Source organism: Lemur catta, chromosome 7 (assembly GCF_020740605.2).
Source record: "Lemur catta isolate mLemCat1 chromosome 7, mLemCat1.pri, whole genome shotgun sequence".
NCBI classification, from domain to species: domain Eukaryota; kingdom Metazoa; phylum Chordata; class Mammalia; order Primates; family Lemuridae; genus Lemur; species Lemur catta.
In genome coordinates, this window is record NC_059134.1 from 82,918,126 (window position 1) to 83,062,304 (window position 144,179).

At 35.1% G+C, this 144,179-nt stretch overlaps 2 protein-coding genes and 1 pseudogene across 3 annotated transcripts; 2 read left to right on the forward strand and 1 right to left on the reverse strand.

Annotated features, from left to right (window-relative positions):
• The first annotated feature begins 9,318 nt into the window (after positions 1-9,318).
• EIF3M (eukaryotic translation initiation factor 3 subunit M) lies at positions 9,319-26,835 on the forward strand. Of its 2 annotated transcripts, none has more exons than XM_045557741.1 (11): positions 9,319-9,470; positions 11,979-12,111; positions 13,646-13,784; positions 14,061-14,184; positions 14,348-14,442; positions 19,429-19,512; positions 20,366-20,465; positions 21,085-21,166; positions 25,062-25,205; positions 26,113-26,173; positions 26,647-26,835. In XM_045557741.1, the coding sequence occupies exons 1-11, from the start codon at positions 9,429-9,431 to the stop codon at positions 26,765-26,767; spliced, it is 1,125 nt and encodes a 374-aa protein (XP_045413697.1). In that variant the 5' UTR covers positions 9,319-9,428; the 3' UTR covers positions 26,768-26,835. The 2 variants fall into 2 exon arrangements, with proteins under 2 accessions (XP_045413697.1, XP_045413700.1); XM_045557744.1 differs by lacking the exon at positions 9,319-9,470 and adding an exon at positions 9,582-10,914.
• A 383-nt stretch (positions 26,836-27,218) lies between these two features.
• Positions 27,219-120,900, reverse strand: CCDC73 (coiled-coil domain containing 73). Its single transcript, XM_045557009.1, has 17 exons — positions 120,763-120,900; positions 106,952-107,023; positions 97,086-97,157; positions 94,909-94,944; positions 93,904-93,978; positions 81,264-81,302; positions 74,948-75,083; positions 74,632-74,711; positions 61,160-61,288; positions 60,626-60,685; positions 59,728-59,832; positions 50,418-50,528; positions 45,510-45,644; positions 36,178-36,361; positions 33,536-35,041; positions 31,450-31,583; positions 27,219-27,437 (listed from the first exon to the last, which is right to left on the reverse strand). The coding sequence occupies exons 1-17, from the start codon at positions 120,898-120,900 to the stop codon at positions 27,219-27,221; spliced, it is 3,231 nt and encodes a 1,076-aa protein (XP_045412965.1).
• Positions 120,901-122,750: 1,850 nt separating this feature from the next.
• LOC123643073 lies at positions 122,751-122,849 on the forward strand (annotated as a pseudogene).
• Positions 122,850-144,179: the final 21,330 nt, after the last annotated feature.

The window sequence follows — 144,179 nt, forward strand, 5'->3', positions numbered from 1 at the left end:
TTTTAGAGCATTTCTTTTAGAGAAATGGATTGCATCATGCAATCAATGAAGAAATAAATTTTTCTACCTGATAAAATGTTTTTCTCTTTCCTTTTCCTTATTCTGCCTCATTATGGGGGGGGGTGGAACAACAGAGGTATTATTTAGCAACTCATCACCTCATTAGGACAAATGACATCATTTTCTTTTCATACAGGGAGTCTCCACTCCTCTCATCTACCCCAACCCCAGCACTTTCCTTTTGGATTGGATCATATTTTCACATACATGGGTTTTCCTTTCCTAGAGGTAGTGTGTCTCTCCAGTTAGACTGTAAGCTGTCCCAGGGCTGGTTTCTCTATTTTCCATAAAACTTCCTTAGCTCTTTGCACAGTGGAGTGTCAAAATATATATTAAACTATTATTGGGTTGTATTCTTCTTGGGAACAGAAGTGGAGTTCATGACTCTGCTTCTCTCCTTGATTCTTTGGGCTTCTTTAAAACCACATTCCCAAACACAGCACAGCTGAAATAACAACAGCACCAGCTTGCATTTTTACAGTACCATATACTTTTCAAAGTGTTTTCACATCGCTTATCTCTTTTATTTCTCACCAAAATCCTAGGAGGTAAGTAGAGTAGATATGAGTCGTCCTCTTTGATAGATGGTAAAACAGAGGAAGAGGGAGGTTAAGTGACTTGCCCAGTCTCTCACCACTCCAGTCCATCTGCCAGAATTATCTTCCTCCAAATAAATATAAACATGTCATTCCCCTGCATAAAATCATCAACAGGACTCTGGCTGTCTTCAGGGTAAAGTGCAAACTCCTTAGCAGGGCATGTGAGTCCCTTCACACGCTGGCCTCTGATCCTGGCCAGCTTCATCTTCCACTATTTCCCGTGGCCCTCTCACTCCCCCAGCCTCACGGAACTCCCACCAGTATCCCCCCATCCTCAACGCTCAAGACAGCAAGCCTCTGGACACGTGGCTTCCTCTGTCTGGCATGCTCCCAGGGGTTTAAACTTCTCACTGCCACCCACCTTCCAAACTGAGAAATTCCTACTCAGACCCCTACAGGTGGGTCAGATGAAACCTGCTAGAGTGGGTGTTCCACAAGGGCAGGGACCCCTTCTGGTCTTGCTCACCTGGAACAATGTCTGAAACATAAGAAGTGCACAGTACATTCACAAAGCATTAATTAAGCAACTGTTGTTCTGGCACGGAGGCTACATGTCTACGTGGAACAGTCCCTTTGGTCCAGGAGAGAGAGGAGTGAGCTAAACCTTTACCGTACACAGTGAAAGTGCAGTGCTAGAGGTGTGCACTGCTGGGAATGAGAGCCCAGATAAGGGGTAGCCCAGGAGACAGGCCCCGGGGGCAGGGTGTAGGTGAAAGCAGCAGACAGGGAAGGCTTAGGCTTCACGCAGGGGCAATGTGTGAAGAGAGAGCCTTGACAGCCATGCACAACAACCAAGTTCAGAAGGAGGTGGGGAGAATCTTTGCATTTGAGAAACTGCAAGCAATTTTTTAATAGCTCGATTAGGGTGTATATGGGGATAGGATATAAAACCAGAAAAATAGTATCTGTTTATATCTGTTTAGAAAAGGGAGACAAAACTCCTGAGCAGAAAGGACCATGACTTCACCTCCGATTCAAATCTAATTGGGTTGTTTCTACCTCCAAAACAATGATGCTCCAGAGCACCCTTTCTGTGTTATATAAAATTGCACATATACAACCACATGTGATGCATTTACACAAAGGAATACTACTCCACACAGTAAGAATGAATGATCTACAACTACATGCAGCAATATCGATGAATCTTACAAACATAATGTTGAGCAAAAGGAGTCAGAAATGAGGGTACATATTTACAATTTCATTTATTTTCAACACAAAAGCAGGCAAAAATAATCATGCTGTTAGAAACTAGAATAGTGGTTATCCTTGGGGAGGAATGTTCTGATTGGAGGGGAAGATAACGGGGCATTTTGAGGTTCTTGTAATATCATCTCTTGATTTGGGTTCTGGATACAATGGCATGTTCAGTTTGTACAGATTTATTGGGCCATATATTTCTGATAACGTGCAGGAGTGTACTTAGAGTATTTATTTTTTAACACCCTCCTCCTCTACATGACAAAATAATTTTCAGTAAGAGTTATGAAATAAAACTAAAATAATAATAGCCATAAAAGAAATGTAGATAGCAAAATTTTTCTTTAATTTTTATGTATACACACATAGATGTATAAGTTTTAAAACAATTAACAATATAAAAAAAGAAATTTTGATCCGGGTGTAGTGGCTCATCCCCATAATCCCAGCTACTTGGGAAGCTGAGGCTAGAGGATCTCTTGAGGCCAGGAGTTCAAGACCAGCCTGGGCAACATAGTGAGACCCTTAAATAAATAAATAAATACATACATTTTAAAAGAAATTTTAATTTTAAAGATATTCCAATTCAATAAAATATATTATGTATGAAGCAAAATTTGCACTTACCATCTAAAAAGTATTATGGCTTTCAGTTCATTTTTTGTTTCACTGTTTTAAATTCTAAACACGAAAACTTCAAGTAGTGACATGGATTGACAGAACTGAAATCATTTAAGTTCTTTGTCTTTGTCTTTACAATCATGGCACTATTAGTTGTTTATTTTGAACCTCCTATTTAAACACAGAAATGTAGGATCACAAGGGTCAGAAAGAAAAACTGTGACAAAAGCCAGCTCCTGAGATTTCAAACCTTAAAGACTGACTCTTGATATGTACACATGTAGCTGAGCCTGCATGTGTGGCAGGGCCCAGCTGTAGACCTGAGAGTTCTCCAAATTAACTAGAATACAATGATTATTAAGGGATAAAAGCTGAGGCAGGAGGATCCCTTGAGGCCAGGAGTTCGAGACCAGCCTGAGCAACATAGCAAGACTGCATCTCTACAAATAATAGAAAACAGCCAGGCCCCACTACAGGTGGTGCACACCTGTAGTCCCAGCTACTTGGGAGGCTGAGTGGCAGGAGGATCGCTTGAGCCCAGGAGTTTGAGGTTGCTGTGAGCTATGATGATGCCACTGCATTCTAGCCTGGGCAACAGAGCGAGACCCTGTCTCAGAAAAAAAAAAAAAAAAAAGATAAAAGTATTTAAATGTGTTGATTTGATTCTTGCATACACACACACACACACACACACACACACACACATAGGTTCAGATGTCTTTCTGGCTAAGAACTCCTAAAGGGAGATTCTTCAAAAAGGCCTGAGGTTCCATTTTTATCCATTTTCTGCAGCTAGCCTTGCCAGTGTCAGCACAAGGGGCAGAAGTCGGCTTTGCAACCTGTAGGGCTTCAGAGCAAGGAGTTCTCAGACAGTTGAGATTGGAGGCTACAGGCAGAGAGTGGCTCTCAGCCTAAACTGTATTACTATCCATCTCTGCTTACGAAGTAGCTAAGCTCTAGTCTGAATTTACCCCTATCCTTTGGGACTATGCTGAAAGTGGCAAGAAGTAACCAGAACCAGTCACAATAAATTATATCTACTCTTTCCCCTAACAACGACATAAAACATCATGGTTTATGTCCCAAGAAACAAAAGGAGACAGTTTTCCACAGAGAATGTTTTGACATCATAAAACAAGGGTCATATTCTTCCCAGTCTATGAACTCTGTGTCCCCATTGTCAAAGCCTCATTTCTTTAATGAAGCCAATGCCAAATTTTAGGTTCTATTACTTGAAGCACTCCACTCCTGGTACCAAATCTGTCCAGTTATGTTGGCTAAAAGTAACAAAATAAAACTGACATATAGTGGCTTGCAACAAATAAGGTGTTTTTTCTTTGGAAAACTAGAAATCCAGGGGTAAGTTTCACAGGGTTGAAAAGGCAGTTCCATAATGGACCAGGACCCAGGTTCCTGTTAGCTTTCCACTTCTCTCTTTAGCACGTTGAATCCATCCTCAGCATGTTACCTCAGGGGCTGCTAAATTGCTGCCCCACCCTCAGCTTCACATCCACATCCAAGGTAGGAAGAAGGGGAAAGGCAAAAGGATAAAGGATAAAGCCTCCTGCAAGTTAAGTATCTCCACTCAAAGAACTTTCCAGAAGACCCCACAAAGCAACTTTCCTATCACCTTATCAGCTAAAAGATGTCACTTCCCTACTCCCGTTGGTGAAAGAGCCTGAGAAATGTAATTCTTTAGCTGGGCGTGATGCCACTCTGAAGAAAAGCGAGGTGGGGCTAGGAAAGTAAAAAGAGAGAACATGTATTGGGTAAGTTACTAGCAGAATCTGCCACAGCAATTAACTAAAAAAAAAAACAAAAAACTTAATGCTATACAAGACAAATAAAATTTTTAGGCTACATGTGTTCTGAAGGTCCCCTGAGCACAATTTCAAAGAATGAGTAGCAAGACAGTAAAAGTGGAGGTAGGGAGAAGAGTTAGGAGACGACATCAACCGTCCAGACAAGAAATGATGAGGGGCTGAAGAGCAGTACGAAGGGAAAGGGTGGAACTGGTCAGTGTTGGGAGAAGTGGTCCCTCCCTACTCCTGATGTCTCCCTTCCAGCTGAAGGGCACTCTACAGAGTGTCTGTGCTGACACTCCTGATGTCTCTGTATCTTCATCTCACTCTGCCCGATGGGGAAGTTGAGTGACTTATCAGACTGGTGCATGTGGGAAGACTAATGAGACAGGCTCATTTCAGGTCCACCATTTTGCAGGAGAGAGTGGGCCTCCCTTGAAGAGCAGCCTTGGGCTGAGAAACTGGAAGTTTCCCTACTGGGCCTGCAGAGTGGGGAGCCCAACTGTCCCTGCCTTTTGTTTCTCTTGGGCAAGCTGGCCACAGAGGGCATGAGTTCTATGCTCCTCCCTGGTGTGAGTCTTACCATATCAGAGGCCTCCCTGTCTCGCCTTGCCCATGCCAACGTCTGGGGCTGAGAGTTACCCAGCATGTTTGGTTCACAGGTCAAAAGCCATAGCATCTGACCTAGCCTCTATCAGTAAAGAAAGAGGTTCCTTTCCTGTGCACTTTTTATTTCTTTTTAAAAACAATTGTATTGATATAATCACATACCATACAATTCACCCACAGAAAGGATATAATTCAATGGTTTTTAGGATATTCACACAGTTGTACAACCAACTCCGCAAACAATTTGAGAACATTTTTATCACCACATAAAAAAAATCTCTTACCCTTTAGCCATCATTCCCCATTCTCCCCCTCAAATAGGTGCCCCCAATCCCTGCCAAATGGAATTATACAATATGTGTTGCTTTTGGCTTCTGTCACTTAGCATAGTATTTTCCAGGTTTATTCATTTGGTGGTATATATCAGTCCTTCATTCTTTTCATTGCCAAATAATATTATATTGTATAAATGTATCACAGTTTGTTTATCCACTCATCAGCTGTTAGACGTTTGGCTATTATGAATGTTTTTGGCTGTTATGAATAATGCTGCTATGAACACTCGTGTACATGTATTTCCACAAAAATATATTTTCAATTCTCTTGGATATACCTAGGAGTGGAATTACTGGGGCATATGACTCTGTTTAGCTTTTTGAGAAACTGCCAGTGTTTTGCAAAGTGGCTACATTTACATTTCCACCATCAGTGTATGAGGGTCCCAAATTCTCCACCTCTTCTTCAACATTTGCTATTGTCTGTGTTTTTTATTATAGGCATTCTAGTGGGTATGAAGTAGTATCTCACTGTGATTTTAATTTTCATTGCCCTTATGGCTAATGAATGCTCTTTTTTTTTACCCAGATGACTGTTATATGCGTATAACTCATCAAAGTATACACTGAAGATTTGTGCATTTTACTGAACATAAGTTATACTTCAATACAAAAGTTTAGCTTAAAAGCACATATTCTACATCAAGAATTCTTACATTCTATGTTTATATTATTTTTATTTTTAGAGTCAGGGTTTCACTCTGTCATGCAGGCTGGAGTGCAGTGGTGCCATCATAGCTTACTGCAACCTCTAACTCATGGGCTCGAGCAATCCTCCTGCCTCAGCCACCTGAGTAGCTGGGACTACAGGTTTGTGCCACCATTCCCGGCTAACTTTTTATTTTTTGTAAAGACAGGGTCTCGCTGTGTTGCTCAGGCTGGTTACAGGCATGAGCCACTACGCCTGACCCTATTTTTAAAATGAAATCACCAACAACAAAAAAAGAAGAGACGAGCAGCCGTTTTTAAGTAAGACAGACCTGAACAGGAATCCTTGCTCACTGATCCTTGCTCTGTGTCTCCTAGGAGCAGAGCTGCCTAAATCCTCTGAGCCTCTGTTGCTTCATCTTAATAAAATAAAGTAAAATAAAATAAAACCTCATATGGTTGTGGTTAGTGTGGCTCATATAGGAGCTCAAGATAATAACTTTTTCCCCAAAAACAAAAATTAATAGCTCATAAAATTACTCTTGCATTTGCATTGTTTGCAATTGATTAGACTCTTAACTAGTGCATTACGTTTTTCCCTCTGGTATGGCCATGTCTTTCTGAAATAATTTTAAAAACATAAATGAAGAATACATCTTCTTTGGATTCAACAGATTTATGAATGTTTCAATATCCAGCTATGTCACTTGAAGTGAAGAGGTTAACCTTATAAATTTTCTGTTATTACAATGACTAATGGGAAGATTAATGCTTTCAAATGGTCTAAGTGTTTGAGATTTAAGGTACTGTATTAGTTCTACTGCGGGATCTACAGCTCAGGTGTAATATATTTCAGTGAGCCACCAATCAACTGGCTTAAATATCATTTGTTTCACCTATAAAGTCACTAAAATCATATGGTGCATCACTAGTATAAAATTTAATTATTAGCTATAAATCTCTGAGATCCTAAGAGGGTAGGAGCTTTGTAAATTCAGCGTTACACCACAACAGCACTGAGAGAGATTCTAAGATTCCCACCATAAATATGCATGATAAAAATTTGTTAACTTGCATTTACATAAATCTTTCGTTTACAAAATTATGACTTTAGACTTCAAACTTTTCTCTCTGTGTCAGTCAAGATTAGGTTCATCTGCATATAAGAGAATACCAACACAATAGTGCATTAAACAAGATGGAGGTTTCCTTTTGTTTTATGTATAAGAAGTTCAGAGGTAGGCAGTTATAGGCTGGCACCACACCCTCCTGACGCCATGGAGATATGGCTTCTTTCCTCTCTACCATCATGGCTTCCACCCTCAAGGCCACGTCTTTGATTTGGTTGCTGCAGCACCCACCATCAAGTCCATATTTTAGGCAGCAAAAAGGAAGAAGGGAAAGGGCAAAAGAGTCAGCTTCCAAGCTGAGTTGGCTCCCAGAAAGAGCTTTCCCAGGAGATCCTCTCAAAATTTTCATCTGCATCTCATTGGCTACATCTAGCTGCAATAAGGCTGATAAATTTAGTTTCATGGAAGGGTACATTGCTACATCTACAACTATGATTTTACAACTAAGGCATAACAGGGTGGATATCAGGTTGACAGTCTTTGCCACATTGTAAAAAATTCTTTTCTATGTCTTTCTAGAATGTTGTAATCATATTCATTTAAAATTAAAATTACCAGAGGTTTGTTGCAAATTAATTTAATGAGTTAACTTTTTAGGATATCATTCACTAATACAACAAAACTTACTGCACCGTCTTTGAATAGGCACTTGTTAACAAGTGACAGGATTTTTTATAGAGATGGGGTCTCGCTCTTGGTCCAGCTGGTCTTGAACTCCTGGCCTCAAGTGGTCCTCCCACTTTGGCATCCCAAAGTGCTAGGATTACAGGCACGAGCCTCTGTGCCCAGTTATATATGGATATGAACATGACACAATCACCACATCCAAAATAAGGAACATATCCATAACCCCCAAAAGTTTCCTCATGCCCCTTTGCAATACATCTCTCTCTTCTCCTTGCCCAGTCGCCCTCCCCCAGGCAACAACGACAATCTATGATGCTGCCACTATAATGAAGAACTGATAGATCAGTTTGTATTTTCTAGAATTTTATATAAATGCAATCTTACAGTATATGTCTGGCTTTAACACAGCAAAATTATTTTGAGATTCATTCATGTTGTTGCATGTATCAATAATTCACCCTTGTTTATTGCAGAGTAGCAGTCCAATACACAGAAACATAACAATTTTTTTTATCTATTCTATCCACCTGTTGATGAACATTTGGGTTGTTTCCTGTTTTTGGCTATTAAAAATAAAGCTTGTTGCCTTTTGGAAAATAGCTCCTCAAAAAGCTAAATATAAAAGTTACCTTACAACTTAGCAATTCCACTCCTACGTATATACCCAAGAGACATATAAACATATGCCCACACAAAATGTTGTGTAGCAATGTTCAGAGAAACATTATTCATAATAGCCAAAATGGAAACAATCAAAATGTCCACCAATTGATGAATGGATAAACAAAACGTGGTATATCCATTACAATGCAATATTATTAAGCAATAAAAGGAATAAAGGACTGATACATGCTACAACATACATGAGCCTTGGAAACATGCTAAGTAAAAGAAGCCAGACTTAGAAGGCCATATATTTTATGATTCTATTTATATGAAATGTCCAGGAACGGCAAATTCATAGAACAGTAAGTAGAGCAGTGGTTGCCAGAGGTTAGTGGGGAGGTGGGACGTGTTGGGGGAGGGAGAGGATGGGGAGTGATTGCTAATGGGTACAGGGATTCTTTCTGGAGTGATGAAAATGTTTTAAAGTTAGATAGTGGTAATGGTTGCACAACTGCCAAAGTACTAAAACCTACTGAATTGTATACTTTAAAAGGGTAAATTTTATGATATGTAATTTTATCCCAATAAAGCAATAATTTTTAAAAGCTGCAATGAATTTCGTGTACAAATCTTTGTATGGACATACACTTTCATTTTGGGGGGGTAAATAATTAGTAGTAGAATAGTTGGATCATATGACGGGTATATGTTGAACTTTTTAATAAACTGCCGCTCTTCTGCAAAGCGATTGTATCGTTTCACATTCCGAGTAGCAGTATATGAGAGTTCCAGTCCCTACACAAACCCACCAGCACATGGCACGACCGAGCAAGCCTAAAATTTCAGGGAGAAGGAGGAGTTAGGGAGGTGCGGGCGCGGTCCAAGGACAATAAGCTACAAGGTCCAGGAAGCCAGAAGCCGCGAGAAACTTCACTAGAACCAGGCGCAGCAAGTCCTGCCCGCGAGGCCCACCCAGCCGCGCCCGCCGCGCCCCCCGCGCCCCCAGCCGCGGAGAGAGCGCGCGGTACGATTGGCTCTCCCGGCCCCGCCCGTCCCAGCAACCCGGACCCGCCAGGACGTGCGCGGAGTGACCCGGAAGTGATTGTGTGGAACCAGACAGCGGCGCGGCTCCCTTTTCCGGTCGGCGTGGTTTGCGAGTGGAGTCTACGCGGTTCCTGGGCCTTCACCATGAGCGTCCCGGCCTTCATCGATATCAGTGAGGAAGACCAGGTGTGCTCCCGGGCTGCGGGTGCCGCCAGGGTGGGCTGGGGATGCCTCGGGGGCATGAGGGATGTCTGCCGAGCCTGGGCCGGGCGGGCGGGACGCCGCCTCGCGGAGCTGGCTCCGGGGCGGAGACCCACAGCTGTCTCCCACGAGGCACGGGCGCGCGTTCCTGGCCTCGGTTCGCACCAGCAAGCCGGCCGGCGGTCCCAGCGTGGGCCCCGACACTCCACGGCCAGCTTCCTGGTTGGCGCGGGACGCTCCCAGTCTGGAGTCACTTATGATATGGTACTTTTTGACTAATTAGGAATGGTGTGTGCTTCCGTCCCCCAAATGCAGCCCCTTCCGGAGTGGGAGGAGGCGAATCTGTAGTCCGCATAAACAGTCTAGGGAAAAATAATATTGTACTAAAGATCAAAGTGGTTTTACTATTGTGCACAAAGGCGAAGGTGACCCGTATTTTATATGTAGACCTGTGCTTTCTAGTACCACTTGGGCAAGTACTAGCGCAAGAGTTGTTTTGTATCCCGAAAAGGTCATTTCCACCCTCATATAGTTTAAAGCATACATACACCTGGTGCCTCCTTCTGATAGTTTTAAATTTCCCATTTGGGGTTTGCTCTTTGGTATGCAGGGCAGATGTTTCTCATTTTCCCCGTAACAAAAGTTTAATTGGTTGGGGTTAAAGTAAACATGAAGTGATATTCTTTAATTTTGTATAGCTGAAAACTATTCTGTGAAGTCCTTAGTTTGTCATTTTGTTTATTTCTGCTACTTCGCTAACATGGACGTTTTGGTTTCCATGTCTTTACAAGTCTAAGGTAAATTCTAGAATTGCAGAAGCGATTTTTCCCCCCCTTTGGTAGAAATGCAGTCCTGCAGCCCTGAAGAGCAAGTTAGGGAAAATGAAAAAAGAGGAAAAATTTCAAGGATAGGGAGGGAGTTTAAGCAGAGATAGAAAGGAAGATATAAAAGACAAAACAAACAAAAAAACCTGAATAGGAATGGAAGCGTGTTACCAGCAGTTGGTTATTAGGTTACTGAAAAAGTGTTGGATTTTTTTTTTTTTTAATGTACCTGTGGATGGAGAAATATGTCATTTACTACATTTTAGAGTGTCATTTGTGCTTCTTTTCTTCAGATTTATCAGTTTCACACTAGGCAGTCCTTTCACAGGGACATATGTGATTGCTTCGGGAGTTTAACTTTGGTCACATTCTCAGCCTGGTTAAAGTTAAGAAATGGATTTCTTAATCTTTTTTTTTGTTTGTTTTCTTTCGTTTATACTGCTTCACAACCACTTGTGGCCAATGAGGATGACATAAAAACAATAAACTGTTAACTGAATAGTCATTAGAAAAAGTTTGCTTTGTATCTGGAAAGCAGAAAGTGAACCAGTGCCGTTTTTCTTGATCGGACCATGTTTTATGCTTCCTTCATAGAGAAGGTGACGGTGGGTTGTTTTTTTTTTTTTTTTTTTTTTGAAATCTTGCTTATGATACCAACTCCTGTATGAAGTTACTATGTTCTTGTTATCTGAAAGGATAGTACCATCAGAGCTATAGATTTAACATACTTTTCTAAGGTAACTAAACATATTTTGAGGTTTAAAAATCTAATGGCCTCCACCAAGATTTTTTTGTTTTGGTCTAGAAAATGTGATACCTGTGCGTTTACTAGTGGTATTTTTTCGTCTGCCTGTTTCACTTCATTTTATTATCTTTAAAACCATCTGCATTTGTTTGGCTGCCATAGTAACAAGTTGCCAAAAGAAAATTATTAAATATTATATGTAGGCAGTAGGGTAGGAAATGCCAAATGAGTGAATGTGGTACGTAGTTTTGTTTTTGTAGGACCAAAGGTGCTTTTTGACCCAGATATTCACTTTGCATTTTAAGAGATTAGTTACGTAGTAGATCAATTTGATATAAATATTTTATTCTAAAGCAACATTCACAGACATTATCTTTATCTCTTTGTATCTCCCAAAATGCTAGTCTCAAATAGGTTCTCAAATAATTAATAAATGATTACCCTTTTGCCAAGGTAGTGTCTAACTTTTCTAGTAACTGTGTTTATATATACATTTGAGAGCAAAAAAATTTTCATATCTTTCAAAAAAGTTAAATTTACCAAGTCAGATTGATTTCTTCTCCCCAAAAGCCCTCTTTACCCCCCAACCCATGGAAATCTTTTGAGTTATATTAGAAAGGTTTTTGCTATATACTGGAAGTCTAGCAGGGTACAGATGGCATGAGAGAAATTCTGAAGGTGATCCACGTATGCAATAGTGTGTCTTAAGGAGCCCCTGGGCCTTCTGGAGAAAAACCTTTGGCTCCTGTGCAGTTGTCATGAAAATGAGTGAGGGAGAAGTTCTTTAACATAATTGGAAGTAGTTGTTGAGTACAGTGTCTGCATTCTGTTTTTTGAGAAATAGAACAGAATGGGTTGAGATTTTGTGTTTTGTCATTCATGGTCAGTTTTCTAAATATATAGTAACCCTATTTCATTCAACAGGCTGCTGAGCTTCGTGCTTACCTGAAATCTAAAGGAGCTGAGATCTCAGAAGAGAATGCAGAAGGCGGACTTCATGTAGATTTAGCTCAAATTATTGAAGCCTGTGATGTATGTCTGAAGGAAGATGATAAAGGTTTTTAATATTTTCTAATATTTCATACTAATAATAAGAATCTATTTTTAAAATTTTCTTGTGAATTACAAAGTTGTCCTTTGGTATCCAAGGTTGGGTGGAGGGAGAATTGGTTCCAGGAACCCCAGTGGATACTAAAACCTGTGGATTCGCGTATAATCTATGCCCATCTTCCTATATACTTTAAATCATCTCTCAATTACTTATAATACCTAATACAATGTAAATGCTATATAAATAGTTGTTATGCTGTATTTTTTTATTGTTGTAATATTTTTTATCTTCCCCCCAAATATTTTCCATCCAAGGTTGGGTGAATCTGTGGATGTGAGACCCACAGACCCAACAAATATTTTTATGTTTTGAATTTCAGATCTTAGGACTTTTTAAAAAATAGATACATAATGGTTGTATGTATTTTGGGGGTACATGTGATATTTTGATACATGCATGCAGTGTGTAATGATCAAATCAGAGTAATTAGATATCCATCACCTCAAACATTTATCTTTGAGTTGAGAACCTAACCTTCCAGTTCTTCTCTTCTAGCTATTTGAACTCTACAATATATTGTTAACTATAGTCTAGGCACTATTGTTTTTAATCTTAAAGATAAGATTAAACATGCTTTCAGTTTATCTAATCTATTTTACCTATTAAGTGAGCCTGTTTTGAGAAAACATGTTTTAACATCAGGTATATTTATTTCTTGAATGTTATTACCCACGTTAAATGCTGATAGTTTCAGAATGAACTGAAGGGGAAAAAAAGCTCTTTTCTGTTCGTAAGGTTTAGATTAATATCAAATGGTATATAATTTCAAGTAATCTAAAAGCCATTTTATTATTAGGTTTATTTCTTACTTATTAAGATAAAATGGGAAATTTCAAAAATTAGGAGTCCTGATTTCTAGTTAAGGTTTAGAGCTTAAACTTGGGTATTTGCTTCGGTGACAATATACTAAAAAAAAAATGAGAGACCAAACTTGGGATATGGTTAATACTTATAATACTTGAAAATGAGTGATCCAACCAGAAAATTGACAGCTTTAATTTCTAAATAATTTTCTATATGTATATATGATGTTTTCCTTAATTGAGAAAGCATCCTAGCCTAAAACCTTGCCAGTATCTGCCACATGATTGAATATCATGACAGTAAAAATAGAAAGTGTGTCTGTGTATGGTGTACATAAACATGTAAATCAGTCTCTATTTTACTAGTTAGAAACCAAATCTTAGATACCAGTTTCCTTCCTCTTTAATAAAATATGTCATACAAGTTGCTCTCTGAATGTTTAGCTATGCAGCAGAGCTAGTTTAGTTTGAGTTCATGTATGCTATATTTTTGTTGCTCTCCATGGAAGGAAAAATATCAGTCCTCTAGAACAGTTTTACAGTAGCTGAATTACATCTTTTTAAAGTATCTTATGTCTGATGGCCTTTGTTGTATTGAAACACTGGAAATGCATATTTAAGTACACACATTGAATATTGTACTGTCATTGTTGATTGTGTTATCAATACTTGTGTAGATGTTGAAAGTGTGATGAACAGCGTGGTTTCCCTCCTCTTGATCCTGGAACCAGACAAGCAAGAAGCTTTGATTGAAAGCCTGTGTGAAAAGCTGGTCAAATTTCGAGAAGGTGAACGTCCATCTCTGAGACTGCAGTTGTAAGTTAAGAACTGAAAGGGGGTTGGTATTTTAAGGGGCTATTGTCCTGTCACTAACTTTTAATGATTCAAAGCAGGAATCCTGGAACTTGACGGCCAGCTGTGGCTGTTATTAGCTGTGACCTTGGACAAGTCACTTAACCTTCTGTACCCCAGTTCCCTCCTTTGTAATATGAAGTTATTAGTAGTACCTGCCACACGTTTGTTGTGAGCACAGATAACCTGAACTTAATGCTGTGGCTGCTAATCTCAGGTGTTATTTTATTTGTTAACCAGGCTGAGCAACCTTTTCCACGGGATGGATAAGAATACTCCTGTAAGATACACAGTGTATTGTAGCCTCATTAAAGTGGCCGCGTCTTGTGGGGCCATCCAGTACATTCCAACTGAGCTGGATCAAGTGAGTTACTATGTGGAATACTTGTTCTGCTTATCAGAAATGTACTTTTACATTATAGCTAAAATAACTAGCAGATATGTGTATTCTAAATGTTGTCTTTTAAATTGTGAAAATATATTTAGTGGTGTTACTAAATTTTCTCCTTTTGTTAATCTCATTGTAGGTTAGAAAATGGATTTCTGACTGGAATCTCACCACTGAAAAAAAACACACCCTTTTAAGACTACTTTATGAGGCACTTGTGGACTGCAAGAAAAGGTAATTCAGAAGTAATGAACTAACTTACAGCTTAGCAGGCAATAATATAAGTAGGTGGAGATGTTTTAAAGACAAGTAGGGCTAGTAATTTGCTCTACTTTGTTCTCCACAGAGTTTCTATAAATCCGTTTCTGTAAAGTTTGCCTACTGAATTAAAGATAACTATAAAGATGAAAGTAGTTTTTCCCCATCTTTAAACTTTTTAAAAAGCAAAACTTGCTTTTGTTCTAAAAATGGTATGATTACTAATCCCAGAGCTATATATAACATTGGACTAAGTTATTTAATAGTGCTTTGATGTCTTAGTACAGGGTAGTGCTACCACTTTTATTTAATGGTGGTGAGGATCTATCAATCAAAAGTTACCAGTCAGTCTCCTATATACACAATGCCCCTGAGATGAAATTTTGCAGTAGACAATACCAAATGAGTACCTATTGGGCTTCTGCAAGATCTTGGGTTTCTAAGTCTTGTATTTAACCCAAAAAACTTTATACCCAAAATATTCTTCCATATACCCAGTTTTAGGATGCCTGCCAGATGATAAGTTTGGTCCAGTTTATGGAATTAGTGCTGTGTTGTGTGATAAAAGGATGCTTCTAGTTTTTTGCACTAGCTTTTCAATTTCTCTTTTCACATAGTGGTTAAACATTTTCAGAAAAAGTAAGTCTTCAGTTTCATTTTCTTGCATAAATTTTATACTGACTTTTACTGCTGGGGTGTTTAATGCGTTAGGATCAGCAAGATTAGTATATTTCTGTTAGATGAAGTAATATAAGTTTTCTGTAGACCATTTAAATTAAAATACAAGAGAAAATGTTTGTATTTTTGTTGTGAAAGTTGGAACATGATGTCATAAAAGAAGATAGCAGGGGATCTTGCCTTTATAGCCTATTTCATCCTGAGAGTGGACACTGTTTCGTGCTGGCATACTTGTGACAGCATTCTAGCCAGTTGTCAGTAAAGTGTTGAGAATAAATATCTTATAACAAAGACCATTTCAAATGACGTAAAACTGTTGGAGACGTAAAAACTATGGGAGAAAGAATCCACGTTTTAATCTAGACTTTCACTGTGCAAGATGTGGGGTCAGACTGCTGGGGTTCAGATCTTAGGTTTACCACTTGTTGTATGACTCTGAGTAAATTACTTAACATATGTGGACCTCAGTGTCCAACTTCAAAGTGGAAATGATGATAGTACTTACCTCAAGATTGTCAACTAAATTAAGATAATGTACGTGTAAAGTTCTTAAAATGATGGTGTCATTGAAAAAACAGTAAGTGTTGGATATTATTATTCCTTTCTCTATCCTTTTCAGTTTTTTAAGCTCACCTTTAAGAACTTAGTTGATTTTCTGGCACAGTAATTTTAAATGACAGGTGTTGTGATTTCCCTGTGAATATCTCATGCTTATCAGAGATAACTACTCACTGGATGATTTCTCTTAACTGCTGTTAGTAGGTCCTCAGTCTGTGAGGTGTAGAGGGGAAGTAACTAATGTTCTAAAGGATTCCAAAGCTAAGTCTCAGAGAAATCGAGATAGGACATGAGTACCCATTGTTCTCTACTAGATAGGTGCTGATGTTAACATATTAGAAAATATTTGCAGCATTTGTCACAGATGATCACTTTTTTCCCTTCTTGAAACATTTTCTTCAGTTGGCTTTTGGGGACCCTTTCTGTTTCTCTGATTCTTTTCTTATCTCATTCACAACTCCACATTTGTAGGTTCCTCCTCATCTTCCCTAACTCTAAACATTGGAGTAATTCAGTCCTAGAACTTTTTGTGCTCTATTACATTCATTTCCTGTAGTCGTTTTGTGGGGTGTTTTTTTTTGCTGTCATTGTGTAGGTCGCTGGGGGCCAAATGCATTTTGGCGGGGGATGATTGTTTGTATTACTGGATTGTTAAGTCCACTGCGAGACACTTAGCATCCCTACCCTCACTGCTTCGATGCTGGTCGTGCTTCCCAGTCAGCACAGCAACTCCCATATACTCAGTTGCTCCCTTAAGTAATCTCATTCAGTCTCAAGCCTTTAAACACCATCTATAGGTTGATGATTTTTAAATTTTTACCTGTTGTATTTCTTCCCTGAACTCCAGATGTCTATTCCTATTTAATGTTTCCATTCTGATGTTCAAAAAGGCATCTCACACTTGACATCTGCACAAGTGAGCCATTGATGTTTCCTTCTAAACCCCTTCTGTTTTCTCCAGCTTAGGGAAATGCCATTTCTATTCTTCTTGTTGCTCAAGACCAAAACCTGGGATTCACCCTTGACTTCTTTGTCTTATATCCCACATCTAATCTACCTGTCAGCTCTAAATAAATATAAACTGGCCAACTTCTCACTACCTCTATTGCTAGCAGATGGTCTAAGCCACCATCATTTCTTATTTTGATTCTTGAAGTAGCCTCTTAACCAGACCCTGTTTTGGTCCTTGTCCCCACTACAGTCTGTTCTCTTTAATGTGGAAGATCAGATTATGTCTCCCTTCCACTCAGAACCCTCCTGTGGCTTCTTTCAGAGTGAAAGGCAAAGCACTGTTCTAGAGCATTCTTTCTAGAGCACTCTTCTCTCAGGGATCCATGTGGCTCCCTCCCTTTTTAAGTCTGCCCATTATTACCTCATCAGCAATGCCTTCCCTGGTCCCCTGTATGGGTGGTGGTACTCCCACCCCTTCATTGCTTTTCCCCCATCCCTGTGTTGGGGGAAATACATAAAATACAAAAAATACATAAAATACTTTTTTTTTCTGCTTTTAAATAGTAGAATTCTGAGATTTGCATCACCCTTTTAAGAAAGTATGTTTTAACATTCACAGGTGCCCCCTTCGTGATTTTATTTATATTGGTGGTTGATGAGTGCAGATGGTATCATGCATTTTAAAGGATAACACTAGTAACTGAGCTGTTACTATATGTCAGATGCTATGCTGTTCACTTTAAATGAATTCATTTATCTGGATGAAGGGTAAAAACTTACCTATTGGGTACAGTGAACACTGTTCTGGTGATGGGCACACTGAAAGCCCCGACTCAAGCATCATACGAGGTATCCACATAACAAAACATTTGTTCCCCGTAATATTTTGAAATTTTAAAAATATTTTATCTGATCTTTGTGAATTAAAAAGATTTCTTTAGCTGATAATATGTACTAGACTGAAGTATACTGTGGCTGCTAAAACTGGAAAATTACATGTATCTGTTTGCGGTTTGGAACAAGATAATTAATGATGAGTAAAACATGGTTTTTCTTAAAGTTTTTCTCTGAATTTTCATAGTTATGTCACAATGTTTTTATTTATTTAATTTTTTTTAGAGACAGGTCTCACTGTGTTGCCCAGGCTGGACTTGAACTCCTGGGCTCAAGCGATCCTCCCACCTCAGTCTCCCGAGTAGCTGGGAGTATGGGTACCTGCCACCAAGCTTGGCATTTATATCACCATATTTAAGATGCTGCTTACCACTTAGCCATGCCTATAATTGTATATTAGTAAACCTTAATTTTGAAAGAAGTTTTAGAATACCATTTAGCTTTTTTTTTTTTTTTTTTTGAGACAGAGTCTCGCTTTTTTTGCCCGGGCTAGAGTGAGTGCCGTGGCGTCAGCCTAGCTCACAGCAACCTCAAACTCCTGGGCTTAAACGATCCTACTGCCTCAGCCTCCCGAGTAGCTGGGACTACAGGCATGCGCCACCATGCCTGGCTAATTTTTTCTATATATACATGTTAGTTGGCTAGATAATTTCTTTCTATTTTTAGTAGAGACGGGGTCTCGCTCTTGCTCAGGCTGGTCTCGAACTCCTGAGCTCAAACAATCCATCCGCCTTGACCTCCCAGAGTGCTAGGATTACAGGCGTGAGCCACCATGCCCGGCCCCATTTAGCTTTTTAAATGATACTGTTCCTACTGATTTTACCCAGGTTGAATCCAAATGTGGGGAAAAAGTGTTCTTAGAAAATGAAAAAATAAACGTTTTTCCAGTTAGCAAAGCTTTCTATACACTTTTTATGAGCTAAAGATTGATCACTTTAAAGGGAATAAGGATGAAGATAAACATTTCTAAGAGTACAAATTGAATGCATTTAATTACTTTGCCCTTTTCTCTTTAGTGAAAATTGATCTGTATAATTTTAAGGATAATTTAATTGGAAGGATATTTTAAGTAGAGTTATTTAAATATTTGTTGTTAGTCCAACTTGATGTATGCTGTCCAAACAGTTTCTGGGACACATAAAACTTTTTTCCGCACCCAGGGCCTTTATACTTGGTCTTCCCCTCTGCCTGGAAAGGTATCTTAACCCACCTTCCACCCCAGGCCTTTTCATGGCCAAGAAAAGGATGTAAAAGGATATTTTGTATCCTTTAGGTCTCATCCTACCTGTCTTCTCTTCAGAGAGACTTTCCCTGCTCACACTGTATAAAGTAGCCTCCTCTTTCAGTGTTCTGCCCTTGTTACTTTATTACATCGCCACTTACTGCCTTCATAGCACAAACCCATTAGTTATTTTTCCTTAGTTGTCTGTCTTTTCTACTAAAAGGAAAGTTCCGTGACTTTTCCTATAGATAGGGACCACGTCTGTTTTAGTCACCATTGTATATATCATTAGCATAGAACCTGACACTTAAAAAATACCTTTAGGCTGGGTGCAGTGGCTTGCACCTATAATCCTAACACTTTGGGAGGCTGAGGTGGGAGGACTGCTTGGAGTCAGGAATTAGAGACCAGCCTGAGTAACATAGCAAGACCTGTGCCTACAAAAAATAGAAAAATTAGCCAGCCATGTTGGTGCGCGCCTGTAGGGCCAGCTCCTTGGAAGGCTAAGGCAGGAGGATCACTTGAGCCCAGGGTGCTTAAGTGCTCATGCCTAGGCAACAAAGTGGGACCCTATCTCAAAAAAAAAAAAAAAAACACCTTTTAAATGAATGAATGGCAGTAACAATACTTCAGATTCCTAAAGCAGTACTTCTTTTTAGTGATGCTGCTTCAAAAGTTATGGTGGAATTGCTCGGAAGTTACACGGAGGACAATGCTTCCCAGGCTCGAGTTGATGCCCACAGGTAAAGTTAAATATTGTTCTAATGAGGGCTTGTCAGCAACTTAGAGGTTAGCTGCAGTACTAAATTATATGACTCGAATCATGCTTGCAGTCACCAGTGATGCAAAGCCATTTGATACTGTGTGTTCCCTGGTGATTCTAATGTAGATACTAAAATTCAGGAGTTGATACTGGAAGAACCATAGATTGCATGTGAAATAGCTGCGTGATGTTTACTGTATGGGGTATTGCTGGCATAGGGATGATGATCCCAACCTAAGAAGTAGAACCTAGTCTTGGATCAGTTTTCTGAACATTAAGGCACGTAGATGGAAAGTTGGTGGCTTGCCAAAAATTAGCCCATTGCTAATGAGAATAAAGGCCCTAAACAGTCCTAGATCTAACTAGTAATAATAAGAACAGGATCAGTTTTTTAAATCTGAGAAATGAGAATCATGAAACTTGTTTATTGGGTTATTGCTTCATGTGGACCTATACATGCTGAGTTGGTAAAAAGGGTAGTTAGTAGTAAAGACCCTGGACTTTGAGGTCAGATTGCCTGCGTTCAAATTCTTTCTTCATGCCAAGTTAGTCCTTATTATTGGGCAGGTTACTTGTTCTGAGTCTGTTTCATCATAGATAAAATGGGCATGATGATACTGTGTGTTTCTTAGGTTGTTGTGAGGAATAACTGAGACACAGTGCATATAAAGCACTTAGTGTCTGGCATATGGCATTCTGTGGCCTTTTTAATGCTGTATATATTGGACTCTTGGATATTTTACTGAATTAAATATATTTTGTGATTTGCAAAAAGTCAGTGAAAAGCTAGGATTTCAAAACTCTGAGATTGCATTTTTGTTTTCCAATTTAAGGTGTATTGTACGAGCATTGAAAGATCCAAATGCATTTCTTTTCGACCACCTTCTTACTTTAAAACCTGTCAAGTTTTTGGAAGGCGAGCTTATTCATGATGTAAGTAGTTTATCCTTTAATGTGAAGGATGTTCTTTTCCTAAGTCTTACATAACCAAAACAGTACTTTTTCTTTGTATTAGTAAAAATGACTATTGGAGAGATCCAGAACAATAGGAACTATTTATTATTCTTATTTCAGGAACTGATATTTCAGGACTAGCTTTTCTCCAACCACTGAACATAGTCCTGTTTTTCCTCCCTTTCCTTCATCTCCTCATTTGCATGGCCATTATGGACTTAGATAATACAAATTTCTTTTTATTACTTCTGTCTGTAGCCCCAATTAGGAAGCTAAATCTGGTATCTAAAAACACATGTGAACACACTTTTCAAGTGCAAGAATAAATACATTTTGAATTATTTTCTACTTGGACTGTGCCATTAAGCACCATCTTTCAGTGTGAATAATTTAGAGCTCACTGCATTTACTGATTATTTCATTTTTAAAGTGAGCCATGTGAAAGCAGATGGTTTGAGTGGTAATTTGATGAATCAGATTGATATTTTTGCACTAAAAAAACAGAGTTTTATTGTTAGGAGTCAGTGTCTTTAAAATATCTTGAGTATAAATCTTGATTCTGTATTGATAGTTTTTTTTTTTTCTCTTACCTGTATAGCTTTTAACCATTTTTGTGAGTGCTAAATTGGCATCATATGTCAAGTTTTATCAGAATAATAAAGACTTCATTGATTCACTTGGTAAGTTTGGGGGTTTATTCTTTAAGGGGTAGAGAGATGAGAACACGCTACTCTCTAACTATTAAGCACTGTGAGATCCAGCAGATAATGGTTGTGGCCTTATTTGTAGATTACCCTACAAGTGGCATATGTCAGAACAGCACAAACATAGGTGGACAGTTTAAAATGGAATCAAAAACTGAGAAGGTGTAAGAGGTAGCATTTGTGACAGAAAGCAGTGAAAGTAGGAGTATGAAACATAACTTGGGCCCTTTTTCCCTCCAGCTCTTCTTTATCATGATTGAGGTAAAGTTATAGCAGGAATCAAGTGCTTAGAGGAGATTCAGATAGAAATAGTTCCATTGATGTATGTTTTTTTTAAATTTTGGGATGGGGGAGGGAGAAGAAGAGCAACTGAAAGGATCACCATTACTTTGATCATAATGGTAACTTTTGGAAGTACTTGTTTTAAGAGCTTATAAAATTTGATGATTAAAGGCACTTTATGAAGCTAAATGTTACTGTTTCAAGTCATTTCTTTGTAGAAGACCTTGTTCCTTAGCTGTGTGGTGATCTGTATTTTTGTTGCTTTTTTAAGTTGTAGTCACAAAACTGATGAACAGTTTTTCCCCTTTTATGCTTAGTTCCCTGACCCCCCATTAACAAAAGTATATAGCATTGCTAATTAAATCTAAAAGATAGAATTAGGAATGGAGATGTAGTAATTTTATATGATAGTAGAGACTTTCCTAGTTACAGTTTGTTCAAGACAGCATAGTAAGTCTTAGTTTATCTTTGACTTTTCTTGTCTAGCACATCAGAGTTCAGTAAATGTTTGCTAAATTGAATCTTAGCAATCCTCATTGAGCAAACCTCATTTCAACATTTATGTTCTACATTTTAACATATGTTCTGGAGCTTGTTTTTAACATACTAAAGTTACAAAGAGAAAATCTGCACTAGGACAGGTTTTAAATGTTCTAAAACTACCAGTTTTTTTGACAGTGAAGTCAACTATGAGACTAAGGTGCTTTGTTTCCCACTAGGTGAAAATCAAAATACATTAGATGTTGATTATATTTTCCATATTAAAATTGAATTTTTAGTCTTCCTGGTTATTTGAGATATAGATGAAAAGTATAATTATAATCTACTTTGATTCTACTTAGTCCTTGACTTTGTAATCATTAATTCCTGTCACCTGTAAATTTTGTGCAGCCACTGGAATTGGGGAAGATTGACTTACTGTGAACATAATAAGGCATTTGAAATACACCAAGATAAAGTAGATGCAAGTATGTTGGTATAGAATGCTTTGCCAGGTGCACTAGACCCAGAAAACCACATTCTGTCCCAGTTAATTTGTTATGTGGCATGAAGCTATGTGATGGAATGTTAATGTCAGCAACCGCTTTATTTACGCACCAAGGAAAAAGGAGTAGTAATTAACACTTTGACACTCCCCCATTGATGTGTAATTGACTGTTTCAAAGGAGCACTGGTTCATAAGCTATTGCATGCATTAAAATTGCGTTTTCTATATTGCAGCATTTTAAGACAGGGGTCAGTGACAATGCAGAAATTGCTCAATGATGCACATTTTTTTATTACTGCATTAAGGTTTTGACATATTAGTAATGAATAAATGTTTCCATAAAATTAGATTTTTTATAACTTTAAAATTGAAATATGGCACAACACACTGTGACTTCCTCTTTCAAGGTAGTATTCTAGTTTTATGAAACAAAGCACAGCTTCCTGCAAGTCTTTAACTCATACTTCACTGACTTAATAGTTTGATTTTTCAGAACAAGAGTCCTAAAGGCTTTAAATTTGGTTTTGTTTTAAAATGACTTTAAACATTGATTTGAAGTGTTTTTAGACATTAAGTTTCCATGTGTAACATAGATAATGGTTTTATGTAATTCATTCTAGAAATAGTCTTCATTCCTCTGATAAGTTTTAATTTCAAGAGTATTTTAAATCATATCTTAGAAATTTTAGGAGTTTATCATTTTATCATATTGAAAGAGAATTGTATATGTCCACAGAACTGGGAATGTTAAGGAATTTTTTAGAAAATCTTTAATACTTGGTCTCTGATAGAAAAAAATTCATAACATTGCTAATTTATTGTGCCAACTAGAAATCAAATTCCCTCATTTGCCTTTTGTTTCTTAAATATCTGTGCAAATTAATGACGTTCTATTAGAAATTTGTTTATGTAAGACGCTTTTCCCAAAAGCATTTTAGTAAATGTATATATTTTTGGTTTTAGATGTATATCTAGACGTTTATTACAGCTGAAAGTCTGGTTACAAATGTCTAGATTCCACAGGTGGCAATAGGTTTGTCAAAACATTTTCTTTTATTAACACTGACAACTTGGGCCAACAATACCATTATCTTGTGTCAACTGAATTGCCCTAACATGTCCACATGTAATCTGGTGTTATCCAGTTGCTACCTTCTTGCTTCAGAAAGTTAATCAGAATCTAATTTGCATTTGTTAATTAGGGTTAATGTGCACTAATTGATTTTTTGATGCTTGTAGATTTCCATTAAACCCAGTTAGCAATACTTACTTGTGTACCTCATTCATTTGAGTTATGATGATCATGTTTTTGTTGAATCTGTGCCAAATAGGAAGCCTGTATCATAATTACAGCTAATTAACAGATGATCATGCCCTATATTAATGGGCTTCCCCAGTCTTCCACTAATATATGAATGTTATAAACTTCAAATTTATTTATGGAGTGCTTAGATAACTTTTTTAACAATACAGACTTGAAGCTCTGAATTATTAGAGGACACATGATTGATTATTTGTGGATTTTACATAATTTGAAAGTTCAGAGAAAAGGAACATATAAATAATTCTAGGTTAGTTTTAAAAACTTGTTTTCATAATTTAGTATCAAAACAAGTATATATGATAATGTGTTATAATTCTGCTTCTGCTTAGACCAGGTTATAATTTGGATATTTAGGATTTATAAATTTTATTTTCATTTATAGTCCTTTATTTTATAATTGAACTTACATTTTAGGTCTAGCACTGCCTACTGTGACTGTAAGTCATTTAATCTCTTTGCTCCTCAGTTTTGTTTTTGAAAGTGAAAGGATCAGGACTAGATAATTACTTAAGTTTCCTTCTATGGTTAAACAAATTGTGATCTGAATAATTGTAATGGTATGTTTCATCAGAAATTATTATGCAAAATTTGAATTATTTATACAATTTTCTACTTTTGCCTTCTAAAGAACAAGTATCACTCACAGTTATTGGTACTATTTAAGTTTATCTTGTACTAACCATATTGGCCTATAAATGCTAAATGGTAAACATATTTTGTCAGTTTTAATTTTTAAGTATTAAATCCAAAGTAACCTGAAGCAAAATAGAATGTTTTCATAACTAAAAATGTTCATGAAAATATTTTAAAACCTCATGTTTACCAGCACCTAGTGACACAGAAAAACCACTAAGTAGATAGGCTTGTGTTTAAACGAAAAGCTGTTAGTGAAAATGACCTTAGGTAATTCACTAAATAGAAAATGTTCTCATGAAATGTACTTTGTAGATTTTGTCTCCTAAAATGTATAACTATGAACAATATAAAATATATAAAACTTTTAGGGCCTAAAAATAATTTTATAGCCCATTCTTAACTTTGAACCTATCACCTATGGCACTAGTAATAAAGAAATATAGTTCTAGAAAAGTAATTTTAAATACTTTGTAACTTCATTGTGGGGTCAGTTTACGGTTTGTAAATATAAGAAATTTTGTCAAAATTATCCTGTGTAAGTGCTCAAACAGTAATTTCCATAACTTAACATGAGATGTAAGTGTATAGGTCTTGACTAATTAGTATGGATACTCATCGGGCTTCACTGTTATGTTATTTAGGTCTGTTGCATGAACAGAATATGGCAAAAATGAGACTACTTACTTTTATGGGAATGGCAGTGGAAAATAAAGAAATTTCTTTTGATACAATGCAGCAAGAACTTCAAATTGGAGCTGATGATGTTGAAGCATTTGTTATTGATGGTAAGGCAAATAGAACATTTTCATTTATTTCTAGAATTTCTATTATGTGAACATACTAATATTTTTATCATGAAACTGAGCCTTATGCTAACAGAGATTCTTTTGTAGCAAATGTGTTATGTTTAATTAGCAGATACACGTATAGTAGAGTGAAAGTTGAATGGAAATTTAAATTGTGTGGTTTGTGGTGTTTGTTCTATCTCTTGAAATCATGTAGAACAAAGGCCTTTAGGTAATATGCCGTAGCGGTTATAAGGGCACAGATTTTAGTATCAGACCTGAGTTTGAGACCAGGTCTTCCTTTGTGAAACAGGAATGTAGGAGTTCATTTGTGATTGAGGATTAAATGAATGAATGCAGGTAAAGCACAGTGCCTGGCACGTAGTAAATGACCTGCAGATGTTAACCATTAGCAATTTATGTATAGTCTAGAAACAGGACCTTCTTCCCCAGCAATTATAAAGTGATTTAACTGTTAATCAGGGATTTTTTTTTTCTGAGCTGTAAGTTTGAAAGTTGGGATTATTATATCTTTATTATTCTAAGATAATAAAATGTACGGTACCATTGACAGGGTTTTTTTCTAATCTAAGTCTCAAACAGTCCTATAAAGAAGTAATAACTTATTAGGAAATCAGGATTTTTCCTCATATGAAATAGTAGGGATAGAACACTTAGAATTCTTAGTAAAAACTGTATGTGATATTAATAAAGATAAGACAAATGTATGACTTTCCTCTTGGTTGCATCATACTGCTTTGCTTATCAGAGTCCAACAGTCAGTTTGTAAAATAATGCTGGAAAACTGTGTAAAGTTTTATTATGGCTTAGTTGGTCAGTTTCATACCTTAGCTGTTTTTCTTGGAAATTGTCCATATAACATACCATGTAAAACTTCTTTTTCCAGCGGTAAGAACTAAAATGGTCTACTGCAAAATTGATCAGACCCAGAGAAAAGTAGTTGTCAGGTAAGACATTTAATACTTTGCAGCATTTTATAGAACAATTTAGTTTGATTATTTCACTTAAATGTTTAGAGAACCAAGGTGGTGTTCTTTATCAGTTGACTGTAGTTAAATAGTTGCTATTTATCATAATTTTATTAAAGTTCAGACTGAATGTGATTAGCTTATTTAATGAAAGAGTCCTATTTTCCAGCACATTTCATTTAATGGCTAAGCATTGGCTAGAATACTAATGACTTTTGTATCTGCTTTATAGAGTTGTTGAGGAGAGAATAGGTGGTTTGGGATCAATGTGGTAAAGAATTTTTAAAAATGAGCTTCTAATTCTTAAATTCACTTACAATTCTAAATTATGTCTTTTATGTATATTTAATCTTGCTTTTAACTACATTTAAACGTGTAGGATATTATAAAAGAATACCAGAGGATAGACAAAAGGTTGACTAACATTTTCTGTTTAATTTTTCAATTTTTAGTCATAGCACACATCGGACATTTGGAAAACAGCAGTGGCAACAACTCTATGACACACTTAATGCCTGGAAACAAAACTTGAACAAAGTGAAAAACAGCCTTTTGAGTCTTTCTGATACATGAATTTTTATGCATATAATTTTGTTCTTTTTGGGGGAAAAAAACCCTAAATCATAGTAAAACATTATAAATTAAAATTTTGACTAGTCTGGACATTTGTTGTCTCAAATTTAAACTAAAATCACCAATTCCAGGGGATACAAAGTAACAGTTACAAAAGGTCACAATGTCTGTCTTGTATAAGTTCTGTTCTGTAAGGAAAGATATTGAAGGAGCAACAAGCTCTATAAAGAAAAGACATGCAGGGAAGACAAAAGTTTAGAGTATTGGATGCTCACAGCAAACTGCAATAAAAGGATAGCTCTCAAATGACAAATGTGCAGAGCAAATAATGTTTTTAGAACTCATGATATAAATAATTTCATCACATCAGAAAAGATTGGAAAAGTGAAGACAATTGTAAAGCTTTAAATGTAGTCATTTCATTCTAGTAAAAACTATACCAGTATTTCAGTTAATCTGTTGTTTTTTCCAACATCTCTTCAGCTTTTCTTTTTTTAGGTTGGTTGTCATTTTCTGAGCTTAGTGACTTTTCAGTTTCATTTATTTGATTTGTTATGAGCCTCTGCCAGTCATCTTCACCAGAAGAGGCCACCAAACCAGTAGTATCTTTAATCTTGATTGCTTGAAAATGGCTTTGTAGCAGAGTTGATTTGAGAGGCTTTGTTTTCACCTAGGAAAAACCAAACTAGTATTACCATTAAAATTATTATACAAAAGACTTCAAAGAAAATCTGTGAATCCTCTGCAATTATCATGTTTATGTGATAAAGCCACCATATTCTTGGCTGGTTTGCAACAACCTTAGTAATTTTGGCACCAGAAAACTATACAATGTGAATTAGTAGGCTTGTGTAATAGTTCTTCAAAATCTCTAATATATAACTGAAGTAAACTGTATAAAAACTACCTTTTATTTCGTATTTCCTCTCATGCTTCAGAGCACCATTGTTGAAGAAAATGAGGTATTTGGAAGCTGGCCTGTTTTCAAGGCACTGCATTGGGTCATACTTTTTAACACTCTTAAAAAATAACTCATTTTAAGATTTTTTTTCTGATAATACTGGAAATTTAGAAAATAGAGAAAAGTATAAAACTAAAAATCATTAGTAACCCATTACCCAAAGGGACCTGTCAACATTTGGTATTGTTTGCTGCTAGTCTTTTTTTCCCATTTTTAGCATATTTGATCATTTTATAGAATTTTATATCTTGCCTTTTCCTCTATGAGCAGTTTCCTAGCTCATTAAAATTTTTCATAAACCATTGTCAATGGCTGCTAAATACTCCCTTTTATGGATGTGTGATGATTTAACTATGTTCTAATACTGAATGTTGTTTCCAGTTTATCCCTCTCAAACATAAGTTTGAGTTACTTTCGTGAAAAAAAAATCTTTGTCTTCAGATAGATTCCCAGATAAAATCTTCTATTCAAAGAGAATATATTAAGTTTTAAAAGTAAGTTACTGTATTTTTATTTTTTAGTTGTGAGGGAAATACACATGTATTTTAGAAATGTGGAACAGGATAATAATTAAAATCATCCAAGATCCCAGCCAGCCACCATTAAACATTTTGGTGTAAATCTTCTGATCTCTTTTCTGTATATAAATACTGGGATCCTATTTTAATCAGTTTATGCGCTATGTTAAAAACATTTTTAACATTTCTGCCTGTTAAAAATTTATTAAGAGGATGTATATTGTTAGACATTTAAATTGTAAGGAGAAGAAAATCACCATTATAAATTAGGCTGCAAAGAATGACTTGTTCATAAATCTCTGAAGATCTCTGAGGTATTGCTTAACATTAAAATCTTTTCCAATTTGACTAGAAGTGTCATAACATTGTCATTTTCAATGGGAGATTATGTAGTAATAAGTTAATTTTTTAAATGAGCTTAAATGTTAAGAATGATTAAATTCACAGTTCCAAGTGATCCATACAATACCGAGAGTAGATGGCAAGAAATAGAGCAAATCTTAAATCTAGGTTGCTAATAATTTTGAAGAAAAATGATTGGTCATCTGTATGACTTAATGGTCCTATGTTGCCATCAAAATGCTTTGTGCATTTTGGTACATTTGGCATCCAAGTACAAATTAGCAGTTTCCCAAAATCCCAATTCTTTGACTTTTAAGATGTTGGAAAGAAAGAAAGGACACATTTACACATATCTGATTTGGTTTCTTTCTCCGTAACTACCCACTTGGGAGGAGGGGTGGGAGCAGGGATGGGCTATAGAGAAACGAGAGACACAGTATAGACTAATGTTTGCACTTAACAAAACTGGTCCTATTTAGCTTACCTGAGGTTTACTGCAGCCTCCTACACTAATTTTACTTGTAGTTGTTGCCAGATGTGTTGACATAAAACTTTGCTTGTTCTCTTGCTATCTCTTTTAGAAAAATTTTTTTGTTACCCCCCTCCACTTCCTCTTCCCCAGCCTGATTTAGAAGATACGCTTTTTGTCCTAAAAATTTCCCCTCACTTGGTACTAGTCCTTTTATTTCAGCCTGGAATGGTAGTTTAAAAATTTAACTTAAATGAACCTAATTCATTGGATGTATAAAATAAGTCACTTGCTTTGCTTATTTGGGGTCCTCTCTTCCATCCTCATTCCTGGATATCATCAAGATTGTAGCAGACTACCAACCTAACTCTCTTCAAGAACAGAAAAACATACCTTATTGTTTCAAGTTGCTGTGAACCCACAGAGAGAAAGTGGACTGGCACCTAATACCTGCCCTGAGTTTAACAGAATTAATGTGCAGAGTGTACATAAAAATATGTTGAAAAATAAACCGTTCCTTTTCGGGCCATACTTTATTTGTGTTCATTTAGAACAGGTTAACAAACTTTTTCTGTAAAGAGCCAGATAGTAAATATTTTCAGCGTTGTAGGCCAAATGGCCTGCTTAATTCTGTCACTGCAGTGCAAAAGCAACTTTTACAATATGCAAAGGAATGGGCTGGCGGTCCTCTAATAAAATACTACTTTTGGATTTGTCCCACATTACATAATAAATGATAATCAAGCTTAAGCTAGAACAATGATACTTAGCATAGTGCTTGGCACATAGTAATAAGCACTTAGAAAATGTCTATTTAGCCACAGTACTGAGTTTGTTTTATATCTACCAATATTTTGAGAAGAAACATTTTTTCTATTATCAAAGTTGAGAAAAATATAATATAGCATTTGATGAAGAGCCAAGACATCTAGTCTAGGTCTACCACAGATTGTGTTGATGACCTTGGAAAGTTATTTCACATTTGTCACTGTTTCCCTATATGTAAAATAGAAAAAATTATTTACCTTACAGGATGGTACAGAACTATTTCTTTGAAGAAGTTGTAATTCTATAAACATAAATTCTTAAAAGCAACATTAATTGCAGGATGAGCATTAGGAATTAGATACAAAGAACTTCCTTGTTAGGTTAATTATAAAAATGGGCTTTCCAGGGAAACCTGAAACTTCTGTCATCATACACCCTTTTAAACTTTGAAAATACAACAGCTATCTTGCAAGTGTTACGTATTCAACCTAATTAGAAATGAGTGTCTAGCTTTGATGCTCGCAAGCTTCCTCTTTGCTTTGACTAATTGGCCAAGGTCGGAACTTTTCCCAATGCCAAAATTACTGCTCTTTAGTTACCATATTTTAAAGATACACACCAAGCTGAAACTATACTGTTGTAGCTGAGCTCAGTTATAAAAATGTGAAAAGGCTTAGCTCCTGATTTTTATTTCAGCTCTTCAAGATGGAGAGTTATACTATCTCACTTGAGGTTCTACCATTTAAAAAGGAAAATATAAAAAATACATTCTTGAAAACTATTATTTATTGAGGATGTGTTAGTACTACAGTTTTCATTTTGTATGTACTAAAGAGAAAGTTGTTTAATGTGCATCTCTAAAACTTAAAATATACCACGACCTTAAAATCTGTCACTGTGCAGTTATTGTTTTGTAAGTAATCTTTCCTAACTTTTTGAGATAACTTTTTAGTAGTTACACCTACAATTGTTTTTTTGACTTTGAACAGTACAGACTTTTTCTTGCTAAAGTTCTGCACACTAAGATACAAAACTTATAAATTGAACCAAATAACTTTCCTGCTGTAGTTGCTTTTCTTATAACAAAGGGACTCCTGAGAGCCATATAATCTCTACAAATATTTTGCTTAATATATAGAGCCCTACTTACTATTGTATCACATTGTGGATATTTGATCCTTTCACATACTGTGTTCTAACTGAAATAATTTTAAATAAATTCCTTTCATCATAATAGGTTCCAAAAATAATTAACCTAAATGTTATGAAAAACAATTGGACTTGAATTAGCTTTTTTAGACATCATCTTTTATTAATATAAATTTTAAATACTCAAATGCCACTATTTCCAAATTTAGGTGAGTAAAAAATAGAAATAATATAATCTGATGCCTCACATTCTCCTTTACAAAACAGGCTGCATTATATCTATTTGATTTATACACTGTGACTTTTTCCTGCTGTTTTCTATCAACCTTAATTGTGAAAAATGGTGCCATGTTGCCCTCTTGATATTATTTTGGAGATCAGTTAGGTCTTAAAGCATCCAGATGCATACAGTTCTACACATATCTGTAGAATTAGCTCACTAAGGTCTGCTCGGCAATATTTTTAATTGACTTACATGTTCTGTGGGAAAAGAAGAATCATAAAAAGTCTTTGCGATTGCATTCCTCTCTTCACTGGGTTCTCCCTTGGGATCTGGATGGATACTCCAGTTATTCAAAGTGTCAGCAACTCTGTTAATGCTGGTAGTATCTGATTGACAAAGAGGAAGTGGCAGCAACTGAATTTTATTCTCTAGGCACTCATTTTAGTGACTGAACTTGTTTTTCTCTGATTCTGTGCTTTTGCATTTAAACAGCAACAATTTCTATGTTCCTTTTACTTTGAATATTTTATAGTTTTCCTAGATTTTGTTCTTATATTAGGCATTTCATTTCAGAAAACATAAGATTTTATTATTGCTACTTTCTAAAACCTGATTACTACAATTCCACATTAAAAGGAGTGAAACAGTATAAATATCTTCTAAAACAAAATAACTCACATAAAATGTTATCCTTATTCCCCTGGTCATTGCATTGCCCACACATGTAAACATTTATATAGTGAACATTTTACCAATTCAGATTAATGGAAAAAGTCTGAACCAACTAAATGCCAGATTTATAAATGATATTTAAAGAAATTAGACACAGTAAGAATCCCAACAAACGGCTGTTTAGAAAGGCTCACTGGGCTTTAATAGATAGATAAAAATGATTTAAGGAAACACGTCAACTATAGAGGTTAAAAGACACTTATGTTTAAGAGTATTTCACAAGTTTAATTTCTACAGAATTTTTGATTATCTCCCCGTATATCTTATTTATATCACTGAAATTTAATTTAGAAGAAAAGACCTTTGAGAAAATGGTAAATGATAGACCAGCGCCTAAAGCAGCACTTGATGACTACCTCTAATGGAATCTGAAGTAATACATTTTATTATATTAAAAAATTACAGTTTGGGAAATGACGTTATACAGTATTTTGGCTATTTTCTATTTTTCCCTACATTACTTTCCATTGGTGCTAGTAAACAAGATATACTTATTTTGTTTTTAATCCCCAAATATTCTTTTTAAATTTTTCTCAATTTTCTTTGTAAAAGAAGCCTGTTAAAAGGACCCTACAAAGCTTTCCTTGTAATCTGCATTTCTTTAATGGGTCTAAATGCACATTGTTAAACCCAGCAAAGTTCCCTTAAAAATGTAAGAATGTCTTTAATAACCTCGTAGTTATTCAAGACACAATGTTTTTATTTTAAAACATTTTAATGAAAAATTTCAAACACAGAGTATGAACCTCAATGTACCCATCACCCAACTTTGACACCCATCAATATTAAGTCGTATATTTCATCCGTTCACCTATTTTATTTTTTGGAGGGGTATTGTAAAGCAAAATTTGGAAATTAAGTCATCTCATATGGAAGTTGTAAAGAATAGAACTGCCCCTCTATTCTCTAAAGTATTTAACATTTGAAAGTATTTAAATAAAAACATTATGGGATTTAAAGTGTTTCAAACAGTGACAAGTATCAGCGATAGGAAATATATTAATGTTATGCTTCAGTATTGCTTATAAAACAGAAGAAAGCTGGATTTATGGTGCTAGTGAAGGGACAGATAAAAATGGAAAAATTAAGGAAAGGGGGAGAAAATTACGCAAAGAAAGTGACAACATAAGAGAAACTAAAATGTGGTTCAGAGAGAAGGAAATTTTTAAAGATCTGAGAGTGTGGAAAGAAAAGGAATAAACACGCACACACACTTTGCAACTACTTCACTCCATTTGCTCTAGTTTTTTTTAAAAAAAGGGAATCAGATTGGGTGGGTAGTTGTTCCTGATTTAAAATTAATGCTTGGAACTGTTGTTTTTGCTATTCCTTGATGATGACAAAAAAACTTTTAAAAATTTCCAAAATGCGATTGTACGCATTGATAATACTGGCCCACATTTAGGTAAAAAGAAATTCACTTCCTTTTAAATATTAATAATACCTTTCCTACTTCTATATGTGCAAATATGTGTGCAACACTTTAGATTTAGGCAAAAAAAACAATTAGTATAAACATTTTCATTTTAAACAATTTGGAGACTTTTTATCAAGAATAAGTGGAAAAACACATTTTAAGAATTAAAACATACCCTTATTTTCTTACCTGGTCCACTATCTTTTCTGATGTCATCCACACCAACATTTTTACAAAGAGCCATTGAAATTATCTTTTTGTTTTCTGATGGACCTATTGGTCTCTCCTTCAGCAACAAAGAAATGCTAGACGTTGAAGTATCCACTGTTTGACTTTCAATTTGATTTACTTTTGACCAAGGACTGGGTTCTGAAAAATTGATGTATACTGGAGTTTTCTCAGTTTTTTTATCTGAAATTGAGGGATCAAAGGCTGACCTTCCACTTCTGTTTACTAAATCTCCAGATGGCTTTATATGAAATGAATGTGATTCCTCCAGCTGTCCTTCACTGTACATATTTCCTGAAACGATGTCATTTAATGACTCTGTTTTCTCTGTATTATTTAACAATGTATGCTGTCTTTCATTAACATTCACAAAAAGGAAGAGGTCGTTTTTTGTGGCTTCAGTTATCTGATTCTCATCAATCTGTCTCTCTTTATTACAAAACTGTATTTCTGTGGAAGTTTTCAGGTCAACAGCAGTTTTCACATCTTTGGTTTGTGAAGCATGACTATTCTCATCATTAACTTGAAGATGGGAAATGGTCACCTCATTGTTTTCTAAATATCCTATACAGTTCTTAAGCTGATTATTTTGAATATCATTCATATTTTTCCATATAGTTCTTTCCCCAGGGCTTGAATTGGGTTTCACCAACATAGGCATACTGTTAACATTTTTATCTGCATTACGTACTTTCAAATTATCACTGAATGCAGATGAAATGGGGTGATCAATTACTGTATCACAGGGAACAGTTAGTTCAGGTTTCTCTGAAGTATCATTACAGACTTGCTGAAAATCTGAAGCTTGTTTAAAAGGTAATGTGCTACACTCACTTTTTTTATTTAACAGTTGTATTTGTTTTATTTTACATTGTTTATCATCTAACATAACATTACTTGAATCCTGTAAACTATGTTTCTGACACAGAACAGGATCCTTTTTTACATCTAGAGATGAATCCAAATCTGCTTTGGTTTGGTCTCTAATTTCCTTCTCTGTAGCATTTTCTTGAGTCCCCAGGAGTGAACTTAATTGTTTGAATGGTTCGCTTTCAGAAGCATCTTTATTATGATTTGCATTGTGAGCTGTCTCATTTAAAACACTGTTAAATGATGTTGTGTTGTTTTCATCCTCCCGGTGTGTATCTGCATGGTGAAGATCTAATTCTAATCCTTCAGTTCTTTCTAGGTTTATCTTTTCTGTTTCTACTGCTGTGCCTACCACTAAAAAAGGATTATTTGGTGTTTTAAATTCTGTACGTCCATTGTCTTTTTCTAAGCCCATCATGTCTTTTATTTCTGTAGTAACTGATTTTCTAACGTCAGTAACATTCAAGGTTTGTCCTTGACAAATTACTTCTCTTTCTAAGCAGAGGGTTTTGCTTAGGGAGATTTCACTTTGATTTTCCTTCTGAGATACAGTAGTATCAATTTCATTCTTGAAGCTTTTTTCAAAAAGCTGTAAATCTGTCATGATAGGAACACAGTAAAATTTTATATTATACATTAAGCCTGATTTTATAAAACATATATGTCACCTATTTTTATAAAAACATATTTAGCCATAAGTTATTTTATTGGCCAATAATTATACAAGTTTGATGACATCAATTTTACCTAAATATTAGGTTTCCTTTATTATAACAAGCATATGTTTAGCATGCTAAATACTTGGCCCTACCCACATTAAATTTTTATTTCATAACAGCAAAAGTATTTTTGGTTTAAATAAGGGGAAGTTGAGATATTACAAAATGGTTTATTTCTCTAGTCTATTGCTTCCTTTAGGGCAGACAGCATAATTCCCTATAAACACATAGCTGATAAAAATTAATTTATGCTAACAGTTTACACTAATTTCTATATAGCTGGCTTCTTCGAGACAGGCAATCATCACTATTTTATTCACTGCCCTGTGAATATTTTTAAATTCTGGAATAATTTTGGGCAGTGTATAGAATAACTACTTAATCAAGACATTAATTTTATTCATCTATGTTTTAACAATAGATTTCAAATTTTTAGTATAGTTAAAATAATTTAGAATACAAATTTCACGTCTTTGAAGGCCTTTTTTAGTCCAATCATTTTTTCTACAACATCTCCACCAAGTGGTTGTTCAGCCTAGGTTTGAACACCTTTAATCAGCATCATTTTTAAACAACTCTTTTTCAAAGATTGAAGAATTAGTAAAATTATTTCAATGGTTACAGAAAGGTCATTTGAATGAAGAAAAGTACTCGAGGTCTGGTCAGCAAAAGGCTACTGGTGACTCAAAGAACATTCTCAGTAAAGCAGTGAAGGCATAAACCAGAATACAAAAAGCCAAAGAGTAAGTGATGATAAGGGGAGACAAATGTAGTTTTCCAAAAAATATTGACTATAAAAGAATAGCTAGAAGGATGCTTATTTTGTTGACATATACAAATGAAAAGTAAGTGTTTCTTCAACTACACTACAAGGTTCTCAAAGCAAAGACTGTAATTGATATTCCCCTAAATTCCACAGAGGGCCCAGCACAGCACTATTGCAGATCCTTTATTTTGGGGAAAAAAAAAATTCAGTATACAAATTAGAAAATATCAATATAATTTTAAAGTTACCTTCTATAATGATTTCTTCTACAGATGGGCCCTCTTTCTTTTCCTTTTTTCTGTATCCAGTATCTGAACAAAAACTCTCAGTATTTTCTTCCCTTATTTCTTGCTCAGAATATTTCTGTATGATAGTGTTTTCTAATTTTTCAGTTGACATTTCACTGTTTTCACTATTTACTTCTGGAACATTCTAGTAAAATAGAAAAGATTCCTTTAATGTAAAAACAGATTGTTAAAAAGTATAAAACCTTTGTGCAACCTTTGCTGCTAAAAGTGGAATGTTTCAGTTCAACAATACAGCAATTTCTATTTCAAAGCCAAACAATTTTTAAACTAAGTTTAATATACTACTCTTCATAACAAGATCACTTTATGTTCATTTTATATAGTCTTAAACAAAATGGAGATCTTTATATGTTTTCAAACATGCATACCACATTATTATATAATACCACATATTCTATGTAATAGAAGAGCCACCCCTTTATTAAAAACCAGCCTGGGCAACATGGCGAGACCCTAGCTCTGGGAAAAAAAAAAAAAAAAAAAGCAGCAGCAGCAGCAAAAATTAGCCATGCATTGTAGCCCACGTGTAGTGAACCATGATCAGCCATTACATTCTGGCCTGGGTGACAAAGTGAGATACCAGCTCTAAAACAACCACCACCACAAAACTAAGGTTGACATGGCAGGCAATTGTTTTAAGCAGTATTTTTCTTTTTTGAGAGACTGGGTTTCACTATGTTGCCCAGACTAGTTTATAGTGGCTATTCACAGGTGTGATCAGAGCGCCCCATAGCCTCAAACTCCTGGGCTCAAGTGATCCTCCTGCTTCAGCCTCCCAAGTAGCTGAAATTACATGTGCTCACCACCTCACCTGGCTAAGCAGTATTTGTATGTATCTTTAAAACAGTGAATCAATTCAATATGCTTTTTCTTCCTCTATATATTAGACTATTAAGTATGAAATGTCCAATTTCCTTAAGTATTAAGTTTGACAGTTGGTTATCTCTGACATTTCACTTTGACACATCTTGTTTTATTTTTATTGTGAAGGTACATCCTCAGTCCTTCAAATGCATGGTTTGGCTTGTGATTATCTTTCAAATTATTTTTTTAGAGCAATTTTTGTGAAACCATGGATAAGTCAAAAATTTGTGTTATTTTCAAATAAGTTCCATCTTGGAACCAATGCAGCACAGACAGCTCAAAATATCAATGAAGTGTTTAGGAAGGATGTGTCTAATGAATGCACAGTACACTGATGGTTTGAGAAGTTCCGTTCTGGTGATTTTATTCTTGAAAATGAGCCATATGGGTGACCTGAGACCAAGGGGGATAATGATGAGCTGAAAGCTGTAGTGGAAGTGAATCCATCTCAACCTACGTGTGAATTAGTAGCAAGGTTTGACGTTACTATTCCAACAATATTGGACCATTTGAAACAAATGGGCAAGGTAAAGAAGCTGAACAGATGGGTACTGCATGAATTAAATGAGCCTCAGAAGAGAAATCATCCCGAAGCTTGCCTTTCTTTGCTATCACGCCATAAAGACAAACCATTTCTACACGGTATTGTTACCTGTGATAAAAAATGGATTCTTTTTGACAATCTCAAGTGTTCAGCACAATGGTTGGATAAAGATGAAGTGCCAAAACACAGTCCAAAACTGAACATTCATCAACAAAATCTAACAGTGTATGTTTGGTGGTCCAGCGCTATTATCCACTACAGCTTTACGAAACTTGGTCAATCAATTACAGTGGATGCTTACTGCAACCAACTGGATGAAATGATGATGGCTGCCATGAAGCAGCCGAGATTGGTCAATAGAGACAGGCCAATTCTCCTGCAAGACTGTATGTCGCAAAAAAAAAAATGCTGCTCAAAGTATAGAAGCTGGACTTGGAAACTCTGTCATCCACTGTATTCACCAGAATTTGCACCAACTGACTACCACTTCCTCCAGGCTTTGGACCACTTCTTGAAAGGAAAAATATTCAATTCTCAAAAAGCTGTGGAAAACGCCTTTTGTCATTTCATGGCCACTCGCTCTCCAGGCTTCTTCACTGCTGGCATAAAGAAGCTACCAGTAAGATGGTAGAACTGTGTTCATAGTGTAGGCACATACTTTGATTGACTGTACTGCTTCTTGTTTGAGATATAATATACTACATTTTTTATTTGAAATCAGACATTTCATATTTAATGAGCTAATATTAAGCCATGTTACAAGTGAAGCACTGCACTAAGCTTTGGGATACAATGATGAACAAAATACAGTCCCTGCCCTCAAAAAACTTATAGTTTGGTACTAAGATAGGAAAAGAAATAACAGGCAACTTTAATAAAATGTGGTAAGTGCTCTGAGAGGGATAAATACAGGCTACTAAGACACACAGAGGAACAGTCCTTTCCCTGCTTTGAGGAGTCAAGGAAGGCTTCTGAGAAAAGGTGATAACTAAACATACCTGAAGTATAATATGGAGTCATATACATGGGGATAAGGAGGCACTCCCGGGAGAACAAATGGTGTACATAGATGTTTGAGAGCAAGCAAGATTAGAATCTCTTCAAGGAACTATGAGTGATATAGTTTAGTTAGAGCTTAGATGCTGGGAGAGGAATAGAAAGAGATGGCTTGAGGCAAGCTGGGCCTAAGTCCTTAAGGGTCTAATATAGCATGCTAAGGAGTTTCAGCTCTACCAGGAAGACACTGGGAAGTCACTGAAGTGTTTTAAACAAGAAATCAATAACATTATCTGACTGGAGAGACCATTCTGGCTGCAGTATAAAGAATGGGTTAATGTTTTCCAAACTTCATTGTCTGAAATCGGCAATAAGAAATATGTTTCATAACTCAACGAGTACACCACACAATACTTACTGTGATACAGTCTAATGTTTTCTATCTCATTTTTAAAAGAATGTTGGTCACAAACCACCAAATTAATTTCTATGAATCACTGACAGATTGCACCTAGGAAGTCTGCAAAACACCGAGTTAAAGGGAGACAAGACAGGAGGCAGAGAGATATATTAGGAGAGTGCCTGAGTAGTCCAGGTGCTATCAGTAATAATAAAGAGCATCCCCTCCTCACCTAAGTAGGGTGATCTCTCCTTCCTTTGTGCCACTAACCTGCTCTAGATATGCTGCTATTTAAGCACTTTCCACACTACACTACAATTGCTTTTTAACCCATTTCTTCTACTAGATTGGAAGTTCCCTGGAACATCATGTGTCTCTTTCATAGTAGTCCCACAATCTTCCACAGTATGTGACACATAGACGATATTCAATAAACATTTATTAGTACATAGGTAAAAAGAATGAATTAAGTTAATAAACACATGTATTTTTTATCTATTTAACAAAAAGTATATGTACATTACAAAAATAAAAATATTTGCTTTAAAAGGGACTAATTACAGAGCTCTTTAAGACAGTACACTCCCCTAGATCACTTAGCATTTGATTTTTAAAATTTAGACTTATACATCTAGCTATGTCAGAGTCCTGACTTGCCTTCCCAATTTTCTTGTAAATTATTAAAAAACTAGATGAAATGTATGAAACAACAGCTTTCAGACAATGGATTACATATGGTGAAAAAATGTGTTCTCTGAGAGAAAGGAAAAAATGAGATGAATAAACCTTATGATTATTCAGGCTTTCTGCCTGGACACTCTCTACCACAGCACGAGGAGGAGGTACTCTTGCAAAGTAAGATGGTCTGAGTTGGCAAGACAGGGATCAGAGTTTGGAGAGGCTGAGGTGGATATTAATTTGTAAGGCAGAATACTGAAGATGAGGGAACTATACAGAAAAAGAGTTCCAAGAATTTGCATGTTCAGTCTGTTGCTAAATATTAAACTAGACATGTGAGGAGTGGAGACCCCAGAAGGATCATGCCCTACTAGTAGGTTTAAACTAGCCCTAGAGTAAGGGCTATTCTAGATTCTCCCTTACATTTAAAAACAAGCCTCAAAATGATGAAGCTTATCAGCAAGTAACTTAACTGCCTGCGAAATTTCAACATTCTTAAAAGGAAGACAACAAAATCTAGCAATCAGCAATGTAAAATTCAAAATGTTCTAGTCCAATAAAAAATTACTAGACAGGTAGAGAAGCAGGAAAAAGTAACCTGTTATGTTACCTTTTATAAAGCAATAAAAACAAATACAGAAATGACACAGATGATGGAATTAACAAAGGAATTTTAAAACAGCTATTATAAATGTTCAAGATTTAAAGGACAATAATATGAACATAATGAAAAGAAAAATTAAAAATACCCAAAAAAGAACTAAATGGAAATTCTAGAGATGAAATACACAGTATCCAAAACAAAAACTCACTGGTTAGGCTTACTAGCAAATCAGACATTTTAGAAAGAAAGATAAATGAATTTCAGGACATAATAGTAGGAATAATCCCAGTTGAAGCAAAGAGAGAAAGGGGCTGAAAACAATATGAAGTGGAGACTTAGTAACCTATAGGATAATATCAAGCAGTCTAACATGTGTAAATGAAGTCCCACAAAAGGGAAGGAGGGGGAAGGAAAAAAAATTGAAGAAATAATGACCAAAAATTCTCCAAATCTGATGAAAACTATAAATCCACAGATCCAAGAAATGCAATAAATCGCACAGAAAGATAAATACAAAGAAACCATACCAAGGTACATCGTAATCAAACTGCTTGAAAACAGTCAAGAGGGAAAAATCTTAAAAGCAGCCAGAGATAAAAAGACATTTATAAAGAGGGATTATAAACATAAGAATTGTCCCAGATTTACTGCCAGAAGCAAAGCAAGCAAGAAAACGACAGAAATGGCACCTCAAAATTAACGAAAGGAAAAGATTATCGATCTAGAATTTTATATCCAGTAAAAATATCCTTAAAAATTAAGGAGAATTAAATACCTTTTCAGACAGACAAAAGGTGAGAGAATTCCTTACCAGCAGATATACACAAAAAGAAATGTTAAAGGAAGTTCTTCAGGATGAAGGAATATGGTAACAGGTGGAAACCTGGATCTATGCAAAGGAATGATGTGTGACAGAAACAGTAAATATGGTGATGAATATAAAAGATACTTTATCTAATTTTAATTTTCTTTATCATGTAATTGTTAAGAGTAAAACAATATATTGTGGGGTTTGTAACATATGTAGAAGTAAAATATATGATAACAATAGCACAAAGGACTGGAGGGAGAAAATGGTAATGTAGTTTTGTAAGTTTCTTACCTTATAAATTTGGTATAATATTATTTGAAAATGTACTACAATAAATTACACTCTAGAGCAGGAATTGGCAAAATATGGCCAAAGGGCCAAATCTAGCCTACTGCTTATTTTTCTAAATACAATTTTATTGGTATAAGACCATGCTCACTGGTGAATGTGCTTAAGACCATTGAACTATACACATAAAAGAGATTAAAATAGTAAACTATGTTATGTATATTTTACCACAATAGCAAAATACAAATAGTTCTCAAATAAAGAGAAAATAAAGGACTTCCTCATGTTATTATTCAACATAAAAAAATGAATACTCCCATTAAAAAAGTAACAAGATGAAAAAGATATATTAAATATAATGCAAACACTAATCATAAAAGATGAAATAGCTATATTAGTATCAGACAAAAGAGACCTCAGGACAAGAGGTATTACCAGGATAAAGACGGACATTTCATAATGATAAAAAGGTCAATTAATCAGGAAGTCATAACAACCATAAATGTGTCATAACAATCATAAATCATATACTTAATAACAGAGCTTAAAAACACAAAAAGCAAAAACCAACAGAACTGAAAACAGAAAGATAAATTCACCATTATAATTAAAGTTTTCAACACTTCAGAACAAGTACATACATACACACACAGACACACACACACACACACACACAAATCAGTAAGGATGGAGAATTTGAATAACATTATCAACCAATTTGACCTAACTGACATTTATAAAACATTCCACTAGCCAACAGCATGATACATTTTCTTCAACAGCACATGAAATATTCACCAAGAACAATATGCTTGGCAAAAAAACAAGCAATAATATATTTAAAAGGATGAGTCTTAGCTAGAATGTTCCCTGACCATAACCAAATTAAATTTGAAATCATTAACAGAAAGGTATTAGGAAAATTCTCAAATATTGGGAAATTAAACAACATACTTCTAATGGGTCATACTCATACCTATGGGTCAAAAAAGATTGCACAAGAAAAATCTTAAAATATTCTCAACTGAATGAAAATGAAAACACTACATATAATTCATGGATGCAACTAAAGCAGTGCTTAGAGGAAAGCATTTAGCTTTAAAAGCTTATATTAGAAAAGAAGAAAGGCAAATAATCAATTATCTAAGTTTCAACCTTAAGCAGCTAGAAGAAGAAAAAACAAATTAAACCCAAAGTAAACAGAATGAAGAAAGAATATTAATAATAATAAAAGTCAATGAAATAGCAAATGACTAAACATGAGAGGAAAAGCAATGGAACAAAAACCTGGTTCTTTGAAAAGACTAATAAAACTGAAAAACCTCTAACTAAACTAAGATAGACATCTCGGGGGTGGGGAGGAGAGAAAAAAAGAGAAAGATACAAATTACCAATGTCAAGAATGACACAGGGACATCAATACTGATCCTACAGAATAATATAATAAGAGAATATTATGAGCAACTCTTAGCCAATAAATTGATAACTTATGAAAAGGACAAGCTCCTTGAAAGACAAAAATTACCCAAAATGACTGTGTTGGGGGTTCCCAAGACCACCACAAGGATCAGTGATTCATTAGTAGGACTCATAGGACTCAATATATACTCTTACTCATGGCTAAGATTTATTATAGCAAAATAATACAAACCAAAATAGGCAAAGGAAAAAGCACATGAGTTGAAGTCTGGAGGAAACCAGGTAAAAGCTTCCAAAAGTCATCTCCTAATGGAGTCACATAGGACACCTTAATTCCTACAGCAATGAATTGTGACAACATATGTAAATCTTTGCCTACCAGGGAAGCCCCTTAGAAACTTAGTGCCCAAGGTTTGGGGGTGGGGGTGGCATCCATGCAGGTACCCTCTGCCTAGCATGTGCCAAAACTCTAGACTCTCAGAAAGGAAACAGATGTTCAGAATAAACCACATTACTTATACTAACAGTTTAGGCACATTGAGCCATGTTTTTATCAGTTAGAAAATGGTGAGAATGCCCCCCAAAATCCAAGTTTCCAGCCATCAGCCAAAGGCCAACCTTATAAGCAGGTCTTTATACGGACAGTATCCACAGGCACACTAAGTTAACTCTTTTCTGCACATCAACACAAGAAGAAACTGAGAATCTGAATAGCCCTGTAAATAATTTAAATACTGAACTAGTTATTAAGACTATTCCCACAACAAAAAGTCCAGATAGCTTCACTGATAAATTCTACCTAACATTTAATAAAGAAATAATACCAAGTCTACACACTGAAACAAATATATTACAAATCCATTTATGAGGCCAGTATTACTCTTGACATAAAAACCAGATCAAAGATTACAAAGTAAAAACATAAGAAAAAACAAAACTTATAGATTAATATTCCTCATCAATGCAAAATTCTTAGCAAATCATTAGCAATTCAAATCCAACCATATTAGAAAAAGCATTTGATGAAATTTAACAGCCATTCATGATAAAAACTCATTCATGATAAAGGCTCAGCAAATTATGTACAGAAGGAAATTTTCTCAACCTGATGAAGAGTATAAACACAAAACCCACAGCTAACATAATATGAAATGATGAAAGACTAAATACTCTCCATCAGAGATAAGAAACAAAGCAAGCATGCTCACTCTCACAACTGTCATTCAACATTGTATTAGAGTGTCCTAGATAGTGCAGTAAATTGAGAAAAAGAAAATGCATACAAGAGTTTTAGAAAGAAGTAAAACTGTCTCATATTTGCAGACAACTTGATCACATACATAGAAAACCCCAAAATTCCACAAAAATCACTACTACAACAATAGATTAATCTAAAAATGAGGTCAATGTACAAAAATCAATTGTACTTCTAAGTTGAGTCCAATGGCACATGCCTGTAATCCCAGTTACTCAGGAGGCTAAGGCAGGAGGATTGCTTAAGCCCAGGAGTTTGAGTCCAGTCTGGGCAATATAATGAGACCCCCATCTAAAAAAATTATACTTCTGAATATAAGTAATGAACAATTATAAAGATAAAAACTTTAAATACTATTTACAATAGGATTCAAAAACATAAAATATTCAGGGATAAATTTAACCAAAAATTTCCAAGACCTACACACTAAAAACAACAAAACATTTCTGAGAGATATTTTTAAATATCCAAGTAAATGGAAAGCTATACCATGTTCATGGACTGGAATATTTAATCTCAATCAAAATCTCACAGACTTTTAAAAATAGAAATTGAAAAACTGACTTTAAATGTGATAAGGAAATATTAAAGGTCTAGAATAGCAAAAACAATTTTGAAAAACAAAACTGAAGAACTTATGAGGCCAGGGGCGGTGGCTCACACCTGTAATCCTAGCACTCTGGGAGGCCGAGGCGGGTGGATTGTTTCAGCTCAGGAGTTCGAGACCAGCCTGATCAAGAACGAGACCCCGTCTCTACTAAAAATAGAAAGAAATTATATGGACAGCTAAAAATATATATAGAAAAATTAGCCGGGCATGGTGGTGCATGCCTGTAGTCCCAGCTACTCGGGAGGCTGAGGCAGTAGGATCGCTTAAGCCCAGGAGTTTGAGGTTGCTGTGAGCTAGGCTGACGCCACGGCACTCACTCTAGCCCGGGCAACAGAGCGAGACTCTGTCTCAAAAAAAAAAAAAAAAAAAAAAAAAACTTATGCTACATTTTAAGACTTCTTAAAAAGCTATACCAATAAAGACAGCGTGGTGTTGGCTTAAATATAAATATATAACCAATGAAACATATAAGAAAAATAGACCCACATATATTTGGTCAACTGATTTTCAAAGAAGTTACAATGGGAGAAAACATAGTCTTTTTAACAAATGTGTATGCTGGAATAACTGTAAATCCATATCCAAAAAGTGACCTTCAATCCTTATGTCATACTATATACAAAAATTAAAAATGTACTATAGACCATATGCTTATATTCATTTTTTAATTTATTTGTCACTGAGCTCTTTAAAGATGAAATATACTAATTTTTTATAAGTTGATAAAATGTAAAACAAGGAGAAAATCATCAGTGATGGTCTTAATTTAACAATTTGTGCCCCCCAACATACTTGAATTTTACCTGAAACTTCTTGTCTTCCTCAAACTTTTTCTGATTGCATAATTTATTGTAATGTTCTTGTAACTTAATATGAGTTTCTTTAAGTAATGATAATTCATTTTTAATCTTGTTAATTTCTCCATTAAGTTCTTCAACCTATTATAAAATTTAACCAAAATAAACAGGTATATAAATATGTTTTACCTGAAAATACTTTATTAACACAAGTTTTGGGAATTAGTAAAAGAATAAAACCAATCATGAAGTAACTACAAATAGTAAGAGCTACCATTTATTGAACTGGGCTGAGTACTTAATAAACATAATTGCATACTCATAAAAACCCTATGAAGTATTATTATGCCCAAATAACAAGTGAGAAATATGAGGCTCACAGAAGTTAAGTAACTTACCCAAGTGCACACAGATATAAAGTGCAGTCAAGATTGAAATCCAAAGCTAAATCTAGGGGCTGTGTTCTTAACTACTATATTAAATCCCTCTTGTTACAAATGAGAATTTATGAATTTATTTTTCATCATACAAACTCTATAAAAGTTACACCTTCACTGCCTTCTTAAAAATTTATTTTCATATTGTAAACAGGATATACAGATTTGAACTAGGTGAAGAGTACTGAACATTAAGTGGTAACACAGAAAACTGACATTTCAGCCTAATATTTACATCTATAAATTGGACTTTCACTGCCTATAAAATTTCATAATCTTTTTTTGGGGAGAGCAGTCTTTTATAGAAGGCACAAATATGAGACAAGTAAATTCTACTGAAGAGAAAACACCCTTTTGTCATGGAAGATTATAAAAGTTTCTCTTGAACAATTTTAAAACTCCTACCACAAATCCCAAAAATGCATGTAATATTCCTAATATTTTAGTAATTAATATTGCTCTATCTATCCCTATACAGAGACCAGCAGATATAAATTCACATTACTTTCCCTTCATATTAACTATCTTTTAATCTATCTCTGCAAAGTATTTTTCAAACGCTAAACTCTCCATGTGTTCTTTTTTTTTTTTTTTTGAGACAGAATCTCACTCTGTTGCCCGGGTTAGAGTGCCGTGGCATCAGCCTAGCTCACAGCAACCTCCACCTCTTGGGCTCAAGCAATCCTACTACCTCAATCTCCTGAGTAGCTGGGACTACAGGCATGAGCCACCATGCCTGGCTAATTTTTTCTATATATTTTTAGTTGTCCAGTTAATTTCCTTCTATTTTCAGTAGAGATGGGGCCTTGCTCTTGTTCAGGCTGGTCTCGAACTCCTGACCTTGAGTGATCCTCCCCCCTCAGCCTCCCAGAGTGCTAGGATCACAGGCGTGAGCCACCACGCCTGGCCCATGTGTTCTTTATCCCATCCTCTCCTATCTCCCTTAGTCCTAGCTCTAGCAATTTTCTCTTTTCTTCTGTCTATTCTCAATCTCTCACACTACATCAGCATCTTCTCAGCCCACAAATATGCTCTACTCACATTCCTATTTTTTTTTCCTCCTTGACCGAGTTACTCTGTCTCTCACTTCTTAAAATAAATAGTCCACACTTCATACTTTCAAATTCTGACCCCCCCATCATTCCTTAACAGCCTAACTTTAGCCTGCATTGTTCTGTTTTCTCAAATATCATCTGCAAATTAGCAAGAGAGTTTTTTCCCCAAGTCTCACACCATTTAACAGTTCTGTAGCATTTGACTATGTTGACTACCCTGTTCAGCCTCTTCTCCTGGCTTCCATGGTACTCTCACTTCAGGCTCTTGCCACACACACACACACACACACACACACACACACACGCTCCCTCCCTCCCTCCCCTCACAAAATGCTGGCATTCCCACACACACACACACGCTCCCTCCCTCCCTCCCCTCACAAAATGCTGGCATTCACACACACACACACACACACACACACACACACACACACACACACACACACACACACACACACACACACACACACACACACACACACACGCTCCCTCCCTCCCTCCACTCACAAAATGCTGGCATTCCCAAAGTTTCTTTTTTAGCTCTCTTCTCTTGAAGTCCTCTATTCCTTCCATAGATGATTTTATTTCACCTGTAACTTCAACTTTCACCTTTTGCTAGTAAATCTTAAATCTCTATCTCTTCCCCAACCTCTGTCCTTAGATTCACATTTCCAAATGGATAGTAATCATTTCAAGCTAGATGTCCTGCAGGCACCATAGATTCAACAGTTCTCAAATTAAACTTATGATTTTTATCCAGCAAATCTGCTTTTCATTTTACATTCCTTATGTCAGTTAGTGACATTATCATTCTATCAGTTATATTAATCCTAGAGTCATATTTGATGTTTCCCCTCCCAATACCCACTATATAAAAAATGTCACTAACCATGTCAAATCTACTCCCAAAATGCTTCCTGCATCTATCTCTCTTCACTGTTCTCACTATTACTCTAATTCACACCCTCACAGATTCATTATTAGATTATTACGATATTCTTCTTACTGGTCTCTTTCCATAAAGTCATCCTCCATAGTGTTGCGAGAGTTATTTTTTCTAAAACACATGTCTGTTTATGTCATTTCTTTGCTTTAAAACTCTCAATGGCTTCCCATGATTTAAATCCTAATCCTTTAGCAAGGAACCCTTCAAAAGCTGAGCTCAACCTATTCTCCAATGTCACAATCCACATATCCTATTTTTCATTCGGAGCAGGTGATTCTTGAAAATGCAGTTTCATGCTTCCATTATGGTTTCTATTCTTGCCTAAATGGAATGATAAAAGAATGGAATGGGAAGGGTAGAGAATGGGTACCTTTTGCTTGGTGAAATCCTGTTCATCCTTCAAAGCCAAACTCTAGTGTCATCTTTTCTCTAAAACTTTCTCCAAACTAGCTAAAGGATATGATTTATTTTGTGCTTTCATACTTCTTTGTTAATAATACTAAAAAGCCCCCTGCACTGCTGTGATTAATTCCATAGTTATCTGTCCCTTGAGAGTGTAAGCTCTTTGGCAATCTTTGTATTTTAGACATCTCTGAAAACTCATTGTCTAGGATAGTGCCTAACATACAGTATATGTACAACAAATGGTGTGAACTGAACTCCTTTTGTGACCTTCCTTTCCCTAAATAATTTCTGAACATCCTCACTTATTGTCTGTCTATATTTCTCTACTGATTATATAACTAGTCAAAGACAGATAAACATAACACTTATTTTAATATTTCAATGAATTTTAAATATATTATCTAAAAATATGTACTAAGTTTTATTAGCACAGCATTTTTTCACTGTTTTTTAAATGACCAAATATAAAACAGCAGTTTGATTCCAACTTATAGTTGTCATGTCTGTATTTTTTTTTAACACATCTTGATCAAATCTCAGCAGCTATACTATTATTGTCCTTCCCTCAAGAATGATGAAAAACTTACAGAGACAGAAATAAAATTAAAGAGTAAATCTGATCTCACATTCACGAAAACTCTTATAGAACCAAAGCAGCTTTTTCTTACTTATTTATATTCTGTTTAATAGTAAGGCATAATGGAAGCGAAATGACTGTAGAATCTAAAATTTCTAAGATAAAACCAATTGTATCCAAATTTATAGATCAAGGCCTCATCCGTGGAACTATTTATTTTTCTTAATTGTCTTTTTCCTTGGGAAAGTGGCATGGTTGTAGATGCAGAAAAAATGAATGTTTAATTTTCTTAACTCAACTGATTTTTTTTGCATCTTCAGCATATTTCTATTTCCTTTTCACTTATAGTTTTCCTTATCTTGACACTACTATTTCTTTTAAACATTGGGGATGAAAAGGAGGTACTGGGATGCAGTATAGACTAACTGAAGCTAAAATGAAGATTGGTATGCTTGTTGCTTAATGATAAACTTTACTAGGGTAGAGATTATGTTTTTAGTATTCTGATAAAATTAAGTACAAAATATTTTTCTTAGATTTGAGTAAAGCTTATCAAAATCAGTGACTTGCTCTCTCCAAACTATAAATTAAGAAAACATGTTAGCTTCAAACGAATCAAGTTACTTATATAAAAATTTAAATCAAATAAAATCTACAGAAAATGTTATCAAGCTAGTATTCAGACATACCTTATGTAAGTATAAAATATTATATAGTATAATATATAATTAGTACAATAGTCTAAAATATAATGCCTTTGTAAAATATAGCTTCTTAAACTCAAATAGTGACTTTCTACTGTGTTAATTCTTTTAAAAGAATTTAAAATATACTTGATGTTAAAATAATCAATTTTGGAGGTCTACCAATCATTAAAGTGAACCTTCATATTTCACAACTTGAATTTACATCATTTTACACTATTATTTTATCTACTTTGCTGAAATTAAAATTTAGTGTAAAATAAACAAATGTGGTTTAAGGAAACAGCCATGTTTATAACTTATCAACTCTTATGGATAAAATGTTAATACTACAGAACTCAACTACTGCATACAAGTTCTAAACATGGCTCTAATATATCTTAAGAAACTGCTGAGGAAAGCAAAATAGATCAGTTTATAATAGTACATATATAATTCTTTATTTTAATCATTTACTAACATACCATGCAATGGTTTTATGAAAAAGTAAATCAATTTTTGACACATATGGAAGATCAAATTATATATATATATAATCTGTGTGTGTGTATATATATATATGTATGTATACACAAACATGTATTTGTGTGGTCTTCCATGCATGAAAACATTACAGGGAATTTTATTAAATTTAGCTTTCAAAAACATTCACCTTTTTAGAAATATGAGTGTAAGAAAAAAATGTGTCTGACTTTTTTTCCTGTATTATTTTTGCAATATTTTCTTCGCATTTAATAATTACGTTCAATGTCTACAACTATTTAAATATTTTGCCATTTAATAAACCTACATGTCTTTTCCAAGTTCCCAGTACTTTCTCATGCTCATTTTGAAGATTGAGAAACTTTTCTTCATTTTCTTTTACCTTCTCCCTTTGCAGCTCATTATCTCTTTCAAGGGTCTGCAATAAAATTAATTATCCAAAAAATAATCAATACCACATTAATGAATTTTGATGTGTTTTATGTTGCTTGGACCTTTGCTTCTAACATGCTGAAAGTGCCATACAGATCAGTGATAATGTGCTATCTCAACAATAATTTTAATAAATTAATGGAAAGGTGCTTATAGTTTAGCTAACAGGAAATAGGGGGAGGTTATGATAAAGAAATGGCTATAAAAGGGTATAAAAACATTGCCATTATTCAGTTTCACTGCATAAGTTTTAATGTACTGAAAAAGTAATATAAAGTGCAGCACTGAAAAGTATGAAATGTAGCATAATCCAGCCTAACCCTACTAAAGAAATTTAACTACCACAGAACACTTTTTCCATTATTCATTTTAGAAATTAACTGGCTAGAAAACCCTTAAATACAATTTTAATTTTAATTTCAAATTAATACTTTTTAAGCATAATTTAAATATCTATCATATTAACCTAATTATCTCATTGAATTAATGTAATTAATACCATGCTACCCCTCCCCCAAAATAAACTTATAAAGAGTAAAAATACTACCAAGTGTTTTATAAGACTAGGCCTTTAAAGCTATTAAATCAATGTCACTAATACTATGTTTCTTCAATGTATGCTGATAATCCAAGTAAACCTCTGTAAAAAGATAAATAGTAAGAACTCTTACCTACATGTCTAATACATCTGGAATCTTTAAGTTCATTTGTTTATCATTATTAAAGCTATGTACACTCAGGGTAAAAGCCACACAAAAGGATATAGAAAGAAAAGGTAAAGTTATCCTCTCTCTATCAGTTCTCCTCCCCAGAAGCAACCACTTTAGCAGGGCTTGGGTATCCTTCCAGAAATTGTCTATAAACATACAAGTATATAAAATATATCTTTTAAAATACAGATGAGACCATATCATACATCTTGTTCTATGTTTATTAAAAAAAGTCTTGCTTACTTTCCATATTACCCTACATAAATCCATCTCATTTAAATGGCTTCATAGTATTTCATCTACTTAGAGTTTTCAATTATATTAATAAAATTCTATTAATACACAAAGTTACAATTATGCAAAATCATGGCACCTTATAAGCATTTTACAGTTTTAACATGGAGATTCTCCTCTAGCTCATAAGGAGCTACACACTTTGAGAGCACCCAATAAATACCTATTTTGATTCCCTCTATCTCAAGATAACAATTTTTTGGCTTTTTTTTTTTTGAGACAGTATCGCTGTTGCCCCATGTCGAGTGTAGTGGCATCATCATAGCTCACTACAACCCAAACTCCTGGGCTCAAGCGATCCTTCTGCCTCAGCCTTACCAGTAGCTGGGACTACAGGCAGGCATACACCATGATGCCCAGCTAATTTTTCTATTTTTACTAGAGACAGTCTTGCTCTTGCTCAGGCTGGTCTTGAACTCCTGAGCTCAAGCAATCCTCCCAGCTCAGCCTCCCAGAGTACTAGGATTACAAGCATGAGCCACCATGCCCGGCCAACAAATATTTTTATAAAAGTAACATTTCCTTAATTTATAGATATATACACAGTCATGTGATGCTTAATGACAGGGATACATTCTGAGAAATGTGTCATTAGGAGATTTCACCATTATGCAAATATCACAGAGTGTATTTACACACACCTAGATGGTACACTCTACTACACACCTAGGCTATATGGCATAGCCTATTTCTCCTAGGCTACAAACCTGTACAGCATGTTACTGTACTGAATACTCTGGGCAACTGTAACACAATGGTAAGAATTTGTGTATCTAAAGATATCTAAACACAGAAAAGATATAGTAAAAATATGGTATAAAAGTTAGAAAATGGTATTATCTGTATAGGGCACTTACCATGAATGGAGCTTGCAGGACTAGAACTTGCTCTGGGTGAGTGAGTGAGTGAGTGGTGAGTAAATGTGAAGGCCTAGGACATCACTATACACTACCGTAGACTTAAACATTGTGCACTTAGGCTACACTAAATTTATTTAAAATTTTTTTTCAATAATAAGTCAATCTTAGCTGATTATAATTTTATAAACTTTTCAATTTTTAACTTTTTGACTCTTTTGTAGTAACATTTTGTACAACTGTATAAAAATATTTTTACTTATACCCTTATTCTATAAGCTTTTTTCTATTTAAATTTTTTTTTAACTTTTTAAACTTTTTTGTCAAAACCAAGATACAAACACACACATGAGCCTAGGCCTACAGGTCAGGATCATCCATATCACTGGCTTCCACCTCCACATCTTGTCCCGCTGGAAGATCTTCAGGGCAAATAATACCCATGGAGCTGTCATCTCCTATGATAACAATGCCTTCTTCTGGAATACCTCCTGAAGGACCTGCCTGAGGCTGTTTTACAGTTAACTTTTTTTATAAGTAGGAGGAATATACTTTAAAATAACAATATAAAGTATAGTAAATATATAAACTAGTAACACAGTCATTTATTATCAAGTATTATGTACTCTACATAATTGTATGTTCTATACTTTCTATGAATGGCAGTGGTTTGTTTACATGAGCATCACCCCAAACACGTGAGTAATGCATTGTACTACGATGTTATTATGGCTACGATGTCACTAGGTGATAGGAGTTTTTCAGCTCCATTATAATCTTATGAGGGACTACTGTCATATATGCAGTCTATCATTGACTGAAACATTGTTATGTGGCGCATGACTATAATAGAGCAGTTTCTAAATATTTATAGTGGTATATAATTAATAATGCTTAGCACTTTAACATTCTAACAAATATTTTACAGTATTTATTTTACTGATAACATATTGTATCTTAAGATATACAGGGTTTACAGAAGATATGGCAGAATAAACCACAGTCTCTACTCTAGTAATAATAAATGACCAAGAGCATCATGTTCTTAAAACAGTATACTACATGTCAATCATTTCCTGTCCCTACCATACCCCCATCTAAAAGAAACTGTCTATTTCAGGTATTCTCTCAGTTTCAGTTTTTTGGAGACATTCATCCTTCCATTACAATTTTGACCTACTACTTTCTCAGTCTGCTGCACAAATCAGGTTATCCTTCTCTCTTTTGTCCTAGGTCTCCTGTTTCCTAGATGTCATAGTTTCCTCTTTCTTGGTTTACTCCCTTGTTTGTCTTGGTAGTGCAAAATTTATGTTAATATTACTTCTTGATAAAGGACACATGGATGGTAAATTTCTGGAGATCCTACATGTCTGAAAATGTCTTTATTCTACAATTAGTTTGACAGAGTACAGTATGACAATTTTTCCCCAACTTTGAAGGCATGGTTCTACTGTCTTCTGTATTCCATTATTCCATTGTTGCCACTGAGAAATCTGAAGCCATTATGTTGCTTTTTTTTGTTTGTTTTTGAGACAGAGTCTCACTCTGTTGCCCTGAGTAGAGTGCAATGGCATCAGCCTGCTCACAGCAACCTCAAACTACTGGGCTCAAGAGATCCTCCCAACTCGGCCTCCCAGAGTGCTATGATACAGGTGTGAGCCACTGTGCCTGGTGCCATTCTCATTTTTAATCCTTCGTATATGACCTACTTTTTTTCCCCTACAGCTTTAGAATCTTCTCCTTACGTGTAGTACAAAATTTCATAATGATATGCATTGGTACTGGGCAAGACAAACTCATATCCTCCAGGCCTGGGTAACTTTTCTGTACTATTTCTTTGATCATTTCCCCTTCTTCCATTTTCTCTGTTCTCTAAAACTCACCAGACATCTTGGAATGACTCTTTTTCTCTCCTGTTTCCTATCTTTTTGTCTTTTGGTTCTGCTTTCTAAAAGACTATCTCAACATTATCTTCCAGCCTTTCCACTATATTTTTATGTCTGTTAATGTAGTTAAGGGCTCGCTTATTTTATGAGTGTTTCCTTATAGACTTCTAATTCTTGTTTTATGAATAAACACATTTCCTTCAACTAAATATATTTTCTTAGTTTCTGAAAGGTTTTTTCATTACCCTATTTGTTTATTTTGTCTGTTTTTCATATTGGAAGCCTTCTTCAAATGCCCAATAATCCTCAACTATCTGGTCATATTTAAGAGTGTGATATTAAGGCTGGTTGAAAGTTTTGTCAAATGGTAGGTTTCACTATAGGTTGATCTGACTGAGCTATTTCATTAGAGAGCTTAATTGCAGCAGCTACAGTCTTTTCTCTTGGGCAGGTTAGTTTCCTCCGAAAGGAGAACCATTCTCTTGCCTGGGAGTTAGGCTAGCTGTCCTCTAAATGAGGAAACTGGGCTGGGAGGTCTCACCATTTAGAATTTAGACTTTCCACCCTGGTTTTCAATATCACACTCCCAGTAATGTACTGGTGAATTGATTCTCAAAAAAAAGAAAATGCCTGATTTGTAGCATTTACTATTTTCATTAGTGTTATATATTTCCATCATGGTCAATGTCAAACTATCATTGGTTTAACAATAAGTTCTCAAAATTCCTTAACATCCAATAACCAGCTCTCACTGGTACAAGCTGGCTCTAGCACACCACAAGATCCCCTCCCAGCCTCAGCTGTCCCTCAAACTCTCCAACATAAACTTCCAATCTTCTGCCAAGTAGAAGAAAGACACTGACTATTTGCACAGCCTGGGGAAGAGAATCTGAAGTTGGAATGGCTTCTTATATAGATCTTGTAGTTTTGGGCTTCAGTGGTATATCCTATTTCTAGAGGCACACGATACTTGTAATTCCTGACCATTTCTGCATCTTTGACTTAGGTTTCTATTTCTTCTCTGGTTCCCACTTTGAATACTTTATTTTTATCTTTTCCTCCCCCTATTTCCTTGTCCTTGTGGATTTATTAATTCCATTTTATTGCAGTTTCAAAAGGAGGTAGAAGTGACTGTGGGGTTCAATTCAACATGTTTCACTGGTAGCCCTGACCAGGCAATATGTGAATTTGGAAAGACTATGAGTTTATTCACTGTTCATCATTCTTTCATTTAGTAAGATTCAATGAGCTACTATTATGTGGCCAGACACTGCTTTAGGTTCCTATGCTATACCACTGAAAATGTTGCTGTCCCCATGGAGTTTATATTCTATCAGGAAATTATTTTGTATTATCTGCATCTGGATTAACAAATCTGCAAACCATCTCTGAAAAAATGGATATTGTGAAAGGTCAAAATGAAACCATCTGCTACTGTTTTAATCTACCAAAAACGAAGTAAATTGTCCTAGTTAACACTATGACTATAGGAACAAACTAAGTAAATTATTCTTGTTAATACTAAGTGAATATAACTATACTCATAAGTGCACTAAATTATAATTAAACCATACTAGAAAATATTTTCTATCTTGAGAATTCAGCTATGTTCTAAGTTTTACTACTAAAAGAATAAGACAGATGACAGCATGATTTCAGAGCACTGAAAAACAGTTGGCCATTATCAAGAGTAATGATCCCTTTTAGTACAGGTGGAATGAGAATGCTCCTCAAGAAAACACTTGAGATATCTATGCAGCATAATGCAGCAACAGTTCAACATTAATATTTTGTTATGCTATATATCAATGGTTCAGACACCAGGCTGCAGACAAGTACTGATCCATGACAAAATTTTCACTAGTCCACGGCAAAAAATGTCAATATAAGGTCATCAATGTCTTTTCTTATAAAGGACTGTCCTTTATCCTGAGATTATATCCTCAATATACTTTTGATGATAAAATGTTCTCTTATAAAGTGATAGTAATGATAGATGGTATTCTTTGGTTTTTTAATATCTTTACTAATCAAAATAAAAAACTGACAATTCTATCCTGTTCTTGATACTTTGAAATTTTACTATAAAAAATCTAGTTTCTCTTTGTACTATCAAGGCTCAGGTAATAATTGTGATAGTTAAAGAAAAAGGCATTTGGGAAAACAAGAAACAAAGGCATTTGGATTATCTAAGATATTGGCAGTCATAGTTAAAAGATCCTGGAATCATATTTTTAGTCACTGTTAACTCAGAGAAACACATAACTATATACTTATGACAACTGTAGGCTCTTTAGAATTCAACAATACATACGTACTGGACTTAAAGCTCATGAAGGGGCAATGTATTGTAATAGCTGTGGTCTTGGCATAACTGATCTAACAAAATTGGCAGCTCTCATAAATCGAGGAAAAATATCTTCATGGTATAATGTTGTAGAAATAGTGCTGGATTAGAATCAGGGAAAATATTTAATCCTGTTTTTGCCACTAATCATGAGGCTTTGAACTATACTGCTTATATTTTCTGGGCCCCTATTTTATCATGAAATGAAATGGTTGCATTAGTTAATCTTTAACAATTTGCTCACCCTAAAAAAAAAAATCTATCTTTCAACTCCTTTAAATAGATTAGGAGATGCTCTTGGTAACAGCTATTCATAAAGAATTTGGTTAAATTATATCGTATGTTTCTTGGACGAAGGTTCAATATATTACAGAAATAGCCCCAGTTATCCGACTTTAGGGTGGGAATAGGAGATGGGAAGGCCATACTTGCTTATACAGCTGGACTTTCAGAGAAATTTTTTTACTAGTCTTTTACTGGAATAGGTGAAGGGATTAAAGGAAGGGAGAGGTCTGATTCTAGCACACCACCTCTCTCTCCCTCTTCTATAGTACTGGGGACAAGGAAGAGAAATAAGGCAGGCAAAACTTTACATGACAAGCCACAGAACATAAATGGTTAGATTAATCTGCATTGCTCAGGTTAAATGTGATTCAATTCAATGATGATAGACTCTGCATAATTTGTTGGGCCTGGTATAAAATGAAAAAAGCAGAGGAAAAGTACTATTAAAGACACTAAAATATAACTTTTTCCTTTCCTTGCAGTCCCTCTCAACCTGTCATGGAGCTTTTTATTTTCTATTTAATGTCATGATGTCAGCCTGGGCGTGGTGGCTCACACCTGTAATCCTAGCTCTGGGAGGCTGAGGCGGGTGGATCGCTTAAGGTCAGGAGTTCGAGACCAGCCTGAGCAAGAGTGAGACCCCGTCTCTACTAAAAATAGAAAGAAATTATCTGGCCAACTAAAAATATATATACAAAAAAATTAGCCGGGCATGGTGGCTCATGCCTGTAGTCCCAGCTACTCGGGAGGCTGAGGCAGTAGGATCGCTTAAGCCCAGGAGTCTGAGGTTGCTGTGAGCTAGGCTGATGCCACGGCACTCACTCTAGCCCGGGCAACAAAGTGAGACTCTGTCTCAAAAAAAAAAAAAAAAAAAAAAAAATGTCATGATGTCATGATGTCATGATCCCCTGGGCTAAAGGATATTCACAGGGCCAGTGTAGACCTCACATGTGTCTAAGGGCCTCATCACACAACTCAGCATGAGCAAGATCCACCAGTTACCAGATTTCCCTTCCTGCCAGCTGCTGGACCTTTCTACCATGCCCTGACCATGGGTGGGGGAAGTTAATCTTACCTTCAACCCAACCCATGGCAGATGGGTGACTCCCAAGGGATTTCAACCACCTGGAATGATGCACTCAGTACCTGGACTAGGGATTCACCCACCCCAGCCTCCTGCCAAGTCTCCCGCCTAACATGCCAATGCACTGCTAACCTGGAACAGGGCCAACTATTGCCATGCCTCGCCCCACAATGCTGTGGGGCACATGTACTCAACCTAGATCCTCCCTGCCTACACCTAGGCACCCACCAAGTAAAGGTTAACAACAGCAGAACATAGGCCTTTCCCTGCAAATGTGACCCAGCTGACCTGCAGCGGTGCTGGGATAGGAGCAGGGAGGAGGCAGCCAGGCAGGGCCCAGGGTGGCAGAGGGTAGAAGAGCCAGCAGCTAAGAACCAGACCTGGGAGGTAACGGGGAAAAGACAATGCCTGAGCTGAGGCTTCAAGCCTCATTCAAGACCCCAGCACATACTCCATTGTCCCGTAAGACTTAATTTACAAAATGTAAATTCAAAGATAAAAATTAATAAAAACTTCAAGACAGTGACCATGAAATATTAAACCTGAAGTAAGAAGCCCTTCTGAGTGTGGGTCCCTATGCAACTGCAGTGGTCATATAGTTACGAAGCTGGCCCTGGTCCCTACTGATGGTAGTCTCTATGTGGGAGGTGACTATAGTTTTCATAGGAAACATTTTGCTTTACCCTCTTTCCTTTGCTACCAAGAAGCTCTTCAAAAGGGCAGAAATATCTTCTACTGGCCACCCTAGTTGAACATGCCCTCAACTTCTCAGAGTTGGACAACCCATCATTTGGCCCAGTGTCACCCAGGGCAGTTCCTGCCCCTCCCCCAACCTCTACATTCCTTCATGTGGAGCCAAGGAACCACCAAGGTTCTCTCTTGTGCACCCTTCTAGGGCCATATAGTATTAGAACAAGCATAATACACTTTAAATCTCATTGGTACAGATAACTCCAAAAACTTTTTTTCGAAATTTCTAGACCAAAACTGGGCATCAGTTGTTATGTTTGTGGTAAACGTCCAAACTTTAAGAAACATATGCCAACCTATTCCACATGAACATAGCACATTCTACTCTACTGGCAACACTAAAGTGGACCTTTAGCTTTCTACAGCATCTCAAGCATCTATCCAAGGAACAAGATGGCAGTCTCCCCTTCTTGTATCCCAGTCATTACAAGAGATTTCCTTGTAGACTCCTTCACTTAGCTTCATGAGAGGATGTAGGAGAAAACCTTTGAACCCTGCACCCTGAAAATATCAATGACCATAATGTCTTCCCCTCCCCAATCATTTTCATATATATACTAGAAAGAGGATGATGAGGTGATTATTGCGGTAACAGTGCTAATTTTGTCATGTTCCTGTAAAGAGGGATCTGCCCCAAACTTCTGAGAGCTGGCTGATTACTCTCTTAAAATGTGGTTGACATTTTCACCTTTTATTTTCAGTATTAGATCATGGCCACAATTCTAAGACAAAGAAAAAAATCCCATTTACCCTGTTACAAAATGAAGTCAGATACTTGATAAATTTTAACATTTAACTAGTTAATTAAATGTTGAAAAATATATATTCATTACTTTAGCAAACTGATATAGGAGGTCAATATCTTACCTCTAGAATTCAAAATGATCTCAATAAAATTGGAAAGAGGAATGCCACTAAGCAGGGGAAGCTCATTAGATGGAAATACACTAAAATATATATGTATATATAAACCTGATTATTTTCTTTTAGCACCTTCAATTCTGCCTCCATTTCAGAATTAGCTTGAATTTGTTGCTGAAGTAACTGCTGGATATGTTGGAAAGAAATGATGATATCCTTGAAAAATACACAAATATACTATATTAATTTTTTAAAAGTTTTAAGATAGTAGTTATCTTTCTAAACTCATTCTTCAAATACATTTTCTAGTTTATTAACCCATTATCCTTACAGTTTAATTTCAATACTTTATATTAAACTAACAAGATATTTTATAATTTAATATCTAAAATAATTTCTATTACATGATTTCCTACAAAGTACTATGTCCAAGACTCCCTCAAATAATTAATAGTTTTTTAAAATGATTGTAGACTCTAAGACATTATTGAAAAATATGAAGAATTCAAAACTAAACATTTGTTGGCTTGCCCCTCCCATATAGTAAATATACCACTAATAAAATGTCATATGGGCTATAATGTTATAAAACGTCATAATGGGATGCCATGGTATACATTCAGAATCAAATGGAGGGAAGGCAGAAAAGAAAAAAGAAACAGGAGTCATTTTCTCTCACACATCTTTAAGAATTATAAATATCAAACAGATTCAAATGAGAGCATACTATCCTGAAAAAGCACACACTAAGCATAAATGCATTTCAATAATTATCTGCTAGGGTACCACTGGTCTAAACTATCAAGGAAAAAAACTAATTTATTTTTTAATGGAAGCATATGTGAGATTGCTTAAAAAAGTATACATGTGTCCATTCAATACACATTAACTGAGTGCTTACTATGTGCTATGCACTGTGCTAGGCGTGACTGCATTTATTATTTAACTTGTTTATTTCCCACATTGTATCTGATTTTTAAAAAATTAACTGGCTTCCAAAATTGCTTACTTGTTTTTCTTCTTGCATACGGGTAACCTCTTCATTAATCTTCTTATTTAATTCCAATTCCTTTTAAAATTTGCAGAATTTTAGGTATGATACAAAACTGAACAAATTCTACATTAAATTCTGTACTCAACAAATTTGGGAGTGTTATGACTTATTATTACCCCAGAGGACCCATATTTGTTTGTGGTTGAAACAGTGACTTCAGGCAACTGAAGAAGGTATCATATACCCAATGCAGTCTGGTACAAACTTGCAAATGTTAAAAACTACAAAATTTCTCATCTCCAAAACTGTTCTGGAGATAACATCATACCACAAATTACTCAAAACCATATTAAAGTAGAAATAAAATGGTTAAAGCCAAATTTTATTGTTCTAAATTCTTGCTAATGCCAACAAATATCTAATAAAAAGAAAAAATTCCTAATACCTTAATCTTTTTACTATATATTAATATATTACAAGGACCATTTTTATGTTATAATCCTGAAATTCTCATTAATTTTATAAACTTGAAAACATTTAACCAAATACCATGTTGAGTCTTTCTTGAAGTTCTTGAAATTTTTGTTCTTTAATTGTTAGATTGATGTTTTCTTCTCCCAGCTTATATTGACATGTGACCTTGGACTTTATCAAGTCTGAGGCTACCTTTTTTAGTTCCTTAACATAAGAAACATATCAAAGAGAAAATTAGTATACATATTTTATCAAATCAAGGTACTTTCCTGACAGCTTCAAAATTCATCTTTAAACTTATAATTACAATTTGCTATATTTTATAAATCAAGGTAACATTACTGGTCCATCAAGGTCTATCTCCCCTAGTTTCCTTGCAAGATTAGCGAAGGTGGGAACATAATCTGTGGTTATGAATTAGGCAAAGCCAATCAGAAAGATAGAATGCATGACCTTAGATCTTAAAAAGAATGTACTAGCTAAATGAACTAACCAGCTAGAATTAGGGTGTTTTCATTCATTACTTATTCAACATCTTCTGAGATAAAAATATGATAAAGAAATCTGAATTCCCAAGTTTATAAGAAAAATTTATGTGAGAAATTATTACAACACAACGTGATGAGTGCTACGTTACAGAAATGTATAAGAAACATAAAGAAGGAAACTGTTTGAAGGCATCGAGAAGGCATTACACAGAAAGGTGATATTTGAACTGAATCTTTAAAGATAAACTTGCAAAGAGGACAAAAAAGGGTAGACATCGAGGCAAAAGGTTCTACATGCACAAAGGCTAGCATGATATTTTTCAAGACAACAGAACTAATAAGATACAACTGGAGCTAATACATTATTTTGGAGGACAGAGTAGAGTATTTGTAGTTGTAACTAGAAATTTGGCAGGATTCAAATATTGAGAGGGATTTGTATGTCAAACTAAAGAGTTTTAATTTTATCCTACAGAAAATAGGGAATTAACCATTGAAAGATTTTGAGTAGGAGAATAACATAACAAGATTTGCATTTCAGAAAAATAACTGCAATGTTGTGGAGGGTAGAACTGAGGATATAAAAGAAGTCTTCATTTGTGAAGTTATTTGTCCACTGAGTTTAGCAGATACCAATCAACCACATTAAAATCCTGAAACATCAACTTCTGAACTGGTAATTGTACTGCTGCTGTTCTGTGTATACTAACTATATTGAATACTCAGGGATCTGATTTCCTTTGTTTTTTGTTTTTTTTTTTTTTAGACAGAGTCTCACTTTGTTGCCTGGGCTAGAATGAGTGCTGTGGTGCCTGCCTAGCTCACAGCAATCTCAAACTCCTGGGCTTAAGCGATCCTCCTGCCTCAGCCTCCCGAGTAGCTGAGACTACAGGCATGCGCCACCATGCCCGGCTAATTTTTTTTTTCTATATATATTTTTAGTTGTCCAGATAATTTATTTCTATTTTTAGTAGAGACGGGGTCTCGCTCAGGCTGGTCTTGAACTCCTGACCTCGAGCGATCCACCCGCCTCGGCCTCCCAGAGGGCTAGGATTACAGACGTGAGCCACCGCGCCCAACCTCCTTTGTATTTTAGAAGAACTCTACAATATAAGAGACTACTGACCGAAATGCCAGATACTAGCTTTATAAGCATGAGACCAGGCTCTGCTAATCAGATGTACCTGCCTTGGATATTGGATCAGGACCTTATATCACAAAGAACAAGGACTACTGCAAATCCATCTGTTGGCAGACAGTGGGGAGAGTGTAGTAACTTCCGTGGGCGACAATGATACCATGGCAGCAGTAACAGCATCCACTATGGTCAGCAGTGATGGTACAAGCTGTAGTACATAGTATTCAGCAGTGGAAACTGGTTTTATGTTGTGGTCTTGGATACTGCATAGCCTCCCTTGTTTCTAACCATTTTTAAAGTCTGAGATGACCAATATCCTTCCAATAAATTCCTTTGCTGACTTAATCATCTTGCAATTAAGAATCCTGACTAATAGACTTCATTTTTTTAAAGGTTTTATTATTTGGATAAATAACAACAAACTTTTTACTCTTTCACAGAAATAAATTGATTCATGAAGGTAGTGAGATTATAGGAAATTTTTATTTTCTTCATTATGCTTATGATTAGTGTTTTCTATATTTTTCTAAAATAAAAACATTTCTTGTGCAGTTTTTAAAATAGTATTTAAAACTATGGAAACAAGTAAAATCACTTAGTTATTAGAAGACAGAAGATAAATGATTGAGTCCTAAGGAACTCCAACATTCATAGATTATAGAAGTCAGTAGAAAAGGCTAAGAATTACAGTCAACTGAGGTAGGAGGAAATCCAACAGAGTGTGGTATCAAGGAAGCTGGAAGAGGAGCAGTAGAAAACAGGGCTGCCAATACCTCCAGAGTTCTGCGTGTTACAAATTCAGCCCCCTAGAGAGAAACTCACCGAATTATATCTTGACCTCAAATTCAAAATCCAGGAGAAAGGACTCACTGGTCTTAGCTCATGTACAACCTTTGGACATGTCACTGCATAAAATGACTGCTAAAGTAACCATGTGAGTCAAGAGATAGGGCTGTATTCTCAGAAAAGCAGGCAGACAAATTAATGTCTAGTACAAATAGAACAATTAGCATATATCAAAGTAAGGAAAGTAAGTTTGAATGGAAGAGGTGAGGCAGACCTTGAGCTGGGCTTTGAAGAATGAGCAGTATACTGGATATCTTCCATTTGTCCCACCTGATTCACTCTGTACCCTTTCTCCACATTGCTCTATGTCCTGTGTGGCTGAAATCTAAGCAAACCCCCATGTTCTGGCATCTGGTTAGGTTAAATGTGTGGGAGGTGTCAGTAGATCAACAGGCCAGGAAGAGAAAAAGAGTGAGGTATTCCCCCAGCTCCCTCTCTACCTGACCACAAATTGGCAATGGCTCTGTACCTTTACCAAAGATCACCAGCTTCTGACTAGTGGCTTTTTTCCAGCATCTGCATTCATTCCTTTTAGGTGGGGTAATCATTCCCCCACTACTTTTATCTGTGGGTTGCTTCAGCATCCCTTGTTTTCCTTACCTCTGTCCACAACTGAGTAAATAGCTTCCTCAAACTTTTCCCAATTACCCATTTCAAATGTGCCATCTGTTTCCTGGCCCAACCATGTTTAATACAAGCAAACTGAAAGAAGGCATTCCAAGCATGGTAAGGGGATATGGAAGAAAACAAAAGCAAAAAGGCAGGAAGAACTAAGAACTATGCTAATGGTAATAAAAGATTTTGGCTAAAATAAAAAGGAAGATGCTTGATACGAAAGAGTAGCAAACAATGTTGAATATGTAGAATTGGCCACATGATGGAAGCTCTGGAAAGCCTACTAAAGAAGTCTGGGACTTGACTTGGTAGGCAAAGGAGAACTATTTAATCTAACATTCCCTCTACATATACTAAGTATTTACTGTGTGTCAGGCACAAAGAACTGATACATTAAACCAGTAATATAGTAAACTTAGTCTGGCAAAAAGAGTGAATAAAAACTAGAGAAAACATTGGCTAAGAAACTATCATATTAATCCAGGCATGACATGATGAGTATCTATACTATTAAAAAACAGTTAATGAAAAATATGAGACATTCTAAAGGAAGATATAATACAATGGAATGAAGGGAAAAAGATGATTCAAAGATGACTCCAGAAGCCAGGTACAGCACCTCATGTCTATAATCCTGGCACTGTGCAAGGCCGAGGCAGGAGGATTGCTTGAGGCCAGAAGTTTGAGACTAGCCTGAGCAACATGGTGAGACCTCATTATATAAAAAATTAAAAAATTAGCCAAGCATGGTGGCACACGCCTGTAGTCTCAACTATTCAGGAGGCGGTGGTGGAAGGATCGTTTGAGTCCAGGAGTTCAAGGTTGCAGTGCGCTATGACTACCACTGCACTCTAGCCTGGACAACAGAGTGAGATCCTGTCTCTAAAAAAAATATTTTTAATTAAAAAAAAGATGATTTCAGAGTGTCTAGGTGAAGCTGGAAGAAATGAAAAGGGGTCCACGAAATGTTAAAGAGAAAGATGGATAAAAGACCTAAAAATGTAAGGTATGAAACTATAAGAATTCTAGAAGAAAATGTAGGGAAAAGTTCTAGATATTGGTCTGGGCAAAGAATTCACGACTAAGACCCCAATGGCAATTCCGCAACAACAAAAACAAATAAATTGGACTTGATTAAATTAAAAAGCTTCTGCAAAGCTAAAGAAATAATCAACAGAGTGAACAGACAACCTACAGAATGGTAGAAAATACTCACAAACTACACATCCGATAAAAGACTACTATCTATAATCTATAAAGAACTCAAACAAATCAGTAAGAAAAAAACAACCCCATTAAAAAGTGGGCAAAAGACATGCACATAAGTTCTTCAAAAGATGATAGACAAATGGCCAAAAAACATATGAAAAAATGCTCAACATCACTAATCATCAGGGAAATGCAAATTAAAACCACAATGAGATATCACCTTACTCCTGTTACAATGGCTTTTATTAAAAAGTCCAAAAACAATAGAGACTGGCGCAGATGCAGAGAGAAAGAAACGCTTATACACTGTTGGTGGGACTGCAAATTAGTACAACTCCTATGGAAAACAGTATGGAGATTTCTTAAAGAACTAAAAATAGACCTACTATTTGATCCAGCAATCCCACTACTGGGTATCTACCCAAAGGAAAAGAAGTCATTTTATCAAAAAGACACCACTCTTGAATATTTATTGCAGCACAGTTCACAATTGCAAAGATGTGGAATCAACCCAAGTGCCCATCAATTCATGAGTAGATTAACAAAATGTGGTATATGTATACCATGAAGTACTACTAAGCCATAAAAAAAGGATGAATTAATGCCTTTTGCTGCAATTTGGAAGGAACTGGATCCTAAGCAAAGTATCTCAAGAATGGAAAAACAAACACCACATGTACCCTCTCTAATAAACTGGAACTAACTGACAGGCAAACAATTGCACAGAGGGAAGTAAAAGTCATTGGAAATCAAGCAGGGGAGAAAGGGGAACAGGAGGGGGCAAAAACCCACCTAATGGGTACAATGAACACTATTCAGGTGATGGGCACATTTATAGACCTGACTCAAGCCTTGTAACAAAAACATTTGTACCCCCTTAATATTTTGAAATTGAAAAAAAAAAAAGAATTGTGAAAGAGAGAAACATGAAGATGGAAAGATATGAAAAATATCTGGTGAAAGATATGAAACATATTTAAGACAACATTAAACAAGAGAGAAAATGTTCTGAGACACTCTTAAGAAAGCCAAAAAGCACGTTAAGCCTGAACCATTGGCTAGGATCATTCTCAAAAAAAAGTCCATTTATATTTTTGGAATTACAAAAGGCTGCACATGATGAATTCCCCCAAATGAAGTTTCAATGTATCAGTCATGATTTACCTTCACAGAACAGCAAGATGGTTTCCTTTGAAAGAATAGTATGAATTTTGGAGGTGAGGGAGGAATAGGAGATGGGAGAATAAAAAATCCAACGTGTGACCTGATAACACTGAAGTTACAAGAAGTCACAAAGGAGATAATCTACAGGCAGTTGAAAATACAGAACTGGAAATTAAAAGAAATGTGAGACTGAAAAAATATATGGGAAGGCATGTACACAAAGTGAATGGCAGAATTAAAAAGTATGAACTCATTGAAAGAAAGACTATAAAAAAAGAAAAACAGAGACCTTAGGATAGTGTTTCAGAAGAATGGAAGGAAAAAGATAATTTGGGAGTCAGAGGAATCTGTCAGAGTAGCAGAAGACCTCAGAAAAGTGAACCATCACATAAATGTCATAAAACTAATCCATTTTATGTTTTGAACATCCATCATTTTGTACAAAACATAATATTCTGTAATGAAAAACACAAAGCATCAGAGTGTCACTTAGGATGCTTTGGTTACAAGTATCAGAAAAACATAACTAAACTACCAAATACTAAGGAAATGTACACTCGTATTAACAGGGAACCTAAAGTTAGGCGGGTTCTAATGGTGGTTGATTCAGGCACTTGATGTATATTATCAAAGACTAGTTATTTTCATTTCTTCACTTTCCATTCTTAGGACTCTTCTTCCTTGGACTATTATTAGCAAGAGGCCAATTCAGGTGTTATACAGCAACTATCTCATTCTGGGAATCCTTTTGAAGAGAAAGAAAACGTTTCCTTGAACCACTTCTTGCTTGCCAAAATTGGGTCACATGCTCATTCCCAAACCAAATACTGGTCTGAAGAATGGAGTGACATTAATTGGCTTAGAAATAGACTGATCATCTGAGGTGGAATGGATGTTGAGGAATTATCACAATTTTTTTTTTTTTTTTTTTGAGACAGAGTCTCGCTTTGTTGCCCGGGCTAGAGTGAGTGCCATGGCGTTAGCCCAGCTCACAGCAACCTCAAATTCCTGGGCTCAAGTGATCCTCCTGCCTCAGCCTCCCAAGTAGTTGGGATTACAGGCGCATGCCACCATACCTGGATAATTTTTCTATTTTTGGTAGACACGAGCTCTCACTCTTGCTCAGGCTGGTCTCAAACTCCTGAGTTCAAGTGATCCTCCTGCCTCGGTTCTCCAACAGTGCTAGGATTACAGGCGTGAGCCATGTGCCTGGCCAAGATTAGCATTCTAAAAGGTTTTTCTCCTTCAAGGTTACAAAATACAACAGACTTCCATGTTTTTCTACATATTTCAACAACTGAAAATGTGGAGCTCTTGTAATCAGCTAAGTCTTATAGGAGAAACCCTAAAATGCATCAATTCCTATTACAATTATTGCTATGAAACAACAGGGAGGTGGGGAAAAGAAAAGTAGGGGTAGAAAACTAGTATATTACTGACAAAAGTAAAAACTAATAATTTCTTACATCTTTTTCTCTTATATATTAATCTTAAGAGCATGATAAATTAAAATTAGAGACCTCACAAAATGATTTTCCACTGAAAAATATGCTTTTGATTTTATAGTCTTTATAAGCCTTTAAATATCCTGAACTTTAGTATGCTGTCTGTTTTCTAACCATATTATTCAAAGCTGTTAGCGTAGCAAATAAACAGCACATGCTTTGATCTCATTAAATTACAACTTATAGTTCCTAGAGTCATAAATATTGTGCTCTTTTCTCCTTTACCCCTCCTTTTCTGGTATGGGGTAGTCTGTTTAATATCACTATCTCCTTGAGTGCTCTGACATTTACTCAGACAAACAGCAGAGGTTATGAATGCTGCTCATAGATAGTATCGGGAATTCTTCACGATTGCCATAATGGTGAACCCAGCATTCAGAACTGTATGTAATACCTAGTTTTATCTAACAACTAATTTTGGTCTGTTTAACTTTGCGCCACAAAAAAAGGAATTCCATCTTATCACAAACCAATAACTTAACTGTTCTGGACAAAATCATAGAACAGCATAAGAAAAATGAAAATTATCTTAGGGAAAATTAATGATTAGAAGTTTTAAATGAGTGACATAACCAATGTTACTAGACTTGATTAGCTTCTGAAAAAGAAAATGAAAAAGAAAAATCTTTTCCTAAAGTTAAAAGCTACATAAAATATACAAAAGATAAAATTAGTATACCTGGAATGTCTAAAATATTAAAAACTGGCTCTTAAAATATATTTTAAAATTCTCACCCTTTCAGTTTCTCAGACTTTTAAGTCTCAAAGGTAATAAAATTCTCTCACTTTACCCTTCCATACAATCTCTCTTCTAGCATGGACACTGACAGTAATAAATAATGCTTTGTAGAGCGACAGAGACCACTATTGCATGACATCTCAGTACACTTAGGTAGCCCTAGGCTAGGTCCTAAGACCTGAGAAAAAGAGGCAAGTGTCCCCATGAGCAACACCATTTCACTCATGTATGGAAAGACATTCTTCACCTTCTTACAGAAATCCACTAAGGGTGATTCTCCATGAATTTACATGAGCCTCATCTCCATCTACAGGTCAATGTCTTACACTGTACTTTGGAAATACAATAGTCTATTATGTTAAAACAAAATATTTGTTTTTATTTAATGCAAAAAATAAGTTAGTATAAAAATTTATGAGACATAATCTTTTCATAATAATGCAGAAAATACTTGAAAAAAGGCATATGAATATTTTAATATAATCACCAAATTAATATGGATGTTATTTACATAAGTCATTGTTAAAAATATTAATATATAAATGAACAAAAGAAACATCATAGAAAATGTTCTTGTTCACAACCACTGAGTTAGTTATTTATATTTACATTTGAGGTTTATATTGATAAAAATGAATGGTCCTTTAATAATTCTCTGACTTGCAATTCTAGACAAATTTTTTAAATTATAACTTTTTCTCTTTATATTAAAAAGAGCAGTATTTAATTTTCTAGGATGTGACTATAAAAATATGCTTTCTACATATAAATTGTCCCCTTAAAGATAGAAATAAGACATTTACGGGCAGAAACAGGGGATTATCAGCACCCGTTCTAATGTTCTGAACTGAGCTACAACTATGCTCTTACTTTCTGATCCCTCAGGTATAAGAATATATAACCAGGGAATATGTAAACAATTTATTAGCAGTTATAAGATCAAAGACCTACATTTAACAGTCAATAATGTTATAAATATTAATGGTCTTTGGACTCTGGCTTAGTATTTAGAAGGCACCTCAATCTTCATCCCTACTTTCCTTGAAATAGTGTTAAAAGGGAAAATAATAAATTTCCTCATTGCTTGAATTATGCATTAAAGTGTTTGTCATCCATCTGGTAGCACAAAACACCCTGCTTCAAAACTTATGCCTATGTCTCTATATCCCTAATAAAATTTTAATTTTAGTAAAATTATAGCTAAATATAGTTTCCAGATGGGCATATAAGGACCTCAGAGCTGCAACTCCATTCTAACAAGTAAACAGGATTTTTAAAAAATCAATAATTCTTCTTAGATCTGTCAGAAAAGTGAGGTCACAGGGCAAACTGCTGGCCCCAACAATGGAGAGACAGACAAGCAAATACAGAGTATCACAATTTACCAGACCAAAAAGCTCCATGAGAACCAGCACCAGGGTAGGAAAACCTGAACTGTAATCATACAAATTGCTGGAGGCTCAGTGTGGACAAGTCTGAGAGTGAAAAGCTCCAGGGGGTATCCATCCAATCATTGAGGGGTGAGGGGAGGGGGAAGCACGCTTTTGTGAGTTTTACCTCCAGGAGATCTACCAGGTCCTTACAGTGAATACTGGAGAAAAATCCCCTTGTACTTTTGGCAGGGGGAGGAGAAAAGGAACCATTTTGAAATACACCAGAGTATTCTGTTCTTTTGTTCCTTTTAACAAGGCTTGCCCTCAGGAGAAACTATTTTACCGAAGCCTAACTTGCTAGGGTACATCAGAGGCTAACCTACCTAGGGGAAGGGAAATACCAATTCCAGCTCCCTCCAGCTACCCTGTTCCACCTAAGAGGGAGGAAAAAAATCTGAGATGGTGAAGTTCACAGTCTGGTGACACAGGTTCACCAAAAGACTGAGACCTAAAAATAGGACTCCAGAACACATCTCCTCCCCCGGACACCATACCACTACAATACTAAAGACCTATTTACCACAGTTGCTTTTACCCAGTACATCATGCCCCCCTTTCAACAAAAAATTACAAGGCATACTAAAAGGCAAAAAACACAATTCAAAGAGACTAAACAGAATTAGAACCAGAATCAAGTACAGCAGGAATGCTGGAATTATCAGGCCAGGATTTTTTTTTTAATTATGATTAACATGCTAAAGGCTTTAATAGGGCATGGTGGCTCATGCCTGTAATCCTAGCACTCTGGGAGGCCGAGGCGGGTGGATCACTCAAGGTTAGGAGTTCGAGACCAGCCTGAGCAAGAGCGAGACCCCTTCTCTACTAAAAATGGAAAGAAATTAGCTGGACAACTAAAAATATATATATAAAAAATTAGCTGGGCATGGTGGTGCATGCCTATAGTCCCAGCTACTCAGGAGGCTGAGGCAGTAGGATTGCTTGAACCCAGGAGTTTGAGGTTGCTGTGAGCTAGGCTGACGCCATGGCACTCTAGCCCAGGCAACAGAGCGATCTGTCTCAAAAAAAAAAAAAAAAAAAAAAAAGAACAGACAAATAAATCAGCGGAACAGAATAGAGAGTCCAGAAATAGGCTCACATAAATATAGTCAATTGATATTTGACAAAGGTACAAAGACAATACAGTGTAGCAAAGATAGTCTCTTCAACAAATGGTGCTGGGACAATTAGTTATCCACATGTGAAAAAAAAGGCTCTAGACACAGACCTTACATTCTTCACAAAAAGTAACTGAAAAATGAATCACAGACCAAAATGTAATAGGGCAAAACTATAAAACTCCTAAGGAGAAAATCTAGATGACCTTGGATATGGTGATGACTTTTTAGATATAACACCCAAAGGCATGATCCATGAAAGAAAGAATTGAAATTCTGAATTTTACTAAAATTAAAAATTTCTGCTCTTTGAAAGACACTGTCAAAAGAATGAAAAGATGAACCACAGACTAGAAGAAAATATCTACAAAAGATTCATGTAATAAAAATGAAAGACTGCTATCCAATACACAAAAAACTCCTAAAACTCAACAATAACAATCCAATTTAAAAATGAGCCAAAGGCCTGAACAGACACTTCACAAAAAAGATACACAGATGACAAGTAATCATATGAAAAGATTTTAAACATTACATATCATTAAGGAATTACAAATCAAAACAAGACACTACTACAGACCCATTGGAACAACCAAAATCCAAAACTGTGACAACACTAAATGCTGGTGAGGATGTGACAGTGGGGGAGGTTGCACATGTGTGGGAACAGGGGGTATATGGGAACTCTGTATTTTCCACTCAACTTTACTGTGAACCTAAAATAGTTACTCTGAAAAATAGTTTATTAATGAAAATAAATTATATTAAAATAGTGAACGTCTATGTATATATAAAGGTATATACGCTTGGATTTGGTTTTTGGTATTTTTATCCTTTTAAAAGCAGAATCTGGCCAGGCACGATAGCTCATGCCTGTAATCCTAGCACTGTGAGGCCAAGGCGGGAGGATTGCTTGAGGTCAGGAGTTCAAGACCAGGCTGAGCAAGAGTGAGACCTCGCTTCTATCAAAAACAGAAAAAATAAGCCAGACATGGTGGCATGTGCCTGTAGTCCCAGCTACTTGGGAGGCTGAGGCAGGAGGATGGCCTGAGCCCAGGAGTTTGAGGTTGCAGTTAGCTATGAAGATGCCACGGCACTCCAGCCCAGGCAACAGAGCAAGACCCAGTCTCAAAAAAAAAAATAAAAAAAAAAAAAAACAGCAGAATTCTTTAGAGTCATGATGACAACACTGACTCAAATTAGTAGAAATTATTTTCTCCTCAAAATTGATGTATCTGAACACCACCATTCCATTAGAATCCAAAATATATTCCTTAGACTCCAAAATATATTGCTGAAAAATGGCTAGGTGAGGTTTAGGGTGCAATCTTTGACTGTGAAACAGGATTTTTCTCTGTATGAATCAACTATCCTATACAGAAACTGAATTCATAGCTTTGGTTTACTAACGTTATACCCTAACCAAACATATAGTCAGAATCCCAACAGGAAACAGATGGCACACATAAATTAGGATAATTTGAAGATGGTTTATTTACAAAGGCATGGACAGGATATAAAGGAACTATAAAGGATGGTGCAAGTTCCAGAGGCTAGTAGCAATGGAGCTGTCAGCACCCCTAATCTAAAAAGGATAAGAAGAGAGGTTACTGGAACCCAAAAAAGAAAGAGTATCAGGTAGATTAGGCCAATTTGAGACAAGTAGTGACTTGTTAAGGGATATGGGCCAGCCTGAAGTTACTTTACAGGGAGGAAACGGGGGAAATAAATACCCTGATTCACTCTTTCCTTTCTCCTATCTCTTGCCTAGGCTTTCCACTGGCCCAGCTCAACAGAAGGGCAGAAGACATGGAAGCCCATTAATGTAATCCATATAGTTAAGCCTTCAAGGGGTAAGTCTGTATCTGGAGGGACAAATGGAAGATACATTACACATCAATAAATTGAATAACTACAAATAAAGTACATTTTAAATGGTACTCAGAAAATGTTTCAAAACATTTATGGAGTGCCAGTAAGGACAGGTGCTTAATTTTCTCAGGGGTAAGGTGATGGTCCTAAAACGATTCAAAGTGGTATTATTTGAGATGGGGCTTTGAAGGGAATGGGGAAGGGAAACAAGAGGTCATTCTCTGTAGAAAGAAAAAAGACTTGCTTACTTCTTCTTTCTCTCATACCAACCCTCCCTTTACATCAGTTGGGATATTTTTAGTTGCAAATAATGGAAAACTGACTTGGCCCTAACCAAATTGGCTTAAGTAGTAATGGGGACTTATTGGCTCACATAATTAAAAAGTCTAGAGGTAGGACACAATGCAGGGTTTGTTGATCCAGACACTAAACAATGTCATCAAAGAACAGGCCTCTTTATGTCACACCAATCTGGCATCCACATTGTCAGGTTTCTCCTTTTCAGTTTCTCTCATGGTTATAGGCTGACTGCCAGCCACAGTGGAGGTTACATTCTTCCTGGTTTATAAACAGAAACTAGCTAAGACCATTTGCCCATTCCTGAACCAATGACTATGGCCAGAGGAAAGAAATATGTTTGTGACCTTCTGCCAATTTAGGGATCAGCTCTAAAGCTGCAGGCATCAAAAAATCTGGATAAGGTTAGGGAGAAGAAAAAAAGATACTGGTGCTCGGTAAGCAAACAATAAGTACTTAATGCACACCTTCATTTATGATCCTCCAGGGATACCAGACTTTTTCTAGTTCCTCAAGAGGAGCTAGAGTACTAGAGTACTAAACTCTTTCCTGCCTCAAGGCTTTTGCACATGCATTATTCTCTTCCCTCCTCCACCCTATAACCCCCAATCTAATAAAGTCACCTGTTATTATATCATCACATCCTTTACTTTTTCTTCAGCTCACTTACAAGTTTTAAGTTATTTAATCTGTGTAATAAATTTTATGTCTAATCACCCCATTAGACTATAAACTTCCTAATAGCAGAAACATGGTTTATTTTCTTTATAGCTGTCTGTATCCTTAGTGCCACAGTATCTGGGACACAGAAGTCACTCAATATACACTGAATGAATGAATGAATGAATGGTGCTAATAAGGTTGACATACAGTGAATCCTTATTGAGTATTCATGTCACCATAAATATGTATGCCACTGGTCACAAGTCAAAGAAATAATATTTTGCATGGATTGGAATTTTTTACATTTACTGGAATCCTAACTCGAATTTTATGAATCTGTATTTAAAATATTTTATTTATCCTTCCACCAAAAAAATCTACCCAATTGTTTTCTAGTAATATTCTATAAGACTGTTTTAAACTATAATTCTTACTTAATAGTATAAAACTATATTAATCATACCTTCTTTAAACTGCATATTTCAGATTCTTGGTTTTTATTTAAAGCTGAAAGTCTTTTGTTTAATTGCATTGCTTCCTGTACTGCAATATGAAAGGCATTTAGGAAATTATATTCAACGTACATTTCAAAGAAAGTATCATTACCATGAACAGGGAAAATAGTACCACTGCAATGCATATAACGATCACTTAATTTAAATAATAGTCATTAAACTGCCATTTACTATTACCAGTATAAATTGAATTTATTTGTAATAACTTAAGTCCACTTAAATATTCCCTATTAAACATGCAAGTTTAAATAAGATAGCACATACCATTTTGTTCTAACTTTTCATGATTCTCTTTTACCAATCCAAATTGACCTGTTATAGTGGCATAGTATTTCTCGATTTCATTTAGTTGCTTATGATAGTCTTCTTTAGCCAGAAAATGTAACTGGACCTTTTGTTCCTATTTTGAAAAGTAATTTTAAATGTTATACACATAACACACACATATAAATATATATTGATGTATTTCATGGTAAACAAATGTTGTTAATAATATACCATAAATGTCATGAAAAAGTACTGACTACACCATAGGGAGGAAACATTAGGAGATATTTCTAAATCTATGTAAAACTAAAGCAAACTTTTTTTTCCCTGTAACTAAATAGTCACTTCAGGTTATATTTCCCATGTTTACAATTTCTTTTTCAAAATCAACTATTTATTAAAATGTTCATCAGTCCAGCACTAAGCAAAGTGGGGAGAAATTTAAAGCAATATACTCTTGGTACTTTAGGAAATATTTTTTTTTTCTAAATCACCTGAATAATCAAGACCTATCTAAATTACTGTTTTGATTCTTTGTCCTTTCAATTTGCTAGCATAATTTCAAGCTGCATTATCAAAACCCAAGTAATTTTTCTGAGATTAATTTTAATGAATATAGCACCTTCTCACTACATTGAGAAATGAAATGACAAGGACAATAACTCTCACTGACAGGGAGACAATACAATATAGGAGAAAGTCTACTTAAAACTAGAGACAAAACTGGTAAAAATTGGACCCTACTTATATGAGCCTCCACTGCTTTTAGCTAAAGGAGCTACTTTTACCATATGTAGAAATATGACTAACTCTTAAAAAGAAATATATTAATAAAATCAATAACACTTGTTAAACGTTTTTATCTTGACATTAGCAGAATCATTGCTTGGTTTCACAATTTTCATCTATTTTTTTCCAACAGCTTCACCTTCTATGACAAGCAGTGCTAAACAAAGAATCGTGTAGATCCCTAAATTAGCACTCAATAATTGTTTTCTGAATAAGTTGTTGTTGTCTATATAGGATTCTAACAGTGAAAATATGTTAGATTTCACCTGACCAGCATCCATTTCCCTTACTAACAGTACCACAATTTACTTTACTGCAATACTTCTTCCTCATTATAATCTCATAGGACTAAAATTCAGGGGTTCTACTCTATCCTAATCAAGAGAATGGCACATTACTCAAACCAATTGATTTTTACCTTCCTGGAATTTGAATCTTGAGCAAAAACACTACAAAACTAAAGTAGTTCAGGGTGATCCTATCCAAACTGATATGAGACCTCTGTTGAGGGTTCCTATACCCTGTTTCACAAATCCTGGAACTACTCTGGCCCCTGTTCATTCTCATACAATTCTTCACTCTCTGGTTGACTATGAATGCCTCCACTAAATTTCTTTTTGCTTAAGTTAACCAGAGCCATTTTGTACCGTTTAAAAAGAAATACGGAGCACAGTGGTCAAAAGTTAGTCTGCCTATGTTTAAATCCTTTCTCTGTGACTTAGTGTGACCTTGGGTAAATTATCTACCTTATTTTTAGAGTGGCATCTATAATAGTATTTCCCTTATAGGGTTGCTATGAGAATAAAATGAATTAATATACATAAAGCACTAAGAACAGAGCCTGTCACATAAAAAAATCACAATTATAATGATTTGTTATTATTCCTTAATTGACAAAAGTGTCAGTTTAACTTTCATTTAGAATAAGAAAAACCTTCTCTAATATTAATAAAGAACACACATTACAATTTAAGCTGTGCCTGATATATTATTTTAGCAAGTCTGGAGGTAGTCTTAACTTTTTCAAAGTTACTTTTTAATGATTTTAAACAAAGTGATAACATCATTGGCAATGATCATGATGTATCTATCAGTTGAAAGCTTCTCATGCATTTTGTTGGGCTTTTCAAATTCCCTACTTAGTCATTTGAATTAATTGTGCAGCAGTTATAAATGCAAACAAGTTGACAAGTGTATTTAGCCTGAGAGATCTTATGCCTACCTGGGTAGTTACTATTATTAATATCAATAACTAAATAATGAACAATAGACCATATATTCTTTTCTTCTAAAATACCATTTAATTCCTGATCTAAAGAGTTATATTAGCTCTCAGCAGATATGTAGAAACCAAACATGATTTCACTGAAAACTGAGCCAATAGCATATTTTCAATTCAAGGTATTTTAAAATTTTTCAATTTAAATCTATATTTGTGTAGCCTTTATTAGAACATTGTCTACTACATATTAATGCATGATCTCACAAAAGCTTCCTTAACCTTTCAGCTAAAAAGTAAACAGGTAGTCAATGCCTGCAAAGGTTAACAATACTGTTAACTAAAAATATAGCAAAGATCAAAGAGACTTCATGGGTAGTCTTTATGCATAGAGCTTTATACACATTAATTTCTGATATATCTATTTCAACATCTTTTGCTTGAGGCCAAAATTGAATTCAATGAAAATGAAGTTTCATTTTTCGCATGACATATTCTAATTTTCAAATATATTAGCCTATTCAATGGCCATGATAAATACTATTAAGACTTCCAAATCACATGGGCACCTACAGCTTATTAGCCCCTATATGTCCGTATGAACCTAGTTGGCTGCCCAGATTTAGTTTTGATAATGAGATGAAGAGGTCAGCTTTCAAGTTTGCCACTAATTGCGTGACTGTCAATGAATAGTTTAAATTCTTTGGGAAACAAAAAAAAGTAATTAGTAATCACACCCAATAGATGTAAGAACATTTTAAAGAATACAAGTTAATCTTACTATTATTAAAACTTTAATATTACATACTATATATATACGTATATGTATATATATATATTTTTTGAGACAGAGTCTTGCTCTGTTACCTGGGTTGGAGTGAGTGTCGTGGCATCAGCCTAGCTCACAGCAACCTCAAACTCCTGGGCTTAAGCGATCCTACTGCCTCAGCCTCCCGAGTAGCTGGGACTACAGGCATGCGCCATCATGCCCGGCTAATTTTTTTTTTCTATATATATTTTTAGTTGGCCAGATAATTTCTTTCTATTTTTAGTAGAGACGAGGTCTCACTCTTGCTCAGGCTGGTCTCAAACTCCTGACCTCGAGCGATCCACCCGCCTGGGCCTCCCAGAGTGCTAGGATTACAGGCATGAGCCACCGCGCCCAGCCTACATATTATATTTTAATAGTAAAGATTTTATTGAGATGACTAAGAAATAAGTATATATTGTTTTTGTTCTTTTTACTTCCATGAATTGATTCAAATTATTTTTTCTTTTACACAATTTTACTACTAAATCAAAGAGTCACAAGAAAATAATGTCAGGATTCATTGCTTTCTAAACAAATGCGTACTTCATTGTTAAATAAATCTAATCTATGAAAATCAAAATTAGAGGAAAAACACATGCATAATTATGTATCTTTGTAGTCAGAAGTTTACTTTAAAGGCTTGAGGCATTTAAAATAGGAATAATTTTAAAATATTTACACACAAATTTTTAGAAATATATTTACTAATAAAAGGCATAGATGCATGTTTCCCCCCTTTCCTATGTACTTAAGGAGACTAATTTGAAAAGTTTTGGAGATAAAATTAATTTCGCTTAAAATAATCAGTTTGTTATGAGTAAATTTCAGAGCAAAAGATAACAATCCAAAAATAAACTTCATATATTCATTTCCAATTTTGCAACTTATCTTTTTCTTCAATATGAACCCAATCTAAATCAATGGCATCATAAAACTCAATTTTTAAAAATCTATGGCATGCTTAAGATACCTTTCTCTTTTTAGTCACAAATATAAGGCATAGATTACTTAAGAAATCTAAAGTTATGCTGCTAATATGTGTGTACAGATATACATATTTATAATCATGAAGTTATTTCCAGACAAGTCCTTCAGTTTCTACATTCTACTCTGAAAGAAAATATGGGGTTATTTCAAACTACATCAAGACCTTCAATATTGAAACTGCTTTAATTTAATAAAGAAAAAGAAATCTTTCTTATAAGTCTTTTCTCTAGAGGAAAATGATGTATAAAAAGAGAAATAAAATATGACTTAAAGATGGTTGAAAAATTTTTATTTTATTAAACTGTATTAGCTACTCAGTTATACAACAGTGACCTATAAATTCAATTATACAATATAGTCATCTATAATCACCAAATTCAACAGGAAAGATTTTTATCAATGACCAAATCACCATGATGGTTAATTTCAGGTTCTAAAGTTTCTCTTTAACATGCTTTGTTGCATTCTTATTATTGATAATGATTGTGATTTTTTTCAAGGGGGAGGTGTGTGTACTTTTTGAGATAGACAAATCTTTTCATTCATGATTGTGTTAACTTATCTAGGAACATATCACCACCTCTACAAGAAAACCAACTTACTGAATTCCCTGAAGACAGAAATTTACTAGTAGTTAAGGACTCATCTATGGGAGATCATATACTTTAAAAGCTTTATAATGATTTTTTATAATATATGTAAAAATGTTTAGAGAAAATATTACTTTTAACTTTTAAATAAAAAAACATTCTGCCAAAATAAGCACAATATTAAATGTTTCAATATATAAAACTATTTTAATGAAAAGTGATGTCATGCTTTGAACTATCAGAAAAAAATACAACTATAACTCAAAAATCATTTTAGTAGGTATAAAGGTTGTAATTCACAATAACAAAAAGCTCAGAAATGACCAAAAACTAGGACAACTTTTTCTAGTTTCCATGTTCTTTAAAGATTATAAGCATTTGTTTGATGAAATTTGAAAGTGGAATAAAATAAACCACATTTTATGTTGCCTTTGATCTTTAACTTGTAGCCTTATCTCCCAGGTCAAAGGGTACATTATTCAATTTCACTATATTTTGTGTAAAACCACTGTTGCGTTGAAGATGACTTTCAGTACAAATGTCATGGTACTTAAAACTAAACCAGAATCTAGTTTTTCAGTGTCTTAATTAAAATCACAGTTTAAAATAGTCTGACAATATTATTCTTTCCAGTTGAACAGTGACAGAATTTTCACATCTTTTATTCGATCAAGCTTATCAATCTTTCTATGGCTTTTATTTTCTAACATACCAAAATAATTTCAAGAAGCAAAACATTTTATGTAATGTCATAAGAAGTGATGTCTTATTTTTTTACTTCTCATATATTAATATATATAAGCCTTACTCGAAAATTAATTTTACTTGCTTTACATATTGCTTAAAAGAATGAAGACTGAATAGTATAAACCCACCAAAAAAACCCTCTGAAGATTTAAGCAGATATAGGAGAATTTTGCTCCATCAAAAACACAGGAAAAAAAAAAAACCCTTCTGAATCAAACAAGGCTAGAAAGGAAGAATATCAAAGTAAATATTCCATAAAATGTTATGCTGTAAAAACAAAAATATTTTTTAATACACTATAAAAGAGGAATGCACAATAAACACTTGTTGAACAAAAAAGGATCAGGACCACATCCCAAGTGTAGTACCATACCCCATGTGTAGAACAATAAAGGTTGAGTGCCATATCCCAAATACCACTTCATATATTTCAATTTTTTCAGGCTATAATTAACAACTACATATTTACATAAATACCTAGAAAAGATATCATTAAAATAAGAGACTTTAGAGTTTGGTGTTTTTCTTTTTTTTTTTTTTTTTGGTAGAGACAGGGTCTTGCTATGTTGCTCAGGCTGGTCTCAAACTTCTAGCCTCAAGCAACCATTCTGCCTCTGCCTCCCAAAGTTTTGGGATTACAGGCACGAACCACCACACCTGGCCTTGTTGGTTGTTTTTAATAGAAGATCTCTAACAGTAATTTGGGAACTGTGTAAAATTTTATAATATACAAGTTGAGTATCCCTTATCCAAAATGCTGGGCCAAAGGTATTCCAGATTTGGACCTTTTTTCTGGATTTTGGAATACTTGCATTATACCCGTTGAGTATCTCAAATCAGAAAATCTGAAATCCAAAATACTCCAATGAGCATTTCTTTTGAGCATCATGTTGGTGCTCAAAATGTTTCCAATTTTGAAGCATTTTGAATTCTTGAATTTGGGATGCTCAACCTGTATGAACACTATATAATCTGGAAATAAATTTGTGAAGTAATTCATTTATGCAATATTTGAAACCAAGGCAGGCCTTTAAAGGGGATAGCAACATTCAGTTTCAACTACTCCTTTTTTAACTATAAAAGTCACATTTATATTCACAAAAATACTAAGCACCTTGTGTTACTGATCCAGGTGGGGAAATATATATATATATATTGTAATTTCCTTACCATTTCACTCATTTTCTTCTGTAAAGAATATTTAGAAACCTTGAAAAATGAGGGGAAAATCTCATTAAAACTCTTTATCTACAACAAATTCCTTCTGACATTAAAATTTCACGCTCTAAAATGTGGCATTTATCTTCTATGTAGCATTTATTTTTAGTGGCATTTTTTCCAAAATATTATTTATAATAACCTTCTTCCTTATAACAAAAACAATATATTCACATATTTATTCAACACATATTTATGGCACCTACTATATGCGAGGCACTTTCCTAGACTCCAAGGATACAGCAGTGAACAAAAAGTACTTGCCCTTAAGAAGCTTTCTTTCTACTAGTGGTAGACAGACATAAATACAAGTAAGAAGTATAATATGTTAGACAGGGATAATTACTAAGACAAAAATAAAGCAAGAGAGATAGGGAGAGCAGTCTAGGACAGTTTGCTACTTCATATAATATTAGCTCTTCATTGAAGATGATTTTTTTTAAAGATAAGCATATTTCAGAAGAGCTTTTGGAAGAAAAATAAATAAATAATTTTTAAAGGCTAAAAAAAGGATAAGCATAAGAATAAAAACTCTTCTAAACAAATCATCTCACAGCCCAGAGATAACAGTCATGAACACTTTGATATGTACAGATTTTTTTATGCATTTACACTTTAAAAGAGAGCCAGTTACTATTTTGTAACCTATTTTTACTTAATATGTAATAAACACCTTTCTATGACAAATATACAACATAATTTTTTAATGGCTACATACTATTCCATTGTTTAACTTTACCATAGTTTACCTAAATGTTCTCATGTTTCAATTGTTTACTACTAGGAATTATTCTGAAATAAACATGCTTGTACCTAGCATTCTGTAGCTATTTATATTAGAATTCCAAGCAGAATTCCTAAGGTTTATTCATTTTTATAGATTTTTAAAAATTGTCGGCTGGGCGAGGTGGCTCACACCTGTAATCCTAGCACTTTGGGAGGCCGAGGCGGGTGGATCGCTTGAGGTCAGGAGTTCGAGACCAGCCTGAGCAAGAGCAAGACCCTGTCTCTACTAAAAATAGAAATAAACTATCTGGACAACTAAAAATATATATATAGAAAAAATCAGCTGGGCATGGTGGCGCATGCCTGTAGTCCCAGCTACTCGGGAGGCTGAGACAGTAGGATCGCTTAAGCCCAGGAGTTTGAGGTTGCTGTGAGCTAGGCTGACACCACGGCACTCACTCTAGCCCGGGCAACAAAGTGAGACTGTCTCAAAAAAAAAAAAAAAAATTGTTACATAGTCCTCCAGAGTGGTTGATCAAATTAAACTCCAACCAGTCATGTATAAGTGCTCATTTTCTTAACCCCTACTTCTATTTGTTAAACTTCAAGCAAGAGTATAATAATTATTTCACATTTCCTAGGAAATTTTTTAGCCTACTGCCATGAATGAGCTGATAATTTTATTTTGGCAGAATGGGTTATATATGATTCATTTCTTTAAAAAATATTGAATGCTTACTGTAAATAAAGCATTGATGTAGACATTGGGGGTAAAATAATGCTGGACCAAAAAAGAATCCTGCCCCATTTAAATTGTGGGCAAGATAGACAGTAAGTAATATAAATAAGTTAAAATATATGGTATATTAGATGACATTGATAAATGCTAAAGAAAAATAATAAATCCGGGAATCAGATTACATAGATCAGAAAAGGCCTTTCTGAGATAACAACTTTTCAATAAAGACTTGGATAGAAGTAAGGGAAGAACATTTCAACAAATTCAGAGGCCCTAATATGAGACAATGCTGAGTGTGTTCAAAGAACAGCGAGGAAATCCATGTGGCTGAAATGGAGTAAACAAGGGGAAGAACAGCAAAAGATGAGTTCAGAGAAGAGCAAGCGAAGGTAGGGGGACTCAAATAATTGTAGGCTTTGTAATTTGTGACAGGGATTTAGGTTTTTACAATGAAGGAGACAGAAAGCGACTAGAGAGTTCTAAGCACAAATATGACACAGCCTTTGTTTTTCAAAGGATCACTCTCACTATTAACATGAGAAGGGAACAGAGATTGTGCCAGGAAAACCATCTAATAGGCTACTGCAATAATCCATATGAAAGAGGATGATGAAGGACTAGGGTATTAGTAGTGGATATAGTGAGAAGTAGATGCTAGATACACTCTCTGAAGGGAGAGCTGAAAAATATATGCAACTGGAAAAAGAGAGTTGTCATTAACCAGGATAGAAAAGACTAAATGCTGGACATGGTGGCTCAAATGTCTAAGAATTCCTCATAGATAAATGTATAAACTCAAAGCTCCGGGAAGTTAATTTCCTTTTGTCAATGTGATTAGGTATGGCCTAATAAAATTAGGTTTCAATAGTAGAAACAACCTATTTTGTATTAAACATACCTTCAGTTCTCTAAGAGGAATTAATATCTTACAAATTCAGTAAGTTTAAATTTAGTGAAATAAAACAGACTTAGAGTTGAAAATCTTAGATATCATTTAGCCCATTACTCCCAATCTCGTTTTTACCACATTCACTCTCTCTTATTCATGTCTTTTCTGGGAGGTTTAATGGAGCCTTTTTCTCCACTTCTTAACTCCTGTTATCCAGGGTAGAGAATATAGGTATGTTATTGCTTCACAAATGGCCTTGTTTGGGAAATGCTGATGTAGTTCAATTTCTTCATTTTAAGTAAAGGAAAAGTGAAGCTCAGGAACAGTGTTTTACCATAGGACTATGTAATAAGTCACTGATAGGCAGAAAACAATTTATTTAAAATCTACAGAAAAAATTAGCAAAGTATGTTTATTTAGCCCCCAGGCATATTATCTTTATAAACAGAGTTTTGTCAGATAATTTAGATGCAGGAAAGCTGCCCTGCTCTAAACCCATCCCTTTGAAATGAACAAGTTACCGTGTTTAAATAGAAATGGAATACATTAAAAGAATACATTAAAGCAAAAATAATTCAGTTTTTTGGTGTATGACTTTGTTTTGTTTTGGAGTTCAATAAGTAGAATGCCTTGACTCTGAGCTCCATAAGAAAAGGCACTTATCTGATTTCAAATTCCTGCTACTCAGCGCATAGTAGAAAGGGAAAAAGGGAGAAAGAGAAGAAAGTAACTAGCAAAGCACAGGAGGGAGGAAAGTTGGTACATATTGGTTGAGAGACTTCCTTGCCTACTGGCTTTATATGAGATTCTTAATTGAACAGAAACTTCACTTAACTTTCTTCAACTTTGGGGGAGGGGAATCACAATGTTCAACAGACCATGAAATACCCTATACATCACCTGTACTATGTCACAGGTTAAATAAGGCAAAATAAATCTTTACAGCTCTTGCATAGAAGGTCAGCCATCTGAGGAATTTTTTTTTTTGCTCTGAAAATACTCTTTATTATATAGATAACTAAATATTCATGAATGACAGCAAATAAAACAATTTAAGAAGGAATGCTAAAAAACAAAGTACTTAAACAAAATGAACACATTCCTTTATTGACAACTTTTTAGTAGGAAAATATGTAATACTTTTTCAAGATTTATTAAGAAAAAAGAAATTAGGCAAAACAAAAGATAAAACTTATGACTAGTTCAAGACACTGTAAGAAAACATTAGAGAGGTGTTTTTACAACAGAAATACAGCTACAAAGGTAATTTCTGTTCTCAATTATAAGAAAACTTTTTAAATTTTTCCACATAGTCAGTAAACAAGTTCACCTACTGGGATCATTTTAAACTGGACATCTGAGGTGTGGTAAGAATCACTAAACTTTATAGCTACGTAAACTTTAAATAGTAAACTTGTTCCTCTACTTCTTGTTCCATCAACTTGAAAATTTATTGCTGGATATCAGTATTAATTTCTTGCCACATCATTACTTTTGCATTGACAAAGTTAATAACATTTAAGTTTTGTTCTATAACCATAATTAAGTTTTCCATGCTTTGTTTATGGGTTAATTCTAGAAGTGGAAGCCAACACAGTATTTACATTATCACAATCAATATAGATATTGTTTAATTGCAGAGCCCAATAGGGTGCTAATACTCATTTTTCTTTCTATAGGTCCAGTAAGCTACTTGAAGGATGATTTTACTAGGCTCAGGACCAAAATAACTTCTCTTCTTACCCTCTATCAATTTCTCTAAACCATTCCAAATCTTAATTTGCTTTATATCTTTCTTATGCAGTCATCTGTTTTCCCTAGAGTTTCAAATCACCACTTTTTTGGTGAAACAAGAAACAAGGATTTTTTTTTTTTTTTTTTTGAGACAGAGTTTCACTCTGTTGCCCCGGCTAGAGTGAGTGCCGTGGTGTCAGCCTAGCTCACAGCAACCTCAAACTCCTGGGCTTAAGCTATCCTACTGTCTCAGCCTCCCAAGTAGCTGGGACTACAGGCATGCACCACCATGCCCGGCTAATTTTTTCTGTATATATTTTTAGTTGTCCATATAATTTTCTTTCTATTTTTAGTAGAGACGGGGTCTTGCTCTTGCTCAGGTTGGTCTTGAACTCCTGACCTCGAGCGATCCACCCACCTCAGCCTCCCAGAGTGCTAGGATTACAGGCGTGAGCCACCGTGCCCGGCCAAAACAAGGATTCTTTACTGTATCACAAATGTCTTCCAGCCTCTTATTCATTCCATATGAGGTGTGGAATCAATTCTCTCCTTTTGCCTGAAAATATTTATCTTGTAACTCATTGACATTTTGTTGTACATGATTTATTTTTCTTTACTCTGTTCCATCAAAATAACAAAAGTAATAGAAAATTAAAATTGCCTAGTACCCCTAATGAAGAGAACCTAAATAGTGTTAAGATAATTGGATAGAGATCTGGAAAAATACAGACTTAGAACCATATCTCATATTATACTACAAAGATAAACTTCAAATGAACAAAGATCTAATGTAAAATTTGAGTACACAGAAGTAATAAAAGAGAACACAAGAGAGATTAAACTGGGAATGTCATTATCTAAACAAAAGAAAATCCAAAAGTAAGAAGCAACAGCTGCTCCAGATGAGAAGGAATCAGCAAAATAACTCTGGAAGTATTAAGAATCAAAGCAAAAGGACACCCCCAAAAGGGAACACCAGCTCTCCAGCAATGGGTACCAACCAAAATCAGAATACTAAAATGAAAGATGAAGAATTTTGAACATGGATTGTAAGGAAGCTCAGAGAAATACAAAATAAAATGGAAACCCAACATAAAGAAACCACAAAACGCAAAAAATGAATGAAAAATTCATTAATGAAATTGGATTATTAAAGAAAAATCAAACAAAAAATTCATTCAATAAATTACAAAACACAATGAAAAGCCTTAAGAATAGGTTAGATCAGGCAGAAAAAAGAATATCAAAGCTTGAAGACAACACCTTTCAACTAAGCAAGTCAGTCACAGAGATAGAGAAGTAAGAGGAGCAAGCAAAGCCTAGAAGAAATATGTGATTATGTAAAGAGACCTAACATAAGAAACAAGGCATCCCTGAGGGTAAAGAAGAAAATACACAAGGGTTAGAAAACCTACTTGATGGAATAATCGAGGAAAATTTTCCTGGCCTTGTTAGAAATCTGGATATCCACGTACAAGAAGCTCAAGGACTCCTAGGAAATTCACTGCAAAGAAGCAAACACCATGACACATAGTCATCAGACTGGCCAAAATAAACACAAGAGAGGCACTCCTACAAGGCATAAGGAAAAAGCAGTAGGTAACTTACAAAGGAAAACCTCTCAGACTAACTGCACACTTCTCAACCAATATCTTACAAGCCAGAAGGCATTAGGGCCCCATTCTCAGTCTTCTAAAACAGAATTACAGCCAGCCTAGAATTTTGTATGCTGTAAACTTACATTTTGTATATGAGGGGGAAATAAAAACTTTCTCAGACAAGCAAACACTGAGGGAATTTGTCGAGACAAGATATGCCCTACAGGAAGTACCCAGAACTGCATTACATGCAAATCAGCACAATAGACATCCACCAGTGTAAAATCGCCCAAAAGCTAAAGTCAAAGCCCAGATACCACAATGGCTCAAGAGATAAAACAAAGCAACAAAGTTCTACTCAATAGGATGAACAGAAATCCACCCCACTTATCAATTCTTTCAATAAATGTGAATGGCTTGAGCTCCCCACTGAAGAGACATATGCTGGCTGAATGAATAAATACAAGGCAAGTATCTGCTGTCTCCAGAAAACACATCTAACCCACAAGGACTCATTCAGACTCAAGGTGAAGGTATGGAAAACAACATTCCATGCAAATGGAAACCAAAAGAAAGCTGGTGTAGCAGTTATGGTATCAGATGACACAGTCTTCGAATCAGTAAAAGTAATGAAAGACAAAGATAGTCATTATATAATGGTAAAGGGAACAATTCAACAAGAAGACATAACAATTCTAAATATTTATGCACCTAACACAAGTGCACCCAGATTGATAAAGCAAATCCTACTTGATCTAAACAAAATGATAAAGAACAGCACTGTAATACTCAGGGGCTTCAACACCCCTCTGACATAACCAGACAGATCCTCCTAACAGAAAATAAACAAACAAAGACTTAGACAGAACTCTAGAACAAATGGGCCTGACATTTACAGAACATTCTACTCAAAAACCACTGAACGTTCTTCCCATCAGCTCATAGGACATTCTCTAAGATTGATCACATTTTAGGCCACAAAACATGTCTCAACAAATTTTTAAAAATATAAAAATCATACCATGCATCTTTTCAGACCACAGTGGGAATAAAATTAGAAATCAACTCCAACAGAAACACTCATCTCTACATAAAGTCATGGAAACTAAACACCCTACTACAGAATGATAGGTCAAGAAGGAAATTAAGATGGAAATCAAAAGATTCCTTGAACTAAATGATAAAGGGGACACAAGTTATCGAAATCTGTGGGATATAGCTAAAGCAGTCCTGAGAGGAAAATTCATAGCCATAAATGCCTATATCCAAAAGACAGAAAGATCACACAAATCTACAATCTGATGAATCATCTCCAAGAACTGGAAAACAATGAGCAACCCAATCCCAAACTCAGTAGAGGAAAAGAAATAACCAAGATTAGAGGAGAACTAAATAAAACTGATAATAAAAGAACTACACAGAAGATTAATGAAACAAAAGGTTGGTTCTTTGAAAGATAAATAAAATTGACATGTCTCTTGCTACAGTAACCAGAAGCAGAAAAGAAAGGACTCTAATAAGCTCGATCAGGAATGAAAAAGAAGAAACTACACTGGTACCACAGAAATACAAAATATCATCTCTGAATACTATAAAAATCACTATGTACAGAAACTTGAAAATGTGGAAGAAATGGACAAATTCTTAGAAACACACAGCCTTCCTAGGCTCAATGAAGAAGAAATAGAATTCCTGAACAGACCAATATCAAGTACCCAAATTGAAGCAGCAATAAATAAATCTTCCAAAAAAAAAAAAAAAGTCCCAGAACAGATGGTTTCACACCCAAATTTTACCAGACCTACAAAGAAGAACTGGTAACTATCTTGCAGAAATTATTCCACAACATCGAGAAGGAGGAATCTTCCCCAATACATTTCACAAAGCCAACATCACCTTGACACCAAAGCCAGGAAAGGATGCAACAATAACAACAAAAAACTAAAGACCAATATCCCTTATGAATATAGATGCAAAAATTCTCAATAAAATCCTAGCAAACCAAATTCAGCTGCTCATCAAAAAAATAATCTATCATGACCAAATGGGCTTCATCACAGATGCAGGAATGGTTCAACATATGCAAGTCTATAAATGTAATTCACCACATAAATAGAAGTAAAAACAATGACAATATGATCCTCTCAATAGATGCAGAAAAAGCATTCAAAAAAATTCAGCACCTTTTTATAAGAACTTAACAAAATAGGTATAGATGGGACTTATCTAAATATGATAACAGCCATGTACAACAAACCCACAGCTAACAACATACTGAATGGAGAAAAACTGAAAGCATTCCCACTTAGAATTGGAACTAGATAAGGTTGCCCTCTATCACCACTTCTATTCAACAAAGTACAATCAGACAAAAGAAGTAAATCAAGGGTATCGAAATTAGGGCAGAAGAAGTTAAACTATCACTCTTTGCTGACAGTATGATCTTATATCTAGAAAACCCCAAAGATTCTGCCAAGAGACTACTAGAATTGATAAATAAATTCAGCAAGGTCTCAGGTTACAAAATCAATGTACACAAATCAGTAACATTCATATATACCAACAACAGTCAAGCTAAGAACCAAATCAAAGACTCAATACCTTTCACAATAGCAACAAAGAAAATAAAACACCTAGGAATACATTAACTAAGGAGGTGAGATACCTCTACAGGGAGAACTACGAAACACTGAGGAAGGAAATAGCAGAGGATGTAAACAGATGGAAAACCATACCATGCATACAGATCAGCAGAATCAATATTGTTAAAATATCTATACTACCCAAAGCAATCTACAGATTTAATGCAATCCCTATTAAAATACCAACATCATTTTTTACAGATCTAGAAAAAATAATTCTACACTTTGTATGGAACCAGAGAAGACCCCATACAGCAAAAGAAACCTTAAGCAAAAAAAACAAATTGGGAGGCATCAATTTACCAGATTTCAAGCTACACTACAAGGCTATAGTAACCAAAACAGCATGGTACTGGCACAGGAACAGAGACATTGGCCAACGGAACAGGACTGAGAGCCCAGATATAAAACCATCCTCATATTGCCATCTGATCTTTGACAAAGCAGACAAAACCATACACTGAGGAAAAGAATCCCTATTCAATAAATTGTGCTGGGAAAATTGCATAGCCACATATAGAAGACTGAAACAGGATCTACACCTCTCACCACTCACAAAAATCAACCCACGATAGATAATAAGACTTTAACCTAAGGCATGAAACCGTAAGAATTCTAGAAGAAAATGTCTAAAAAACTATTATAGACATAGGCCTAGGCAAAAAATTTACTAAGACCCCAAAAGTAATCACAGCAACAACAACAATAAATAAATGGAACCTGATTAAATAAAACACTCCTACACAGCCAAGAAAACTATTATTAAAGTGAATAGACAACCTACAGAATGGGAGAAAATATTTGCATGTTATACATCCAATAAAGGGCTAATAACCAGAATCTATATAGAACTCAGGAAAAATCAGCAAGAAAAAATCAAACAACCCCATTAAAAAGTGGGCATGGAACATGAACAGAAACTTTTCAAAAGAGGATAGACTAATGGGCAAAAAACATACAAAAAATGCTCAACATCTCTAATCATCAGAGAAATGCAAATCAAAACCACAATGAGATATCACTTCATCTCCAGTGAGAATAGCTTTTATCAAGAAGTCCCAAAACAACAGGAACACTCATACACTGCTGGGGGACTGAAAACTAGTACAACCTCTATGGAAAATAGTATGGAGATACCTCAGAGAACTAAAAGTAGAACTGCCATTTGATCCAGCAATCCCACTACTAGGTATTTACCCAAAGGCAAAAAGGACATTCTATAAAAAAGACATCTGCACTCAAATGTTTATAGCAGCACAATTCACAATTGCAAAGATGTGGAAACAACCCAAGTGCTCATCAGTACAAGAGTGGATAAATAAAATGTGGTACATGTATACTGTGGAGTACTACTCAACCATAAAAAAAGTGGTGAACTACTTCTTCTATTATCCCGGACGGGGCTGGAGCACATTCTACTAAGTATCACAGGAAATGGAAAAACAAACACATGTACTCACCATTAAATTGGTACTAATCAATCAAAATTTATGTGCACACATGGAAGTAGCAGTCATCTGGTGTTAGGTGGGTGGGAGGGAGGAGGAGGGAATGGGTAAACTCACACCTAACAGGTATGGTGTGCACTGTCTGGGAGATGGGCACACTTGTAGCTCTGACTTGGGTAGTGCAAAGGCAATTTATGTAACCAAAGCATTTGTACCCCCGTAATATTCTGAAATTAAAAGAAAGAAAACATGAGTAAATTCCTTTATAGTTCTGGAGTGGTGAATGCCCTTCTACCATGACAAACTCCAAAAGCCATAAAAGTAAAATAAATGAACTTATTTATAGCAAAAATTAAATAAAAAGCTGAACAAACAAAAGACAAATGACAAACTAAGAAAAATTACATGAATCTCAGATCACAGACACAAAGAACTTATTTCTAGCAAATAGAAACGGGAAGTAAAAAGACCAACAACACAAAAGAAAAATAGGCATGAACAAGCAGTTCACAGAAAAAGCAATACACATGGCATCTTAAAAATATTGACTCATAATCAATAAGCATACTTTATCTCATTATTTATATCTTTAATTTTTCTGAGCAATGTTTTATAGTTTTCAGTTTACAATTTGGCACATTATTCATTAAATTCATCCCCAAGTATTCCCTAAGTTTTGGTGCTGACATAAATTGTATTGTAAGTGTATTTCAGTTTCTGATTGTGCACTGCAATAGAAATATAATTAATTTTTGTATTCCAAGACCTTGCTAAAGTGCTTCTTTGTAGATGCTATCAGGTTTTGTATAAAATGGCCATTTTGTCTGCAAAAAAACACAGTGTTGCTTTTTCCTTTCCAATCTGTATGTCTGTTATTACTTTTTCTTGCCTTATTACAGAATTCTATATCCAGATAAAATATTCTTCATGAATGAAGGTGAAATAAAAACATTTTCAGATGAAGAAAACTAAGAAAATCTACCACCAGAAGACCTGGTCTAAAAGAAGTGCTAAAAGAATTTCTTCAGACAGGAAAGAAATCATAACAGAAGGAAACTTAGAGCCAGGAATGAAGACTGAAACTTCTGGGTAAATATAATAACCTATTCTTTTCCTCTTGACTTTTTAAAGTTATATTTGATAGTTGAAAGAAAAAATTATAACCCTGTCTGATATGATGCTTAATGTACAGAGAGGTAATATTAAGGTAACTGTATCATGAAGTGGGAAGGGTAAGAACCTGAATGGTGGTTAAGTTTTCTACACTCTACCTAAAATAGTAAAATGTTGCTATAAGTAGCCTGTGACAAATATGTATGTTTCTATATCTATATATAAATACACATATACACACACAAATACATTTTTTAATCCCCAGAGTAACCACTGTAGATATTATAAAAGAGATATGCTAAAAAACCTACACCTGCAAGTCTTTATTCATACCCTTCAGCTAAGAATGATCTTCTCCAGTTTCTTCTACAAGATCAATTATTAACATTTTTCCTTACTTTCTTTTCACTGTGTTCATACACACACATACTTTTTGGTTTTTTTAAATTATCTGAAACGAAGTTGTAGCTATTAAGTAATTTCACCCATAAATATTAATACTTTATCATACATTTTCTAAAAATAAAGACTTTCTGGCATATGTAGCATTAATGCCAAATCACACCTAGGAAAGTTAAAAATAATTCAATAATATCATCTAACATATAGTCATATTCAAATATCCCCCATTTGTCTTCTCAATTTTTTTACTGGCTATTTTCTTCCTTGACCCAGGATCCAATGAAGGTTCATATATTGTGTTTGGTTGCTATATCTCTTTATTCTCTTTTAATCAAAAGTAGTTCCCCTCACCTTTTTGGGGGGGGGTTGTTTTTTCATGACACTGACGTTTTTGAAAAAGCCAATTGTCTTACAGAATGTCCCATACATTGCGATTCTGTCTCACTGTTTCTTCATAATTAGATTTCAGTTAATATTTTTGGCAAGACAATTACATAAGTGAAGTTCTGTGCTCCTTATTGCATAATAACTGTAGACCCATGGAAAGCTTGTATCATTATTAACACTGCTAGACCTCATCACTTGATTAAGGTGGTGACCTTCAGCATCCTTCCATTATAAAAATATATTTTGCTCTTTGTAATTAATGTCTATAGGGTGATACTTTGAAATCATGTGAATATCTTCTTTATTTTACTATTTACTTCATTTAATTTTTTGTCTCCCCCACTAGATTGTAAGCTTCACAAGGGCAGAGATTTCTGTCTTTTTAATTCATTGCTGTATCCTCAGTGCTGATAAAAGTGTTTGGGACATAGCAGACCTTCAATAAGTGTATATTGAATGAATCATCACTAGTTGAATACCTCTGTATTCTCCACAAGACCATGAACAACTTAAGGGCAAAGGTGATGTTTTCTTAATCTTTGTATTTGTAGAAAATAAGCACAGTACATACCACATAGTAAAGATTCAATTAATGCTATTTTAATTTTTAAGGACCATGGGTAAATCAGTTACAAATATAGGCCTTACACGTTTTCATGATGTATAAAGTGTTAAAAACTCTATTTAACTGTATTACTACATGAAATAATGAAAGTTATTTTAACATTTCTTCTTAAAATAAACTATGAAAATCCTAATTTAAAATTCAAGGTTCTCAGGAAAAAAGTATTAAATTATGTAATACATATGAATTTTTGTCAGCTTTGTTTTGCCAGCTTACATATTTAATGGTGTTTTACTGATACAATGCTAAAACGCCAAATTCCTTTTTAAGCAATACTAAGTTACTTTACCTGTAATGCTTTTAATGTCTCCTTCAAACCTTCTATTTCTTTTTCTTTTATTTCTGTAGCAAGTTGATATTTTCCCTTTAAATAAAAGACTACATATTTCAATACTTTCTAATGTAAATGATATTACAAAAGGGTAAAATTTAAGAGCTCAAGAACCAAAATCTCTACTTTAAACCTAATATTTCACAGGCTTGAACCTCGTATCTACAATATAAATTACATTTCTAATGACTTAAAAATATTGTAAAATTATAATAAGGCCATTATATGGTTATAATTATCATGAAATGGAATGTCTTATTATAACAACAAATCATTTTCTCAGTAGAGCATTCCTGAGAACTTATAGGAAGTTTATAATTATTTAATTCATACAACTAGAATAAATATATTCTAATTAATAAAATACAGGTACATTTATCTTGTGACTGTAAGGATATGGGAGAATTTTTAAAAGAAGGTCTTTTGCTAAAAATAATAAACTATAAATTATTATAAATGATATGTTCATTGATATAATAAAATATGTATTAACTAGATAGCTAGAGAAAATATTTAGTGCCAGATAAATTTCTAGGTTTGCTGGAGTTGTATCCTCTTTGCCAGTTGGTATACACCCAAACGTAAGTCACTTCAATGTTTTTTAAAGACGATAATCACATTGAAAAAGCACTAGAAACATACTATAGTTAATAGAAACATTGTAGTAGCATGGTAAGAACATTAATTTGGGGGCTGAAGAGGTATGAGTACTAGTCTAGACTTTGCCACTTCAAAGTGAGACCTTTGGCAAGTCATTTATTCTTGCTAGGCCTCAGTATTCTCAATTGTAAAAGGACAGAAGTCAAGTAACGTAATTATCTTGGGGCCTTTCTGTTTCTAAGATTTTAGGCAGTTAACCATCTCCATTAGTTTATTACTAATGCTCTTTTCTATTATGGTAAACAACTGATAATTAAATGCATTTAGTTATGTTTTAAATTATTTTAAAAAATTAATACATACCTTTTCTTCTTCCAAGGCACACATCTTCATTTGCAACTGATAAACAATTTTAAAAATTAAAATACAGGTAGGTAAACTGTTAACAGTGATTTACACTGGTCAGTGAGAGTTCAGAAACATTTTACACATCTATATTGTTTGAACTTAATATAGTGTGAATATGTTACTTTCAGATTCAGAAAATAAAATAAAGATATAAAAGGATAAAAAAAGCCCGTCAGCCAGGCACGATAGTTCATGCCTGTAGTCCTAGCACTCTGGGTGGCAGAGGTGGGAGAATTGCTTAAGGTTTGGAGTTCCAGACCAGCTTGAACAAAAGTGAGACACCATCTCTAAAAAAATAGAAAAAAAATTACCCGGGCATAGTGGCACACACCTGCTGTCCTAGCTCTCGGGAGGCTGAGGCAGGAGGATCACTTGAGCCCAGGAGTTTGGGGCTGCAGCGAGCTATGATGATGCCACTGCACTCTAGCCAGGGTGACAGAGCAAGATGCTAAGAAAAAAAAAGCCAGTCAGTAAATGAACAATTTATTTATTTTTAAATTTTTTTAGAGACAAGGTCTCACTATATTGTCTAGGCTAGACTCCAACTCCTGGGAGCAAGTGATCCTCCTGCCTCAGCCTCCCAAGCAGCTGGGAACTAGAAGTGCACACCACTGCACCTGGTTGTAAATGGACAATTTAATCACACTGATTAGAGATATCAATCAACCTTGATAGTTTCATTTTCCCCTCCAGAAGTTTTTTCCTTAAATGTCTGAATACTTTGCCATCTACTCCTAAATAATAGCATGTATCATTTTCTGAAGGTACAATTTTCTGAATTAATGTCATTTGTATTTGCATTGGCAATATGTATGTTCTGAAAATTTTTTAAAACTCATGCAGTGGTCTAATAAATAACTTTTTAAAAAAATGACATTTCAAAACAGAAAAATTAAAGTGCATGTGCCAAAGGAAAATTATAAAATATTCTAAGCAGCAATAAGGATATTAGCTAAAATTTTCAAGGAATAAAGTTTTTCGTTGGAACTTCCCTATCTCCTTTTTCACACTTCTCACTTATATTCAAGAACCCTTTCTATGAGGTAAACACAAACAAAAAAAGATGGAAAAAAAAAAGAACACAAGAGCACTTTCTCCTTTACCCTTCAGATATATGTATTGGTATCTTGCCCAAAGGTCCTTGTGATAGCAGAGACACAGACTTAACTCTTTCATAGAGAATACTATGCTACGCTTTTGGCTTCTGCTTCCTTACCCTTCAAATAAAACTCCTGTAACTTTGGTTAGGTCTATCTCAAATTAAAGGAAAAAAGTCTGTCATTTATTTAAACAAATTCATACTAAGGTGTAAATTATCAAGAACCTTTAACCCACTAATGACGTAAATTATATAGGTTTATTTCTTTATGTGCATTTCTTTTTCTAAACACACACACTTGTATAGAGATGAAGATAAAAGGGAAGGAAGAAAAAAGAAAAAATGATGATGTGAGATAAATATAAGGAAAAAAACTTTCAGAGAATATTTTACATGAACACATTTTCTTAAACTAGTATTTTCTAACTAGGAACTAAAGAAAATTTTGAGACAGTCAAGAAGAGCTACAGATTTAAAATTGGCTGAAGGTGTTGCTATTAATTTCTTCAATCTTTTTTCTCTATTTTTCTACTTCTATTTCTTAGTTACTGATGGTTGACATTTACCGAGGCTTCAGCATGTAATAATTATCTCTCCTCATCCTTGACATCCCCCTACTTACATCTCAACTTTTCATCATAATGTTATCAATCTACTTGGGTAAAGTGGGGTAATATGAAAAAGGGAAGATTCTAGGACAGTCTAATAAAAAGAGAGAAAGAGGAAAGGGAAGGGAAAGAACACGAACACACAAAACCCACTTGCTTAAATTATTCAGGACAGATGAAAACACATCTCCATCTCTAAGAAAATAGATTTCCCAATTTCCCTTCTTAACTAACTCATTTGACTATCACATACTTTATTATCAGTTGTTATTCAAAAGAACTTCATTCATTTCCTACTTTCCATAATACCATCTTGTCTTTTTCGTCTTTGTTGAGTATGGAGAACAGCTTGCCATAATATTCACAGAAAGAAAAGGAAATGCAGTATTTACAACTGTAGTTCTTGTCTATCCTTATGAAATTACCTGCTTTTTAAAGACAGCCATTGCTTCTTTGTGTTGCTTTGCTAATGTTTCCTTTTGATTCTGAAGCGTTTCCTATTTTAAAAATTATGAGAAGTTAAAAGACAAATTCTAGTAACTCAATTTTAAATCTTAATTGTATTCACAATTTAAATAAAAATTAAATATACTTTTTGCCTATATTATGTTATGCTCTTGATATGCAACTTCAAACCAATTTTATTATTTTTTAATTGTCATGGAATCATTATACAAAAATACTGCTTCCAGTTGCTTCATCAGGATAAAAACACATTGCTTTTTAAATTTTTAAACTGGACATGATTTGCTTCAAAGCTTTCCTCAAGAAAACATCTTTTAACTAAAAGTTACTATTACAAAATGAACAGTCCTAGTACACAAGCAGACTATATAGTCTTAGGGTTTCCAGAGAAATCAGTGTTATTATCCAAGCACTAATGCTTACCTGTCCACATATATATCTTTAAATTCACTGAAATAATTTTTTTTTTTTTTTTTGAGACAGAGTCTCCCTCTGTTGCCCGGGCTAGAGTGCCATGGCGTCAAGCTCACAGCAACCTCAAACACCTGGGCTTAAGCAATCCTTCTGCCTCAGCCTCCTGAGTAGCTGGGACTATAGGCATGCGCACCCATGCCCGGCTAATTTTTTCTCTTTTTAGTTGTTTGGCTAATTTCTTTCTATTTTTAGTAGAGACAAGGTTTCGCTCTTGCTCAGGCTGGTCTCAAACTTCTGACCTTGAGCAATCCGGCCGCCTCGGCCTCCCAGAGTGCCAGGATTACAGGCATGAGCCACCGCACCCAGCCTGAAATAATTTTTTATAAAACCAAAACTACCCCAGGGAATTTTTGAAAAAAAAACCACATATATAATTCCATTTTTTTTTCTTCCCTTCTCCCCCTTTTTTTGGTGGAGGTTGTATGTTCTGTTCTTTCGATTCAAGATGACTTTAAATTCTTCTATTTTTGTCAAAGTTAATAATTCTTATTAAAAAATCAGGTCTCAAAGTGTCAAATTTTTCAATTTTTTCAAATTTTTCGAAGTGGCACTTTCAAATTTTTATTTGCCTTCAGATTTCTAAATAATTATGTTATCAATTTTAAAAGTGTATCTATGGATCTCCTATTATGAGAGTTGCAAGTTTAGCTTTTTTATACAACCATTACCCCACACCACCTCCCTTATTCTTCCAATAGAGTTATATCAAAATCATGGCTTAGGGAGCTGGGGGCAAGGGCAATATATGTAACCTAAATATTTGTACCCCCATAATATGCTGAAAAAAAAAACTTTGATCAAATAAATTTAGATACCTTTTGTCCTATTAAAAAAAAAACTTGGCCAGGCACAGTGGCTCACGTCTGTAATCCTAGCATTCTGGGAGGCCAAGGTGGGAGGATCACTTGAGCTCAGGAGTTCGAGACCAGCCTGAGCAAGAGAGACCCTGTCTCTACTAAAAATAGAAAGAAATTAGCCAAACAACTAAAAAGAGAAAAAATTAGCCAGGCTTGGTGGTGCATGCCTATAGTCCCAGCTACTCCGGAGGCTGAGGCAGGAGGATTGTTTGAGCCCAGGAGTTTGAGGTTGCTGTGAGCTAGGCTGACACCATGGCACTCTAGCCTCGGCAACAGAGTCAGACAGTCTCAAAAACAAACAAACAAAAAATCGTGGCTTAAATCAATAGTATTTACACTGTCATGACTAAGTAATTATTATTCAATGTTAAGCCATATAGTATGCCATGATATTTTTATTTCTATACAACTTTTTATCTGAAGTTAGTAATTAGTTTAAAATATTTTTATTTATTTATTTTTTATTTTTTTTTGAGACAGAGTCTCACTCTGTTTCCCAGGCTAGAGTGAGTGCCGTGGCGTCAGCCTAGCTCACAGCAACCTCAAACTCCTGGGCTCAAGCGATCCTTCTGCCTCAGCCTCCCGAGTAGCTGGGACTACAGGCATGCGCCACCATGCCTGGCTAATTTTTTCTATATATATTTTTAGTTGTCCAGATAATTTCTTTCTATTTTTAGTAGAGACGAGGTCTCACTCTTGCTCAGGCTGGTCTCAAACTCCTGACCTCAAGCGATCCACCCGCCTCGGCCTCCCAGAGTACTAGGATTACAGGCGTGAGCCACCGTGCCCGGCCTAGTTTAAAATATTTTAATTCACACAGCTAATTTAAAAAATTAATACTGCCTGTTCCACAATCTATATCAGTTGGCTCATATTCTTAGATGCCAAAAAAAAAAAAATTGAATGAAAAAGGCAAAGAAAGAAGATCCCAAGAATGACCAAGAACTGTATAGGAAACCACACAGATTTAGAAAAGCTGCAGATATTTGACAAAATCAGAGGCTATCCCCAAAGTTTTTCCTGTGAAAATTAAGTTAACTCTAATCCAGTCCTGCAAGGAAGGAAGAAGGAAAGAATGAGTCCATTGGAGATTTCAGGAATAGGTTCTTTGTGGAATAGATTCTGAAGATGTGGTAACATCTAGCTCTTTCCTTTTTTGTGAATAGCCTTAAATCCAAAAACAGGGGATTTAATATGCAACAAATTTGAAATGGGAAATAGCTGTATTACCAAATCTCCAAATCTAGATCTTCAAAAAGGGCTTAGAACAAAAGCAGAATAAACTGATGGCTTTATAGATAAAACAACTAAATACTCTCACTATATTCATTGAGCACTGGGAAAAGTGGGCCTCTTGATAAAGACACCTATAGATACTTATTATAAGCAGAAAGGACATTAGAAAAATAATTGCCATGTTCTAGCTAAGAAAATAAAGGGGAAAAAAAATCAAGTGGGCAAATCAATGGTATTGCTCTGGGGGAAAATCATGCACCCAACTTCTCATTTTATCTTCAAACTTGCAAAGAGAAATTTCTCTAAATATTAAAAGAAACCTCTCCCTTGGAGTGAATGAACTACTCAGATAATAGGCATCTCTAATAATCCACAGATTATTATGCTTGTTTCAGCCTATAACTGTTACCCTTGGATCCCCAAGTAAGAAATATTATTTTCTCCTTTGTGACACCACACCCATTAACTTAAAAGATAGGGATCTATTATGTAAATAGAATTGCAAAATTAAATTCTCTCCTGATCTTTTTTGTAAGATCCCTGAGGACTTTTCTATTCATAATCAGATCATAGCTAATTTGCATATTGACTTATTGGTAAACTTGTGCATGATCAAACCAAATTGTAGAGCTCCATGAAGTGGTACCTTTGTGGGCAAAAAGTTTCACTGATATCAGCGGCAAAGTTCAGATCAACCCATCTAAACTTCTACCTACGTTTACAAAATACCTCTAAAACCAGAAGCTAAAGAAGAACTAAAGCCAACAGTCCAAAGGGGAAAGGATGAATCATACATTCTACCAATCTTTAAACACTGTTGTTTCCCAGTTAAGAAACCAAAATAAGTGAAAATAAAGATTTGTTCAGGACCTTAAGGCCATAAACAAAATAAAAATTTTACTCACTTCTTCATAGCACTGAGCCCAAATACTATTTTACCTTCAGTGCTACCTGAGGCTGCATATTTTACCACTATATTTTATTTTTACCACTATATTTTAACACTATATGTATTCTGCTTTCTATGGTGTCCCTTTAGCTCAAGATAGTCAACACCTATTTGTTTTTTCCTGAGAAAGTCAATAATTTACCTCTACAGTTATACCTCAGAGATTTAGTGAGGAACCTTAAGGACCTTAAATTTCCCTGTAACACTATAGTTATATGATATGTGGACAAGGTTTTGCTATGCTCTAAAGATGAGGAGAGCTCTAAGACTGACTCCATTTATCAACTTACTGTTTTAGCAAAGACATGAAAATACACAAAAAAGTTTAGAATTTTGTCAAAACAAAGTAAACTATTTAGGGTATGATTTATCCCAAGGGGGTAAATCTATCACTTCTGATGAATTATAACCTGTTCAATACTTTCCAAGGCTGGTTACTAAGAGACAATTAAGAAGTTCTCTGAGTTTCACTGGCCATTGCAGACACTGGGTTCCAAACTTTCTAAAATCACTATACTTCCATGTAACTTAAGTCCTCAATAATGGAATCTCTCCCTCAGGAACTTCAACAAGAATTTTGTGATTTAAAAATTACTCTTCAATAGTCCCCCTCCTTGGGGCCTTCCTAATCATCATAAAGCTTTCTATCTATTTGCACCTGAGCAATGTAGGTAAGCCCTTAACACTCTAATAGAACACCACCAGGAATCATTAGAATCCAATTTTACTACAGTCTTCCCTTAGACCTACTGGCAAAAGCCAACTCCTTGTCTAAGGGCAATATTATCAGCTGCTAAACTAGTAGAGGCTTCTACTGGCTTAGTTTAAGGATGTTTAAACTTCATGGTTCCTCATGCTGTGCAATCTTTGTTGCTTACTAAAAACACAGTTCTCAGGAAGTAGGATCACCTCCTATGAACTCTTATTACTTTCTCCCCCACGTATTTCCACTCAATACTATAATACTTTAAAGCCCGCTATTAGAAAAATACCACGATTTCACTTACATATGGAATCTAAAAACATCAAACTTATAGAAGTTAAGAGTAGAATGGTGATTAACAGAAGCTGGGGAGGTGGGAGATGTTGGGTGGAGGGAATGGGAAGATGTTGATCAAGGGATACAAAGTTCCAGTGAGACAGAAAGAATAAGTTTTTGAGATCTATTGCACAGCATGGTGACCATAGTTAATAATAAAGTATATTTCAAAATTGCTGAAAGAAATTTTAAATGTTCTGACTACAAAAAAATAAGTAGTGAGGTGATAGATACGTTAATTAGCTTGATATAACCATTCCACTCTATGTATGTATATACACACACACACACACACACACACACACGTAGGTTTACCAAAACATCGCATTGTACCCCATAAATATATATAATTATTTGTTGATTAAAAATCAAAATTTAAATAAAGCATGAAAACTAAAAAAAAAAAACCTAATTTACTCATTCCTCATTTTTAATTTGCAAAAACTATGCAACAATACTATTTGACAATTGCCCCCTAAAATTGCTAATAAGTCCATCATATAATCTTACCTAATTTTACATATATGCACACATGATTAATTTTACTTTTTATGTTATTCATTTTACATATGTATATATACACATATGGTGTTCATTTTATATATAGCATACAAAGATATGAATTTTAAAAAGGTTAAAATTAAATGTTTTTATCTTTTAGTGAAAAAAAATATATGTATACACACACACTAATGTCTTAAGAGAGATGGGGATTGAACAGAGTACCTGGCAAACTTTCTTCCAAGAGATATTTTGAAGATCAGTAACTTCCTATGTAAAATATCTCTTTGATCTTTATTTCTAATAAATGTTGCTTACAGAGAAACTTTTTTTAAAAGCCTGGTACTCTTTTTCCATTACCCAGAGAAGGGGAAATCCATGATGATCTAGTCTCTGAGCAATGACTATGCCTCAGAAAGACTTATTAGGAACACCCCTTAGATTAAATCTAGGTTTAATCTTTTTTGTTGATGGGCCATTTTTTGAAATTGAAAGGGGGAAAATATTAGGCAGGATACACCGCAACAGTCTCAGCTGACACCTAAATTATGACTCCCTTATCAGAGTTCTAATCAGCCCAGATGACAGAACTTATACTACTCAGCAAAACTTGCCAATTGTTAAGAGATAAGAGAGTTAATACCAATAGCAGCTACGCTGTTGGAGTTGCCCAGGGTTTTGGAACACTGTAGAAACCATGAGGGTTTCTGACCTCAGCAGGAATCCCAGTTTCATATGGTCAACAATTTTAAGTGCTCTAATGCTTCCTAAGGAGGTGGCTATCATAAAGCCACACCAAAAGGGATAACATAAACGCTAAAGGAAATGTACTAATCTTTATGACACATGAGGGTCCTGACCCTTGTGATATCCAAAAAGCCAAATCTTTGGAGAAGTTTAAAAAGGCTGTTTTGTAATGCTCACAACTGGCTCCAGAGTCTAAAAAGAAAACATGATTATAAATTACAAAAAGAAAATCTTTCAGGACACTTTCAGGACAGACACTTGGTGGCACCAGAGGACCTCAATGGAACTTGCAAAAATTTTACATAAAATTACTCATCAGAGCAAGAACAAATTGAATATTACACTCAATTAGCATTGGTGGGGAAATTTTACTATGCTTACTGAGGATGTCCCCGTTGCACATTTCCGTCACCAGCACCATTCTGGTAAAACTGTTATCCTTGTAAATCCAAGTCTCAGGGTCCCTATAATCACTTCCAAATGCACTTCCTAAAATTAACCCCTGCAATGAGTTCTGAATGTTTTCTCATCATTGCTTAAATCTTCTTAGGATAAACTGAAACCTTTTGTTGCCAGAGAGGTACAGTCTGTAAATAGAAAAAAATTTTTTTATTTTATATTTCCAACCTGAGGATCCCCAGTGACAGAATCATTCATTTTACTGGGACTATCATTAAAGAACTTTGCAAAGCCTTGTCACTTATTTAGAAACTTCATTGCCTCCATCATCCTCAATCTTTAGGAAAAGTCAAGAGCTAATGGCATATTAAATCTAACACTCTTGAATTTCCATGAGCAAGAAAAGGTTACCTCTAACTCACAATACCAAGAAGTCAATACTCTTGACACTCATTGGCTTTCACCATTTAAACTTGTTAGAAATTGCCCTACGTACGAAGTTGACTACTTCTCTGATTTTGGACACTTCCTTACTTCAGACAAATGTGGTAAAGCACTCCAAGAGACTCATGCAATATGCTTCATAGTCTCATCACCAACAGATAAAAGTTGCCTTTCCTCTACATGACTTAAAACTTGGAGACAATGTCTCCTGAAAATAACCCCTGCTATGAAGTACCTGGACTACTAGCACAGTAGCTAAACTCCAGGGCATAGATCCTTGGCTTCATGTCTCCTAAAAGAACAGACACTAGGTTTCACCCTCCAGTACTTGGACTGCCATTCCATCAAGAAATTTAAAACTAAGGCGTCAAGAAAATGTCAGAAGCAGGTTGTCTTCAGAAAGAAACAGCTTCCACCCAAGAGCTTTGGATCAAGAAGGAAACTATTAAATATATGATATAGACAGCCTCCATCCAAGACCTACAGAATAAGATCTAGATCAGGGGTCAACAAACTATGACCCACAGGCTAAATCTCGCCAACTGTCTGTTTTTGTATGACTTGTGAGCTAAGAATTATTTTTATACTTTTTTAATGGCTAAAAAGAAAAAGAATTTTAAAAATACTTCAAATCATTTTAAAAATTGTATGAATTTAAATTTTAGTGTCTATAAATAACATTTTATAGGAACATAGCCACATTTATTCATTTAAGTACTGCTCATGAGCTGTGTTCACACTACAACAGAGTTGAGTGGTAGTGACGGAGACCACATGGTCCACAAAGCCTGAAATATTTACTATGACTCTTTAAATAAAAACCAATATCCAATCTGGATAATCAGAGCCACAGATTGTGATGCTTTGATTTGCAGGCATTTGTTCTTTATTTTCCTAGATATCTGCTTTCCTCTTTGTTGATAATCCAGAACCTTAAGTGAGTAAACACATCTTATTTATTAACTATGATATTTCTAAGGTCTTTACCCTTAACATTGCTCTCTGCATTCTTGGCCACTCTGTGGTATGAGTCCAATCACTAACTGAATCTGTTTGTGATTTGGAGATGGCCTCTGTTCTTTTGGTTTAATACAGGTATTCTTGGCTGCTGGCTTAGAAGTGATCTACAAATTCTGATGATAATCTTTTCCTTAGTATTTTTCCATGTCAGTGTATTCAAATATACAACTTCTGGAGTCTTAAATACTGTTGCACAGCCACTGCCTTATTAAATGATCCAACAAGTGATCATCCAAGAATAGGAAAAACTGATACATAAATATAGATACATACATACACACACACACACACACACCCATCACCAGAAACAACCTTATATGCTATCATGACTCATCATCAAGCAGCATAAATCTTGATTGATCACATTCTAAATAATAAAGTTCTATTCTCCAGCTCAGGCTGAAGAAGCAAAGGGAGACTGAGAACTGAAACCACCTGTATCAATACAACAGAACTATTAGTACTAACAACTGAGAATACCTGTGTCAACACAACTTAAGTTTCTGTTCCAGGAAACCTTTACCTAGTAAATACAAGATTATAAAAACCAATAAATTATATCACTGTTTCAGGTTACAAAAAAAAATTATCTGAGACAATAGTTTATTTGGGTAGACACTTGGTTTATCAAATAATAATTTACTCTCATGACTAGCTTCAAGAGCCTCATGTTACTATATTCACCAATCTTAAAATACTATGTTACAAAATTTGCCCAATCTCAATCAATGCCCTTCCTTAAAAGAACTGTCTAAAGCCACTCAGGCCTAGACCTCATAGCCCTCTACATATTCCAATTCTGATTTGCCCCTTTTGAAACACTACTAAGATTCTGTAGTGTTTTCACTTACTGCAATGAGTCCTACTAAACACAGTTGCTTTATTAACAAGTTCTTTGGTGATATTTTGGCGAATGAGACAAGGCACTTCTAATTTACACTGCCAACAAATATGAAAGTTCCTTTTTTTCTACAAGTTTGTAAAGTAAGTTAGGAATCTGGCTTTTTCTTCAGATGGAACCCAGCTCTAATACCATTTCTTGAATAATCTACTCTTTCCCATTGATTTGAAAGCTACCTTTACCATTCACTAAATTCTCTCATGTATTTAGATTTCTGGACTCTATTATGTTCTACTGAATAACTATATACACTACCAAGCTATTTTAATTATTATAGTTTTATAATATGTTTAAAATCAAGCCTGGCTATTTCATCCTCTTCTTTTATAAAAATTTCCTGCCACCCTTGTATGTTTATTTCCACATAAACCTTAGAATCAGCTTAAGTGCCCTAAACATGCTCTTTGGATTTTAAATTGGATTTATTGACTTACTGATTAACTTAGTGAATCTGATAACTTTATACTATTGATTCTTTCTATCCAAAAACAAGATATGACTTCACATTCTGAAATCTGTTTTGAGCTTTAATTTGTACTTAGTATTTACCTGTTCTTTCTCTCCACAGACAGGTCTGTTTCCAATCTGTCCCTCATATAATCCAACCTTGGTTTTACTCCCATATATTCTGCACAACCTTGTGGATCCGTCTGGCCTCAAAATTCTAATAATTTCTAGTTTGGTCTAGAATTCTGATTCTGATTTGTTACCCCCCAAGTTCCTGTTTCAATATTGCCAAATACTGCGAACAGGGACCATCATAATTAAGCTTGCAATTTTTAGCAGTTAAGATTACTTTGCTGGAAAGGCATGAGAAATACTACCATAAGTACTTCATTACAAATAAAGCTACAGAGAAAATAAGAGCTGATACTATTTTTTCATGTTTTGTTACATTACGTAACAACGCCCGTGGAAAATATGGCACTAGTTATGAGGTTTCATTGCTTTCAAAATATTCTAATTCCCCTATAATATACAGTATGTTTCTCAGATGTAAAATAGTTCATAGCATAGTAGTTTTCAGAGTTATCCTCAGTGTTACAATATGAAAAAGCCTGAACAAAGTTTTTATTCTGTTTTCTGGTAGCCCAAATGTTACCAACAGTTTTACTTGGGATTTTCTTGAAACATTATTTAAAATAATGCATTACCCCCAAATATGTTAGAAAATGTAAAAATTAACTTTGCAATAAGGATTAGAATATACTTTAAAATAGATGCTAAAAAGCCTAATCTGAGGGGAAAAAAATACTTACCTTTTGCCATTTAAGTTCTTGTGTCTCCACAATAATTTTACCAATTTGCTCTTCATATTGAGTTTCTGCTTCCTAAATCAAAAAGAAAAAGAAAAATACCATGAAAATTAGACTTTAAAACATCCAGTTTCAGCTCTTTTGAGAAACAGTATCCTCTCACCCTTATAAGAAAAAAGCTGGACAAATTGCAAATTAAATGGACAAATCTATGATAGAACTGAGGTCCCAGATCCATCAAGTACCCCAAAATCTGGATAGAGACAGGTGCCTGGAGGGAAAAACAGAACCCCAACATTTGTTTACCTGGGACATAAGCCACTGAGTACCAGTAAGAAGACTGATTCAGCTAAAAGTCCTTAATAAATTACTAAGAGCAAAATATGGGCTACTGTAAAAATGTGAATCCCCTAGGGGTCCCCAAAATATGAAGGTTTGTACCCTCTAGCAGGCTTTTCTTGTAAGAAACCCACCAAGTGCTTACAGGGAATGAGAAAGATTTTCCCTATGGCACTGGCTGTGTAGCGGAAGAACAGTCACAAACCATCTTCCCTATTTTCCCTACAGACCAAAACTCTTAATCTGCAAGGAAAGGGCAACAAAAACTATAGCTAAGGACACTAGTGCAAAACCTGTGCATTGGGCAAGGCGACCACAGAAAACTCTAACTAGACAGACCTGTCTTCCTTTCCCCTAAGGAACAAAAGCTTTACAAGAAGAGCAATAAAAACTACCACCTGATGGGAGGATCGCTAGAGGTAAGGAGTTTGAGACCAGCCTGAGCAAGAGCGAGACTCCATCTCTATTTAAAAAAAAAACTACCACCTGAGAGCACTTGTGGAAACCCATGGCAGCTGGGAAGAGGATGACTGGAAAAACAAAGCAACAACAGTTCTATCATTGGGGGAGGAGCAAGAATACATGCTAAGTCCAGTATTACTTATGAAGGAGGGACCAAAACACTCGTGAAGAACTTATCCTGAGACTCAGGTTCACCTAAGATTGAAGCTTACTGAGAATATCAGAGAATGCCCTTCTTCCCTATCCTGCCACCACCACCTCACCAATAAGCATAAAGTAAAAAGCAGAGGAAGATACAGCTGGGAGAGCTGCAAAGACAGATTTTCTCTGGGAAGTAGCACAAAGGGAACACTCATAGTCAAGTGAGGAGGCCCAAAGCTAAGCAGTCATTTTAGAAAAACTCTCTGGGGCGGGAGGCAAGGGCAATATACATAACCTGAACTTTTGTACCCCCATAATATGCTGAAATTAAAAAAAAGAAAAGAAAAAGAAAAATGCTCTGGTTTTGTTTAAAATAATGTAATACTCCTGAACTAGCCCACACAATAAACATAAGTTTTCACTAGAGAAATCTGAAAACTTTAATAGGCAAAGTTGAAAACTGCCTCATTTGAGTGTTGAAGGTGTGCTTTAACAAACATACACAGAGCCCTTCTGCAAAAACTAGGAGATTTTTTTTCTAAGTGTTTAGGGAAATCTCTGTCACCACTAAACTAACAATACAGCAACTTCAGTGGCCACACAAAACAAAGACTGTAGACTTTTATAAATCAGTTCAGTAAAGTTACTGAGTAAACAAAGGAATACAATCAAGCAACCCTGGAAAGGGGGAAATATCTGATTTCCAGAGTTGCTACATATACAAAATGTACAATTTTCAACACAAAAGGCATGCAAAGAAACAGTAAAGTGTGACCCATACACAGGGAAAAAATTAATAGAAAATTAATAGAAACTTAGGAAGCCCAGACGTTGAACTTACTAAAGACTGTAAATCAACTATTTGAAATATGCTCCAAGAGCTAAAAGAAACCATGTACAAAAATACTATAGTCATTAAAAAGATCATAAATAAATGCTATAAACAACTTTACGCTCATAAATATGACAACTTACAGAAATGGGCCAATTCTTCAAAAATTACAAACTACCAAAACTCAACCAAAATGACAGACAATCTGAATAGCCCTGTAACACTAAAGAAACTAAATATATAATCAGAAAGCTCCCCGGAGCTTTCTAATTATATAAAATATATAAAATATATAAAAAGGAATCTCCAGGCCCAGATGGTTTCGCTAGAGAATATTACCAAACATTGAAAGAATTAACATCATTTTGACACAGTCTCTTCCAGAAAAATGTAAGAGGAGGAAACACATGCCAACTGATTTTATGAGGCTTGTTTACCATACTACCAAAACCAGACCTTGCCAGGCATGGTGGTGCATGTCTGTAGTTCCAGCTACTCAGGAAGCTGAGGCAAGAGGATCACTTGAGCCCGGAATTTGAGTTTGCTCTGAGCTAGGCTGACGCCACGGCACTCTAGCCTGGGCGACAGAGCCAGATACTGTCTCAAAAAATTAAAAAATAAATTAAAAAACCAGACCAAAAAAAGTACAAAAAGGGAAAACTCCGACCAATATCTCTCACAAATTTTGATACAAAAATCCTTAATATCAGCAAACAGAATCCAACAATATATATAAAAAAATTATACACCATGGCCAAGTGGAATTTATTCCAAGTATGCGAGGCTGGTTCACAGTTGAAAATCAATCAGTGTAATCTACCAAATTAATAAGCTAAAGAAGAAATAGCATATGATCATATCAATTGACACAGAAAAAGCATTTGACAAAACCTAACACCCATTCTTGATAAAAACTCTCAACAAGTCAGGAATAGAGGAAATTTCCTTTAATCTTTGTAAAGAATATTTACAAAAACCTTACCTTTAACATCATATTTAATGGTGAAAGACTGAATGCTTTCACTATAAAATCAGAAACAAGGCAGGGATGTCTGCTCTCTCTGCTCTTATTAAACATAGTACTGGAAGTTTTAGCCACAGCACTAAAGCATAAATAAATAAACAGATTGGAAAAGAAGGAATAAAACTGTCTCTATTTGCAGATGACATGATTGTATACATTGAAAATTCTAAGGAACCTACAAAAAAATTCCCAAAACTATTAAGTGAGTTCAATAAGGTCACAGGATACAAGATCAACACAGAAAAACAAATCAATCGCATTCCTACATTCTAACAATGAACATGCAGAAATCAAGACTAAAAATACAATATAATTTATAATCACACTAGAGAAAATGAAATACATATGTATACACTTTAAAAAGTATGTACAGGATCTGTACGTTAATACACACAACATAAATGGATTAAAAACATGCTGAGTGAGAGTACCCTATCTAAAAAAACATATAATGCACAATTCCATTTATATAAAATGTTAGAAAAAATAAAACTAATTGAGTATGGAAAAAATTCAAAAGAGTATTATCTCTTGTGGAGAGAGTAGGAGTAGAATTTTCCTGCAAAGAGGCATGAGGGAGCTTTCTAGGTTGATGGAAACATTTTATATCTTGATAAGGTTTTACATTATAGTTATCTGTCAAAACTCACTGAATGTACAGCCGGGATTTGTACATTTCATTGTATACAAATTTTAGTGTAAAGAAAAAAGCTGTAAAGAAATAGTAAACTGCTTTATGATATGCATTTTAAAGTATTTAGGAGGAAGTGTACTGATAACTGATATTTACTTTGAAATCATCAAAGAATGAAGTCAAAAGGATAAACAGATATGTGATAAAGCAAGTATAGTAAAATGTTAATGGTATATGAGTGTCCACTGTAAAACTATTTCCATTCTGCCATATGTTTGACAATTTTCATAACAAAATATTGGGAATAAACCAAAGAGTAGATGTTAGACAAAATATGTACTTTTTAAACAAAATATTTTCCTATTACTTGTATTCTTTGCTTTATTATACACACATACACACTCTTACACTATGTTACACAAAAATAGACTTTCATGAAAGTTGTCTTACTTAGAATATTTTCAGCAGCATGTAACAACAAAATCCAACTCACAATTGCTTATGAAAGTTCCCATCTCACATGAAAAGGAGTCTAAATGTAGAGGCCAGGTGCAGTGGTTCACACCTGTAATCCAGCACTTCGGAAGGCCAAGGCTGGAGTATCACTTGAGGCTAGGAGTTCAAGACCAGCCTGAGCAACATAGCAAGACCCTGTCTCTACAAAAAATTAAAAGAATTAGCCAGGCATGATGGTGTGCACCTGTACTCCTAGGAACATGGGAGGCCGAGGCAGAAGGATCACTTGAGTCTAGAAACTCGGGTTACAGTGAGCTATGATTGCCCCACTGCACTCCAGCCTGGGCGATAGAGCAAGTCTCTGTCTCTTTAAAAAAAAAAAAAAAAACAACCTGAGAACCTCGCCCCCCAAAAAAAAAAAAGCCTATGGGTAGAGTGCTTCTAGGATTGATTATTTCTGTGGTTCACTCAACAGTATCATCAAGAACCATGACTCTGCCCACCTTTCCATTTTGCCATTATGAAAGTGATTTTCCTCAGGCTTTCCATCCCTCAAGGTTGTAGAATGGTTATTTTAGTTACAGGCATTAAGGACAAATCAGAGAGTATCTTGCAGTAGAAAAAGTATATTCTCTTAATAAAAAGTTAAAACCTTTCCCAGAAGCTTCCCAACACACATCCCCTAATATCTCATTGGCCAGAACCAGGTCACATGCCCACTCCTAAGCCAGTCATTGGCAAGGGGAGTACACTGGATCTTCATGAGTAATTAAGACCAGTGAGGATATATCTGACTCACATTCATGAGAAGTAGACCCTAAGACACAATCAGAGTTTTTCCAACATGGAAGAAGGAAGGAAATGTATATCAACAGTGTACACTACATTATATTAATAAATGAATGAGGAAAGATTAGATTCTCTTACAGTAATACATATCTATTGTCAAAACAGGTTGAAAGAGGAAATAAATGTACATATATACATTTTTTCTGGGAGAGAGGGTACATAAAACATACATCTCTTCTCAAAGCAGTTATACTGAAAATGGGTAAGACACTGTTTTCATCATGTATGTCTAGTTCTCTTTTAACCACTTCTCTTTTAGTGGTTAGAGTGGGTTCTGAGATCTTACCAGATTCTAGACACTGTTCTAAGCACTTTTTAGGTATTGATTAATTTAATCCTGACATAATTTTATGAGGTAGGTACTCTTACTATCACCATTTTATACATGAGGAAACTGAGGTAGCAAGAGGATAAATAACTTGCCTAAAATTACCCAGCAGATAAACAGCAATGCCAGTATTTGAACCCAGATGATCTGTCTCCAGAGTCTCTTAAATGCTGCATTATATTACCTTTAAGATATCTTAAAAGTAAGGTGGATGCTGTAGGACACTATGGATTGTTATGATATACTCCTTTCCTTCAAAAACTTCAGAAGTTAGGCTGGGCACAGTAGGTCACACCTGTAATCCCAGCACGCTTGGAGGCTGAAGTGGGAGGATCGCTTGAGGTCAGAAGTTCAAGACCAGCCTGAGCAAGAGCAAGACCCCATCTCTACCAAAAATAGAAAACTTAGCCAGGCATGGTGGCATGTGCCTGTAGTCCCAGCTACTCAGGAGGCTGAGGCAGGAGGATAGCTTGAGCCCAGGAGCTTAAGGTTGCAGTGAGCTATGATGACTCCACTGCACTCTAGCCAGGGTGACAGAGCAAGACTCTGTCTCAAAAAAAAAAAAAAAAGAGAGAAAAGAAAAATCCTTTAGAATTTAATCTTCATATCCCCCAAAATTTAAAAAACCCTTCAAAATCATTTTACCTATGTTAAATCTGCAACTACATTCTGATTATTCAGTAAAACATTTCAAAATAAAACTAGAAATTTATTGAATGAAAAACAAAAGAATTGCTTTGAATGTTCTAATATTAATATTTTTCCATATCAGAAATCTTTATACTAGATTAAATCAACTAATGTGAAAACAGTAGTTTAAATATTATTGGAAAAAAGATTTTTTAAAAACATTAAGTTCTCGCCTATCCCATGAATAGTAGAGATAATTATCTTGAATACTTTTTTAGCTAATCAGACTAAGAAACTCTCTGGAAGAGTGATTAGTATTTTCTTACACAACATGAGAAACCGATTTGAACAATTTCATAAGAGATGGATTATGAGTTTGAAAAGGAATGTAAAAGTACCCAGTTACTGTTTTGGCTGTTTGGACATGTGCCTGCTGTATGTACTATGTCCCTAAATCTGTTCAGGGTCAAGAATTGAAAAGGCCTGACCAATACACAGCCCATCTTGTAAAACTACAGCCTGAAGCAAGCACTTTAAAAAAAACATGACACTTTCTAAAGGTTACAAAGAGTAAATAAACCATCAAATTACTCCTCTTTTATTGTTTTTGTAAAAACACTTAAATCCTTGTGGTCCTAAGGCATCTAATAAAAAATAAACACTTTCAAGATTCTATATTCTGGGATACTTTATTGAAGTTAGACAGAATTTTCTTACTAAATTTAATATAGCTTTTCTCATTGACAATTTAAAAGGAATTTTTATTAATAACTTTTTAAAGCTGCTACAGGAATGGATAGAAGAAAAAATGAAAGTTCTGATAAACAGTTTAACAATTTTTAATAGAAAACATAAATTAATAAAATCCTAATACAGTAGAAGTATATTATAATGCTATTTTTTGGCAATGTGGCTAACACTCACTTTAACAGTTTTCCATGTGGTATAAAGACATATTAAATGTATTCTACAAATCATAATAATCAGAAAGGAGTATGATTCTACTTATAGCATTTTTAATTTTATGGGCTATTGAAGTGCTGCTTAATGTTATTTACCACATATTATACCATTTATTACCCAGTTTTCCCTCACAACTTTCTTAGAAAATTATTGTTATTTTAGGCTACCCAAAATTCCATTGGGTTTTATTTATTGCTAATTTAGAATTCTAAAATTTATTCCTATTTAGATATTTAAAAAATGTAATGTGCCCTTTCTCTGAACTATCATAATACTTTGCTCATAGATCTACTATGATACATAATACATACTATGTGATAGTACAGTTATTAATTTACATGGCATGTAGTATCTAATAAATTTTCAATTCTCTTAAGGCATAGACTGAGAAATGGTTTGTAAAAGGTTATCGAATGTATATTTTAAAAGCTTTGTGGTAGAGGTCCTTTATCCCCATTGTACACATGATTTGGCTCAGAAATATATTTTGTTTAAAAACTGTCAACCTACTTCCAATTTTTAGAATCTGATAGATTTCATATTGAAATCTGGATTTCTAGTTTCTCTTCAACAACTGAAAGAGCTGATAGCACAAGGCCCATTTTTCTACCTGGAATGGCAGCTGTAGGTTGAACTGAAGATACAGGCTTTTCAGTTCAACATAATTCCTACCCTACTCACATCACATGCCAACTACCTGAATCCTGACTAGAGTTGATGTTGTTACTCCTGTGCTATTATTGTTAATCCGTACTCTTTATCAGTAAGTCTGTGGATCTATCTGATAAGGGCATTTATCAGAAATAGTGTCTAACTTCTAAAATGCACACGTTGTGGATTCAATATAAAGCATTCTGTTGATTCAGACTGTTAATTTGTTAATTACTATTAATTTAAAACATTCCATTTTTTCAAATACTATCATTATCAATTTAGGTCCATAAGGAAAAAAATGAGTAATGTTCCCTCTTTTGTTAATTACTGTATAGTTAAGTAGGAAATACACTTTAGTAGAGTAGGAAAAATCTTTTTCTCTGACTTTACAGTGGTTCCCCTCTTATCCACAGGTTTGCTTTCCAAGGTTTCAGTTACCCGCAGTCAACTGCTATCCAAAAATAGGTGAGTACAGTACAATAAGATAATTGTAAGACAGAGACCACAATCACATAACTTTTATTATAGTATATTATTATAACTGTTCTATTTTATTATTGTTGTTGTTAATCTCTTATATACCTAATTTATAAATTAAACTTTATCATAGGTATGTATGTATAGGAAAAAACATAGTATACACCATATAGGGTTTGGTACTATCCCAGGTTTTCAGGCATCCTCTACGGGTCTTGAAACTTATCCCCTGAAGGGGGAAACTACTGTATTTTGTTGTCTTACTTATTTATAAAACACTTAATTGTGTTTTGCTCATTATAACTAAAGCCATTTTGAGATCTAACACATTACAATATAGCTCAACTTTATGTTGACTACGTTATTCATTCCAGGTGATTTATTAGATATATTAATGGAAGAGTATTGAACAAAGAATAGGAGATCTGAGTACTAGTTTCTTAAAGTCTCCGGGTTTTAGGTTAGTCTAGAATCTATCTCAGGTCATTTCCATCTCTAAAACTATACAATTTCATGATTCTGCAAAAAGATTGATGATTTAGAATACAGCTCCAAGATCACAGAGAGAAGGGAAGTACAGAGAGATGATCCTAATAATTAGCATTTGATAGCTGACTAGAGGCTGAGAAAATGAGGCAGATCTACCAGCAGTCTTACGGGGATAGGCTTAGTTGGTGTTCAGGGCCCACCAAGGAAGAGGGACACTGGCAAATATCCCAGGATACCCCCAAAAAGCTACACTCTTGGAGTAGAGAGTAGAAATAAACCAACCCTCAATAAGATGGAAACTCAGCCTCCAGTCAGCTCAGTCTCTCACTAGTAAAATGATCTGCCCAATGCTAACTTCCAGAAGCAAATGTAAATGTCTCTAGAGAAAGATAATACCAACCAAAGGCTCAAATTTCCCTTGTGAATTTTCTTTTTTCATGCACAAAGTTATTCATTCAATCAAAATTTACCCTACTTTCTAGGAGATAAAATCAAATGACCAAAATCAAGGGGGAAAAAAAAAACAATAAAAATGGATCTACAAGAGGTCCGTATATTAGAGTTTATTGACATATACTTTAAAATATATGTGATTAATATACTTAAGAAATTACATGATAAAATGAACTTAAACAGGAACTGAAAATTATAAATGAAGAACCAAATGGACATTTTAAAACTGAAAAATACAATGAATGAAATTAAGAACTCAATATACTGACTTTATTAGTAGATTAAACAAACTGATGAGAGGATTAAGGAACTGAAAGGACAGGAGAAAATAGCCAGACTGAAACATGGAGAGAGAAAAAGATGGAAAATATAAACAAAAACTCAGTAATAATATAGGAGATTTGAACAAGACTGACAAAGTTGATCAATATAATTCATATTCTTAGAACATTACATCCAAGAAATACAAACTACACATTCTTTTCAAGTTCATCAATGCTGGAATATTTACCAAAATGGATTATATGCTTGGCCAGAAAGCAAATATCCACTTATATTAAGTGATTGAGATTACATAGAGTATATTATCTCATATAGTAGAAATAAGTGAGAAACCAATTTTTAAAGGTTAATAAAAAGTAAAAGAAAATTCCCAGATTTTTCTTTGTTTGTTTTTGGAGACAGGGTCTTGCTTTGTTGCCCAGGCTAGAGTGCACTGGCATCATCATAGCTCACTGCAACCTCAAACTCCCAGGCTCAAGCGATCCTCCCATCTCAGCCTGCCAAGTAGCTGGAACTATAGGCGCACATCATTATGCCCAGCTAATTTTTCTATTTTTGGTAGAGACAAGGTCTCCCTGTTGCTCAGGCTGGTCTCAAACTCCTGATCTCAAGCGATCCTCCTGCCTCTGCCTCCCAGCGTGCTAGGATTACAGGTGTGAGCCACCACACCCAGCCATATACACTTTATATTAAAAGAATATATAAACAAAAATTGAACTCTAGTTAATAATATGCATACTAAAGTGTGTAACTTCCAACTTAATTGGAAATGCATCAAAAAAATAAGATCAACAACAGACAGATATATAAGAAATCAAGCATAGACTCTAGATGATATGTATATTGGATTCCTATTACAGCTGTAACAAATAATGACAAACTCAGCGGCTTTAAACAAATTCTATTACAAAATTATTCTATTATCAAACGTATTCTATTACAGTTCTTTAGGTCATAAATCCAAGGTATCTGCAGGGCTGTATAACTTGTGTAGTCTCTGGGAGAGAATCCATTTCCTTGCCTCTTCCAGCTTCCACCTACACACACATTCCTTGGCTTTTAGAACCTTCTTCCATCTTCAAAAAGTGAGCAGCATAACATCTCCAAATCTGTTTCTCTCTGACTACAACCCCTACCTCCATTATCACATCTCTTTCTCTGAGTCATTCTCCTATGTCTCTCTTGTAAGCAGCTTTATTTGTTTATTTATTTATTTATTTATTATTTATTTTTTGAGACAGAGTCTCACTCTGTTGCCCGGGCTAGAGTGCTGTGGCGTCAGCCTGGCTCACAGCAACTTCAAACTCCTGGGCTCAAGCGATCCTTCTGCCTCAGCCTCCCTGAGTAGCTGGCACTACAGGCATGCGCCACCATGCTCACTAATTTTTTTCTATATATTTTAGTTGTCCAGCTAATTTCTTTCTATTTTTTTTTTTTTTTTTAGTAGAGATGGGGTCTCACTCTTGCTCAGGCTGGTCTTGAACTCCTGAGCTCAAATGATCCACCCACCTCGGCCTCCCAGAGTGCTAGGATTACAGGCCTTGTAAGCAAGCAGCTTTATGATTCTTATGAGAGTCAACATCTGGGTCCACCCAAATAATCCAGCAAAATCCCTCCATTTGAAAATTCTTAATTTAATCACATCAACAAAGTCCCTTTTGCCATATAAGGTAATATATTCACAGGTTCTTGGGATTATGACATGGACATCCATCGTGCCATTATTCTGTCTACCACAGTGGGTATACGGATGTTTACTGTGAAATTCTTTCACCTATTATGTACATTGGAAATTTTCCTAATAAAATGTTGGGAAAAATTTAAAATCCAGGAATGCGGATAAAGTGTTACCATCAGAGTAAATATAAAAGCCAAAAACTATCTTTTTCCATGAAAGGGAGAAATTTTTTACCCTTTTAAGAAGAAAGCTTTCTTTTCAGTGAGGAATTTCATTGAAGGTAGCATATATTCTTACATGTAATTATTAAAAACACTGTTCCTCCTCTTCCGAAGATAGTGTCTAAAAGCACTCAAAATGGTCTGGCATTTGACATATCATCATAGGCTTTCCTATAATATAGCCTCTAACACAACTAGGCCATTATCAAACTCTAGTAATAGAATTGTTTATCTTTATTTTTTTTTATTTCAATACATTTAGGGGTACAAATGCTTTTTTCTAACATAGACGAATTGTATAATGCTGAAGTCAGGGCTTTTAGTGTATTTATCAATCAGAATAGTGTACACTGTACCCAAGAGGTAGTTTTTTTATCTCTCACCTGCTCCCACCCTCCCCCTTTCTTAGCTTTCAACATCCATTACACCACTTTATGACCATATATACCCTTTCTTCAGCTCCCACTTATAAGTAAGAACATGTGATATTTGTTTTTCCATTCCTAAGATATTTTACTTAGGATAATGGTCTCCAGTTCTAGCCAAGTTGCTACAAAAGACATTATTTCATACCTTTTTATGGCTGAGTGGTACTCCATGTGTATATATACCACATTTGCTTTATGCACTCATCAGTGGATAGGCACTTAGGCTGATTCCATATCTTTGCAATTGTGAATTGTGCTGCAATAAACATTCAGGTGCAGGTGTCTTTTTTATAAAATGACTTCTTTTCCTTTGGGTAGATGCCCAGCAGGGGGATTGCTGAATCAAATGGTAGGTCTAATTTTAGTTTTTGAGGAATCTCTGTACTGTTTTCCACAGAGGTTGTATTAGTTAACAATCAACCAACAGTGTATAACTGTTCCCTTTTCACTGCCATGTGCAAAAGAATGAAACTGGATCCCTATCTCTCACCATATATAAAAATTAACTCAAGATGGATTAAAGACTTAAATGTAAGACCTGAAACCATAAAAACCTAGAAGAAAACATAGGAAAAACTCTTCTGGATGTTGGCCTAGTCAAAGAATTTATGACTAAATTCAGCAACAACAAAGCAAATACAGCAACAAAAACAAATAAATAAATGGGACTTAATTAAACTAAAAAGTTTCTGCACAGCAAAAGAAATAATCAACAGAGGACACAGACAACCTTCAGAATGGGAGAAAATATTCACAAATTATACATCTGACAAAGAACTAATATCTAGAATCTACTAAGAACCCAACAAATCAGCAAGAAAAAAACCAAATAATCCCACCAAAAAGTGGGCAAAGGAGATGAACAGATTATTTTCAAAGGAAGATATACAAATGTCCAACAAACATAAGAAAATATGTTCAACATCACTAATCATTAGGAAAATGCAAATTAAAACCACAATGAGATACCACCTTACCCTTAACACTGTTCCTTTGCTAACCTGAAATTTTTCAGATTTTTAAAGGAAGCTTGTTTTTTAAGTTGGAAATATGAACAGACTAAAATATAATATTTAAAACATAATAAAACAGAATATTAAGTTTTAAATTTGTGGCATAAAGTTATTTTACTTAAAGGTAACATTTTAAACTAACTTTATAAAAATACCATTTTTTAAGTAGGATTTCATCATTAAACATACTTTTGTTACACTAATAAGCAGCTTTATATAAAATGAATTGTAATATTTAAATTTTCTTATTATAACAATAAACTTCAACATTTTATATCCTAGAACAGGCCCATATTATAATAAAAACATTTCAGATCTCTCACTTATAGCTTATTTTCAGGATGTCATCAAATTCTATTGATTCTTCTTTCTGCCTCTTCTGTTCTATCTTCAGTCATATGAAGTCCTAGTGAACTCACTCCTAGATCATTATTGCAATAGTTTTATAGTTTATTTTCTTTTCTCCAGCATCTTACAAGCTCCAATCCGTTCTATACAGTTAACAACATAGTTTTCAAAGTCAGACACATACCAGTCTCAGAAATGAAATGCTTTTTTTTTTTTTTTTTTTTTGAGACAGAGTCTCACTCTGTTGCCCGGGCTAGAGTGCTGTGGCATCAGCCTAGCTCACAGCAACCTCAAACTCCTGGGCTCAGGTGATCCTCCTGCCTCAGCCTCCCGAGTAGCTGGAACTACAGGCATGTGCCACCATGCCTGGCTAATTTTTTGTATATATATTTTTAGTTGGCCAGATAATTTATTTCTATTTTTAGTAGAGACGAGGTCTCACTAATGCTCAGGCTGGTCTCGAACTCCTGAGCTCAAATGATCCATCCGCCTCGGACTCCCAGAGTGCTAGGATTACAAGCGTGAGCCACCACACCCGGCTATGAAATGCTTTTTAAGGGGATTTGCATAATATAGATCTCCTGCTGAAATCAACATGTTTTACAATTTTATACTATGTATCTCCTTTTTAAAAATATCAGTTATCACTTTTAACAATAAGGATATTTCACTCTTTGAACCTAGAACACTTGCTACATATATTTATTTTGTCACTTAATCATGTGCTGCCTTATTTCATTATTTAATCATTTCATAAGCACTTATAGTATAACTTTAACAAAAATGTAATCTCCCCACGAGGAGTTCTTTTTCTAGTATCTAACTATAGTATGATCTGTGTATTTCCAGGGACTCAATAAATACTAGTTGACTTATCAAGTATTAACAATCGGAAAATTCCTGTTTTATTTTTTGGTTTAGTTTCCAAATTCTTATTTTCCATTCTCTGATCATTGACTTAATCTGTCCTATTCACTTTTACTTCATTATTTGGACTGTATATTTTCTTTCTAAACAAGAGGGGCTTTTAGGTCTTTTCTTCCCCTTGAGAAACAAAAAAACTTAAGAAAATCAAGTTCTCTTATCAAAAAAGCATTTAAAAAAGGAGCTTACCCTTCTCATACGCAACTCTTCTAATGCTTCCAGTAAACTTGTTTTGAAATCTAGTAGCTGAATAGAAAACAAGGTCTCTGAAGAACTTTGAAGAGTAAAGGTAGATGATGATGACTCAGTCTTGAAATCATCCTCCATTTTAATATTTATTTCCTGTAATATAAAAACGTTTTAACTGAAAAAATCATTTATCTAGGTTTTTCAAGTAAAAGGATAGTTACCATAAAAACACAACAACCTATATTCTGTAATCTTCCAAGTTCAGCACCAAATAACTGTTTTGTTACCACTCTTGACTCTGATACAGAAAACACTCAACAACAATGGTCCTATTCTGTTTCTCTATGGCTGAGGCCTTTTCTGGTAGTGGAGTACCCTCAAAGCTTAAGATTTTCTGCCTCTAAACATCAGTCTCCTAAAGGCTGTGTTCATAATCTTGCAGGCAAGGCTTGGCCCTTCACTGGTTGCTTCATGCCAGGGCTGGGATACACATTCTGCTTCCTAAACTTTGCCTTCACATAAAGCTACTTTGCAACAATGATGGGTGACTTGAACACTAATTAATAGCAATGCAATATTTTTTCTTTTTTTTCTGTTTTGAGACAGAGTTTCACTCTGTTGCCCTCGCTAGAGTGCAGTGCCATCATCATAGCTCCCTGCAACCTCAAACTCCTGGGCTCAAGCACAATCCTCCTGCCTCAGCCTCCTAAGTAACTGGGACTACAGGTGCCCACCACCACACCTGGCTAATTTTTTTATTTTTTTGTAGAAACAGGGTCTCAACCTTGCTCAGGCTGGTCTCAAAGTCCTGACCTCAAGCGATCCTTCCATCTTGGCCTCCCAGAGTGCTAGGATTACAGGAATGAGCCACCATGCCTGGCCATAATGCAGTCTTTAAACTTAACAAAGTTGGAAGAAGCAGCCTGGGAAAACTGCCTTTTATTAAAAACCAAGGGACTTAAATAGTTTTCTCAACTCAGAAAATGTATAAGTCAGGCTGCAAGAAACTTTTCAACTTTTCCATTTGAAATAATTATCAATTCACAGGTAACTGCAAACAAATGTACAGGAAGTCCTATGCACCATTCACTCAGCACCCCTTTCCCAATGTTCCCATCTTGTATAATAATAGTACCATATAAAAAAACATGTATTTAACTTTGGTGAAATCCACTGAGATTTTGAGGATTTTACCAGTTATACAGGCACTCATTTGTGTGCATCTGTATATATACTCCTATTCAAGTTGATCATGTATATAGTTTCATGTAACTATGACCACAATCAAGACAGTCTTGTGGCCGGGCACGGTGGCTCACGCCTGCAATCCTAGCACTCTGGGAGGCCGAGGCAGGTGGATCGCTCAAGGTCAGGAGTTCAAGACCAGCCTGAGCAAGAGCAAGACCCTGTCTCTAATAAAAATAGAAAGAAATTATCTGGCCAACTAAAAATATATATAGAAAAAATTAGCCAGGCATGGTGGCGCATGCCTGTAGTCCCAGCTACTCAGGAGGCTGAGGCAGGAGGATCGCTTGAGCCCAGGAGTTTGAGGTTGCTGTGAGCTAGGCTGATGCCATGGCACTCACTCTAGCCTGGGCGACAGAGCAAGACTCTGTCTCAAAAAAAACCAAAAAATTTATCATTACCTAATGGAATATATGCATGCAACCACTTAAAATGATAATGGCTAATATTTGTTGGGCACTTCACACATGCAAGACTTTCTTCTAACACTTTATATTTAGTTCTCCAAACAACTTTGTAAGATATTTACTATTATTATTTCCGTTTCTAAATGAGAAAACTGAGGCATAGAGAAATTAAGTAACTTGCCCAAGGTTACACAGTAAAGGGTAGAACCTAGTAATCTGGTTCCAGAGTTGCACTCTGAACAACTACATTATATTGCCTCTCAAAACTGTGTTTGAAGAGTTTATAATAACAGAAAATATTTATGTTAAGGTTTTATTAAAAATTAGTATCAATGCTTGCTTTGGCAGCACATACACTAAAATTAGAACGATACAGAGAAGATAAGCCTGGCCCCTGCGCAAGGATGACATGCACATGAAGTATTTCATATTTAAAAAAAAAAACACCGATTATCAACAATAACAAAAACAGAACTCAGAGTCTTCCAAATAAAGAAAGTGGGTTGAACACAGGTATTTAGTTCCACTCTACTAAAATGACAGTGGGTGATTTAAGGCATAAGCCTTAGGACAAAAAGAATGGGAGATGAGACAAAAACAACAAAACTTTGTTTTTTGACAGGCAGATAGAGGAGTAGAAATATATTACCAGACCTGAGAAAGCTAAGTCAGCAATAAAAACTGAGACACAATTGGATTTACATAACTCTCTACTCTTTCTCCCCTCTCCTGCCATCAAAGGGTCTGATGATATCTGGGACCGCTAAAGCTGAAGGTACAGGTGAAGCCAAAAACAGGATGATTACTTGAAAGTCTGTTTAAGAGGTTAGACCCACCAATTCCCTCTCCCTCTCTAGTTAGCCACATGACTGCCCCTCCCTCACCTGGACAGAAGATTGAATGTTGTTTTGATGATGACAAAAGTGAGCCTCTGGAATGGGGGATGACAGGCACAGTTGAGAGGGGGTGGGGGTGGCTACTATATAGAAAAATTTGTGTACCAAATGTTGAGACACCCTGCCCCACCAGCCTTCCTCCTCCACAGGGCTCCCACAGCTGCTGACAGCCAGGCAGCTCTTGAGGCATCAGATTGGAAGTGCGATCTCTAGGGGATTTGACCTGGCTAAGAAAAAAACCCATAAATATTAATAATATGACACCAGGAATTTCCTCACAAAATGTTCTAGTCAGATAACCCTAAGATGAAGACCATAGTCAATAAGTCCTATCCATGCATATACAGCTTCCAATTCACTTTTTGGTGCCATATTCTTAGATACAGAGAAGAGAGCTAAAGACCAATAGATTTTTTAGCGGAAAGTGTCTAATTTCAATGACAAATACCAAAACAAACTGAAAAATTTAAAAAGAAATTCAAAGGAAGCAAAGATTAATATCATTAATATTCTTATTAAGAGATAAGAGTATACAAAGATGCTACCATAAAAGGAAGAGTCACAGAAAGAAACAGTTCTTTTAAAAATTAAGATAATTGAAATGAAAAATTCAATAGAAGCGTTAGAAGACAAAGTTAAAGAAATCTTGCAAAAAAGAGCAAAAAGCCAAAGAAATATGAAATGGAAGAAATAAATTAGAAAAGTAGAGGATTAATTCAGAAGGTCCAATAACTGAACCCTAGACATCCCAAAAAGAGTGAACAGAGAAACTGAAGAAAAAATCATCAATAATTTCCAAAATAAATTTTCCTAGTACTAAAAAAATATGACATTGCATATTAAAAGAGCCCATGAAGTGCCAGCACCAAGATACATCACAGTGAAATAACTGAACACTAGAGAAAATGGAAAGATCCTATAAGCTTCCAGAAGGGAAAAAATTTTTTTCATACAAAGGTCAACAATTACATTGGAATTTTCAATATCCACAATGGAAGCTAGAATAAAGAAACTAAATCCTCAATTTTAAGGTAAAATGATTACTAGATTGGAATTTTACTAGCCATGTCAAGTGTGAAGACAGAAGATATTTTCAGAAAAGCAGTGTCCAAAATAATTTACCTTCTGTGCTCAGGAAGCTACTTAAGGATTTCTACAAGAAAGAGGAAGGCATGGGATCCAGGAAACAGGGAATACTTGTCTTAGTCTCTTCAGGATACTATAACAAAATATCATAGACTGAGTGGCTTATAAACAACAGAAATTTATTTCTCTCAGTTCTGGAGGCTGGGAAGTCCTAGATCAAAGTGTTGCCAAATTCAGTGTCTACTGAGGTCCCACTTCCTGGTTCATAGATGGCCATCTTCTCATTGTATCCTCACATGGTGGTAGGGGTGAGGGAGCTCTCTGGTGTCTCTTTTACAAGAGCACTAACCCCATTTATGAGGGCTCTGCCTTCATGACTTAATCAGCTCCCAAAGGCCCCCACCTCCAAATACCAACAGATTACCTGGAGATTAGGTTTCAACATAGGTGTTTAGGGGCAAGAGGGAAACACAAACATTCAGTCTACAGCAATTCTATCCAAGAAAGAGAGGAGGAAAGGAACTCTGGCATGATGAAGGAGGATACCAAGATACACTTATATGAAAAGAGAGATAGTGCAACCAGTCCAGATTAGAGCGGTTTATTAGGCTCTGGTACTTCCACAATACAATTAAATTAACAGATTATCAACTATTTTTAAAACTGAGAAAAGTCTAGGATTGAATTATAATGAATATATTACAAAGAAAGCAATAGGAAAAAATAAGACATTCCAAGGTGGTGAGGAAAAATAATCATAGTATATTACAACAGTTCAGCTGTGAATAGCATTTATGTAGTCATAATAATTCTAAATAGTAATATAAGCAAAAGTATGATATAACTATTGAGGATGGATAGTATGTGAAGGGGGAAGGATTAGGGCAAAAGATAAAAGAAAGCTAAATCCTCATTTTCCATTATGGGAAGTCATTAGATAATGTGTAAAACTGGAAAATCAAGAAGTGTCGATGACAAGCATATTTAAAGATATGGAAGTAAATGTCTAAAGAATTAGCTGAAATAGTTTTAAGCAGTTGCTCTGGAGAGGAGGAAATGGCAGGTGGATCCCTATATTTCTGAACAAAGTTTGTAAAAACTATGAGTGATTTTGTCCCTTTCATTCTCTTTTTCTATGAAGAGTATAATTAATTTCTACAATGGAGGGAGAAACTTTATTGTGTATGTTTTAAGTTGGTACAGAATCCTTAGACTAAAATATATAAAATCAGTTTAGCTGTGCTCATTTTATATGATGAAACAGAACACAGTAGATTAGATTAGACAGATCAGCAATCTTCACATATGATAAATTTTATAAAACTTTTGTTTAATTATATGTAAATGTAAATACCTGTACATATACCAGATCAAAATGTGAAATGCATTTCTTCCTGTAGGTCACTGTCAAAAAAGCTTTACAATGCTGTTATAGATAACTTGAGAAAGTGAGAAGTGCAGCAGTTTTGAAGTTGTGTTTTTTGGTTCTGTGTTTTTGAAAAAGACATAAGTAGTTTTGTAGATTCCTATATAAGAATCCAAAACAGATATGGATTAAAATTCTCTCTCCTTCTACTAGCTGTGTGACCTCTCTAGATTTCCATTTCCTCATCTATATACCAGGGATAACGATAGTTATTTCAAAGAATGTGAGGATTAAATAAGGTAATGTAGGTAAAGTCCTGGTTTATAGTAGGGGTTCAAAAGCCAATGAAGAAGAAATAAGAATGCTTATATGTACAAAACATGACATTCTGGTCATGTAAAAAAGACATATAATATTTAACTTGAAGCTTCATCCATTTTTTACTTTTAACAGATTAAAATATGCTCATATTCCAATAATGCCTTTATCACAGGCATCTGGAAAACTGCATATGCTTTCCCCTATTTTGAACCACAATTGGAATAAACTCAAACAATGGTTCCATATAGGAAAGTAGCCATTAAAAATGCTGACTAACTTTACTTTTAACATTTGGCTTCAAATTGTTACTAATAAACATTTGTAAATAGTTCATTTATTTATAGTAGTTGATAATACTCATAAATACATATTTATAATATGTAACAAATATTTGTAGCTATAATAGATACTTGTTATTTATAACAAATATTTTATTATAAAAATATATTTTACAATAAAGCAAATATAATATTATAAAGTGCTTAAAACATTACCTTGGGATTCAACATATTATTGATTTTATATTTTACAGGTATTGCAGGTTTTAAAATATTTTTTTCAAAAGTACATAACAAAAATCTATATTTTTCACAATTTAAGAGGTATAAAGGCTTTTATATCTTTGAAGGTATTTATTAAAAATTACATCTTAAATACTCTATGGTAGAAAGTAAGTTAGCCTATAATCCTGATAGGGGTCAGAGTAATAACACAGAATGGACAAATTACACTGTCATTCTACTTAAATTATTTAAGTTATTTAATTTGACCTGTAGATAGTCTCTTGTCTTCTCATCATGCCTGACTTTTAAGTGGGAGGTCTTCATTCATGATGATCCTTTAATGGAAGCAAAGCTTTCTCCATTTAACCCATACTGTTATCAATCATGTACAGGGATAAATGAGCCTGTAAGATTTTGCCAGTATCACAAATGACACTGTGACCTGAGGCCAACATCTTTATTTGCTTCTCCAGTGATTCACTTCAGCAGATATTAACCAATTTTATAATCCATGAAAGGCAAAATTAAAGGACACCATCCATAAAACAGAATAATTCCTATCAGCAACAAAGTGATGTGTGTATTATCTTATAAATTATATGGCCATACAGTGTGGTAATGTAATGAAGTAAAGATGGTAATAATCAAATGCCTAGGGCAAACGCTAATATGCATTTAATCACACAGCATGAAGCCATTTGTCACTACAGTTGAATGCATGTGTACATAAAATACATGAGTCACGTCCTTATTGTTATACTTATAACAGCATCAATTTCACACTATCATTTCACATAATAACAATCGGTAGGCTTTGACATTAGCTAAAACATTCAAAGAATATAAGCGAAATTGTCAACAACAGCTTTACAAATGTGAAAAACAATTTGATTTTTCAGTAACTAAATCATTTTCCCCCAAAATTTTTTGTTAAAGAACTATAACTCCTAAGTTTTTTTCCTTAAATATCACACAAGTTCGTTTAATCATATTGCCTTTTATTCTTAGGAATATTCTTATGACTTGAACCACATGCCAAATCAGTCTTATAAGCATATTTCCTTAATAAGTAATTATTAATATAGTATTTAAATGCAAAATATGAACGACATTTGTCACAAAAAGTGATTCTTTGTGTTCAAAATTATTTTCCTTAATTATACACAAGCTGGTGTATGTGTAGAGTGAAAAAGATTAAGAAAAACTATGATTAAGAAAAAATATGATATAAAAACACTAATTATCTGATCTTGGATTACTACAGGATTCATTGGGAACCTTCTTAACTCCATCAAGACCCTTTGTGATCTTACAGTATTACAAATATTACATTTCCTAATGTGTATCCCCTCTAAAAGTAAAGGACTATAAGGTCTTTTATGTCCCATATAGCACAAATGCTGAACTGGAAATGATTACATTTTCACTCATCATATTCTTTCTTGTACAGTAAGGGCTGCATTAGCCACTATATTGTAAATTCCTTGACCAATTACAAGTCTTACTTTTGTATTCTCACACCTGCCAAATATAATAATTTACAAAAGGCAGGCACTCAATTATTAATAGTATTTGTTGCATTGCATATTGCACTGAATTGAATAGGTCACTCATATTCTTTGGAAAAGGCAGTAGGATACTTGTAAACCCAGAGTCAAAGAAGGCAGTGTGTGCGATCAAAGTGTGATAGACAAACTTTTAGAAAGCTATCACAAAGCTAGAAAAACCTAGAAAAGAATAATTATGTAATGAAGGAAATGGAAATTTGTCCACATATGGATTTTTAAAATTAGGCTTCTTATATAGACACAATAAAGAATAACAGTGATATAATTCAATGTGATATAATAAAGAATAACAGCGATATAATTCAATTCTGGTTAAGAAACTACATGTGATACAAATTTGAGTTAATATTCTTTAACCTCCAGGTATTTACAGTCTAGAAAAGTGGATAAAGCACATATTCAAGTAAGTATAACCCCAGATATGATAACAACAGCCGTGATATAAAAGACACAGTAGATGAACCAAAAAAAGGTGCTATAAGTGTTCAAAGAGTTCAAAGTCACGGTGTACAAGTCTCATTCACATCATCTGTAAAATAAAGATGCTAAACTAAGTTTAATTTTTTATTGTTAATTTGTAAATACACTGTCTCATTGCAAAACCAGTTATAAGTACAACAGCAAAGTATAATTCTCACTATAGAATTCTGATTTAATTAACCTATGGAGAAGAGATTTTAGGCTACTGAGAATTCAAGAAACAGTTCACAGAGAAGGATTTTGAGATAGAGACCCTGAGCAAGGGGAAACTGAATTTGGCTGAAGGATAAGAAGATTAGTTGTTACTAACTTTTTTCATTAACACAAACTTTTTTGAAGAGTAGGAGGTCATTGAGCAGTTTTCAAAATATGAGTTGCCAAGTAAAATGTAAGATAGTAGTTTTAGGTGATAAGTAATCAAGGAAATGTAGAGCACAGGAGAGAAACTCAAACATCTTACATCTTGTAGAAAGAAGCCAAAAAGATCAAGCAATTATATATGAAAAAGAGGGGATAATAAAAGAAGTGAGGTTTGAGAATTGACAAGAGGAGAATTGTATAGAAGATGAATGCTTAGCCTGGGGGGTGGGGTGAGGGGGAAGGAATAACACTCTTCTCTTTCTTAGAAAGTAGAGTGAAGAATAAGGTGAAAGGACCAAGATACAAAGACCACTGAGGTTCCAAAAAAAAAATAGATTATAAAATCAAGATCAACCTGATCTTGTTAAATAAACTTCAAAATGCCAGAACTAAGGAGAACCTTAAAGGCTAAAAATAGTAATGTAAGCAAAAAAAGAGATAAAGAAAAAAAAGAATTCATTTATTCATTCAACAAATATTTACTGAGGCCCTTCTATATTCAAAATGTAATGATTTTAAAAAATACGCCCTGTTTTCAAGGAACTCTGATAGAGAGATACAGATTTACAAAAGTAATTATAATGTGACCATGTGCAATGGTGAAGATCTGTGAAAAGTATTATGGTAGCACAAAGACGGGGCTTCTAATCCAGCATGCGAAAAATCAGGGATGGCTTGGGAAGGTCAGACTTCCTGAGGAAGCTGACTTCTGGACTGAGACTTACAATCTTAAAATGTTAAGATATTAGTAAAATGAAAAATCATATAAGGGTATTTTAGAACATAAGACATAACATAATAGCATACGCAAAGTCACAAATGGAAGAAATATCACTTTAAATGAGGAGACTGGAGTCTAACACGTAAGGCTGGGAGAAGATAAGATGAGGCTTGAGAACCGCACAAGTCTTAGGGGAGTTTTTAAGCCATGTCAAGGAGATTGAACTAACATCTTAACACATTCTGTTCTCTCATATGGAATGCTTTGCTCCATATTCTTTGTTTAAACATATTTAAAAATCAGATAAAATTTCATCTCCTCTGTGAAGCTTTTCTTATGCATTCTACTCATGCCAAATTCTCCTTTTCTGAGCCATACTTATTGTCCAGATCATATGATTAGCACTTTATTGTGTATATTGCTCCATTCTCGTCTATTTCACATATTTTGTACTTTATTTTGTCAATTTGTAATACTGACATAAATGATGTTATTTTTTCATTAACTGTTTCATGTTTGAAGAAGGTTTATTAAGCTGCAAGTAGGAAACAAACCTTGGGAGCACCATGGACATTGATAGTTTATTAAATTACTATAAATTACATAAAATTATGAGAAACACTTTGAGTCTCTTAAAAGAAAATATTTATACTATTATGAGTAAAATATTCTCTATTCACAGTAAAAATCATTACCAAATTTCTCCTTGTTTTAAGAGAAGTGAGGATTTCCTATATAAATTTTAGAAACTGGGGGGGGGGGGCAAGGGTAATATACATAACCTAAACTTTTGTACCCCCATAATATGCTGAAATTAAAAAAAAAAGGAATACTTAAACTGAACATGAGCTGTCTGATATGTATGAAGGGAATGAGAGTATTAGACAGTCTCTCCATAAGGATCATCATAAAACCCTAACATGAAATAAACTAACAAACATGCTATATACTAAGGCAACATAATAAAGACCTCATAAAACCCTAACATGAAATAAACTAACAAACATGCTATATACTAAGGCAACATAATAAAGACCTTTCGATCAAGTATATAAACACTAATTTTGGTCACCTTACAAATAAAATATAGGAAAACCCTTTAAAGACTCTGTAAAACACTTACAACTTATAACTAAACTCCAAATTTTTCCAAAAATGAAACAAGAATAAATTGCCAAAATGTCTTAATAAAAGGTGATTCTTAAAAAAAACCTAGATGTATTGCTCATTAAACTTAAATTTAAAGCTTTAGTTTTACATGAAATTAACCAGTGCCAGAGAATTTCATAAAGGCTTTTCTTACTATTAACAGAAAATTTCTATGGGTCATAAGAAAATTAAGAAAACTGACTGGCCCCTGATGTATTTCTCTGTCCTACTGACATTAGCAAATAAATGAATTATGAAAATGATGTAAATAATTTACAATAAAAATTTTTACCTGAATTTTCACCTAAATGTACATTACAACAAAAACATTTCTGTCTTAACTATCTACATTATCACTTCCAAAGTGTGTTCTAAGGGGCAAAAGGTCCACAAGATATATCTCTAAAAATGGTTCCACGGTCAAATAAATTGGGGAAATATTCCATACTAACTCCCCATCTTAAAAATTAACAGTCCCATTAGCATAGTTAGAACCTGTTTAGCCCATATTTCCCAAGTTTACCTTGACCATGAAACACTTTTTATTTCATAACTCATAAAGCAAACTAATATTCTGGGGAACATGTACTCCAAAGAACTTATTGTAAGATTCTAATATACAAAATTATTATATGTTCTTCCTTCACTAGTGGCCTGAAATGATCATGAAGAATAACTTCTCCTGGGCATGGTGGCTCGTGCCTGTAATCCTAGCACTCTGGGAGGCTGAGGCAGGAGGGAAGATTGCTTAAGCTCAGGAGTTACAGACCAGCCTGAGAAAGAGCAAGACCCTTCTCCACTAAAAATAGAAAAATTAGCTGGGCATTGTGGCGCGCGCACCTTCAGTCCCAGATACTTGGGAAGTTGAGGCAGAAGGATCGCTTGAGCCCAGGAGTTCGAGGTTGCAGTGAGCTATGATGATATCACTGCACTCTACCTGAAGTGACAGAGTGAGACTCTGTCATGAAAAAAAAAAAAAAAAGAATTTCTCAGTAAGAAACACTGTTTCATTCAACTGTAACCAAGACATTATCTGTCAACCTTTGTTACCAATACATCAATCGCTTCCTTCAACTACAGCCCTTACACAATTTCCCAAGGTATACTCCATTAATAAGTGCTTCACCAAAAAATGGGACCCCATAGTAGTAAAACGGTAGACTTTGATTCATTCATGAGTCAAGAAACTAATGTAAGAGGCAGGGTGCGATGGTTCATGCCTGTAATAGCCGCACTTTGAGAGGCCGAAGCAGGAGGATCACTTGAGGCCAGAGTTTGAGACTGAGCAACATAGCAATATCCTTTCTCTACAAAAAGTAGAAAAATTAGGTGGGCACGGTGACATGTGCCTGTAGTCTCAGCTACTGGGTAGGCTGAAGCAGGAGGATCACCTGAGCCCAGAAGTTTGAGGTTGCAGTGAGCTATGATGACACCACTGGACTCTAGCTCCAGCAACAGAGCAAGACTCTGTCTCAAAAAAGAAAAAAAAAAACAAATCAATGTAATGAGTCTTGAACAAAATTTTTTTAAATGAAAGGCTAGACTGGAAAAAAATAAAATAGAAAATATAACAGTATATTGCTTATAATAAAGGTAAGTATTGCCTCCCGTGTATTTTATTTCAGTTGTATATACATATATTTGTACTAGCCTACATATAAAATGTATTTCGTAATATAGGCCGTAGCCAAAAAAGTTTAGGAATGCTTTGAGTTCAAAAAAAGTTGGGCTAAAGAAGTTTCTTTATTGCAGAACATTTTAGAGCCTTTAATGAATTCCAAGAGCATTTCTGGCCACAAGAACCTTTTTTTATTGAAGCATCTCAGAGGACTAGTGTTCCTTGGAACACGACTTAGGAAATACTGTCTTTTGGGAGCAGTGCACCTTCAACTGTCTTGAGGCATATTATATAAAACAATGCTCAATACTCACCTCCTTCAGAATACTCACAATCAGATTTCTCATCTTAACCGCACTTATTCTTCACAATTTGGTCAAACTTACAATAACTTGAATTTGGTTAGCATGAAGAAATGGTTAAGTACCTGGGTTTCAATTCTAGCTCTACCACTTATTGGCTATGCAGTTAACATCCTTACATTGTTATTTAATCTTTCCCACAGTTTTCTCACGTGGTGTAAGAATAACGTGAATACCTGTCACAGGTTTTGGGGTTTGTTTCTTAGGATTAAATAAGATAATGTACATAAACCATTTATTACAGCTCCTGGCATATAAAAGGCATTCAACATATGATATCTATTACTATCAGAACAGCACTATCACACCACCAGTACAGTTATTATGAGGTACACAGAGCTAAAGAAACTATTAACATAATAAAACACTATGCTGCCGCCTAGTGGGCACTGTGATTTACAAAATGGATAATTAGGCTCCTTCCTAACACTATGGAATGAAGCAGTATAAATACAATATTTTCTGAAGCTACATTAGCACAATTTATAATCATCACAGTGAGGAATTTAATTTTTCAAAATTTAATAACTACCTCAAGGCAACCCTGAAACCAGGAAGTGTAATCATAAACACTCAAATTGGCTGAAGAAATGGCTAGAGAACTGTGAAGGACTACAAAGCAAACTCCACCCACATAGTATTTGCTGATTTTCAGGTTAGAATATTTCTTTTTTTTTTTTAATTTTTCGTTTTATTTTGTGTTTTAGCAATCTGGGTACTGCTGAGAAGTTAGAATATTTCAGTAAGTATTTTTCCTTCAACATACAAAACAAAGACAGCCATAGGAATTTATCACAACTAAGGCAAATATAGCAAATATTCAAAAGTTAGGGTCAATGCCTGTAATCCTAGCACTCTGGGAGGCCGAGGGAGGAGAATCGTTTGAGCTCAGGAGTTCGAGACCAGCCTGAGCAACAGCGAGACCGTCTCTACTAAAAATAGAAAGAAATTAGCTGGACAACTAAAAATACATAGAAAAACTTAGCTGGGCATGGTGGCACATGCCTGTAGCCACAGCTACTCGGGAGGCTGGGGCAGGAGGATTGCTTGAGCCCAGGAGTTTGAGGTTGCTGTGAGCTAGGCTGATGCCATGGCACTCTAGCCTGGGCAACAGAGCAAGACTCTGTCTCAAAAAAAAAAATAAAAGTTAGGGGATCTCAATTAATCTTCTAAGTGAAAGATTCTTACTGGAAGCTTCACTTTTTTTTTTTTTTTTTTTTTTTGCAGTCAAGCAATTCATTACTTTATTTATTCTACTTTTTTTTTCCAGCTTATTATGGGAGTACAAAAGTTCAGGCTATGTATATTGCCCATGTCCCCCCCCCATTACCCCTCCAGCCAGAGCTTCAAGCCTGTCCATTCCCCAGATAGTGCGCATCGCACTCATTATGTAGGTATACACCCATCCCCTCCCCCGACCCCCTACATCTGTCTGACACCCAATTGGTGTTATTCCCAAATGTGCACTTAGGTGATGATCAGGGAAACCGATTTGCTGGTGAGTTACATGTGGTGCTTATTTTTCCATTCTTGGGATACTTCACTTAGTAGAATGGGTTCCAACTCTCTCCAGGAGAACAAAAGAGATTCTATATCACCGTTATTTCTTATAGCTGAGTAATGATGGTATACATATACCACATTTTACTAATCCACTCATGTATTGATGGGCATTTGGGTTGTTTCCACATCTTTGCAATTGTGAATTGTGCTGCTATATAATTTCTTTCTAAATGGAATGTAGTGATTATAAAGGTTCCCAAAAATGCCTTAAAAGTTAACACTTATTATTTCCAAAAGCAAAGTGAGTGGAAGATTGTTACAATAACATGAATAATTTTTATGAATAATTTATATCTATGATTTGACATTATCTGGATTAGCAGGACAGTCATTTCATTCCCAGGGAAATTTCATTTCATTTACTTGTACAAGGCACTTCCGAAGGAACAAAATTACCAGATGAATAAAGAAAAAAACAGAGAAATTTCCTTGGGGATTTTAAAGACTGTCCATTGCGCTAGAAGAAATTTATTTTTTGAGATGGAGTCTCCCTATGTTACCCAGGATGATCTGGAACTTCTGAGCACAAGTGATCCTCGAGCCTCTGGACTTAAAACATTCTGCAAAGTAACATCCACCAAAGAAAGTCGAGACTCACCAGTAACAGTCTGAAATGCGGCAAACGCGGAGCGCCAGACTTGTTTGAAATTTTTCACAAGACTGACCAATATTATCACATCGCATTCACAAGACAAACAGGACGTTTAAAACAAAAACAAAAAACACCTAAGGCACGTGCCTTAATAAACAAGATTCCCATTACTAACCTGTAGCCTCGATATCGTTTTATGAAAAGCAAAGAGAAGCCCGTGCGAAGAGATCGAGACGGAGGCCAGAGGGTGCCAGCCTAGCCTGGGTTGCAATGGTGGAAGATTCTAGACACAACACGATAGCAGACTCCAGGAAAGGCGGCCCCTCGGCAGCCAAAGCCGCGGAAGGGGTAAGTCAGGCAACCGGAGGTGCAGGGCAGACCATTAAGTGGACCCCGGATGAAAAGATTAGGGCGCTTCCTAAACAGCCCAATTACAAAATTGTCGGCTCCAAGTTACCTCAGGAAAGCGTCTGCGGCTCCTGTCGGAGCTTCCGGTTGACCTCCCCCCCCCTTAGGGCACTTCCGGTTTAGGGCTAATGGTCTTAAGCTGAGGATGAGTGGGAAAACGTGAGGATCTGGGGCAACGCGTGATTGATTTTTTTTAAAGATACAAGCTCCTTAAAAGATCTTTCTGGAGGTTTAATGCTTTTCTTTGTTTAACACACTGCCACGCTACCAAAAAAAAAAAAATTTCCTGGGGGTCATGGTGTTTTATTACAAAAATAGAATAAAAACTTCGAAAACAAAATGATCCTTTTTAATTTAATGAAAAATGTGTTATTTTTTATTGTTTTCTGTGCACGAGTTGTAAGTAACTTGAAAAATAGTTGACACAACTCCCAAAGTAAAGAGATGTGTGGGTTATATATGCTTCACAAGGCCCCAGGCTCAAAACTAACATGAGTTAAATACAACTCACATGGAAGTTAATGTGTTAAGTAGAACATTTATTGGCTCATAAAGCCATGTTTTTAAAAAAAAAAAAAAAAAAAAAAAGTCTTTAGGGCTGAGCATGGTGGCTCATGGCTATAATCCTAGCACTTTGGGAGGCCAAGACAGGAGGATTGCATGCTGTCAGCAGTTCAAGACCAGCCTGAGCAACATATTGAGACCCCTTCTCTATAAAAAATAGAAAAATTAGCCCGAATTGGTGGTGTGCACCTGTAGTTCCAGATACTGGGGAACCTGAGGCAAGAAGATCACTTCACCCCAAGAGTATACCTGTGGGAAACAATGAAAACTGTACAAATAGGGACAGGAGACTGGGGAGACTTTTCACTGAATATCTTTTTATACTTTTTAATGTTTGAATCATGAGAATGTGTTATCCATTCAAAAAATTAAATGTTGCTTATTTTTTAAAGTGAAATATTAAAGAGAAAAGAAACTGTAGCTCTAATTATACTGATGATCACACTTGTTCCAGCACCTAAATAGCAATATGTTTCAATATGTTATGTTGAATATTCATTTAATGTGAATGTAGTATGACCCAAATCCGAAAGAAATGGATCCTGCCCTCAAAATTTTAACCATATTTCTAAGTAAAAATCTTTTTGGAACTCTTTTTACTTCCTCCTTTCCTCAGACCTTTGCCCAAATATCATCTTATTAGGGAGACTGTCCCTGACTACCCTTACTAACACCCACACATGTACCCTATTTTGCCCCCACCTTGCTTTATTCTCCATAGCACAATCACCATCTAACTTGGTATATTTGTTGATTGTCTATAGAACACAAGTTCCATGAAAGCAGAGATGAATTTTGTTGACTTTTCCATACCAGATTCTAGCACCATGCCTGGTATACAAACGCCAAATAAATTGAGATGAATGAATGGATGGAATATTATTGTCTTTCAATTTGGTATATACTAACCATAACAGCTATACTCTAATAAGTAATATTTACTGGTAATTTATGATTGTGCCAGACAATGAGCTAAGTGTTTTACATATATTATCTCATTTTAGTCTCCACAACAGTACTGTTACTAAATACTTTTTGCATATAAGGAAACTAAGTCATAGAGAGGTTAATGAGTTGAACTTAATGACCTCTGGATCCCTTTCTAACTGTGTGAAGTTTTCTCAATGATCAGTGCTACAATTTAAAGGTTTTTGTCCCCTCCAAAATTCGTGTTGAAATTTAATCCCCAAAGCAACAATATTAAGAGATGTGGCCTTTAGAAGATGATTGAGTCATGAAGGACAATGGGATTAGGTACCCTTATAAAAGGTTTGACGGAAGGTCTTTAACCCTTTTCACCACTTCAAACATGTGAAGACACAGCATTCCTCCTTGATTGGATGCAGCTGCAAAGCACCATCTTAAAAGCAGGAAACAGCCCTCACCAGACACACAACTTCCTGGAGCCTTGATCTTGGACTTCCTAGCCTTCAGAACTGTGAAAAATAAATTTCTATTTTTTATAAGTGACCTTGCCTGTAGTATTTTGTTATAGCAGCACAAATGGACAAAGACAATTGGTAAATACAAAATATAACTTGTTCCTAAAAGAGAGATTTCAAATAATTTTCAGAATTGTTTTGTTGTTGTTGTTGCCATTTCTACTTTTCTAAAGTGTTCATTGTAGATGTTTCTACTACAATGGAAAATACCTTCGTTTCAATTTAAAACAAGATCTTGGTTAATGACTTAAAAATAACTTCATTATTATGATAACAAGAGCAATAAGACTAAGCATATCCTTTGCCCAGTAATCCCACTTTTGAGATAACATTCCAAGGGGAAAAATCAAATGAAAACAGGAGAATGAAATAACTTATACAAAGGTGTTTATAGCAGTACTGTTTAGAATAGTGAAATTTTTAAAATAACCATTCTGAAATAGTTTTTACATTTGAAAAACTATATTATATACCAATAAATCCAAACTCTTCATAACCTTTAAAAATAAGTATGCTGTTTCAATGCATAAAAATGTGAATAATCTCAAATGAAAAAGACAGGACCTAACAATAGGTACACTGATTAAAACTATAAATATATCTTTGAATTCTGAGGATTGAAGAAAACTTTAGAATGAGGTAAATGGTCATTTAAATGCATGGGATGTTTTTTAATTCTTAAAGTATTTAATGAAACTTAATAAATTCTAAAGCCTTATACTTTCAAGTTATAACTATGTAGACTTTCTTTAAGCCATATTTGAAAATTTTCTTTTACATACAATGAGAGAACCCATGAAATGACCATCCTGGTAGTTCCTCAAAGAATGACAAATCAAAATAAACTTGAAGTATTTTTTAATTCTTACTAGCAAATTTTTTTGTTAAATCATAATACCTAATACTAGTGAAGAGGTGATTAAAGTGGTCACTCACATACTTTTAATGATTTTATAAATGGTACAACCTTTTTGGAAAGCAATACAGTAAAACACATGAAGAGCTATAAAAATGCTATTTTTTCACTTATACCTGGAAATTTGTCCTAAGGAAATAACATGAGAGAAAAACTATATAAACAAAGATATTTATTACAGATCATCTATAATAGAATGAAAGTGGAAATAACTAAATATCAAAATAAAAGAATGATTGAATAAATTACAATGCACTAAAATGATACTTTAAAGATTACCCCAGAAATAATAGAAAAATTGTGAGGGAACAACTCCCTTTTTATTATAACATTGTTATTATGTAGAATTTTAATTTATCATAAGATTACCATTTTGGCTTAATGGACTCATACTAGAAACAATGATACCTACTGCCTATGTCTGTCAGTGATGGAATTCATGGTTTTAAGTCAACCATGTGGGGAAGAGGAACAAGGATGAGCCTGAAGTCTAAAGGGGGAAAACCCTAAAGGAAACTTTGCTCCATCCACCTGCCCCCAGCCCAGGATTCTTTATAGAAGGGCCTGTGAAACTCAGAGGGCCTAAATGAGGATGCATTTTAAGCTAGACATCTCTCCCCAAGTAAAGCTTTTTCTCTCAATGCTTACTTACATAACGTATACCCCACAAATAGAAGCCTTAAGACTTCAGTCTGTAAGGTATGTTGCCTAACTTGTTTTTTCCTCTCTGAACACCAGAATTTTTATCCTAGTAGCTGGATAGAAACTGCCTGATCTATCTATGCCAACATAATTAAAAGGTTTGTTTTGTTTTGTTTTGAGACAGAGTCTCACTCTGTTGCCCCAGATAGAGTGCAGCAATGTGATCATAGCTCACTGCAACCTCCAACTCCTGACCTCAAGTGATCCTCCTGCCTTGGCCTCCCAAAGTGCTAGGATTACAGGCCTGAGCCACCGCCTGACCCTAAAATGTATTTTTTAATACAAGATAATAAAATGGAAATTATGTTTTTTAAAATTTTCACATGTACCATGACCTGCAAGTGACATCCCAAAAGTGAAAATAATGGTTAAGTCTTTTAATCTTTAAAATTTTTATCAAAAGTTGTTGTATTTTTATAGTGAATTCTATTTAGTGTATTGGCTGTTTTCTCTTTAAATATGTAGCTAATGGAGACATGCCTTATCAAAAAAATAAACATACTAAAAATGTTTAGAATTCCATGCATCTTCTTCCACTTGCTTGGCATATCCTTGCAGTCCTTTCCCCGCCCTCCCTCCATGCCAACCCACAGTTCCCTTAGCCTTTGCACATGCTGCTCCTTCTACCTGGAATGCTCTTTACTGTCATTAGGCATGCCTAAAAACACCTCCTCATCCTTTAAATTCCAATTCACAGACCTCCTCTCTGAAATAGCATTAACGCTCCACTCCCATCTAAGTAGAATTAATTGTTCCCTGCTTGGTGCAATCACTATACTCTACATATCTTTATTGAAGTATTTATCATACTGCACTGCAATTATTTGTATACAATTACTCTCTCCTAATAAACTGTAAACTCCTTGAGGGCAGGGACTTTGTCAATGTACTTTTAAATCCCCAGAGGTTAGTACAGCAGATGGCACATAGCATACTATTTAAGAACAAATGGAGGCCCGGAGCGGTGCCTCACACCTGTAATCCTAGCACTCTGGGAGGCCGAGGCAGGCGGATCCTTTGAGCTCAGGCGTTCGAGACCAGCCTGAGCAAGAGTGAGACCCCCATCTCTACTAAAAATAGAAAGAAATGATCTGGACAGCTAAAAATGTATATATAGAAAAAAATTAGCCGGGCATGGTGGCGCATGCCTATAGTCCCAGCTACTTGGGAGGTTGAGGCAGAAGGATCGCTTGAGCCCAGGAGTTTGAGGTTGCTGTGGGCTTGACACCACAGCACTCTAGCCCGGGCAACAGAGTGAGATTCTGTCTCAAAAAAAAAAAGAGAGAGCAAATGGCTTGGTACAAATCCAGACTCTGCTATTTACTAGATCATAACCTTGGGCAAGGCATTTGACCTCTCTGTGCCTCAAAATCCACATTGGTAAGATGGGAATAATGATACAGTATGAGGTCGGGCACGGTGGCTCACACCTGTAATCCTAGCACTCTGGGAGACCGAGGCTGGTGGATCGCTTGAGCTAAGGAGTTCGAGACCAGCCTGAGCATGAGTGAGATCTTGTCTCTACTAAAAATAGCAAAAATTAGCCAGGTGCAGTGGCATGTGCCTGTAGTCCTAGCTACTCAGGAGGCTGAGGCAGGAGGATTGTTTGAGCCCAGGAGTTTGAGGTTGCTGTGAGCCAGGCTCTCTAGCCGAGGCAACAAAGCAAGACTCTGTCTCAAAAAAAAAAAAAAAAAAAAAAAGATAAAGGATGACCATTCCTAATCCAAAAATCTGAAATCCAAAAGGCTCCAAAATCTTAAACTTTTTGTGCAGCAACATGATGCTACAAGTAAAAAATTCCATATTTGACCTCATGTGACAGGTTGCAGTCAAAACTTTGTTTCATGCACAAAATTATTTAAAATATTATCTAGAATTACCTTCAGTCTATGTTTATAAAGGTCTATATGAAACATAAATGAATTTTGTGTTAGGTGTGGGTTCCATTCCCAAAATATCTCATTATGTATGTGTAAATATTTCAAACTTCCTGCAAAAAAAATCCAAAATCTGAAACACTCCTTGTCCCAAGCATCTTGGGTAAGGGATATTTAAGGAACTTAGTACCTACTCTGAGACACAAACATGGTAGATAAGGTACATAAAGTGCATAACACTGTGCTTGGCAGATAGTAAACATTCAATAAGTGTTAGCTGTTATTATTATTGTCATTATTATTTTTAGAAATTCAATAAGTATTAACTGATTGAATGAATTGATGAATGAATGGGCAAACATATTTTAGGTGGCTGCTCAGGTATCTAAATCCAAGCCCAGCTGATGGGAAGTTCTTCCTCTTTCTTCTGCACCCTCCCTCTTTCCTGTTTTATTCTCATCCCGATTTTTCTTTCTCAATTAACCTAATGCAATTTTGCATATATTCAAATTAAAATCTTCCTTCACTGTAAAGTCTGTGTTCTTTTTTTAGTGAATAAAATGTGAATCTTTGTTATAATTGGGAACTACTTTTACACTTAACATAGATTAAAGCCTCAGAATGTCTTAATCCAGTCCTAACTATAATTGTCAGAGAGTGAAAATATGTCATTTTTACCTGATGTAGCAAAGGGAGTGAGCATATTTACATGTCTCCCAAGCTAGGTTCTCTAGAATCATAGTTTTCCAGTCCTGTACTAATAGACCTGGAGCTAGTTAGAATTTGTTGTGAATAAGCACAATGACTCCCTAGGAGAATAACAAGAGATAATATCTATATCAAAAAATAATGTTATATGCACAAAGTAAATGAACAGGTTTTTACAGCCTACTTAAATGCTGTAGTGAAAACAAGTGCTTATAATTTGTTATAGGTGCAGCACTTATCACATTTCATTATAGTTATTTGTTTCCATGCTTGTAAGCAGGGAATGTATCTCATTCATCTTGTATCTGCAACCTCAGCATAGTGTTTGGCACATAATATTCATTTAGGAAATATTTATGGATAAATACTTATAGTCAAAGTTCCATGTCACTCAAAAAATTTCATGTAACAATTGGTAGCACCACAAATTGTGGTAGAAGTCTCTCCAAAATTTGCTGGATATATTGAGTTTTCTTTTTAATATTTTATTTAACCCAGTATATCAAAATATTGTCATCTCAACATGTGGCATAGCCATATTTTAAGTGCTCAATAACCCACATGTGGCTAGTGGCAACTATATTGGAGAGGGCAGTGTCAGAGAGTTCTATTTAATCCTAGTGAGCTCCCACTCTAGTAAGCTTACCATGTTAGAAAAATCATGGCAAGTCAAGACTTCCCAAATGTATTAGTAAGTGTTCTCCAAACAAACAGAACTAATAGGATGTGTACATATAAATATAGAAAGAGATTTATTTTATGGAAATAGCTCGTGCAGTTGTGGGGGCTGGCAAGTCCCAAATTGGTAGCCTAAGACAACAGGCTGGAGACCCAGAGAAGAGCTGATGCTACAGCTTGAGTTTGAAGGCAGTCTAGAGGCAGAATTTCTTCTTCCTTGGGAGATCTCAGTATTTGTCTCGTAAGCCCTTAAATTAAGGGCTTCAACTGATTAGACAAAGCGCATCCACATTATGGAGAGCAATTTGTTTTACTCAAAGTCTACTGGATGAAATGTTAATCACATCTAAAAAAAATACCTTTAAAGCAACATCCAGACTGACGTTTGATCCAACATTTGTGAATCATAGCCTAGCCAAGTTGACACATAAAATTAACCATCACACCAAACAAAGCAAAGGAAAAGATTTGAAGCAATGACCCACATAACTCAGGAAGGAATCCTTATCCAAGAAGTCTAGATAGAATTGATCTTTTCTTTGGCTGTGACATCCTGGCAAAATTAAGGCTCTACATTTTCCTTTAAGCTGCATATTATTCTCCTGGATGGCCCTTACTTGAAACATTTTAACTATTATAACAAATAACTTGATTGAATTATTTTAGCAAGGAGGATATTTTGTAAATTAAACAAATCAACAAAAGAAACTAGGAATGTCTCAATAGCATTCCCTCAGGAAGAAGGGGTAATCCACAAGAATATGTTTATGTATATAATATCTAATGACATCACGGGAAATTACAGATGATGGTTATCAATTTTTTTCACATTCTGTTTCACCCAGGACTGATAAATACAGAAATCACACACTTCAATTACTTCCCTGCTTTTCATTCTTCGTAAGTTAAGATTTATATAGTTGTCATTTTTGACTGCCCAGTGTTGCAGTATCCCAGAAAAAATAGAAAGCAATTCGTCTTCCCCCACTTTGGAACCTAAGGGGAAAAGATGTTTCCCTTGCCAGTCCCTGGCAGCTGGGGTGAGGGCATGTGAATGAGGCTCAGTCAGTTAGATGATCCCCTAAAATGCTGACTGCTGGTGTAGGAGGATCAGACATTATTGGAGGTGGCTGTGTGGAGTTGAAAGGCCAATAGGGTGGAAGTGAGTGTACAGGAGCACCAGTGCCAGCAGCAGCAGCTCTGTTCAACAATCATAATGCCATAACACGGTACCACAGAAAAGACTCTTGCTGTGGCAGAGACTGGATCTTGCTGTGTCTTGCATTCTTGTCTCCTGCTCACCGTCTGATTCTATGAGCTAGCAATTATAATATCTTTCCAATATGTTTTTCTCTTCTAAAGTATCCAGAGTTAATTTCTGTTGCTTACCACCAACAACCTTGACCCAGTGTAGAACCCCATCTACAGAAGGTGGCTTTTTTTTTCTTTTAAAAGTTTTAATTATTATGGGTATATAATAGGTATGTATATTTATGGGGTACGTGTGATGTTTTGACACAGGCATACAGTGTGTAATGATCAAATCAGGGTAATTGGGGTATCCATCACATCAAGCACTTATCATTTCTTTGTGTTAGGAATATTCCAATCTCACTCTTAGTTATACTGAGTTTTCACTCTGGCTTTTCACTTTGTATATAATATTGTAATATGTCAATTAGCTGTTGAATTTTAGGTGTCAATATCAGGATGACAGATTAATCAACTATAAATCGTTATCTAGAAGATGTACTACATATACTACGGGAGAGATTTTTATTGCAAACTTATGATTTATTGATTTTATTTAACCTTATTTTAGATATAGTCTACATGGGAGAAAAATAAAAAGTTACTCTTATTAGAAAATTGGGATTAAGCATAT

Coding starts and splice junctions, on each gene's coding strand:
- CCDC73 (XM_045557009.1), bottom strand. CDS start 120,900: ATGGAGGATGATTTCAAGACTGAGTCATCATCATCTACCTTTACTCTT. Junction 75,084..81,263: donor AGAAGAAAATGAGTGAAATG/GTAAGGAAATTA, acceptor TTTTCAAAATAG/GAACAAAAGGTCCAGTTACA. Junction 27,438..31,449: donor CTTCTTTTCCCACAGAACAT/GTAAGTCAATTA, acceptor GGTTTTTCCTAG/GTGAAAACAAAGCCTCTCAA.
- EIF3M (XM_045557741.1), top strand. CDS start 9,429: ATGAGCGTCCCGGCCTTCATCGATATCAGTGAGGAAGACCAG. Junction 14,185..14,347: donor TTCCAACTGAGCTGGATCAA/GTGAGTTACTAT, acceptor ATCTCATTGTAG/GTTAGAAAATGGATTTCTGA. Junction 20,466..21,084: donor AAGGCGAGCTTATTCATGAT/GTAAGTAGTTTA, acceptor TTACCTGTATAG/CTTTTAACCATTTTTGTGAG.